We start from the raw sequence: 144179 nt of genomic DNA on the forward strand, positions 1-144179 counted from the left end.
TTTGGTACTACGAACAGCTGGAAGCAAGGGGAACTAAAGCCGCTATATTTCCTATAAACATCCAACTCTGCTGTATGGCTTAATAATGACGGCATCCTCTTGGGTAAACTATTCGAAAGGCAAAATATTCCCGCATTCGGATCTCTGAGTAAAGACTCTTGCCGGCCGGGAGGCCGAGCGGTTCTAGGCGCTATAGTCTGGAACCCTACGGTCGCAGGTTCGAATCCTGACTCGGGCATGGATGTGTGTGATGTTCTTAGGTTAGTTAGGATTTTGGAAGAGAAATGGATAAGTTATAGTGGGAATGTGGAAATTATGGTGTTAGGTGAACCTGGAATTAGCAACCGAAATACAAAATGGCATAACGCAATATTATGTCAGTAGAATAATAAAGAGAGTTAAGGCACATTCCATCCTTATCACTGATAAGATAAGCGTGGTTATCAGGTTACACATCCTGTGTCGAGCTACCCACTTGTTCGACTTATATTCAAAGCCTTTCAAACACTCTCTCCCCTGAGGAACCACTGAGAATTGCTCAATGGCACCCAGGAGAATCACCACAAACCTAAGGCGATTATGCAAGTTATAGACTCTGTCATGAAGTAACTCGATACCGCTCATGTGATCCTATCCACAAACGTTATGCAAGTCGACTCGATACTGCTCATGTCATACAAAACGAGCATCCCCTCTTCTCTACCGCCTCTCCATCTTCATCTTGTATAACTGGGGCACTCTGGAATTGGTGTAGGCTGTATCTATTTGTTAGTAACAAATTATGATATGTCAGTTGAGGTCTAGGGTGTCGCTGTTTGTAAACAACACAATATTTCATCATTAGAGGCACCAGCAGAGGTCCTACCCTTGCATATATGAAAATACTTTCATTCTGCCCAAATTTTTCGTATTTTTGTATTTTTTCCGTTTATCCACAATTTTATGGATTTCACCTAGTTACGTGAATTCCAGCCCACTGCTCCCGACGTCACGTCAACATCTCATCACACCACATCATGACCTCACGTCGAGACATTGTGTTGCTGCATATCATCACATTTGGTCATGCCACAGAGTCACGTTGCATCATGTTGACGTCATGATGATCTCAGCCAATCAAAATGCAGCATAGTCCCGATTTATGTATCACTGTTAAGTCATCACTACATTTCTATTATGCACAACATCATAGTTTGTGTGTTAGAAACGAACATTGCAGAAATAATGACATCATATTGGTGATGTAAAGTCAAATTCTGTAAGCAGTACCAGTTTCTATCCAAACATAGGATATGCACAAGAAATACCACACTGCAATAGAAAACCACTGCCAAGCCACCACCACAGTACTACACTATGTGATGTCATATTAAGATTCTGATGCTACCAACCAAAAGCGCTGTATGTGTAGAACAGAACTACAAAACAAGCCCCTAGGAAGCTAAGCAGTATCTGCAACAACCCCCATCAAAAACACGTTCCATGCAGGATAGTCCACCAGTTGGACTCTTATGTGTAGGGTATAGCCACGAATACTATATTAGTAATGGCCGAGGAGACATGTAATCTAATCTGGTGGATGATACAAAAAGCGCAGGTGTCATATTAGTTCTGGCTGTGGGATCTCCAGTCAGCAGTAACAACAGCAATCAGAGCCCAACATATCAGTGGAAATATCAATCACTTTTACACGAACACACCTACACTATGAGGAACTCCCCCAGTATTTACATGATCAAGCGAGCCAAGAGATATGCTGCAGGTATGGAGGGAGAACCTCAAGCGGCTGTGGCTGCCATCAAAGCCCTTAGCGTGAACGAGACAGCTCCACATGACTGCCACTGCTAGTCAGACCCTCTCCCCACTTATGGTAGAGAAAATAATGTTGCTTAAGCAATAGGTACAGTATGTGATCAAAAGTTTTTGGACACATATTAGGTGCACTTTGGTGCCACCTGTTGCCAGGTACTCCATACCTCAGCAGTCATTAGACATAGTGAGAGAGCCGAATGGGGCGCTCTGCAGAACTCACGGACTTCGAAATTGGTCAGGTGATTGGCTGTCACTTGTGTCATACGTCTGTATGCGATTTGCACACTTCTAATCATTCCTAGGTCCACTGCGATGTGATAGTGAAGTGGTAAAGTGGCGGGACACGTACAGCATACAGGCCGACCTCGTCTGTTGACTGACAGTGACCGCCTACAGATTGAAGAGGGTCATAATGTGTAACAGGCAGACATCTATCCATACCATCACACAGGAATTCCAAAGTTCATCAGGATCCACTGCAAATACAATGACAGCTAGGCGGGAGATGAGAAAACTTGGATTTCATGGTCGAGCGGCCGCTCATAAGCCACACATCATGCCGGTAAATGCCAAACGACGCCTCGCTTGGTGTAAGGAGTGCAAATATTGGACAATTGAACAGTAGAGAAACGTTGTGTGGAGTGACGAATCACGGTACACAATGTGGCGAGCAGATGGCAAGGTGTCGGTATGGCGAATGCCCGGTGATCATCATTTGAAAGCGTGTGCAGAGCCAACAGTAAAATTCGGAGGCGGTGGTGTTATCGTCTGGTCGTGTTTTTCGTGGAAGGGCCTTACACCCCTTCTTGTTTTGCGTGGCACTATCAGGGCACAGACCTACATTGGTGTTTTAAGCACCTACTTGCTTCCCACTGTCGAAGAGCAATTCGGGGATGGTGATTGCATCTTTCAACACAATCGAGCACCTCTTCATAATGCCCGGCCTCACAGGGCGAATGTGACCAAACAACTCACACGAAAATTTCACTGGGACGCGTTTGATCATCCTAGCGACTCTTCTTCCACCTAAAATCTGTCCTTGGTGGTCAACACTTTAACGATGATGACGAGCTGGAAGAACATGTTACCATATGGTTGAATACACAGGCGGCAAACTTATATGAAGAAGGCATACAAAAACTTGTGCCACGGTATGACAAGTGACTAAAAAATTTCGGAAGCTATGTAGACGAGAGCAGTTGAACGGAATGGACAGTGTCTTGAAAGGAGGATATAAGATGAACATTAACAAAAGCAAAACGAGGATAATGGAATGTAGTCAAATTAAATTGGGTGATGCTGAGGGAATTAGATTAGGAAATGAGACACTTAAGGTAGTAAAGGAGTTTTGCTATTTAGGAAGTAAAATAACTGATGACGGTCGAAGTAGAGAGGATATAAAATGTAGACTGGCAATGGCAAGGAAAGCGTTTCTGAAGAAGAGAAATTTGTTAACATCAAATATAGATTTATGTATCAGGAAGTCGTTTCTGAAAGTATTTGTTTGGAGTGTAGCCATGTATGGAAGTGAAACATAGACGATAACTAGTTTGGACAAGAAGAGAATAGAAGCTTTCGAAATGTGGTGCTACAGAAGAATACTGAAGATAAGGTGGATAGATCATGTAACTAATGAGGAGGTATTGAATAGGATTGGGGAGAAGAGAAGTTTGTGGCACAACTTGACTAGAAGAAGGGTTCGGTTGGTAGGACATGTTTTGAGGCATCAAGGGATCACAAATTTAGCATTGGAGTGCAGCGTGGAGGGTAAAAATCGTAGAGGGAGACCGAGAGATGAGTACACTAAGCAGATTCAGAAGGATGTAGGGTGCAGTAGGTACTGGGAGATGAAGCAGCTTGCACAGGATAGAGTAGCATGGAGAGCTGCATCAAACCAGTCTCAGGACTGAAGACAACAACAACAACATGTAGACGAGTCATTTAACACTTGTAGATTTCTTTGTATCTGTAGACGTTTCTTTTACGAGGGTCACTCCAAAAGAAATGCACTCTATTTTTTTTAATCCATCTTTTATTCTACATGTTTGAAAGTTTTACAGTGTATAGATACATCCTTTAGGAACTATATTTTCATTTCTCCACATAATTTCCATCCCTCTCAACTGCCTTACGCCATCTTGGAACCAGTGCCTGTATACTCGCACGGTAAAATTCTGGACCAACCTGTTGGAGCCACTGTTTGGCAGCGTGCACAAGGGAGTCATCATCTTCAAACCTTGTTCCACGAAGAGATTCTTTGAGTTTCCTAAAGAGATGATAGTCACATGGAGCCAGGTCAGGCCTGTAAGGCGGGTGTTTCACTGTTGACCATCCGAGTTTTGTGATCGCTACAATGGTTTTTTGACTGACATGTGGCCGTGCATTGTCGTGCAACAGCAAAACATCCTGCTTTTGCCGATGTGGTCGAACACGACTCAGTCGAGCTTGAAGTTTCTTCAGTGTCGCCACATATGGATCAGAATTTATGGTGGTTCCACTTGGCATGATGTCCACAAGCAAGAGACCTACGGACGCGAAAAACACCGTAGCCATAACTTTTCCAGCAGAAGGTGTGGTTTTGAATTTTTTTTTCTTGGGAGAATTTGCATGCTGCCACTCCAGTGATTGTCTCTTCGTCTCTGGCGAAAAATGATGGAGCCATGTTTCATCACCTGTCACAATTCTTCCAAAAAATTCATCTCCACGATTCTCGTACTGTTCCAAAACTTCGCTGCATACCGTTTTTCTTGTTTCTTTGTGAGCCACTGTCAACATCCTGGGAACCCACCTGGCACAAACCTTTTTTTAACGCCAACACTTTCAGTATTCTGCAAACGCTTCCTTCCCCTATCCCAGCGTAGCGTGACAATTCGTTCTCTGTGATGCGTCTGTCAGCAGTCACCAATTCGTTAACTCTCTGCAGTGTGATGCGTCTGTCAGCAGTCACCAATTCGTTAACTCTCTGCACATTGTCTGGAGTGCGTGCAGTACGAGGCCTGCTGCTGTGAGGACAATCCTCAAAATTGCCGTGCCCGCTTTCATCACATAACCTGCTTGCCCACCGAGTAACTGTACTGCGATCGACAGCAGCATCTCCATACACCTCTTTCAACCTCTTGTGGGTGTTTCCTACTGTCTCGTTTTCACAACACACAGGAATTCTATGACAGCACGTTGCTTCTGACAAATGTCAAGTGTAGCAGCCATTTTGAAGACATGCTGTCACAGCCCCACTCCAGGGAACATTTTGAACTAAGTTTGAGAACAAGCGGGAAGAATGTATCTGTAAAACTTTCACACATGCAGAATGAAAACTGTATTTTTACAAAAATAGTGTGCATTTCTTTCGGAGTGACCCTCGTACATAACTAAACGGAACTTACTTTGTGGACACACCTCGTAATTTCTACTTACATTCTTTTTCGGACTGCCTTTAACCAGTTGTTGACGAGGGCGTCGCGAAATGCTTTAAGTTGAACACTGCTGTGCGACCGGCTGCATTCTCGTGGCGGATTCCTCTTCTAACAGCCCACAGACGAATTCAGGCTGGTGCAGTTAATGACCATGACGGCGGGAAAAAACTTCAAATTGTTCCAGCGAGGGTGAGCATATTACCATTATCACTGAATGTATGAATTTTACGGAGTATTAAGAAGTGTTTGTAGTCGAAATCTGTCTAGCCACCTGACATTTCGTGACCTCCAAAGTCCGATCGTTTCCCCACTGTTTCCCTGTTTCCCCCTGACAAGGAGGGACTCTGCTTTGTCGACTCCTACACAACACTTGCCAAATCATGTGCGTGTATTCACCTAAGCGGTGCACAGTTATTGAGACTGCTAGTGTGTCGCGTCCTCCATACCCCTCCCCCACAGCCCTCAATACTTCGTTGATTCACCCGTACTGCTCATTTGCCTGGTACAGTAGTCCGATCCACGAAAGATGACAGTTCGCGCATGTCGAGACACAGAAGGGGAATGCATTGCTGACGGCTCTAAACGACAGTTGCGGTAAGCTCATCCGCGTGCTTTCCGCTTGCAGAAGGCGAATATCCTGCAAATTGTCTCTCGGTTGCTCCTGCAGAATTTATCGCTTTGGTAAGCGATAAATTCTTCAGAAGCAAGTGAGATACAATTCGCAACAAATGGAACAGAAATTCACTAAACAACTCGCTACGGTCACATTTAATACTCGCATTAGCTACGGCATTAACAGCAGAGGGCTCACAGTACTACTCCACGCTCATTGGCTTTCGCAGAATGCATAACGAAAGTGTTCAGAACAAGCCTAACCTTGACTGCCAACTATAGTTGCGCAGCCATGTCTTTCTGCTGGCCGTTAATAATGTCACTTGCCGTTCTTAAAGTCTAGAAATGTTTGAACTTCTGGAGCTTTGCTCATCGGAACAGCAAACGTTTCCCCAGTCTGAATCTCTTCCCTGACTGACTTATGGTTACTAATTTTTAACTGCTCAGCAGCCGCACACGACTGTCGCTCAGTTTACTCTAAAGTTTGAAGAGCTTTGTCTTCTCCACCCTCTTTCTCACTTTTCTCGCCTTCGGTTTCATCTTGCTACTCATCATTTCTTCCACTCGCGTTTTAAGAGCGGGAACCTGATCCACTGTCTTAGTTATTCCATTAACCCACATGCCCAAATGTGCCAATTCCCTCTTGGTTTCTTGTAATTCGAGTTGCACAGTTAGAACGCCAACCTCCCCACCCTCTGCTTTTGCATCCATCTTTTTTTGCATAACCATCTGCCTTTGCATTGCAGCATTACCATCCCCAATTTGTTTTAGCTCTGTGATATAATCTTCAATCTGGTTTTTGGCCCTCTGTATTGCTATCGTCAGTTTGTTTTTTCATCCTTGTGTTCAATGTGTTTTCCGTCTCGGAATTGCTGCGTGCAAGAAATTTCTTCAAATCCTGCATCACTTTGAGCATTTTAGGGAATGCTGATAGCAGATCACTTCCATACACCTCATTAGACAAGATCGGAGTTGGTGAGGTCATATGCCTTTCTTGTCGGGCATTGACTCACAACCCTGGTCGTTATGCTCCCTTATTATGACTACTGCGTCACGGAATGTAGTACATTCACGTCCAAGTCGTGAAAGTGCCCACTACTCAAGCCAACACTCGACATGCCACTAACCATATTAGGCACTGCTAAGTCCCTGATTGGAACACGTGATCCCATACTAACTGCAGTGAAGTCGCCTACAGCTGCCATACCATCAACCGGATTCACTTCCATCTCAGGCAAACTGTTTGTCCCGAGATCCCTCTCGCCTTTCGCCTGACTATGCGTTCTTGTAAACTGTAACTCCCTTCAGATCTCCTCAGACAGCGAAGTGGCGTCCTCGGCAATGCCGGGCCCAGTGGCGCAGACAGAGAGGAACACGCCACTGTGCCTGGGAATAATAAAACACTTGAAGATCACGGCAGAGTTTTAATACGGACCATCCTGACAGCTTCCATCCACGTCCAACATTCCTCCACCGCACATCAACATCTACATTTGGCAGTGACGGCTACATTACTAACGAGGAGACGGAAATTGGTACTTTTGCCACTGTGGATTCAAGGGAATCTGGCATGAGCCAGAGTAGTGTTGTTCATGTTCCGCACTGCCATAAATATCATCCTTATATCAGTCTCCAACAAGAATTAACTGGTACAGATTGTATGCGTCGCACTGAATTCCGTCGATGGGCTCAACTTGATTCAGAGGGGTGACACATTTATTAATCTGATTTTATTTACTGGTGAGGCTACAGTGATGAACCATGGAAATGTTAATTTGCATAACATGCATTATTGGGCAAATGAAATTCCATGATGGCTGCGACAAGTTGCACACCAAAAGCCGTGGTCAGTGAATGTATGGTGTGGGAATCTGGAGGACAGAATTATAGGCACCTATTTCATCGAAGGAAATCTTAATGGTAGGAAGTACACCACACTCCTGCAAGAAACGTTAGGTCCGAATCAACATGACGGGTGTCCGGCACATTTTTCTACATCTACATCTACATGACTACTCTGCAATTCACATTTAAATGCTTGGCAGAGGGTTCATCGAACCACAATCATACTATCTCTCTACTATTCCACTCCCGAACAGCGAGCGGGAAAAACGAACACCTAAACCTTTCTGTTCGAGCTCTGATTTCTCTTATTTTATTTTGATGATCATTCCTACCTATGTAGGTTGGGCTCAACAAAATATTTTCGCATTCGGAAGAGAAAGTTGGTGACTGAAATTTCGTAAAAAGCTCTCGCCGCGACGAAAAACATCTATGCTGTAATGACTTCCATCCCAACTCGTGTATCATATCTGCCACACTCTCTCCCCTATAACGCGATAATACAAAACGAGCTGCCCTTCTTTGCACCCTCTCGATGTCCTCCGTCAATCCCACCTGGTAAGGATCCCACACCGCGCAGCAATATTCTAACAGAGGACGAACGAGTGTAGTGTAAGCTGTGTCTTTAGTGGACTTGTTGCATCTTCTAAGTGTCCTGCCAATGAAACGCAACCTTTGGCTCGCCTTCCCCACAATATTATCTATGTGGTCCTTCCAACTGAAGTTGTTCGTAATTTTAACACCCAGGTACTTAGTTGAATTGACAGCCTTGAGAATTGTACTATTTATCGAGTAATCGAATTCCAACGGATTTCTTTTCGAACTCATGTGGATCATCTCACACTTTTCGTTATTTAGCGTCAACTGCCACCTGCCACACCATACAGCAATCTTTTCTAAATCGCTTTGGAGCTGATACTGGTCTTCGGATGACCTTACTAGACGGTAAATTACAGCATCATCTGCGAACAACCTAAGAGAACTGCTCAGATTGTCACCCAGGTCATTTATATAGATCAGGAACAGTAGAGGTCCCAGGACGCTTCCCTGGGGAACACCTGATATCACTTCAGTTTTACTCGATGATTTGCCGTCTATTACTACGAACTGCGACCTTCCTGACAGGAAATCACGAATCCAGTCGCACAACTGAGACGATACCCCATAGCTCCGCAGCTTGATTAGAAGTCGCTTGTGAGGAACGGTGTCAAAAGCTTTCCGGAAATCTAGAAATACGGAATCAACTTGAGATCCCCTGTCGATAGCGGCCATTACTTCGTGCGAATAAAGAGCTAGCTGCGTTGCACAAGAGCGATGTTTTCTGAAGCCATGCTGATTACGTGTCAATAGATCGTTCCCTTCGAGGTGATTCATAATGTTTGAATACAGTATATGCTCCAAAACCCTACTGCAAACCGACGTCAGTGATATAGGTCTGTAGTTAAATGGATTACTCCTACTACCCTTCTTGAACACTGGTGCGACCTGCGCAATTTTCCAATCTGTAGGTACAGATCTATCGGTGAGCGAGCGGTTGTATATGAGTGCTAAGTAGGGAGCTATAGTATCAGCGTAATCTGAAAGGAACCTAATCGGTATACAATCTGGACCTGAAGACTTGCCCGTATCAAGCGATTTGAGTTGCTTCGCAACCCCTAAGGTATCTACTTCTAAGAAACTCATGCTAGCAGATGTTCGTGTTTCAAATTCTGGAATATTCCATTCGTCTTCCCTGGTGAAGGAATTTCGGAAAACTGCGTTCAATAACTCCGCTTTAGCGGCACAGTCGTCGATAACAGTACCATCGGCACTGCGTCTTGCCGCTTGTGTACTTTACATACGACCAGAATTTCTTCGGATTTTCTACCAAATTTCGAGACAATGTTTCGTTGTGGAACCTATTAAAGGCATCTCGCATCGAAGTACGTGCCAAATTTCGCGCGTCTGTAAATTTTAGCCCATTTCACTGATGGCTAGAAATGAGTAGCAGAGACCATTCCCAAATCATTGGATTGGACACGGTGAAGAAGACGTGTTGTGGCCGGCTCATTCACCAGCCTTGACACTGCTGGATTTTTTCTTGTGGGGATTCGTGAAAGACATTGTTTATAAAGACGTTCCAGCTGAACCTGAAGATATGCGAGAGAGAACTGTCAGAGCATGTGCTTCGATAAGTGCCGATGTGATAAGGAATACCACTCAACCCATGATAAGAAGGTTGCAGCACTGCATTGATACCAGTGGTCTGTAAATGGACGTTCATGCCATCTTTGTAACCTTCGTTGACCTTGAAAGACCTTACAGTTACACACCATTGGATTCGTCTTGAAAGCTGCCATCAGAAAATAAGTACCAAACTATAGCATCCCATTTACAAAAATAAAACAAAGTTGACCTTCAATACCTCTGACCCGACCTTGTTACGACTTCTGCACCACTTGTAGCAGACACAGTGCCTGCGCCAAACACTGAGACGGCGTTTAGTTTTGCAATTATTTATTGAACTTCCTTTACAATTTGTCCCTCGTCGTCGCTGCCCAGCCCTGCGGATCCCTCCGCCTGATGCTGCTGTGTAGATTCTCCGACAATGTGCGCAACGCGCGCCGCTGATCGCACTCGGGAGCCTCAGGCCACCAGTACTCCACTGAAGCCAGGATGCCCTGTGGTTGAGATGAACTCGTCGCCGTGAGGTCAGCTGCCGACGCCTGCTGCACTGGCGGCCGGGCAGCCGTCAGTCGCGATGTCCGCGAGGTCCCGTCATGGACGGACCACGCGCCGTGAAGTCCGGGCGTCAGTCCCCGGCGGCGCCTGTGACCGATGCCGTGCTGCGGCCGGTCCTGCTGGAAGTTCTCGCTGTAGTTAGTCAGCCACGGTGCCGACCGAACGCGGGCCGCCCTCCAGAGCTGAAGCTGACATCTGGCGGTAAACAGATGACTCCTGCGAGCCGGAGCAGACTTCCAGAATCGTCACCTACATTCGGACACGGACCGCGTCCGTCCTCAGATCCGAACTGCTTCCTAACGGCTTCTGTCTGTTGCTGCCTGCGCTCCCCTCTTTATATCCGGCAGGAGGACGTTTTTTACCGTCGGTGGTAGCTTTTTGTTATTACTCCTGCAGTATATAGCTGCGTAACTTAGCGTGCTGGCTTCACTTCCCCTTACTCAGCACTCTCCAGGCTCCGCTCAGAGCTCGGTCTGTGCGCATCCTTGCGTCAGCCCTGTTGGTAGACTGCTGCTGTCAGCAAGGCTATCTGTGCCTGCCTACTTCGCAATGCCTCGGTCGCCAGCGTGCCTCTGTTTTGCCGTTCTCCACTGCGTGAAGCAACGCTTACTACATGCAGCTGCAACACCACCTAGCAACAAAAAACCAACGTCATATTACTGTGCCCATTGTCCCAAGCAACTTTTGTCCCACAAACTTTTCAGCTCCTATCATACTTTCGGAGTTATTCCTGGTGGCAGTAGTTAGTGACTCACCCTACATACTCCTAGACTGTAGTGGGCGACATACACCTTGGTGGAGACACTCAATGCATGTCAGTGTAAATCAGACTGACTACAACTAACACCAGTGGCGCCTTGTATTAAATGACGGCGAGCGTTAGCCCGGATTTCACCGTTAGGTTATCTTTTGATTAAGCCAGATAGATTTAATTTAAGTAAGTCGTAACAGTGTACCTTCCAGACGATGAATGTAGTCACTAATGGTGGTTGTGAATCTCATTTAAAATTTATATGTTAAATCTGAGGATAATCAGTAAATTCGTGGCTTTATTTACAAAAGGGATAGTTAGTAAATTTAAGTTGCTATGCGCATTTTTCCAATTTTGCTTTCTCTGCTGATCCAATTACTGGCATTGTTTTCCTGAAGTTGTTGTCTGGTGTTTTGTGGATACATTGCTTTTAAGAAGGTAGATTAGAGGCGAGATCCGGAGGAAGTTGTACTACATGAGGACACGGAATCAGGCAAGATGTAAGAGAGATCTTTGGAGTGACAGTATGTCTAGGATGGAAAGTAATCCTGTTAGGGATGACATGGTAGTGTAGGCGAGTTAACTCCAGTTGATACGGGAAGACCTGTTCTAAGCAAGCACGCACCAGCGCCTAACACGGTTTGTGGCACGTGTGGTGATGGCATGAGCAATGGGCATTTTGATGACTCGGGCGCAATCGTGTCACACACCGTGGACGCTTTAGTTATAATTAGGGAACCTGATGACAAGGATTGTAAGGTAACGCCACGCACTACTGGACAAGATGTACGTACGACCTCACCAACTTGGTCCAATTTGACTCGTGATGCGTTTGGAGCTGACCTGTTATCGGAATTCTCAAACATGTTTAACCCATTATTTACCATTGTCCCGTATTTGGCATGTAAATATTTCATTTATTTCGTGGAACTTCAAAGTCTGCCTGATGTGCCTAAAGACTGAACTGACCGCTTTAATGCTTGCACACTGAAAAGAAATAACTTTCGCTAAATAGCTTAAATTAGGAAAGGAATTAATTTGCCTATTTTCTATCTTCGCACTTGGGTATACTATATTCTTCATGGTAGTTTCCGTAGAGCAATGAACTGTTATTTAGTTGTCTGGGTGTGTTTCTTATGAACATATATTCAGAATATTTCAGATTTTCTTACCTAAGTGAAATATTAATTTATTTTATGCGTTCCAATTCTGGGACAATGATATGTTACATTAGCACTTCTTCACAGATTGTACACAGATTTGTACACAGATTATACACAAAAATTATTATATACGTTATTGACACCTGTTTTCTTTATGTTGTATGAGATTTTCCCCAAGGTTAGATAGGCGAATTCCATTTCACTCATTACGATTTCAATAGGATAAAAGTATACAACGGGAACTTACAGCTGAAGAAGTTTCAGCAGAACAAATGAAATAACAGATGAAGGACACATTACTGAAACTGCACTGAGGATGACGCTAATGTCACCGATTTACCGCCAGAAGCTAAGCGAAGAAAAGCATTAGGGCATGGACTGGAAAATACAAAACATAACGAACACAAAATACAAATGTAAGTCGTATAAATGTGAACAATTGCACACAAATATAAATAACCAGGTCAGAGCACTGAAAATTATGTTTTAAAATGTCTAGCAAATAAGACAGTGGAACTGGTGTTTGGGGATATTTTTATTGAGGAACTAGTAAATACTACACTGAAGAGCCAAAGAAACTGCTACACCTGCCTAATATCGCGTAGGTCCCCAGGGAGCACACAGAAGTGCCGCAACACTACGTGGCATGGACTAATGTCGGAAGTAGTGGCACTGCGTAGGATCCTACGGTCTTAGCGTGCATCCGTGCGTCGCTGCCGTCCGGTCCCAGGTCGACGGGCACGTGCACCTTCCGCCGACCACTGGCGACAACATCGATGTACTGTGGAGACCTCACGCCCCACGTGTTGAGCAATTCGGCGGTACGTCCACCCGGCCTCCCGCATGCCCACTATACGCCCTCGCTCAAAGTCCGTCAACTGCTCATACTGTTCACGTCCACGCTGTCGCGGCATGCTACCAGTGTTAAAGACTGCGATGGAGCTCCGTATGCCACGGCAAACTGGCTGACACTGACGGCGGCGGTGCACAAATGCTGCGCAGCTAGCGCCATTCGACGGCCAACACCGCGGTTCCTGGTGTGTCCGCTGTGCCGTGCGTGTGATCATTGCTTGTACAGCCCTCTCGCAGTGTCCGGAGCAAGTATGGTGGGTCTGACACACCGGTGTCAATGTGTTCTTTTTTCCATTTCCAGGAGTGTATTTGAAACTAGACTCGTCGGACCAGGCAACATGTTTCCATATCACAGTCCACTGTCAGTGTTGACGGGGCCAGGCGAGGCGTCAATCTTTTGTGTCGTCCAGTCGTCAAGGTTACGCCTTCAGGTCCGAAAGCCGTATCGATGATGTTTCGTTGAATGGTTCGCACTAACCTAACACTTGTTGATGGCCCAGCTCTGAAATCTGAAGCAATTCGAGGAAGGGCTGCACTTCTGTCACGTTGAACGATTCTCTTCAGTCGTCGTTGGTCACGTTCGTGTAGGATCTTTTTCCGGCCGCAGCGGTGTCGGAGACTGGATGCTTCACCAGGTTCCTGATACTCGCGGTACACTCGTAAAATGGTCGTACGTGAAAAGCGCCACTTCATCGCTACCTCGGAGAAGCTGCGGCTCAACGCTCGGGCGCACAATGATGAAACTCACTTAAATCTTTATAACCTAGCATTGTAGCAGCAGTAAGCGATCTACCAGCTCCGCCAGACACTTGTCTTATATTGGCGTTATCGACCGCAGCGGCGTATTCTGTCTATTTACGTATCTCTGTACTTGAATACATGTGCCTATACCAGTTTATTTGACGCTTCAGTATATTACACAACAAAGCAAAACCTGTGCTTGCCAACAGACATAAATTTTCTTCTAGCCAAAGGAGAGCTAAAACCCTTTATAGGCGCATTGCTTGTGAGTGGGTACCATAAGCTTCCTCATGAGAAAATGTACTGGCAACAGGAACTGATTTACTAGACAAGAGAAATCACTTCATAGGACGAGGGCAATAACAAAGAATTGGTGGTGATTATTATTCACCCAGATGATTGATATCTGCATAGTAAAAGCTTTGTGTGTGCATGGAATTGCTAACCCAAATGAGAAGCTCTCGCCTTTGGATGTCCGAAGGAGAATATCATTAGCCTTTCAAAGAAAGCAGGTTCAACACGGAAATACATAAGGAAACAAAGTGATGGGAGGGCGGGTGAGCGAAAATATTTGAGTAACTACAGGAAACCTATTTCTTTTCTGAAATAAAACATTGAAGCGATGTGGATACTACAAGAAAGGAGAAAAACGCAACAAAAATGTGTCATAGCTGCAATATTGGTGTACATGACAACTGTTTTGTTTCATTTGAAAGTGAACAAACAATAGCATTGCAAACAGTGTTTTCATGTGGTCACGAAGTTTCTTATAGTTTCAACTAATACTGCGCATTTTGACAGGTAATTTAGCCAATGTCCCAAAAATGGGAGGGTACGTAGTTCTTGCACTAATATACTGAATCTTTTCAAAATAGCTTTTTCTTTCAATTTATCAAAAATCAAAAATGTTGAAAAAATAAAATAATAAAGTTAAAAAATATTGAAATGATCGCGTTGGTTGCAGCACTGTAGCGTGTTATTGATATCTCCACAAATCTGATCATGCTACTATGTTCTGATTCATCAATTAAAATACGTTCTTTCACTAATGTTCACAAAATAGAGCCTTGTATCGCATTACATGACCGCACAATGGCTGGAAGCAAATAATGTAAGGGAATTTCAACTTGAATCAGTTTCTTAAGATTCTTTCATGGTTTCGAAAGGTATTTGTGTTTGTTGTACGCTAGAAAATGTTGCTGCAGCTGTCTTATATTAATTTATGTCATGGTGGCTTCATACGTTATTATAACGTGCCAACAACGTACAATATGCTCTTGTGTCGTCACCTTCAACTCTTTCTAGACACGCTACAAATCTACTATCGCGCAGCCACTCAGCACGAAATTTCAGTGTATTGCGTGTCTTTATTTTACCCATGTTTAGCACTAAAACATTCACTGACGTAAAACAACCACTTTAACACTAGCACAACAGGTGTCAGTCGCACAATGTATCCTAGGCCCTTGCAGTCGGCGGCGAAAGTAAACAAACGAGTACTTACGCGCAGAGCTGGCAACCAGCACCTGTGTTCACTGTTTCTGCGAAAGCTGGACTGACTAAATGGTCACGTGAGTCGCTGATCACTTCTGATGTTGTGAAAGTCGTATTCCAAAACCGCAACCGATCAAGATTAGCCTCTGCACTCATTTCAAAATAAAATATGGAAACATCTAGCAATGCAAAACAAAGAGCTAAGTTTGGTATTACACTATCAAGTTTCTTTGTCAAAGAAATTTGATGGTGTAATAGGGAACTTTGTCAAATGTCGTCAAATATTTGATCAAATCTAGGGCCTCACTGTAGACTTGATCAAAGAAGCCGCTTGTCTTCTGTTCACTGCAATGTGACATGTTACCACGTGGAGCGCTAGTGTCGATGCAGCATTCTGCCATCTATAGTGTCTTTATACACATTGCTGGTAAATATAATTGATGTGTACCGACAACGACAAAATTAATAGAGATGTTTGAAGCTGATGAGGCGCTTTACAACGTGAGGCACCATGAATACAAAAATAGATTAAGAAGATTGGGGACCTAACCAAACCCAACCCAACTCTCTCCTGTAGCCAGGAATCGGAGTGTTACAATGAGCCAGTCTTCTGCAGATATAGCAGTTCGTGAGTATTGTGCTTTGTGATATTTCACTGGGCACATACAGAAATGCATGGTCATCCATTCTTAAGTAATTGATATATGACTTGGCGTCCTCCACTACAAGCTCATGTAACAAGTTTTGTTGAATGCTTTTATCATGTCGTCGTAGAACCCACAGCTTCACCCAGGTCGCCCCCCCCCCCCCCTTCCGCTTCTCTTCTGCATGTACACACAGTGCAGTCGTGGTATATGCAACTGCTGCGGTTAATAACAGCTTGTTGTTGTCAGCCATCTTGAACTTAACGAAAAATGACAGTGTAATATCACTTTTCAGCACCACGTCAAAGATCTTTGTCAATGTATTTGACGAATATTTGATCACATCTTTGATCAAATCTTTGACAAAGAAATTTGATAGAGTAATACCGGCCGAAGCAGAGTACACAAAACATTCTGTAACAGCTAAGGCACAATTGTTTTTTGAGGCTAGCATTGTCGTAAACGTGGTAGTTCTGGTCCGACCTCTGTCGGTATCTTACCCAACTAAAAACCAACCCCCGGCTCTTCCCCACCTAAAGTGCCACGTAAAAGTGTCCCCACGCATGAATGCACATGGGGATTTATTAATACTATAGTGCATAACAATACAGGAACACAATACGTGAACGAAGGCAGAATAACACCAACACTACAGGTATCACTCTCACAATGTGTCCTAGGCCCTAGCAATCGGCGGCGAAAGTAAACAAACAAGTACTTACCCGCAGGGATGGCAACCAACACCCGTGTTTAAGAGCTACTAGACGTTAGAAAATTAAAGATTGCTGTCGCTGTATGTTGCATGGATCAAATAATTTTAATGTAAAACTACCCAAATATTTTTAAAAACCATCATAATTCCCACTACCCACTAGATGCAAAATTTGCACATTAGACTCAGATTTCGTGGGTAAACCACTAACTTGGCAACATTGGCTGGCAGACGCAGGTAAAAATTGTTGCAGGAAACGGAGCATTTATTCTGATGGGAGCGACTGTAAGTGGGGAATGCCTTTACGGTCGCTCCCATCAGATACTGCGCTGATTATCAATTTAGCCTGCGACTATAGTAATGGCACGATCCTGATAGCGCAGGAAATGTCACCCCACTACATACCAGGAAGAGAGTCTACAGGTGGGGAACGCAAAAATCGATCTCTCTGTAGGTAAATGCTGTGTTATAATGTATGGTAAGGATTTCGCTCGGATTTCATTAAGACGAAAGCTAAACATGGCAAATTTTGCTACAGGGAGGCGAAGTTTGTGACTATTAAAACAACGTTAATAAGGAATCTTTCAATTGCTCAAGCTGATGACGCTAAATGCACCAATAACACTAATGATATGCACGATCTCAATGTAACACTACAGGGCAATACCTTCAAATATGGATATTTAACAGAACAAAGGTATAAACTCAGTAGTATCTTGTACAAATACAGGTATTCACTAAGAAGTCCGGTGTAATCAAAGGTTACGTGTATCATATGCAACTAAAACAACATGAAATGTATTACTGTGCCACCTACTCAGTTCCCCAGACCAAAAGAGGGGTAGTAAATAAAGAGATTAGGAACATTCTAGATTTGGGAATTGTAGAAACATCACTTTCACCCTACAACAGTCCCTTATTACCAGTAGAAATATCAGAGGTAGCGTAAGTTTGATGATGTATGCAAGAGCTGTAAACAAAATCTTACCTGTTGGGACGCAGCCTAGAAACCTTGCTGAACAAATACAAAAGTTTTATGGACGTGTGCGTATTTATCCTCGATTGATCTGAGAAGTTCGTATATTAGATGAACAAATACAAAAAGTTTTATTGTTGTGTACGTATTTATCCTCGATTGATCTGAGAAGTTCGTATGGCAGGTCCTGTTATCAGAGAATCATACACAGTTTCATTTTCAACGGTAGAAGCTATCAATTTTGTGTTTTACTATTTGATCTAAATGTGAGTAGGGGTATATTTATAACGGCCTTTGGCACAGTACTACGTCGTCATCAAAACTGATAAAGTTGCAGTGCATGTACGCCACCTACTGACAGCTGAATCAACGTGGAAAGAACAACTTGAATTGCTACAAACGGTATTGCTGGTGTCTCTGCGAACGTGCATAAATCTGTAATTGTGATAGACAAAATTAGGCATGTTAAGATAAAGAACTTTCGTTAGGCAAAACACCTGTAGAACAGTATGATATCTTCTTCAGAGAGAATCTATGTAATATTACGGAACACAGAAAGTGATAAATACTCATAGCAATCAAAGTTTCAAGAATATTCAGTTGTCAAAGTTTTATCTAGACATTCTGCCTAGCTTTGGTGTTATTTATGTATGTAGTTTAAGGGGGGAAACCACATTAGGAGGTTCAAAAACATCGATTTTTTATTGCATAATTAAATTATACTGCATAAAAAAATATCCAAGAATGCGCTGTCAAAATGTCAAAGTGAATTTTGCATTCGTTTAGATTTTATGAGCATAAAACCGAATGCACATCGGGTACAGATAGGGCGACATACTATCACATGATTTCCACGGATGAAAATCCTCGACACGAGTATTGCACAGAGGGAGAAGACAGCTGGTGTGACTGGCAGAAACGAACAGGGCTTGGAATGTAAAATGGGCCGCACCCTACTCCACTGCACCCCGACGAACAGAAGGAAATTTTTCCAGTATATGAAGATTTATCAAGGGATGAATTACTGGAGAGATGTTTAGGTGGCCACACAAAAAATGCAAATGAAAGTTTTAATTCCACTGTTTGGCGATTAGCTCCTAAACACCAGCACTCCGGACTAAAAGTCGTTGAACTGGCATCGTATCTAGCAGCGGGCTTATTCAGTGAAAGCAATTCAACCCTTCCGATGGTCATGGACGCAGCAGGAATTGTAGTAGGCATGCAAAGTTTCAATTATGCCGAACAAATGGATGACCAGCGCAAGAGCCGGCAGAAGCGACGTAGTCCATTGGAATCGAAAGGAGGTCGGAAAGCACTGATGCAAGCGTAAAACGAAGCCTATGTAGAAGAAGGATTACTATATGGTGCTGGAATCGGAGATTAATCGGTAAGCATTTTATATTATTGTTCTTGAATTTCTAGTTTCCGAGAATTTATTTTTCAAACGCGTTTATCTCTAAATGACTTTTTTCACATTTGCGTGCAGTCTAGCTCAAAAAAAGTATACAACCGATAATTAAAATTGACAGTACGATGGTTTGTAAAATTATAAATTATATGAACCAACTTGTGATATGATATCATGATTTAAGGGAAATTTTCTTTGCATAATAAGAAATAAAGATCACGAAAATCGAAGTAAATTGTTCCAACGCCTGCAAAGTTTTTTATTTTCGTTACTTTCAACCTGCATTGAAGTTCATATTCTTAGAAAATAAATTATTAATGTAAAATCAAAACTTTTTTTCCAACTCAGATGAAAATCGAAATGGCTACACTGCACGCAACTGGAGAACTATATTCACAACCTTCAGCGGACATCACAGCGTAACTTTGTTATTTTTGGCTGAAATTATTCAAAAAAATTCACAAAAACTGTTAGAAATATGAATGAAATGACAAATTTTGATTAAATTCTAATTAACTCTGCCCACCCAAAAAAATCGCAAAGGCAAACAGCCTCCTAGGGTGGTTTCCTCCCTTAACTACTAAATGAAATGAAGCTAGAAGTGTCACTGTAGTTACTTTTTAATAAAGTTGTCGAAATATGTACAGAAAGTGTACAGCAATTCTTTTCAGTAATATCAAATGAAAGATGACTGTGCAAAAGCACTACTGGCCATTCAAATTGCTACACCAAGAAGAAATGCAGATGATAAACGGGTATTCATTGGACAAATACATTATACTAGAATTGACGTGTGATTGCATTTTCACGCAATTTGGGTGCATAGATCCTGAGAAATCAGTACCCAGAACAACCACCTCAGGTCGTAATAACGGCCTTGATACGCCTGGGCATTGAGTCAAACAGAGCTTGGATGGCGTGTACACGTACAGCTGCCCTTGCAGCTTCAACACGATACCAAAGTTCATCAAGAGTAGTGACTGGCGTGATGTGACGAGCCAGTTGCTCGGCCACCACTGACCAGACGTTTTCAATTGGTGAGAGATCTGGAGAATGTGCTGGCCGGGGCAGCAGTCGAACATTTTCTGTATCCAGAAAGACCCGTACAGGACCTGCAACATGCGGTCGTGCATTACGCTGCTCAAATGTAGGGTTTCGCATGGATCGAATGAAGGGTAGAGCCACGGGTCGTAACACGTCTGAAATGTAACGTCCACTGTTCAAAATGCCGTCAATGGGAAAAAGAGATGACCGAGACGTGTTATCGATGGCACCCCATACTATCACACCGGGTGATACGCCAGTATGGCGGTGACGAATACACGCTTCCAATGTGCGTTAACCGCGATGTCGCCAAAAACGGATGCGACCATCATGATGCTGTAAACAGAACCTGGAGTCATCCGAAAAAATGACGTTTCACCAGTCGTGCACCCAGGTTCGTCGTTGAGTACACCATCGCAGGCACTCCTGTCTGTGATGCAGCGTCAAGGGTAACCGCAGACATGGTCTCCGAGCTGATAGTCCATGCTACTGTTAGTGCAGATGGTTGTTGTTTTGCTAACGTCCCCATCTGTTGATTCAGGGATCGAGACGTGGCTGCACGATCCGTTACAGCCATGCGGATAAGATGTCTGTCATCTCGACTGCTCGTGATACGAGGCCGTTGGGATCCAGCACGCCGTTCCGTATTACCCTCCTGAACCCACCGATTCCATACTCTCCTAACAGTCATTGGATCTCAACCAACGCGAGCAGTAGTGTCGCGATACTATAAACCGCAATCGCGATAGGCTACAATCCGACCTTCATCAGAGTCGGAAACGTGATGGTACGCATTTCTCCTCCTTACACGAGGCATCTCAACAACGTTTCACCAGGCAACGCCGGTCAACTGCTGTTTGTGTATGAGAAATCAGTTGGAAACTTTCCTCATTTCAGCACGTTGTAGGTGTCGCCACTGGCGCCAACCTTGTGTGAATGTTCTGAAAAGCTAATCATTTGCATATCACAGCATCATCTTCCTATTGGTTAAATTTCGCGTCTGTTGCACGCCATCTTTGTGGTGTAGCAATTTTAATGGCCATTACTGTACCATATTTCAAAGACAAAGGGCTCAGGTCATTAACTTTAACAACGGCGTAATCAAACTGTGGACTTAATTTTGATGTCTTTGAACATTAGTTTTGTTCTGCAGAGAATCATTTTCGCTACTTTCTTTTTGTTCGTGGTAGAATGATTTGGAAAATAAAAGAAAGACCTCTTGAAAAGGTTTCCTTCAGTTAATGAACTAAACTGTGTGGCAAATATCCCTTACACTGTCGGTATCGCGAGTAGTAAAGATTATAAGCAATAATTATTGTAAATACGGTGGTTGGAACTTAAATAGAGGCAACCATTCACTTACAACCGTTCAAAGTAGTAACCAGCGTTGTGTAGAACCCGTTGCCGGCTATGTGGAAGGCGTAGTATACCGTTGGCCGAGCCTGTTTTGTTGATGGTACGAATGGAGCGGTCTAAAGTTATGGTGATTCTCGTGTCCGACTTTGATGGTCTTATCCTAACGCATTACGTTCCTCCACGGCAGACCGTCAACACACAGTATTACTCTTCGTTTCTGGAGCGTCACCTGCGACCAGCTTTGCGAAAGAAGCGGTGACACTTTCTGCGCAATCCACCCATCATCTTGCACGACAATGCGCGGGTGCATACAGCGCAGGCTGTGGCTGCTCTGTTCGGTCGATGGGACTGGGAAGTACTGTATCATCCACCATACTCCCTGGACTTGATTCCGAGATGAAGGAACCACTTCGTGGAATTCGTTTCAGACTGTTCCAGAGATTCGACAGTCACTAGACCGCTCCCTTCGCACCGCCAACAGAACAGGCTCTGCTAACGGTATACTACACCTTCCATATCGCTGGTGACTGCTTTGAAGGACAGTACCAGATGCAAACATGTAACTATTTTGTATCGGTTGTGAATAAATAGTTGCCGCTATTTAAATTCCAAACCTCGTATATATTAACGTCTTCAAACTGTACGTATATAAAGTTGTTCGATGAAATATCCGCGTTAAAAAAATCACACACCCATCCGAACGCAATGTCTTGGACTTTACACAAAGCGAATTTTTTCAACATCAGTGATCTGATAAAAAGACTTTATGTAATCTAAATTTAACAGAGAAACCGAATGACAGTACTATTACGGACTTTCATAGAAAGCCATAGTACATGAACTTTGAGAGCAAAATAACAAAAACTGTGCGACTGCACTAATGTGGTGTGGTAGTGTAGACAACCAAGTTGGTACTGAAAACGGAGAATAAAATTTAAACTTACTTTAACTGATGTGTCGAAAAGTGTGAACAAGTGTGGCATCATGTGCAAAAACTCTTGTATGAGACACGAGTAGACGACTTGCGGTCTCAAAACGCAACGACACGAATAAAAGCAGTGTGTGCCACAAACTGTTGTTTCCGCGTGGTCAAAGATTTTGCGTTACGCTCCAGACTGTCGCCGTGGAATGTTACTCACGTGATCGTGCTGCAATCAGAAACTGAAAGAGTAACTTAGATATACAGTAGCAACAAGTATTTTGACGAACACATTTATATAAAAAACAATTATTGAAAGGAAAATCTTTATTACTATTATGTCCCTTGGTTAACAGCGCCAATAAAAATTCGGTTTACAGCAACGCTGAGAGCCACAGGCACGTTTTATTTGATAGGTGGTGTTGTGTCACAATATCAATGTTCACCTAGAACATTCAGGCCAACATGGTTAAAAAGCTAATCATTTCTGTAGTCATACTAACATACATGTCCTGTGGGTATGTTATGTCCTATCACTATTTGTTCAAGGTGTTCTGTTTCTTTTCTGATCATGAGTGTATGTACCCACGAACTGTTATCCAACTTAAACTCGTATGCCAACCTTCGACTTAAATGAACGTAATTGAGTTGAACTGTAACTGGCCTTCATTAAATGCGCAACTGAAGTTAAACAATTATCTGGCCCTAATCAAAATTTCCACTTACCTCGCATCTTGACATTGTTGCAGATTTCTCGAAAGCACAACGGCAAGCAGGCAGCGGCTAAGATAGATTCCTATTTTTAAATCAAATTTCCACACAATATTCAAACTGTTGCATACCACATATGGTGCAACACAATGGTAAACCTTCTTTAAACAGAGGGATGGGGAGAGTAACTAATCCTATAAAATGATATTCCAAGAAAACGGTTTTAGAATGAAATATGTATTCAAAAGGACAAGGGTAAAATTTTGAGTGATCTTTACATATATAAAACTGGTCTGAACAATACTATGCTTAACAAAGTGATCAATGATTTAAAAAGAGTACTTTGTTAACAGAGAATTTCCATAAAAATCAAACAGCTTTATCAGTTATGTAAATGCATGATTAAGGGAAGTGAGGTGGTCTTTCCTTAGCTCTGAAAAAGCGAACAAAGTTAACTAGCTGACAATAATCATTCCGACTGCTGTCTTACCTCAAGTTAAAAAAAAAAAAAAAAAACTCAAACTTTATATTCTTCTCGCCTTTCAATATATCATTCATTCAATTCAACTCTCCTGTCCCTTGTCCCTTACAATAAATCTTTCTCGCAACAGATAGAATAGCAAGTCAACACAGCACTTCTGAATACATCCGCCACCTACCATACTTCAATAAGAACTTGCCAGTCTGCCCGGTGGCAAAGACCGTGTCATAGCACGACCGAAGATTGATTAACTGCAACACAACTTTTGCGCGCTCTCTCTCTCTCTCTTTCTGACATGCACATCAATAACTTACAAAAATCAAGATGATATGCCCACCTTACAGTGCTGACAGCTATCGGAGCTGCATGGAACTGTAGGGGTTGCAGAGGGAATATTCCACGATGTCTCAACAAACTCCGCAAACCGAAAGTGGCCGAGAAAAAAATGTGTTACATTACTTACTGAACGCCCCTCGCGTTATAATACACGTGTCTCTTTTGTTCGTCTTGTCGTGTATTTCTTTCAGTTACTTAATGTACTATACAACAGGTGTTCTTTCCATATATGTTCCAAGTTTCATCAGGCTATGTTACTTGGCAGTAACACACCATGGGAAAACTATTTTCGTCCTTAGGTTTCGCGCATTGGCCTGATAGCTTAACACATGGAAAGAGAATCAGAAGCATGTCGCGGCACTACATTATTCCACGATCTTGACCTTCTCTTGCCTTTAGTTCGTAATATCCATTCTGTTGAAGGCAGTTTTCCCTCAGTTGCCTAAAGCAAAAAAAAAGGCAAATCAGTGTAGTGCTATCGTTAACGGAGAGTAAAAGCCATTTTTTGCCAAAGCTTTATAATAAAGGTGCATACTTAAGGAGTTCTTTCGCCACGGATGACGTGAGATTCAGTGTGGCTTTCAGTGTCATGAATTGTATTTAAGCACTTATGACAAGTCACAGCAGAAAGGGCGTTAGCTGGAGTGCAGCTGCAGGTGTCTCATCTGACTACACGTTTGTCTGAAGGTCTTGAGACAGTTTACTGTGTATTACCGAGTGGTTCCAGAGGCTGCCTCTGCTCTTGAAGCTCTTCTGACACAAATCACAACTGTATGGGCGTGTGCTTGTGTGGACATTAATATGATTCTTCAAACTGCTTTCTTGCGAGAATTTCTTATGACAAATTTTACAACTGTACGGCCTCTCCCCTGTGTGCATTCGCAAATGATTCCTCAGCACAGAACTTTGCGTAAATGTCTTAGGGCAGACGCTACAGGCGAACGGGCGCTCTCCAGTATGCAGACGTAAATGGATGTTCAAGCTGGAGCTATACAAGAATTTCTTTTGACATAGGCTGCACTCATAAGGTCGTTCCCCTGTGTGCTGTCGCGAGTGGCTCTTGAGATGGCACTTTTCTGTGAATGCCTTATTGCACACACTACAAGTGTATGGACGTTCCCCTGTGTGCACTTGCGAGTGTTTCCTCAATTTGCTGCGAAACTTGAATACCTTGTGGCACACTTCACATTTATAGGGACGTTCTCCCTTGTGCGACCGTGAGTGTGTCTTCAAGCCAAGACTAGTTCTGAATGTTTTGGGACACACGTTGCAGGAATGCGGAGTGTCGTGACTTCCCCCGTTTTTTACCTCACCGAATGCATCCTTCTCGATGGTGCACTCTGTGGTGTTGCCCATTCCTGTAGGCAGGCCAAACTGTGTATGTAGACTGCCACTGCCACCAGTTCTGTTGTCGTCCTCCATGCCACTGGGGAAGACACTGCACAGTTACAGAAAAAAACAGTCAAAAAGCGTTCTCATAGGAGTACGCTAGAGGAAATAAGGATTATATTATCATACACAAGATCCCCAGATGCCTTAAGATGCAATGTAATCGGCATGGTCTGAGGATAAGCTTCTAAACGAATAGCACAATATTAATACCATTGGACACAAATTCCACACTACTCACGGGCTGCACTTAAATGGCCTTGGAAAGCAACTTGTTACATTAAAGCTAATGGAAATTATTCAGAGACTGCAATACTTACCAACAACATCATCAGTGGTACCTGTATCATCATCACAGGTAGTATCTCTAGGAATGACTAATGCAGAATCAGATACAGTAACAGAAAATGCAGCAGAAGTACCTAAAGAAGCAATACTAACAGAAGTAGAATCAACAGCAGCATCAGAAGAACCACGTTCAGTAACAGCAGAAGTAATTCCTCCAGCATTAGAACCAGCTCCTACAGCAGTAACACCATCTCCCTCACCAGCAGTAGCAGCACAAACTTCTCCACCAGCAATAGCAGAAGAAACATCATCAGCAACAACAGAGGCAACTTCTCCAGCAGTAGAACCAGCTCCTATAGCAGCAGCACCATCTCCCACACCTGCAGTAGCAGAACCAACTCCTTTACCAGTAATAGCAGAAACAACTCCTCCACCAGCAGCAACAAAAACCAACTTCACCAACAGCAGAAACAGTACCAGCTCCTCCTCCATCACCTTCAAGAGTAGCAGAAAAGAATAGACCAGTCGCAGTAAGTAAAGTATCATCTTTGTCTCATGATGAAGTGATACCAAATGATTTGGGAAAACATGTTCCTATAAAACTTGTGGACAGTGAAGTGAAACAAACTTCCATCCGTGTTTCAAACAGACCCAAAAAATTACCAAAGAGAAATGAAGATTTTTTATGGTTTATCCCAAGGAAGTCCAAACGCCGCCTAACATAGATTCCAGGGCTGAAAAAACAATTAAATGTTCTCCATCGCCCCATAATACTGTACTCCTCCCCTCCAGTGACAGTAACTCTATCTTATTTCTGCACTTAAATGTCAGGTCTCTGAAAAATAAAGCTGATGAGCTTGGTATACTATTAAAAAGTAACAAAAGAATGATTTTATGTATAAACGAACATTGGTTAAAGGAAGAGGATGATATAAAACTGTATGTACCATCGGGTTTCAGATTAGCTACGTACTACTGCAGACCCGGTGAATCCTATGGGGGTTCATCCATATATATTAGCAATGATTTAGACTTAAAGTTTTCTGTTCTTGAAGTTAGTGACCTATGCATTAAAGGTGTTTTTGAAGCAGCTGCTTTTATTATATCTAGTATACAGCTCATAACTGTGTCTTTATATCACACTCCTGAAAGTAATGTAGAACAATTTATAGAACATTTAGAAAAACTTGTGATCAGTATACAAAAATATACTAAATACAAAATCTTAATCTTTGGGGATCTAAACATAGACATTAGGAAAATGACAGCCAGAAATGTTAATTTAGTAAACATGTTAAGATCCTATAATCTCTTTCGTGCTAATGAAAGTCCTACAAGGCACTCCTCCTGTCTTGACAATCTAATAACAAATGTATACAAATGTGATTTTCAGCTAGGCTTATTTAATGTCGATTACCTGTCAGACATTAGAGGTATATGGGTGAAACTAATTACTAAAAAACCAAAAGAAGACGAGCAACAAACTCAGTGTGTCAGACTATCTACAGATACAAATATTAGCAATTATAGAGAAGAACTTAAGTCTATAGATTGGAATACTGTTATACATTCCTCCAGAAATGTTGATGAAGCCTTCAGCACATTCCTCAAAATCATTTCTGAAATCTTCCATGCATGCTGTCCACTGGTTAAAAAACAAAAAGACAAGAAAGTTAGGAAACCTAGCCACTCAACTTTACAGAAGTGGTTTTCACCCCAATTACAAAAACTGAGACTATTGGTAATTACTTGACATGATAAGGTCAAAAAGGGAGCAGTAGATAAAGAAACTTACAAAAACCTGAAAAGAAAATATAGATCTGAAATTAAAATAGCCAAGTGTAAGGCAAATGATGATTTCATTAAAAAATCACACAATAAATGTAAGGCTGCATGGAAAGTAATAAAAGCAGAGCTAGGTATGGATATAAACTACAAAGACAACACAAATGCTGCCAACATCACTGCTGATGATTTCAATCACTTTTTTGTCAACTCTGCCAATCTTAGTCTTCCAACCCACAGCAACCAGAATTCCAATTCAACACATACACCTATTTCTCACCCCATATCTGTCAGAAATTTTCAACAAAACATTACAAACATAGTGTCAGCTTGTAAATGGAGAGAAGTACAAGTAACTGATATAATTAAAGCAACCTCTAAATTAGGATACTCTAGATCTGAAGATGTGTATGGCCTGTCAAACTATGTAATTAAAAAAGTTGTAGATCTCATATCACATCCTCTTTGCATACTGATAAACTGGATGCTCTCGAGTGGACACTTTCCCGAATGTCTCAAAAAAAAAAAAAAAAAAAAAAAAAAAACAGTTGTCATACCATTATACAAAAAGGGTGACAAGTCCTGTATCAATAATTATAGACCAATTTCACTTGTGCCTATTCTCTCAAAAATAATAGAACATTGCATACTGCAGCAAATATACATACACCTATCAGACAATAATATATTAAATGATTCTCAGTATGGATTTAGCTCAAACTTATCAACAGTCAAAGCAGTTGAAAACCTTATCCCTTTTGTACTAAGCGCATTTGAGTCAGAATTATCTGCTGAAGCCATTCTAATTGACTTGAGTAAGGCTTTCGACTCAGTTAACCACAAATTATTTTTAGATAAACTGTGTTGCTATGGAATCAAACACTTGGAACTCTCACTAATTGAATCATACCTCAGCAATAGAAAACAAATAGTAAAGCATAATGACCAACAGTCACAGACTTTAAGTATAAAACGAGGTATCCGCAGGGCTCAGTGCTTGGCCCTCTACTATTTATATTGTTTGTAAATGACTTTCCGAATAACTTACCCCGTAAATCTATCCTCTATGCTGATGACACAACATTAGCTAATTCTGGAAAGGATATAAACAAATTGAAGGAAGAAAGTGAAGAGTGTCTCAAAATGTCTAATATCTGGTTTAAAGCTAATGACTTATCTATGAACCATGATAAGACTGTCAAGATAATCTTCAGTTTATCAAACAGTAACACAGAGTTATCACCTGTTAAACTACTAGGAATACACGTTGACTCAAAATTAACTTGGGACACACATACAGATTATGTATGTCAAAAGCTATCACGAGTTATTTACCTACTAGCCAAACTACACACATGTGTTACACAAGATTTATTGCTTCAGTCATACTATGCCTTCCTTCATTGCCATCTACAATATGGCATTCTTTTATGGGGTAACTCTCCAGGAGCCAAAAAAATTTTCACTTGGCAGAAGAAAGCAATTAGACGTCTTTACGGAATCACTGACAACAAGACCTCAAGTAGACCTTATTTTAGAGACTTAAAAATTCTCACAGTCCCATCTCTTTACATATATTGTTGCTTATTAAACATAAAAGAAAACTTAAACCACTACACTATAAGGAAATCAGTTCATCAACACATTACTCGACAAACAAATATGATTGATATACCCACAACCAGGCTTAAGAAAACCCAATCTAGCTATGAATACATAGGCATAAAATTATTCAACACTTTACCCGTTCAGGCTCAATTAGTTTCAATGGATATTTTCAAAACTAAAACCAAAGTGTGGATGAAGAAAAATACTTTCTACAGTATAGAAGAATTTCAGAATAGTTGTAAAGATGATCTAATTTATTGATAAACTAAGGCTTACTGTTATGTATAGTTATGGATGGAGAGGCAGCTAGCTATAAGCTAATAGGGTACAACACTGTCATCTTTTTTTCTCCATGTAATATTTTTGTTATATAATGTACAAATAGCTATAATACTTCTGACAACATTGATTGCATGGTAATGCTGATAAATTATGGCTTACTGTTATGTATAGATCTAGGTGTAGAGGCTGTTGTAAGCTAATAGTTTACAACATTGCTATATTTTTACTATGTAATATTTTGGTATGTAAAACATAATGTACAAATAGCTGTAACTCTTCTGACGACATCGATTGCATCTTAATGCTGAAAGATGGATAAAATAAATAAATAAATAAACATCGTTAGTTGCAACTGAGTGTAAAGTCTCCAAGTCTTTTTCATAAAATAAGAGGCAGGTATCACCAGCACAGGTTACTAGATGTGAGTTGGGTTGTGCCATGTCATTGACATAAACCGAGAAGAAAAAGGGACCAAGGATCAATCCCTGCCATACGCCCTGGATTACCGTATCTGTAGAAGATTGGAAATCTATTACTTTGTTATCTGTTTTACATGAAAGTGTAGAACTGTACATTGTTTGCTGTATGTTATGTATGTGGTCAGTAATTGCATAGATGAGTCATTGATGTTGTAAGCCTTCAGTTTCTTAATGAGCAACCCATGGTTGACTGTGTGAAAGCTTTGGAAGCATCTAAGAATGTGCCTGATGTGTTCGTACTTTGGTATAGGCGAATGAACACTTTATGGAGAAATTCAGCAACTGCAGTAGTTGTGCAGCAATCTTTCCTAAAGCCATGCTGTGCTTCTGTTAGCAATTTGTTCTTTTTAAAATAAGCAGACAGCTGAGAAAGGATAACAATTTCAAAAATCTTACAATTATATTGGGCGTTAGTTTGAAATTTGTGCTCCCATTCTTACACTGATTTAACAATGCTTGTTTTTAAACTACAAGGATAAGTGCTTTCTCTAATACTATAGTTTTTGAGGTGGATTAGTGGTTTGACTATTTCTTTTATGCATTTTTTTAACTACTACACTCAACATATCATGCCATCCAGCTGAATACTTGTTCTTTAATATGAGGAATATCTTTCTTATTCAGTTTCCTTCAAAGCTCAGTGCTTGAGGGTTTTGCTTCGCTATCTCTCAGTACATCTCTAAAGTGTGTGTGTTGGATTTCCTGTTGCTGATATGAAGTGTTTATGAAAAAGGTTACATAAGTGTGTTATGGTACCCTCTTGGTACTTGTACATAATGTATATTACCTGCCTTTTCACTATAGCTTAATCCTATTTTTCCCAGATTTTCAAACATCTTGCACCATTATGTTGTTGAATATTTTGTCCAAGTCAACAAACTCCATGAATGCATCTTGATTTTTCTTCAGTCGTTCTTCCATTATCAATCACAATGTTAGGATCACTTATAACTAAATAACAAAAAATGGATTTAGAAAGATGCATCTTGACCATTTACTGTTTTTTATGATTAATTATCTGTACTCAAGAATTATAACAAATTTCATAAGTGAATAAGTACGCTTTGGGGCTCTGGTTAATATTCCCAGCTGCTTAAAGAGATGCCTGCAAGTGGTGTGTCTACTAACTTCACACATAATTCTGATTTCTTTCTTTTGTGCTTGGATGCTTTTTGCCTTGAAGAACAAGTTATGTCAGAATATTATCTCATAAGACTACAATGATTGAAATTTTTAAAAATATGTTAACTTATGGAGATATCCCAAAAGTTATAAGTTATCACATGCACCAATAAAATCCTAGCAAAAGCAGCCAAATCGAAATGTTTTTTCAGGTGTACTGTATGGTTTTTCCAGTTTAAGTTTTCATCAAAGTGCACACCAAAGAACTTACAATTTTCTACCCTGTTTATTATTTATTCTTGGCATACTAGCAATTTTCCAGGAAGTGGTAGTGCACCAGTCAGTAGTTTCTAGTGTTTTATATATAAGCTGTTGTATTATGTAAAACATAATGTACAAATAGCTGTAACTCTTCTGACGACATCAATTGCATGTTAATGCTGAAAGATGGATAAAATAAATAAATAAACACCATAGATACTTAAATAAAATCTTCTCAGTTTACAAGCTGCATCTCTTAGTATACGACAATTCAGTTTTTGACTGCCCTGACTTTGGCTGTCGCTTCCACCATGGCTACTGTTTACGCATTGAGATGGCTTTGCCTTCTCCCACTGAAGGGAAGAGAGGTGCAGTGTATATTTGGTGTCTGATGAGCCAGCAGAGATGCCACACAGCAGTGTCCTGCAAGTTGCCAAGTTTGCAGCTCACGCAGCTCCACTGTACTGTGACATTCACTGCACTAACAAGGGCATTGCAATCCCCAACACAAACAGGACTATTAAACATCCATGAAGCTACATGACGCTGGCGACTTCCTGATATCCATATTCTCGGCAGACCAAGGACTGCCACCTATAGCTTTCTCACAGTCTGATCTGAAGCCAACCCTGAATCTGAGTGACATATGGCAAGTCCATAATACCATGCACCAGACCAGGACTACACCAGTGCAACCACCGATTCTGTTAGCAATCGATTTTGACCTTGACTTTGGCACTTTAGCTGTACGCCCGCTGCCTACCCACCCGCGCCTACCAATGTGCACACATAACCCACTCACCATCATCCTTTCTGCCTGTAAACCTTGCTACATCCATATTATTGCCTGTCTACTTCAGTCCTAGAACATCTGCTTCTTCTCATGCACAGAGTTTTCTTCCCAACAGGCACTTTGTGGCACATCACATATCCTCATTTCGTTGCTGCTCTGCACCATTTAGCCCTGGTTGCAGCCCTTGCCTTTTTGCCAGTGCCCCTGTTCTCCATTCCACATGCTGCAACTGGTTGTACCATTTGCTGCATGGGGAAGAGGAGTGCTGTGACCTTGGCTGCCGCCTCAGCCAAGACCACCATCTATGCACCGAGATGGTTTCCGGTGCCCCATCACAGAGGAGTGCAGTGTAAAGGTGGTGCCTGATGACCCAGCACAGAGGACTGCAGTGTATGAGTGGTGCCTAATGACCCAGCATGGAGGAATGCAGTGTGTGATTGGTGTCTGATGACTCAGCACAGAGGAATTCAATTTATGGCTGTGTCTGATGATCCAGCACACATGCAACACAGCACTGCCGAGCAGGTTGTCACCCTGCCACACCCCTGCAGCCGACGCAGCTCCACTACACTGTAAAATCAGCTGCAGTAACGATGGCACTACGATCACTAAACACAGCCAGCACCATTTCGTACATGTGAAGCTACATGACTCGGGCCACTTCCTGGGATCCACACGCTGGGTACATTTTATAGGACTGCTGCCTGCAGCTCTTTGATAGTCTGAATCTGAGTTTGAAACTGACCATGAATCCAAGGGACATACAAGTCTCCAATACTAATCACCAGTATCAGGAACATGCCAGTACAACCACCGACTGTGATAGTGACCGATTTCAACCTAACCTATGGCAATATAACTTATGGTGGCAGACTATGTGCTTTCTCTCACACCATCCTGGAATTGTATCGACAGTGAGAATTCTTCTCGTAGATCAAGACCATCTCTCACATTTCCTTCATGGAGACTCTGTTTGATGTTGTTCATGTTTTCTTTCTTGCCTTATTGTAAAAATAAACTTCCACTGTTTAATGCTACTTCTGCACCTTCTTGTTTTCTTGTTACACCATACCGCAGCAGGATACTTTATTGTCAATCACCTGCCCCACCATCGCGATTAAAAACCGTTGACTGCTAGAGCAGGCATGGTGTTCGACTTACAAAGGCATAATTGCACATATGGAACCTTCCCGACTGGGCCGAAATGGGGCATGTGCATCAGGCAAGTTGGGCAACTCGTGGCAGCTTCACTTCACTGTGGGACTGATGACAACAGGTGGTGCGAAGGGACCAGCACTACATCTGAAAACTGCCGCTGACCCATCCATGTAAAACAAGCACCTGTTTTCACTTTCAGCTGATATCTAAAGCCTACCCTCATGGTCTGTTATGTCCATACCCCTGGTGTCTTCAAACTGTTGTTTGTTCTAGTCTTGGCAGTCTTCTTCATAATGGAATCTCAATATGGTGAAACAGGAGCCAAGACTTCCATTTTTTTTAAAAAGGGTTTTATGTCTGTTTTCCACATGATGTTCATGCTCCTTTTTTTTAAAAGTCTGTCAAGCTCAGTACAACACCCAGGAACTCTGTTTATTCTGACCTACATATGCACTGTTGTATTTGCAATGGATCACCATACACACAGGGCATTCGAAGAGATATGTTGTCTTTAGCCAAGTGTAACATATCTTGAATCTTGGAGGCACGCCACACAACTGGTCTTAGAACATGTCTCCATAGCACATGTCCTATGGTCCTCCTCACCGTCCACAGTTTGGCTGGAATACAAGCTTGGGCTCTTCCACATATGGTTACAACAAGGGTGACAATGCAAATGCTTTTAGGTGCCACTGATGAACAATTCCTGGGGCATCAGCAAAAGAGACCAAGCCAGCTGCACACTTCCCATACTGTAAGTTGATGAGAAGCAAGATAGGGGCATGCTGGAGAGACATGGACTGAGACCAGTGTTCGGGCCAGTCTCCAAGAAATGAGACCTGATACACCCCGTTAAAGATAACATAGCTCTCGCAAGTTGCTGTCTGTGGTATTTCCTGTGAATGAGGCAGTATCTACATAGATCACATAAATCACAATGTCACTGAGCTTTACACTGATATATTAAACACAGGAAGCTTAGAAAGTCGGCCACAGATGAACACTGCCTGGAGAATGAACATCAATACATTTTGAAAATACAAGAGTCTTGGCACTTATGTCGTCAGCATGGAATTCTGTTATGGAAGAGTTGGCTAAGATTAGAATAAAACGCGACATTTTTAACAGTGACCAAAGGCATACCCTCAGCAGGACAGGCTTTGAAAATTGAGCGAAAGCAAAGACAGATGCTTGATGCTTGTAGGAAGGTGGGAGCAACAATTTCTAATGTGGTTTCTTGATGTCATCAGTCCCATGGCAGACTGGAGATGTCCACCTCACCTTCCACACATCACTTCTGCCCTCTCTTTAAAGTTATAAATGCTGCACTCTGACTTACACTTGGAGCATTCAAAAAGTGACTGGCAATGCAATTTTTTTTTTCGCAGGAGCCATTTACTGAACAAATGAATGAAATTATATTACAGATATTCCCCAACAATGTCTATGCAATGCATTTCTGCCATCATTCTTGCAGCGTCCATAGCTGTACAGCAAACAATTCTTTGGAGGTGGTCTTGCGCCACTTGGTGGACAACTGCATGCAGTTAATCATTGGAGGTGAACTACTTACCCTGCATGACCGCTTTAATATTGTTAAATATGGCATTGTCGCTAGAAGGAAGATCCACCGAATATGGAGGATGTTGAGCACAGTAAACCCTAGTTCATAGATACTGGAAATGGGTAGGTGACTGGCATGTGGCTGCACATTGTCGTATTAGAACGGAATGCCGTGACCCCATTTTCCTTAGTGGCATTGTGTTGGCAGAGTTGGCACACTGAACAAGCAGAACCAATCATCTTTGAGGGTCACACTGGGAGGGAGCCAGTGCAGCAGCAGTATCCCTTCCCAATCTCAGAACACGTTCCATAGACTGGCATTTATTGTCTGGTGCCTCGTGGAAGAACCATGGCTCGTCGAAGGTGACGAGACACTCAAAGGACTCAATGGATGGCACATTTCCACAGTCTTATGTTTCTGCACAATGGTGAGGGAATAAGACAGCCATTGTGCACACAACTTCATCTTCAAGTTCTCATGGTGTGATAGACCTGTTGTTGTCTTTAGTTCATCAGATATGATTCGCCTTTGCCCAATATCAAATCACTAACATGCTGGACGTTGTCTAGTTTGCATGCAGCTGCTGGACCCCAGCACTTTTCTGCTTTTCAGCACAAGCACAGTTCACAGTTTCTGCAGTCTTTGAACTCTGACAGCCAATGAATCACAGATCTGCAAGTTAGTGCTGTTTCCTCACATATGACTATTGTGGATGTCTGAAGCAGCCACTGCTTTCCTTCAGAAAAACCACACTGTTCACAGTTCCCCATGCTTATCTTCTTCAAAATTCCGCTACCGATGTCCACCAGTATAAATATTTTCAATACTATAATTTAAATTAAAATTAATCCACCAGTAGACTCACAAGCCAGAACAAGTGCTGCTGCAATTACTACCTATGGGCAGCCAGTAACACGATCTGTGGCAGTAGACAGTACTAAAGTCTATCTTCACACACACATTGACATGTATTTCAAACTTCTAGTTTGCAGGAGTTATATAGGTAGACTGCTAATCAACACTGAATGAAGTGAATAGAAATGGAACACTCTGACAGCTCCGACAGTCAGTAATCTTTACTCCTGATGAAAATGGTGGAGGCAGCCATGAAACTCAAATGTTTTCTTCAAAGTGTCAAGGCTTGTAAACTGTGAAGATTTTATTCAGGCATGTCACCATGAAAGACTACAAGAACACCTTGTAGATACTTGCTTGGTTTTGGTCTGAAAAAAGACTAGAAATATGGCACAGATTATCTACAGGATTTACATGTAAGTAACAAGGAAACACAGCCTACAAACTTTCCTCTGCTGTGATAAGGATTATAGAAGTCTAATGAAAAACATGAATTTATCTTCGAAAACCTTTATCTTGTAGCTCACTGCAGATGTGGGGATGTGTTATGATGAAAATGTGTGTTTAGCCTGTGCAGCCATGGTGCACATAACGAGAATACAAATATTTTCCACTTTTACCATAGATTAAATCATCTGTTAAACGAGTTTTTCTTGAGAATTGTAAAATATGGAGAACAAATGCATGGAAAGAGTTTTGCTGATGCAAAAGTATTAGGTTGGTGCATAAGCTCACAAAGCTTTTGTTTTGCATATTGGTATTCTGGTTGCTGTGGTTTATTTATTGACTGTCATTTTTTATTAGTAGTTCACTGTTACTATTTGAGTTTACATTTTGTCATTTGGAGAAAGTTAGTGGAGCTATGGCCATTATAAAACCGTGAGCCACATGGAGAAATTGGAAAATTTCCAGCATATTCTTTTGTTTGAGTACAGTAGAGGGGTGACAGGAACAGAGGCAGTCAGAAGCATTTGCACCATTTAGGTGGATAATGCCATTGGTCAGAGCACAGCAACAAAATGGTTTTCTCGTTTTGAGGAGGATTGTTTTCACATTAGTGACTCTCGACATTCGGGAAAACCTTCGGAGCCTGATGAAGCTTACTAGAGAATTGGAAAATGTGATCAGCTGTGATCATTCCACCAATGTATGGCATTTGCATGCAATAGGGTAATAGGGAAGGTCCAAAAATTGTTTGTATGGGTACTGTATGGACTAAGCCAAAATCACAAAATCCAGCATGTGCATCTCTGCTTGCTCGTCATCAAATGACTCGTGGATTAACAATAATGCCTGTCGGTATTTTTCTATAGTGACAAAAAACGTTATACAGGGTTTGGGTTAGGAAGTCCTTCCACAGTCACCTTATTCACCTGATCTTCTGCCCTTAAATTTTCAACTTTTCCACTCTCTATCAAAAAACCTTCAAGTAACTTTCTTTCCAGATGAAAAAGCATTCTGAATATGGCTCAATGAGTTCTTCACCTCAAAACCAGGGGACTTCTACAGTCCTGGTATTGAAAAGTTACCCCACCATTGGTAGACTGCTATAAATAGTCAAGGAGAATATATTATTTGTTATGTGTATTTGTTTTGTTTATTAAACTTATGAAAAAACACAATGAACTTATGCACCAGCCTAAAATGTAACTGTAATAAGCTTGAATGTTCACTATGGTTTGAACATTTACATCAGAACTTTGCTACCCTTTTAGATTTACTCAGGACACCACACTTTAAACCAAGTCAGTTTACATCTCTAGTTTTATAGTAACTTTTGTGAAATGATAGAACACTGATATCAAAATCAGTTATTAGGAATATCAAGAATATGTTTCCAGAATAAGCTACAAATATAGAAGTGTAACTCATATACTCTTCTTACTTCAAAATTCTTACTGATGCAGTATAATGTTTTGTTCTTGGATTGAAATGATGAGAGCATTTCTTTACAACAGTATTGTCAAGATGAAAACACAACTATCAGGGTTACCAGAAGTTTCTCCAAGTGAAATTCCCTGATTTGCAGACACGGTTTAGCATTTTTCCCTGATAAATTTTGAGATCTCAAGGGTAAGTTAAGACCTAAGTTGACAATCTGTCTCTGCATCTATGGTACAAGAAACAATAGTGCAAACAAGGAAATGTCTAAAAAAAATAAAAAATACAAAAATAAAAATTTCTTGCAAGCATATTGTATTTCCTGATGTGAGTAAAAATTGCAGGTACTAACATAAACATCATTTGTAATGAACTGTTTTTAGATGGAGAAAGCAACCCAAATGGTATGTGTGTTTCATTACAATCACTGAAGTTACTTTATTTCTACAAAACAAAACACATTTGGTGACAAAAATATGCATTTCCTTGGAGTCACAAGACGGATTTAAAATAACCTCAGAAAAAAGTTCTCAATGTCAAAAAACTTCACCAACAGCAGTATACTTTGAGATATTTTATTTTATTCTGAAAGCAACCAGTTTCAGCATTTCATTTTGCTATCTTCAGGCCCCTACCATTTTTATCCAAATAAACAAACTTGTCATATAGCACCATAAATCACTGGATACCATGCATCCCAATCATGATACAATTGCTTCACATGAAGACGTGACAGCAACAACGTTGTGTTGCAACAGTTGGAATTCATGACATAGTGATTTATGCTGCTGTATGACAAATTCGTTCATTTGGATAAAAGCGTATGGGGCCTGAAGATGGCAAAATGAATTGCCAAAACAGGTTGCTTTCAAAATAAAATATCTTTAAGAACGTAGCTGTTGGTGAAGTTTATTGACATTGAAAATTACTTACCAGCTGATGTCCCCTGGCCCTGATGAACCAACGGATATCGGAAAAAAGTTGGCCTCTTGAAAGAAGTGTATAAGGCTGGGAAGAATTTTGTGATCCAACATTGTAGGTGACCGCCAATAAAATGTTTGTTCTACTATGTTTGTTATTGTCAGTTTATTATCCACTCTGTAATATTAACTATTTTAAAAGTGTTGTGTGATTTTTCATTCAAGAAGTATTTGAGTACACAGCGTACAAACCGCCAGCAACTGGCACCACTTTCTTCTTATTATTATCCATACTTTCTAACATATAAACTACTTGTGATGTGCCAAATGTACTAGAGCAAATAAAATGTCTATAAAACAACGCACTATACAATGTACTAGTGGTGCGACAGTCGTAATTCCTGAAATCCATCACCCGTGGCCTCTGGCCTGCTGAGGAGCACTGCAGTCCTGGATAAGCCATGAAAATCTGCTCCATTAATGCCACACATAAACAGATTGGTGAGTTTAGATCTGATGGGCAGAGCCTGCACATTAGTGAGAACCAAACGACTTCAGATCAGCAGGCCCAATCCATTGCAGATACCTGCAGAAATGGCCTCTAGTTTTGGCCCATCATGGAAATCCACGAGCCACAGACAGCATGCTGAGGAAATTAAATCACAGTGATCACTCCACATAACAGGTAACTTGTTCACATACTCTGAAAATCAGTAATAATGAGAATGGGTAGCAACTCACCATAAAGATAATTAAAGAAGATTGGTGAGCTGCAGACAGGCACATAGAAAAGACAACCACACTCTGACAACTAAATTTTCAGTCATAGCTTGTGTCAGAAAACTAGAGCACACACACATTCACACGATCACTCTGATACAACTCATGCACACATGACCGCCGTCTCTTGCCACTGCGTCTACAGTCTCTGAGATTCAGATCCGAACAATCCACTCTCTATGTGTCTCTGTCTCTCATCGGCAGCTGCTACGCTAACGGCAATAAGTGATGGCAGCAATGACCATAAGCTGAGGGGAACAGTAGGAAGGGGAAAAGCAGTAGGAATGAGGGAGTAGGGAAGTTGTGCACATATTCGGCTGTACCCAGCCAGCACGACACCTATATAAACAAACTATTTCATCTACTGAGACAAAAATGAAACTTTTCCAGCGTTTTTTTTTTTCATATTTCCATACTGTATTTAAAACACTCTTTCCAGAACCTGTGGCAACCCTGGGAACACTACTGTTTTTCAGGCTGCTTCTACCTGGTTAAACAGATTCGGGAATTACACAGGGAAGGTAATACCAATATTACAAACATTATCTCAAGTAAATGTGTAGAGATGTCATTAATAGGTAATACTAGAGAGACATTCATTGTTGACGTGAAGACAAAGCTTCTTGTTATTCCCTAAAAGCTGCGTGTAAAGCCAGTCAGTAAGATTTCGTGCAAAACACTCATTTTCATTTTGAGCTAAAACCACACAGAGTTGCTTGTACAGTCAGTGAGTGCTTGGACACATTCGTATAATACAATGCCCATGGTAACCATCAGTGGGTTACTGTTTCTGCAGAGTTCTCTCTGTCTTCTGGAACATCAAGTCCAATGAGGACCAAAAATTACCAAAAAGGGGCTATTAACTGGAAAAAGTCTTGTAATCAACAAAGCAAAATCTGTAAAAAAGAAAGAGAATAATCTTCAGTGATACAAACAAAATGTATTCTTACCATTTGTAGAAAATAATGTACTGCTTTTGCTGCACTCTTGCATTAGACATAACACCTGTGTCTTTAGGGGGACAACGAAATATAATTCGATTTCCACAAAGAGCTAATAGTGTGCTCAGCCTCCCAGAGAAGAAAAAAAAATCAACAGTGTAAAGCATTTTTCAGAAAATTTCACACCTCTGTCACTTCAGGTTTAGAGCAAAACAGTATTGTTAAACTTCAGTCATTTCTACATTTTTAATTTTCATTACCACATTTTAAAAATTTGATCAAATATGCAGAAGAATGGCCACGAACATTTCTTACTCCATGCCAGTTCTATCCAAACAAAATACTAGTCATCACCGTAAAGTGCCTGAATGTATTAACTGTTCTTTTATCAGGTGTGTCTGGTGTATTTTTGTGATGACTATAGGGAATAAAGAAGGAATTATTTCATTGTTGGTAAAAATAATCATAAGAGTTGTGTTAGAGGAATTGTTATAAAATATTTAATGCATACAAACTGAAGTCCTGATTGACGGAAGTCGTCTCTAATAAAACATCATACACTGCCCTTTCTTGCCACACTGGACTCACATTCGGGAGGACGATGGTTCAATCATGATTTAGGTTTTCCGTGATTTCCCTAAATTGCTTCAGGCAAATACCAGGATGTTTCCTTAGAAAGGGCACGGCCGATTTCCTTCCCAACCCTTCCCTTACCCGAGCTTGCGCTCCGTCTCTAATGACCTCGTTGTCGACGGGACGTTAAACACTAACCACCACCACCCACCTTTCTTGCCCTTGCCGTTCACTTGTGTAACAATTGTGTCTCTGAAACAGTTTATCTGTGGATATGAATCGCAAATTATTTAAAAAATTAGTGATTGGAAATATTGTTGATATGGTTTAAGTGCTTAAAATGCACATGTGTGCACTTTATATTTTGTGCTACATGGCGCCACATACTCTTGTAACGAGAGACCAATGATTGAATGCAGTAAACAGGTTCACAGGGATGTAGGTTGTGGTCATTTTACAGAGACATCACAGACTATGGTGGAGAGTTGCATCAATGCAGCCTTTGGACTGAAGACCAAGAATGAAGACGAAAATGGAGATGACCACGATGACCATGACCATGACCACCACCACCAACAACAACAACAACAACAACAACAACAACAACAACAGTATATGAAACTATCTCATAAGCTCAGTTGCGAGTAAAGCTGGTGGCAGAATTCAGTTTATTGGCAGCATACAACAAAAATGCAGGCTGTCTACAAAGCAGACTGCTTATAAAACTGTTATGCAACACATTATACAGGCTGATTAAAAAAAACCTTTTACAAACTGACATGGGACACCAGGCATAAAAGTACCAGTAATCACATTGGTACAAGGGGGCTGCAAAGACTGTCTGGGGCTACTAAATGGCGTTGCAGTTATTTAGTCAAATGCTAACAAATGGATGCCGACAACGGGAGATGCTCAAAAGTTTTGTGCAGGTTCATTGAGACATGCCCAACATTGACATTGCATTGAACTTCGCACCCTTTCAAAGATAGCTGGTGTATCTCAAATACATCTTGCAGCTGCAACAATCCTGCCCACAGATCCTCCGGCAATGTGACAGGTGTATCATACACAAAGCACTTCAGATATCCCCACAGGAAAAAATGGATTGGGGACAGATCAGGTGATTGTGACTACCATGCGACTGGTCCACCGCGACCAATCCAGCAGCTGGGAAAGGTTGTCTGCTTAAATGTGCAGCAGCTCCATCATGCTGAAATTGAATGCGGCAATGAACAGGTATGGGAATATGATTCAGCATGTCCTACAGAACCTCTTGCAAGAATTCAAGATATGTGCAAACATCAAGTCGGTCCAGTAGAATGAATGGCCCAATTAAACTGTCTCCAATGCTGCCAACATATACATTACAGGCAAATATGTATTGTGAGGCATGCATACATGTAGCACATTAGTTCATATTCATCCACGTATGCAGGTTTTGAATGTTCATCAGACCCTCAGAGTGAGAATACAGCCCGTCGATAAAGAGGACACTTGCTGTTAGCTTCAGTGTGCTGCGGATTCCTGCAGAAATCACTGCAACACTACCAAGTGCTTGTTGTCATCTCCCAATTTCAATGCCTGGACATATTGGAAATGAAATGGATGCAGTCCTTCATCATGTACAACGCACCAGAAGAAAGAATAGAGGATATCAGTGGTGCGGGATACACCTCATGTACTTGTAGACAGCGTATGGTTGCATCCATCCGATAATGCTTTCTTACGATGCAACTGTCCATGTTGTTCATTAGCAACCAGCATCTGGCTTGTGCACAATGAAGGAGCAGTTTTGCACAGTTGGCAACGTAAGGTGGCGAACAATGTGTGGCATGGGCTTTTTCTGTCAGGATATTTCACATGATACAATCATACAGCTTCTCATCCATTGTAGTTGGCTATGCCATAAATCAAATCCATCTCAGCCATTTCATGGTATGTGTGGCTAGCCATGCTTTTCTCAATGCTTCCACAGAATGAATGGCGATGGTCTTCATGCACTCCACCCGTGTTTATATTGCAAGCCCTGGCTCCTAACTGATTAGTGATCCTTGCTGTGTGCCAGATGTGCCTTGCCAGTTTCTAAAGTTTCTTTTTTCCCCCACTCACCCTGTTTTCAGTTTCAAGAAGTGATGAACGTCGGGGCATCACTCTCATAGGGGCTCAATTATTATATTAGGCTAATTACACTGTGTATGAGCACTAACACCATCATTCTTCCCATCTTTCATATACAAATATAATGCGAAGAAACCCTAATATGTGGTATACAGTAGGGAGTACCTCCAAACATTCACTCTGCAGTGATTTCCAGAGAACAGGTGCAGATGTCAAACCTCAATGTAATGTCATAAATCTTAGGCAGCAGTATTTTATCCAGCAAGAATTTTTCAACATGTGAAGATTTATCACAAATGCTTCAATTAATCACAATAGTGTCAATGCAGAGAAGTAATAGAAAGGTTTTTTCCAAACTACAGAAGAAAAATAGAAACTACAAGAAACTATACAATACCTTTCTGGTTCACTGCCATGACCTGTCGATTCTGCTTCAGTTTTGAGTTCCTGAAAGGATTAACATTACTATTACTACTGCCACTGCCACCACCACCACCACCACCACCACCACCACCAATAATAATAATAATAATAATAATGTAACAACAAAAACAACAACAATAACAATAATAACAATAATAATAATAAATCCACTGCTCCTGTATGGTGCTGAAATATGGACAGTTGCAAAACTATAAGAACAGTGTTCACACTGATGAAATGTGGTTTCTACAAAATGTTGAAGGATGTCATCTCTTACATAATGTTCCACATAACTCTATATGGGAATATGTAACATTTGAACTACTACTTGATCCCCTCCCTCTGCCCCATCTTGGCTGATTATGTTTGTTGCCTTCAACGTGTACAGATGGGCAAAAGAAATAAGGCAGCCGATAATGATAATGTACTATCTCCTTGGGAAAAGCATTGCAGGGCGACTGTACAAGCAATGGCGCGACTCATGAAAAAGGAATAGGGTGCAAGCCCAATCATGGATGGATGACGATTAATTTTAAAGAAACTTAAGGTTAAGATGAAAAACAGAAAGGCAATCAAGTATGTTCAGTCTGATAAATTCCTGCTTGTTGTACACCACGATATAGAAAAATTTCTCCCTTACAAGAAGACTCCTACTTTGCGAGATGGGGGATTGGCAGAAAAGAGTGGAGTATTTGGAAATCCAGTTACACATACAATTTGTTAAGTGGGAAGCACAGAGTTATTTAGCAGCACATATGGGTACTTAAAATAAGAATTAATTTTTTTTTTTTCATTGCTACACAGAAGAAGATGCTACTGCCTCATAACTTTTGAAAGTGCACTGACTTCCAAAAATCTGGGAAATATTATCACAGTTCTGGAAACTAAGGAAAGTACCAAACACATGACACTACTATTGAACATGTTCCTATCCCAGTAGTGGTGCAGAAAACTGTAATGGACACCAGTGTAATTACAACCCAACTACACTTCTGAGCATATCTGACACCAGTTACGTATACAAAGACAGAAGGGATGCCCACTATTGGCCTTCAAACTTGCATACTTCTGATAAAACATACACTAGTAGACTAAAAATTGTGGGATTCCGGAAACACACATTTCTTTTGAGGTAGCAAATAGGATACAATTGCAGAAATGTGGACTGGAAGGGAGGAGAGTGGAGGAGGAGTTAGTCAGGTATTTTCACCTCGTGTAGAGAGGCACCTCTTCCTCCTCATACAAAGAGATCTGTCGATCTGTCCAATCTCTTTTTCTTGTTCTTATGAGGAGAACACAGCAAGCACCATCACCAGATTTCCCAGGAACTTCACTCAGTTGAAGAGGAGTCAAAGTAAGCAAACCTGTGTCTTGGCTCAGCTGGAGACACACAACACTTTACGAGGTATTTTTTTGCAGCCATCTACCACATGATATTCACAGACAAAGTAGGAGCTCAGTGGTTAGCGTAGCAGCTTTTTAATTTTACACCCTGCATTCGAACCCCAATTGTTACTTTTATTTTTTGTTTTTCATTTATATAGATTATTGTAGCAGATTACTTCACAAATGTTTCTCATTGTATACTGATATAACATTGTCCTTATTCGTCCACTAGTTGTACGTCAGACGAATGAATTAGAGATGGGGAGGGGGGGGGGGGCGGGAGTAATAAGAAACATGACGTTATAACACCATAACACAAAACAAATTAGCAATGCAGGGAACAAGATGACGGTTTAAACAAGGCCACTTTTGATTTGACTATTGATATGTCAAGTATGATGTTGTCAGTAGCATGTCTTGTTATCATAATACTGAAGTTGGTTCCCATAATGAACATTGTGACAAATACAACGTCACAAAAACTTTCTGTTTTAAGAATTACAAAGGTATTTCTATGGTCGGTGTACATATATAACCTTAGTGTAATGTACTTACTATTTTAAACACTGGAAAATCCAGGATGGAATGTAGCAATATTAGAGAAGGAAAGTTGCTACTCACCATATAGCGGAGTTGCTGAGTCGCAATAGGCACAACAAAAAGATTCACACAGTTACAGCTTTTGGCCATTAAGGCCTGCCTCTCTCTCTCTCTCTCTCTCTCTCTCTCTCTCTCTCTCTCTCTCTCTCTCTCTCTCTCTCTCTCTCTCTCTCACACACACACACACACACACACACACACACACACACACAAATGCAACTCACACACACGTGTGCAGTCTCAGGCAACTGAAACCATACTGCAAGCAGCAGCACCAGTGCATGAGTGTTCAGCAACAGGGTGGTCCTCTTGTTTCTTGGCCACAGTTTGTTGGTGGCCATTCATGACAACCAACAAGCTGCCTGTATGCACGAATGGCCACCGACAAACTGTAGCCAAGAAACAAGAGGACCACCCTGTTGCTGAACACGCTGTCAAACATGGTATCCCTCATTTCAATAACTGCTTCACAGCCTGTGCCATATGGATCCTTCCCAACACCAGTTTTCTGAATTGCACAGGTGGGAACTTTCCCTGCAGTACATCCTATGTTCCCCTAATCCTCCTAGCCTCAACCTCCGTTAGTCACTGTCCTCACCCATCCAGCCCCCTCCCTGTTCCCATTCCAGCACTACACAACTGTCATTTCACTGCCACACCTAGTCTTTTAATTTCTTTTTATTTATCTCCTTTCCACTCCCCCCCTTCCCTCCATCTAAACTGCAGCACTTCACTGCCCACCACCCCCACCATACTATCCCTCCCCCTCCATACACCAACCTCCTCCTTACACACTCACAGTTGCCACTCCTGTCACGCACTGATGCTGCTGCTCGCAGTGTGGTTTCAGTTGCCTGAGACTGCAGGTGTGTGTGTGAGTGTGTGTGTGTGTGTGTGTGTGTGTGTGTGTGTGTGTGTGTGTGTGTGTGTGTGTGTGTGTGTCTAGTGTTGAAAAAGGCCTTAATGGCTATAATTGTGTGAATCTTCTTCTTGTGTCTATTGCGACTCAGCATCTCCTCTATATGGTGAGTAGCAACTTTCCTTCTCTAATATTGATACTTGCTATTTTAAGAGTACTGAATTGAAATTCATAAAGAAATATGAATTTTTGAACTGTCATTTCACCTAGGATCTCATTGGATTAATATTTCCATTTCTTCTCAGATGTCCATTCCCCAGCTCTTTTCCCATGTACGCAGTACTTTGAGGTCATCGTCTATCACAGCATTGTGTCCTTTTTCATTTACATGTTTGATATAGCTGACTTACTAGCTTTATCCTGTCTGAAATGAGCAATGTGTTCTTTAAAACAGGTTCCAAAATTTCTTCTCATTAGCCCAATGTAGTATTTGTTGCAATGACTATATTTAATTTTATACATTCCTAATTTGCTCAGTTTCTCTGTAGGTTGTGTGATGTTATGGACCAGGATTGACATATCGATAGTCAAATCAAAACTGGCCTTGTTTTGACTGCCATCTTGTTTTCTGCAATGCTCATCTGTATTTTATCATTGTGTTGTGAAGTCACCCTTGTGAAGCTTGTGAACAATGTCAAAGAAATCCAAGACAGCTATGGAAATAGCTATGCCTCAGCACATAATAAGAAGAATGCCATGCCACAAGAGCAATGTGAGTGGCAAGACAACATGGAGACAGTGGTAGGTTCAAATGGGTCAATGGCTCTGAGCACTATAGGACTTGATGTTGAGGCCATCAGTCCCCTAAAACTTAGAACTACTTAAACCTAACTAACCTCAGGACAACACACACATACATGCCCAAGGCAGGATTTGGACCTGCAACTGTAGAGGTCGCGCGGTTCCAGACTGAAGCACCTAGAACCGCTCAGCCACACCGGCTGGTGCAGTGGTAGGTTTCAAATTGATTATATTATGTAAGACAGAGATTTAGGTACCAGTATTTAAATTGTAAGACATTTCCAGGAGCAGATGTGAACACTGATCACAATTTATTGGTTATGCACTGCAGATTAAAGTTAACTGCAAAAAGGTAGGAAATTAAGGAGATGGTGCCTACATGAGTTGTAAGAACCAGAGGTTGTTGGGAGTTTCAGAGTGAACATTAGGCAATGACTGACTAAAACAGAGGAAAGGAATACAGTAAAAGACAAATGTATACCTTTGGGAGATGAAATAGAAAAGGCAGCAGAGGATAAAACAGGTAAAAAAAGACCTAGTACAAATGCTTGGATAACACGGCAGACACTGAATTTAACTGGTGAACGGAGAAAATGTACAAAAGCAGCAAATGAAGCACATGAAAGGGAATACAAACGTCTAAAAAATGAGATTGACAGGAAGTGCAAAATGGTTATGCGTGAATGGCTACAGGACAATTATAAGGATTTAGAAGCACATTTTGTAGGAGGAAGATAGATACCACCTACATAAAAATTAGAGAGGCCTTTGGAGAAAAGAGAAGAAACTGTATGAATTTCAAGAGCTCACATGGAAAAAGAAGTAAAGAAGGGAAAGCTGATATATGGAAGGAGTATACAGATGCTTGATAGGTTCACGGGAATTGCGCCGGATAATATTGTAGAAACCGCACAATATTTCAGCGAGACAACTGCCCGCCATCTTCAGGTGCTACTGTCACGTCACTGAGAAGCTCGCCAATTTATATGCTGGCTTTCTACAACAGCGCAGGTGCCAGCGGGGCATGACGTCAACGAAGACCAATTGTAGACAGCATCGAATACAAGAGCCGTCTGCTGGAGAAAGGGTCGCGGTCTGCGAAAGCGCGCCGCGGCGCGGGAAAATGCGGCCGGGAGCGACGGACTCTGTTCGCGCGTGCACGGTGTTGGCGTGCGATTTAAGCATCGGAGCTAAGGCTTCTCATCTGAGTAAATTCGGTGCGGTTGCCACTCTGCAGCTGACGACTCCTTAGTGCTGTCAAGGCTGGCTCCCAGCCTTTGCTCAGGTGAAACCCCGTGTCTCTGTTTATTAGGTCACTATTTATACGTATTTCGACCGCCTCTTTGATGATGGAGTCCCAGTATGTGGAAGTATGCGAGAGGATCTTGGTTTCTTCGTAATTCATGCCGTGTCATGTGTCAAGGCAGTGTTCAGCAACCGCAGATTTCTCTGGCTGACCCAACCTCGTGTGACGTTTATGTTCGTCGCATCTGTCTTTGATCGTACGACACATCTGACCAATATAAGACTTCCCGCATTGGCGCCGCAGCAAATCACGGTGCGTCAAACTTCGAAGTTCCAACGCCTTACACACAGGTCATTGCAAGAAGAGAAATTTAGAAGATGGACTGTGTTTAATCTCACAGATAAACCACTGAGTGACGCTGCAATGTCAGTGTTAGAAAAGGGACTTAATTTTGCGCCTACTCCCAAGACCTTGCCCATCAAGGAGTTCATCAGTGCCATTGAACAGGGTGTTTTAAAACTTCCGAATGATGCTGCTGAAGAAATAAGGCGAGAGGCTTGCAGATCAATAACCAGAATGCCTGCACCCAAGCAGAACGTCACCATTGAAGAAAGAAGAGTGCTCCGTTCTTTAAAAGAAGACAATGATATAGTAATTTTACCTGCTGACAAGGGTAACGCCATTGTTCTTCTGCCTGCTACATCTTATTTTGGCAAGATGATGGACATACGACAGGATACAGCGTATCGTCGTCTCCAGAAATATCTGACGGATGCCGTACAACGAAAGACATCCGCTCTCCTCAAATCCAGCAAACTTCCTGACCATCTGAAGAAGAGTTTAAGAGAATGAGCACCAGTTCCGCCACGACTTTATGGCCTGCCAAAGATACATAAGGAGAATGTTCCGCTTTGCCCTATCGTCAGTAATATAGGTGCCTCAACATACCACCTAGCTAAACATCTGGCTTCTCTTCTGAGTCCCATGGTGGGGAAATGTGAACACCATATTCGAAACTCAGAAGATTTTATACGGCGACTGAAGAACCTGCGCCTTGAATCTACCAACTTATAGTGAGTTTCGATGTGGTTTCTTTGTTCACACAGGTGCCTCTGATGGACTCATTACAACTCATAGGAGCTAAGCTGGAAGAGGACGTCTTACACCTTTTCAAACACGTGCTTACCTCGACTTACTTTTTATTTAATGACCAGTATTTTGAGCAGACTGACGGTGTTGCTATGGGTAGCCCTCTGTCTCCCATAGTAGCTAATCTTTTTATGGAAGATTTTGAGGATAAAGCACTTCAGACGGCGGTTTCGAAACCCAAATGTTTTTGGAGATATGTAGATGATACGTTTGTGGTATGGCCACATGGGACAGCAACGCTTCCTTCTTTCCTGCAACAACTGAACTCCCTCCATCCAAGCATCTGCTTCACCATGGAAGTAGAGAAAGATGGTGAGCTCCCGTTTCTGGATGTTTTGGTTCATAGAAAAGGAGACGGCTCCTTGGGTCACAGTGTGTTCCAGAAGCCTACATACACAGACTTGTATTTACAAGCTACAAGCTGTCGTCATCCCTCACAGCGCAGCAGTGTATTACGGACGCTAGTACATAGGGCTAGAGCTATCTCAGATCAGGACAGCTTATCGGCAGAGCTTAGCCATCTCCCCTCTGTGTTTGCCCAGAACGGGTACTCCGAGAACCAGATCCGGAACGCATTTCGACCAGCCCGCTCCAAACCTCAAGAAGAGCCTGAAGAAGCACAGAACACCACGAGGTTGATTTTTCTACCGTATGTCGGTGGCGTGTCTTTTAAGATGGGCAGAATTTTCAAGAAGTACTGGTTTAAATGTGTTTTCCGGCATCCAGCACGAGTACAGTCAATGCTGGGCTCTGTTAAAGACAACCTTGGCCTGAGAAGACCAGGGATATATAAAATCCCGTGCCTATGCAGGAAGACGTGTCGTACGATCAAAGACAGATACGACGAACATAAACGTCACACGAGGTTGGGTCAGCCAGAGAAATCTGCAGTTGCTGAACACTGCCTTGACACATGACACTGCATGAATAACGAAGAAACCGAGATCCTCTCTCATGCTTCCACATACTGGGACTCCATCATCAAAGAGGCGGTCGAAATATGTATAAATAGTGACCTAATAAACAGAGACACGGGGTTACACCTGAGCAAAGGCTGGGAGCCAGCCTTGGCGGCACTAAGGAATCGTCAGCCGCAGAGTGGCAACCGCACCGAATTTACTCAGATGAGAAGCCTTAGCTCCGATGCTTAAATCGCGCGCCAACACCTTGCGCGCACCAACGGAGTCCATCGCTCCCGGCCGCATTTTCCCGCGCCGCGCCGTGCTTTCGCAGTCCACAACCCTTTCTCCAGCAGAGGGCTCTTGCTGTATATGATGTATATGCTGTATATGATTGGTCTTCGTTGACGTCATGCCCCGATGGTGCCTGCGCTGTTGTAGAAAGCCAGCATATAAATTGGCGAGCTTCTCAGCGACGCGACAGTAGCACCTAAAGATGGCAGGCAGTTGTCTCGCTGAAATATTGTGCAGTTTCTACAATATTATCTGGCGTAATTCCCGTGAACCTATCAAGCAGATGCAGCACCGGGAAAGCCTCAAACAGCACATCTGGTACCTCTACGGGGAGGAGATGGTTAACACAGTACGTGAGTTTGATAAACTCCACAACAAAAGGGAGAGACTGTTGTGCTCTCTCGCGTTCTTAATGAGATGTCGAGACCAGCAAACTACACCGACTTTCACCAAGTTTACCCATTATGTGGACTCTGCGGTGGTCAGGAGAATTAAACAACGAGCAAGCAGGGCACTGGTGAGAGAAAGAATCCGTTATACTAGACGGGTATTAGACCAAGTCTCCAGAAGCCTGCTCTCACTTCATCTGAAGATCTCGTCGTGTCTTTCAGCGGATTCCTGGGAGTAGGTGGACAGCTATACTTGGGCACTTTTGGACTGGGCGTGGCAGCAAATCACGGTGCGTGAAACTTCAAAGTTCCAACACCTTACACACCAGTCATTGCAAGAAGAGAAATTTAGTAGACGGACTGTGTTTAATCTCGCAGATAAACCACACTGCAATGTCAGTGTCAGAAAAGGGTTTTAATTTTGCGCCTACTCTATCTTAATTTAATTTTTGCAAATAGTACAGCCCTTTGAAAAATGTAAATAACTCATACTGGAGACCTGGCAAATGTTTTGTGTTAAAGCTTCCTCCTTTAACTTGCAAATTTAAGACAAGAAAATATGACATTTAAGTTAATTTTTCCACTTAAAAATTATTGTTCTTCTCATTTGAAAGACCACAGAATGTTATCTTTTCCGTCATCTTACCAGATATTACTAATGTAATTATAAACAGTATCTTCTCTGATCCAGCTATCTGTCTTATGTAAACATTTATTACTAAAAAATGTAAAAAATGCTTTTTTTACAAGTTTTTATAAATATTATACTCCACAAACACATCCAAAAACTTTTTGAAAATCACACAAAATACTGTTTGGTTAATATGTTAGTACTTGGTGCAAATTAATAATGTGCAATATTCTTCTGTGTTAAGTGATAAAAAATTTTCAACATTCTACATATTTCACATAATTGAATTTCTAACGCAAAATATGCACATTGGCAACACTGTTTCCAGTGCTTTTCTGTTTAAAACAGACAAATGAGAACTTGCACATCAAACTTTGTGAAGTGTGAGGTCTAGATGCACATGGCTTAACTTTTTGTTGGATACAATATCAGTGAGGAAATACAGTAGTGAAAGAGTGAAGAAAAACACATGAAGGTGGTGTCTAAGAAAAGTGAAAGACACTTCACAGTTGTTGGAAATCTGTCAGAGGTATTGCAGATTAGCATCACATCCATTGGGCAGGAATTTCTACACTCACTACAAGAAAAAATTTAGTGACAACCCACCTAAATGATCACAAACACCTGAATGTGAAACTGAAGAAGACTGTGCAAATGTTTATATTCCTGGGTGTGAAGCTGTTGATACATTGAATGCCAACTGTATCGCTCCTTAAATGTTGAGAAAAGGTACGAAGCACAAGAAGAAAACGGTATGTAAAAAGGAAAGTGGAAGAAATTGAAACAAGTTTTACACAAGCTCTTCTTCAAAACTTTGTGAAGTGTGAGGTCTAGATGCACTTGGTGCAGAACCTGAAGAGAGTGATATTTACATGATATGTGGTATGTGGTTTCAAACCCTAAATACTGCTGTCTCAGCAGCCACCTATACTGAGAAGGCACAGTTACTGACACCTATACCAGGTAACTACTCTACGCAGCATATCAGAAATACATACCCATTTCCTCAGATTATTTTATTTCAAAAGCTCGTACAATAGCGAGTGAGAAAGATATTTGGGCATGCCCAAATTCTTACTGTGGGCATCCATCACAAGACAATACGCTTACTGTTGCTCTGGAATATTACGTAAGTGGTGACAAAGATTGTAGGAGGCAAACTCCTAACCAAGTGATGTTATTTCTGCTAGTGAAAATGATGAAAAAGTTAAAAAGATATACAACAAGATCAATAAGAAAAGTATACCTCCGAATTAAAAAGGAGAACCCAAATTTAAAAATTGGTCTCACAAAATTCTACTCCTTATGACAAAAATGTGTAAAGCAGCAGCCAATAGAGGAAGTATGCACACGAACTTACTGCACTAATTTGAAATGTGTTTGTTTCACCACAAGCAGAGTCTCGGGAAAGAATTACACAGAGATGGACCTGATGTTTATGTGTGTATGTCAAGAGCCCATTTTAAATGTTAGTTGCAGTGGTGTGCAATGTGTCCTGCTGCTGTAGTGATGACTGCTGAAGCATTACACCTTTGCTGAAGCATTACACCTTCAGGATACTGACAATGACTTAACCTATGTATTGTGTGAGGGAGGAGAGTAGGTGAAGAAGACAGCAGAGTCAGAGAAGTTTTTTACAGAGGTTAGGTATTGGGTTATGGAAGGAGTAGCTCACCATCATATCTGGAGGATTCAGAGACAGGCCATGGCAGAAGCAAAATCAGCCACATCCCAAAATACTGACACATTACTTCCTCATTTTGACTTTGCTGAGAACTGGTCTGTTGCTTTGCAGAATGAAATTCAAACTTATCACTGGCACACATCACAGATATCACTATTCACATGTGTTGTTCACTTCCTTGTAACATCACACTGTTTTGCTATTGTCAGTGATGCTCTCATTCACGACAGTGCACAGTGTCCTTTGCTGTCAGCATGATAATTGATGATATAGCATTTGGGGACCATGCATTTCCTAAACAAGTGAATGTGACTGATGGTGCAGCATCTCATTTTAAAAACCACTTTTAGCTTTATGAGCTTGATCAACACGGTAGTGCAAGAATTAAGGGTAGTTAGAACGGAAATTTTTTTTCTTCAATTTTTTCCGATTTTTATCTCATCATAAAATGTGCAATTTTCCAAACAAAGTTATATCACTTATATTTTATGTTTTAAAATATAATCAACACTGGTTGAAAATATTAAAATTTTTATGTGCATTACATCAAGAGCTAATAAAATTGGTAAGTTTTTATATGGTAAGCTGTGGACTGCTGTGTTATAAACGTCATGTCCAGAAGAGGATGTGCACCAGGTTGAGGAAGTTGAAACAAAGTCTGAGAGACAAGAAACTTTCTGAGGCAGGCTGACAGACAAAATGATTGATGAACTACAGCAGTATTATGGGATGGACATTAGAAATAATACAGAGGATTTGTTGAAAATGAAGCAGGCAGTATGGGTTACCTTCTTCCACAGACCATCAACTGATGAAAAACCAGCGCACTACCTTAGCCCTTCTGGACCTGATTCATGGTGCAATTACTGCAATGCCCAGCACTCAAACAGTTCATACTGCCATAAACATTCCATCCCAGCAGCAGTCATGGATATCACAAAACCTATTTACAGAGACCTGGCAAATCCTGAATTACTGAAGAATCCCAATGAGTCATTCAACAATCTTATAAGGGCTCACTTACCAAAAAATGTTTTTGTTGGAATGAAGACATTGAAGTGGGAGTCAATTATGCTGTTATTGCTTTTAACGATTGCAACATTGGTAGGGCGAAAGTGCTACAGCAGAGGGGAATTAATCCTGGAGCAAACTGCATCAGAGAACTTGATTGGATGGACAAGTTTCACATTGATAAAACAGAGTATGCAGCACAGTTGGACACTAAGAGTCCAGAAAGAAGAAGAAACTGGAAAAAAGATCAAGAGGATGATATACAGTATGGTGCAGGGTGCATCTGATTCACCAAAAATAAAAAAATAAGCATATATTAAGTGATTTACAGTCTTTTGAAAGTTTAGAAGCCATTCCCAACTAAATGTGAAAAGATAAGTGGATGGAAAACACTCTGGGAAGACCCAAAACCAGTTGGATGGACATTATCAAGGATGACCTCATTGCCAGAGGAAGAACAGTGGATGATCTCTGTGACAGGTCATACATGCACAAGAAAGCTGAAGAGGCTCATTAATAGCACCCAAGAAACGAGAACTGTAGAATGATGATGATGATGATTTCTAATTTTCAATGTTACAGAGGCAGTTGCACAACCAAAGCAGAAACATTCGTGAACTGTCAGTAGCAGAGCTTGTGTAGCATGATGTACTCATTTGGTTGTGGCACAGCATTCCATGTAGCTCGAGCCCAGAAGACACTGTTCCACAAGACTGTGTGGTCCATCTGAGGACACAAGGCAGATGAATGCTTTGTGCCTCACCATGTCACTTGCCATCTCACTCTGGTGGGTGCTCTGTTTTAGAGAACTGCATAAAACACGAGTGAAGACTGTAAGATGGGCATTCAACACTCAATCCGCCCACAGAGAATTCAGTGCCTTACTCACTGCACTGCACTGCACTGCTTGGTGTGTGGAAGTGAGGTGGATGGGAATGGCTCCAAGATAGGAATCTGAAGTGGGAGACATGCGGAAGTGAAGAGAGGTGACAAGTGAATGTGCACTCAGCACTGTCCCGGGCCCTGTGTGGGTGTTCCTATCTACATTCACAGTTATCACTACTCGTCACTGCCTAAAGTCTTTCTACTTGTGCCAGTCGAGCTGCAGTTACAGGTGGGAGGAGCAAGAACACTAATGATGATTAACAACAGGTGCCACATACCATACTCACCCAATTCTTCTCAAATTCGCCATTTGAAAACTACAGGGTTGTCTTATATCCACAGATTAAACTATTATTGCTGAGGTTAACAATTTTATGTTGTTTTATGGAGTATATAGATGTTGTCTTACATTTACAAAATTCAGAAGGACAGGGATTCACAAATGATATTAGCATTTCCCGATACACCGATGCACTCTACCCAGTAACGGCACTGCTCAGTTACGTGAAATTTGACTCGCACGGCGCTATTCCAGGGGATACGTGAGAATCTATGAACTGGCCACAACAATGATCTTTTGCTCTGCTTAAGATTTGACAGTTTTGTGAAACACATGAGGAAACAGCACTAAATTCTATCATCTTAAAGACTCTTGTTGTATTTGAACAGGTTTGCAGTAAAAGTTCTCATACATGTATGAATATTGGGTACAATCATTAATGTTGCTTTTTTAGTAAAAGTAAAATTAATGTTGCTTTTTAAGTAATGATAATATTCAAAAGCACCGTTGTTGATCTTCAAAAAACATTACTTGGTTCTGAACTGATATCAATATGTTATTTGATTGCAAGAGACTGTAATGACTTAGTAAGTGGGTTGCAAATGAGAAATTCAGTTGCTGTTCATGTATTAGAATATCAGGTGAGTTAACAGCCTTAGGACATAGTGATGTTAAGATGAAACGAGAAGGAAATTTAATCCAGAATTAAATATCTAATAAATGAAATAAATCATAGCAACAAGACCCAGTGTAGAAACGGTGCCAACATACATCAGTAGATTGCAGGACAAGCAAAAGCTCAAGAATTGGACTGAAGTGTGACTGCGATCTATGATTTATGTATTCATTGCTGTTGTTACATATGTCTTGCACCCTAGAAGATATTGCCCTCTGTCTCTCTCACAGTTGCTAAACCACAGCACTACAGAAATGTTGGTGTGGGAACAGAAAAGACTGGTGAGGAAACAGCAACATGAGCTCAGCTGAGAACTAGTCGAGTGCGGTAAGGGTGAGTAGCAAGTGGGCAGCAAATTACATCATGTTGCTAATCATGGAAATCTATACTGTGTACTTTGATTTTTTAGGAACATGTGCCACATTTACACAGCAGTTTGCCTGAAGCCATCTGTATTCGGAGTTGAATTGATTTTAAGATCAATTGATTTGTACAGGTTGATGTGTACTGGTCACATGGGCAGAAAGGCTCACACACATTTTATTAGGTTTAGGAGCTCCGAGGTGGATGGAGGAACTGTGACAGTGCAATCAAATTTACAAATTTAGACGCCAGACAGATTCATTGGAAGAATCCTACGGAAATGCAATCCAAAAACAAAGGAAGTAGGTTACAGTACATTTGTTCGCCCACTGCTTGGATATTGCTCACCAGTGTGGGATCCGTACCAGATAGAGTTGATAGAAGAGATAGAGAAGATCCAACGGAGCAACGGAGAGTAGCGCGCTTCATTACAGGATCATTTAGTAATAGCGAAAGCATTACAGAGATGATAGATAAACTTCAGTGGAAGACTGCAGGAGAGACGCTCAGTAGCTCGGTATGTTTTTTTTTTTTTTTTTTTTTTTTTTTTTTTTTTTTTTAAGAACATACCTTCACTGAGGAGTCAAGCAGTATATTGCTCCCTTGCAAAGAGACCATGAGGATAAAATCTGAGAGATTAGAGCCCACACAGAGGCGTACCGACAATCTTTCTTTCCACGAACAATACGAGACTGGAATAGAAGGTAGAACGATAGAGGTACTCAAAGTACCCTCCGCCACACACCGTCAGTTGGCTTGCCAAGTATGGATGTGGATGTAGATGTAGATGTAGATGTAGACTGTGCTGTGGTTCTTAACTAAAGTTGTACAGGAAGTCAGTGGACGTCCTTGCAGACAGATACAACTAAGCAATGGCACATCAAGAGGTGCATTACTGATCACAATGTCAACAAGACTACGTCCATCCTGGATGCCACACTGTCAATCACTGTAGTAACACCTGTCCCTATGCAAGAGTTACAGGCGGCTCCACTTGTAGACTTAGTCTTGCACGCTGATCTCCGCCACTATTGGCAATCCTGGAACTCTATACTAGAACTGTTGTACATCAACGTCGAACATGTGGAATGGAATTTGATGATTGGTCGACATTTGTGGTTTGTGGTGAATTTCAAACTGCCGCCCATGGCGCCAATCATGAACTGTCTCCACGCATCACCTCTGGCTGCATCCATTGGCAAGGATGCTACAACAATATTCATTTCTGCAGAAGATGGTAAAAGTCCAAGTAGGGCAGACAATATGCTTGGATGCAAGAGACATTATAACATTCTCGCATCAGTACAGATGCAAAATTCAGTGTGTACCTGTTTTCAGATAAAAACGACTGTCTTCTCAGATCCCATGGTAACTACAGCCTCAAAAATCGCAACATATTCAAAAGATACAGGCATATATTTGTGACTAAAAAGATATATATTTCACAGCTGTGTAATTAGGATCATGATTAAAAATCCTTATACCACTGACAGGCTCAGTAAGGTAAAAAAAGCAGAAAACAAAACACTCCTCAAATTAACATAAAACATTTCTTTTCATTTATTTTATTTCTCTTCATATTATCAAAATGTTGACAATCAATATATACTTTAAATTTAACATTGATGTAATGTTAACTGTTTAGGCAGATACTTTAGTTCAATAAAATACTTTGTAATTTTGATTACCAAGAATATATGAAAAATAAATTTTTCTAAAGAAGACGCTTAGAGGAAAAGAAATTTACATCTTGTACTCGGGTTAATATGGTATGTAGTGAAAGAAACATTTCAATTACAGCTAACATTCTTTTTCTTTTCATGTATTCAAAAAGACTAATATTACACAAAATTTCATGCTTCACTTTTTTCTGCCAATCTAATGAAACAGTTGTGTTGCAATTCTAGTGATAAGTGGGACTCACAGATTCACCGATGTCACCTACATCTACATATATAATCCACAGCCACTATATATGTATGAGAGAGGGCACCGTGTACCACAGTTAATCATTCTTTTATCAGTTCCAATCACACATGGACTGAGGGAAAAAGACTTTATATCTTTCTGTATGAACCCTGATTTATCTTCCCTTCTGGTCCTTATGGCACTATAGATTGGTGTCGGTAACATCATTCTGCAGTCTGTCGCAAATGCCTATTCTTTAAACTTCCTAATTAGTCTTTCACGAAAAGATCGTCAACTTCCTGCCACGAATTTTCATTCAGCTCATGGAGCATTTCTGTAACACTTACTTCTGTACAAGTGTTCTATACATGACCTCCTTTATACATGAGCTACACTTTTCTAGAATTCTCTCAATAATCCAAAGTCGACCATACACCTTCCATACAACAGACCTTAAGGTGTATTTAGAGTGGCTATATGTTATGGTAAAATTTGGTGGCAACAGCATTGTTGTCAACATTTCTGAAATGTGGCTGCAATAGAAGGCAATTTAGCAAATAATGTGAGCAGTTGCCAACATATTGCGAAGCGGCTGCAGGTGTTGTCCAGCAAGGGTGAAAATACTTCACACTGCATGGAAACATCTTTCTCTGTCCTTATCTGTAAATGCATCCCCTGTCACTCTCTTCTTTGTTTTCTACTTCTCTCACTGAAAGTGCTGCAGACAACTGTCTGATCGAAAACAATATTAGTTCGAAAGGTGGCATGCACATGTGCGCACACTCCACACACGCACGTAAATAGGCAGATGGGTCCCTGTTATTTATTATGCACAGCATTAGACAAACAAGAGAACTATGAATTGTATAAACACAATTCCTCTATGATCAGTGCTACGGGATGTCAAAATTAATGCATACAAAGACAGCAATCTGGGTGGGAGGAAGGGGGGGGGGGGGGGGCAGCAGATAGAAAGTTGTTGCCAATGAGCTCAAAATCACCCTTCATTAAGTAAGCATACCCTTCTGGATTCAACTTTCGTTAGACTGTCCTCACCCATCAGCCCACTCCCTGTTCCCATTCCAGCACTACACAGCCGTGATTTCACCGCCACACCCAGTTTTTTAATTTCTTTTATTTTTATTTCTCTCCTTTCTGCTACTTACCCCCTGCCTCCTCCGCACCTTCTCTCCCACTCTCCATCTAAACTGCAACACTTCAATGTCCACCACTCCCATCATACAATACCTCCCCCTCCCCGCCACAGCCTCCTCCTTACCCCCACCCAGTCGCCACTCCCACCATGCACTGGTGCTGCTGCCCGCAGTGTAGTTTCAGCTCTCTGAGACTGCAGACGTGTGTGCTAGTTGCGCTTGCATGAGTGTGTGCGCGTGTGTGTGTATATGTGTATGTGTGTCTACCGCTGACAAAGGCCTTAATGGCCGAAAGCTAAGATTGTGTGAATCTTTTTATTGTGCCTATCGCGACTCAGCATCTCCACTATATGGTGAGTAGCAACTTTCCTTCTCTCATATTGAAGCAAACAATTAACCATCTGTGAATAACTCCAGAGAATGATGACCAATAACAACGAAAATGACTGATCTCTTGATAAGTAACAGTTACTGTCATTTTAGGACCTCATCCAATTCATGCCTTGAAAATGGCAGGGGTTTATACGTGGAAATATTGGACTTTTGATGAATTTATCCAGATGCATTCTCGTGTGTTATTAGTGCATACACCATGGTGGAAGAAGTTTAACTTCTCCTTGGGCCATATGTTGAACATTATAGTCTGCATAATTCAAAGGATACAAAGTCCTAATCAAAAGTGGTAGGAAGTTCTCATTATTATGTACGCAACTGCTACGTTGCAACACATTATTTAAACCAAGAGCTTTAAAACTTAGAAATAATATTACTTTGTTCCAAATTGTACATCGCAATACCACCATCATTTCTATTTGAATCTGGCTCTGAACAACCTGATTGTAAATTTACAACAATGGGTTCAAGGCTTATATCCATCATCACTTACATGTCAAATCATTCTTTCTGAAGCTTTTCGGTATGCTGCACAGACTGTGCCCATGTACAGGTGGGCTGTTGTCTATTGCCTCATGCACAAGTGATTCAGTGAATTTAATCCTGAATTGTTTTTCCTCCTACATAGTCTTATTTTGCCCAAATTAACTCCATAGGGCTACATTGGCAGTGACACATGGGTAAACACAAAACTGTGTGAGCCCATTCATGTGCAAGGAAGTCAAGTTTGTATGTTCTGTCGCATCACTTGTGAAAATTAATGAATTGAAGGAGATCGGCACGAGTCTGGTTTATGCTGTACTTAATATTTTTATTTTTAAGCCATGGAAAAATATCCACTTTTCTGGTGTTTATACTTGGTATTTTTTCTGTAACAGGTGAATTATAACTGGCAATGGCCGACCTCAAAGCAAGGTATGACAAGAGCTGTGAATCACGTCATGAAACTGACAGGGTTCATTTCCGAATGGTAGTCACTGTTGTTTTTCTTACACGTAAACACAAGTTCACTGTCAGAATCAAAAGCAGATGAAGAATCAGCAGGCAGAATAATTATCCGAGAACCTATTCCTATCAAAACTTTAAAACTGTCTGTACCATCACTCATTTTCCAGCAGATCTTCCAGGAATTATTCTAATCGACCCTTGTGTCATCAAGGGAATACACTGTTGAACTACTTCCTCCTCTTGTATCATGAATCTTTATATGGGATGTAGTTTGTGCTCCACTTATGTCACTTCTTTGAATTAAGAACTCTTCTTAACATATGAAGAACCAACATCTTTTAAAATTCTTCATGTTGGTGAAGCACTTATCATTGAAGCTAACTTTCTCCTGCATAACTGGAACACGTTTTTGTGGTGTTGGGCATTCATCATTCATATGGAGCACTTTAAAACATTGTTGTTCAAACCATCCACTTGTGTAATAGGTTCCTTGTGATTTCGATGCTTTCCAGGCAACACGAAATCAACTTTTTCTATGGTTCCTACAGCTATGACACTTTTGTTTACAATTCTCTTTACAGTTTCCTGCTGACACCACATGGTTCTGGAGTCCATTATTGTGTCTTCAAATGTCAACAGTAGGATACTAGCTTATAAATTCATGTTTGGAAAAGTTTTAAATGCAGTAAACAGTGCAGCATGTAGGAGTGAGGTTTTCGCTGTCTAGTTGCAACTCACTGCTACCCGCTCAGAATGAGAATGAATATTATTGGCTGCCAGTTGCTAGTGAAGGGGGATGTGCAGAACAGCTGTGGTGGCTGCATGAGACTGTCGTTTTTTAGCTTGCCTATTGTAACTGAGTTTCGGAGCATCCCTGCACAAAGACCAACAGTAATCTGCAAACATTGCTTCGTTCCAATGGCTCTCATATCTTTGTTCCATAACATAAATGTCCTGAAGGAATCTTTCTCCATGTCCATCACTGACAGCTCCACAACGAGGAGGAAAAAAGTCTTGGTGCGAGGGGGGAGGGGGAGGGAGGGGGGGAGAGAGAAAATGGATTTTAAGGGACATGTTGCATCCAAGTTTGTGGTAGTTTTGCAGGGGAGCTGTCACCAACTGAGTGCAGCTATCATCTCTTTTGCTGCCTAAAAATCTGCAAACAGCTCTCTTGAAGGCTTCCAAAGCTTCCCTTTCTTTCGCCTCCAAAACTTAGTCAAATGCAGGATCTTTTACAAGTTTCGAATTTGTGGCCCGATAAAAATATCTTCCTTAACTTTTACAGCACTTATTTTAGGAGATTTCTCTCTTATGTACTTAGACTGTCCTTCTTGGCTCATAACTTTGACAAAATTTTTCATCACACCCAGCTTGATATGCAAGGGTGGAAGAAGAACATCTTTTGGGTCCACGAGATGCTCGGAAATGGCACTTTTCTCACTAGGGTTAAGATTTGTTGCATGTCAGTCTGCTTTAATGTAACGCAATTTCCTAGCCATACTGACCCATATACATAAGAAGCAGCAATGTCTTGTGTATCCCTGTTGCATCCCTTTTAGATCGCCACAGATTTACCATTTGTGTTCATGATATTTGATTGAGTCGAGGGTTGTCATATTTGCTTCATGTGAACCGCATGAGAAACAAGAATAGAAGGAAAACGATTGCCATTGTGAAGTAACACAGCTTTCAAACTAAGCTTGGAGAAGTCTGAGAATAACCTCCATTCAGTTGGATCAGGGTTTAAATTCAAAGATGTCATCAAGCCGTCAATGTCGCAGCAAACAAGATTGTTTTTCTTCTCCCAAAAGAGAAGTAGTTCCACGTGACGTTCTCTGATATCTTTGTTCCATAAACTTCTCAAACTACTGCATCTTATTTAATTGAACTAGCTAATGCAGCAAAAAAGAAAGTTGTTGAACGTATTCATGCTGCTAATGTTACTCCTTTACCTAATGTAGCGCCTGTAAAACCATCTGTTCCAGTAATAAAAACTACTACTCCTAAGAAATTTAAGATTCAACATTAGAAGAAAAATGTAAATTGGAAGATTATAAGTATTCTAAAGTGTGTAAAAATACAAAAAGAATAAACGTAAGCAAGCTCCTGTTTAACTGTATATAGAAGAAATGGAAACTACTGATGATGGGGAAATTGTAAATGAAGATATGCCTTAATATAATAAACCATGTTTACTGAATAATGTATACAATGTCATTGGATGTATATTTATTTGTAAATAAATATTCCATGTTCTCCAAGTATATCTACATATTCTATAATCCCAAAACTCTTCCCTAAAACGATTATGATTTGCAACAAGCAAAATGGGTATTTTATGAATAATACAATCATCTTGAAATTTAACATGAACATTTGTTGGATCACCAGGAAAAATTGTTTTGAACATTTCAAGTTGATCATGGGCAAAATTAGGATCATCCATAATGACAAGTCTTCTATGGGTAAATTCTTGTAGAGCAATATGTTATACTTACTCACTTTATCTTGAAAAAGGTGGAAGAGTGCAGAAAGTGGAAAAGTGTAGAAACTGAAGAAGGCAAAACGAGGTACAGGAAAATGCATAATGAATTAATAAGAGAAACTGAAGAAGCAAGAGAAAAATGGATGAAACAGAAATGCAACGAAATAGAGAAAATGGAAAGAGAGGGAAAGTATGAAATGATGTATAGACTGGCTAGTGAGATAGTTTTTGAACGTAAAAGAAAGAGGAATAACATGGAAATAGAAAGAGCGGATGGTACTCTAGCAGAAGAACCACAGGAGGTTTTGAACAGATGACAAGAATATACGGAATGTCTGTATAAGGGGGATGAAATGCAAAGCAAAATTAAGGTTGAAGAGGAGCAATATGTGCTGGAAGATGGAAAGGAATTTACCGTCTTGGAAGCAGAAGTAGAAAAGGCGCTGAAGGAGATGAAGAATAGGAAGGCATGTAGAATAGATGATTTGCCGGCAGAACTGCTGAAGAGTCTGGTAAACAAGGCAAGAAAAGAAATAGTCTACCTCTGTAACAAGATATATGACAAAGTGGAATGGCCTGAGGACTTCGCTGCAACAGTTATGATACCAATAGAGAAAAATAGAAACACTAAAAAATGTGAAGAGCACCAGACCATCAGTCTAATTTCTCATGCAGCTAAAGTCTTGCTGAGAGTGTTGAACAGAAGGTTATATGGCAACCTAGATAGAGGGATTACAGAGGAGCAGTTCGGATTTAGAAGAGGAAAAGGAACAAGAGATGCTATTGGCCTGCTAAGAACTATAGGGGAAAGATGTATGGAAAAGGGCAGAGAAATCTTTGCTGTTTTTATAGATTTAGAAAAAGGTTTTGACAGAGTTCAGTGGAACAAGCTGATGGATATCTTGAAGAGAAAAGGAGTAGATTGGAAAGAGAGATGACTGATACAGAATCTATATTTACACCAGAAAGTAAGGATAAGGATAGGTAATGAAATGTCAGAAGGAAGCAGCATTGGACGAGGTATTAGACAAGATTGTTGCCTTTCCCCACTGTTGTTTAACGTATACCTTGAAGAGATTATTGCGAAAAGTTTAGATGGGAAAAGAGGAATATGTATTGGTGGAAAGAGAATAGAATGTATAAGATTTGCTGATGACATGGTATTAGTGGCAGAAAGTGAGCGGACAGTGAATAACATGCTCAAAAATCTGAATGAAGCTTGTGTGGAATATGGGATACAAATAAACACAGAAAAAACAAAGAGTATGGTCATCAGTATAAGACGCAGACTGTTCAATATTAAAATAGGACAATCTACCATTAGCCAACTAAGTCAATTTAAATATCTTGGAAGCACAATAACTGAAGACTTGATGTGTCACCAGGAGGTGAAAACTCGAATTGCCATAGCGAAGGAGGCATTAAACAGAAAGAGGAGACTCTTATGTGGCAAATTAGATAAAGGACTAAAGAAAAGACTTGGCAAACGTTTTGTCTGGAGAGTGGCACTATATGGGGCAGAAACATGGACACTGAGACAAGAGGATGAAAGAAGCATCTGAGATGTGGATGAGGAGGAGAATGGAGAGAATAAGCTGGATGGAAAGAGTGAGTAATGAAAGAGTATTGTAAAGGGTTGGTGAGAGAAGATATCTGCTGAACGTTGCAAGAGAAAGGAGAAAAAACTGGTTGGGACATTTATTGAGAAGAGAGTGCTTGCTAGTAGATGCTTTGGAAGGACTGGTTTGTGGTAGAAGACTGAGAGGAAGAAGGAGATACAAGGTGATAGACGACATAAAGGGAAGAGGAAATTATGCAGACCTGAAGACGATGGCAGAAGACCGGACAGCCTGGAGAACTACCAGGCGAAAACCCTCCTTTAGGCAGAACACTGATGATGATGACTCACTTTATTAGAATGTCGAGTATTTAACATTGCAGATCCAACTATTCTAGCAAAAGTACTTTTAAATGCATTAGAGGGGCCAAGTATTTGCAAACAGTTCTTTTTACCAGCATTTCTATTTAATACATGAAGAAGATCAGACACGAAATAATGAAAATGTCAGTATCGTTATCAAATTGATGACTGAGTAGAGAATTTAAAAGTATTTCACTTTCTTCAGTAGTATAAAAATAATAGAGGGAAACATTCCACGTGGGAAAAATATATCTAAAAACAAAGATGATGTGACTTACCAAACAAAAGCACTGCCAGGTTGATAGACACACAAACATACACACAAAATTCAAGCTTTCGCAACCAATGGTTGCCTCATCAGGAAAGAGGTAAAGACGAAAGGATGTGGGTTTTAAGGGACAGGGTAAGGAGTCATTCCAATCCCGGGAGCGGAAAGACTTACCTTAGGGAGAAAACAGGACAGGTATACACTCACGCACACACACACATATCCATCCCCACATACACAGTCACAAGCAGACATTTGTAAACGCAAAGAGTTTGGGCAGAGATTTAAGTCAAGGCGGAAGTACAGAGGCAAAGATGTTGTTGAAAGACAGGTGAGGTACGAGCGGCGGCAACTTGCAATTAGCGGAGGTTGAGACCTGGCAGATAGCGAGAAGAGAGGATATACTGAAGGGCAAGTTCCCATCTAAGGAGTTCTGACAGGTTGGTGTTAGTGGGAAGTATCCAGATAACCCGGACGGTGTAACACTTTGCCAAGATGTGCTGGCCATGCACCAAGGCATGTTTAGCCACAGGGTGATCCTCATTACCAACAAACACTGTCCGGCTGTGTCCATTCATGCGAATGGACAGTTTGGTGCTGGTCATTCCCACATAGAAAGCTTCACAGTGTAGGCAGGTCTTTTGGTAAATCACGTGGGTGCTTTCACACGTGCTTTCACACAGGTAGGGTGGCAGGTGATCAGCGTGAAAGAAAGTGCTCCATCGCAGCGAGGCTCTGAACGTGCAGAATATTTGTGTATAAGGAAGTGGCATCAATGGTTACAAGGACGGTTTCCTGCCACCCTACCTCGAAAACCTCTTTCCTCATTACCTTAGCCAGCTTCAACCTGACCCACAACTACTTCACTTTCGAAGGCCAGACATATCAACGATTAAAGGGAACAGCCATGGGTGCCAGGATGGCCCCATCATACGCCAACCTATTCATGGGTCGCTTAGAGGAAGCCTACTTGGTTACCCAAGCCTGCCAACTCAAAGTTTGGTACAGATTTATTGATAACATCTTCATGATCTGGACTCAAAGTGAAGAACTCCAGAATTTCCTCTCCAATCTCAACTCCTTTGGTTCCATCAGATTCACCTGGTCCTACTCCAAATCCCATGCCACTTTCCTTGACATTGACCTCCATCTGTCCAATGGCCAGCTTCACACGTCCGTCCACATCAAACCCACCAACAAGCAACAGAACCTCCATTATGACAGTTTCCACCCATTCCACATCAAACAGTCCCTTCCTTACAGCCTAGATCTTCGTGGCAAACGAATCTGCTCCAGTACGGAATCCCTGAACCATTACATCAACAACCCGAAAACAGCTTTCGCATCCCGCAACTACCCTCCCGACCTGGTACAGAAGCAAATAGCCAGAGCCACTTCCTCATCCCCTCAAACCCAGAACCTCCCACAGAAGAACCCCAAAAGTGTCCCACTTGTGACAGGATACTTTCTGAGACTGGATCAGACTCTGAATGTGGCTCTCCAGCAGGAATACGAATTCCTCAAATCCTGCCCTGAAGTGAGATCCATCCTTCATGAAATCCTCCCCACTCCACCAAGAGTGTCTATCCGCCGTCCACCTAACCTTCGTAACCTCTTAGTTCATCCCTATGAAATCACCAAACCACCTTACCTACCCTCTGGCTCCTACCCTTGTAACCACCCCCAGTGTAAAACCTGTCCCATGCACCCTGCCACCACCACCTACTCCAGTCCTGTAACCAGGAAGGTGTACACGATCAAAGGCAGAGCCACGTATGAAAGCACTCACTTGATTTACCAAATGACCTGCCTACACTGTGAAGCTTTCTATGTGGGAATGGCCAGCAACAAACTGTCCATTCGCATGAATGGACACAGCCAGACAGTGTTTGTTGGTAATGAGGATCACCCTGTGGCTAAACATGCCTTGGTGCATGGCCAGCACATCTTGGCACAGCGTTATACCGTCCGGGTTATCTGGATACTTCCCACTAACACCAACCTGTCAGAACTCCTTAGATGGGAACTTGCCCTTCAGTATATCCTCTCTTCTCGTTATTCGCCAGGCCTCAACCTCCGCTAATTTCAAGTTGCCACCGCTCATACCTCACCTGTCTTTCAACAACATCTTTGCCTCTGTATTTCTGCCTTGACTTACATCTCTGCCCAAACTCTATGAGTTTACAAATGTCTGCTTGTGACTGTGTATGTGGGGATGGATATGTGTGTGTGCGCACGCGAGTGTATAATGTCCTGTTTTCCCCCTAAGGTAAGTCTTTCCGCTCCCGAGATTGGAATGACTCCTTACACTCTCCCTTAAAACCCACATCCTTTCGTCTTTCCCTCTCCTTCCCTCCTTCCTGACGAAGCAACCATTGGTTGCGAAGGCGTGAATTGTGTGTGTGTGTGTGTGTGTGTGTGTGTGTGTGTGTGTTTGTATGTCTATCGACCTGCCAGCACTTTTGTTGGTAAGTCACATCATCTTTGTTTTTAGATATGTTTTTCCCACGTGGAATGTTTCCCTCTATTATATATATAAAGATGATGTAACTTACCAAACGAAAGCATTGGTATGTTGATACACACACACACACACAAAATTCAAGCTTTTGCAACCTGTGGTTGCTTCATCAGGAAACATGGAAGGAAAGGGCAAGACGTAAGGATGTGGGTTCTAAGGGAGAGGGTAAGGAGTCATTCCAATCCCGTGAGAGGAAAGACTTACCGTAGGGGGAAAAAAGGACAGGTATACACTCGCGCACACACGCACACACGCGTGCGCACACACGCGTGCGCACACACACACACACACACACACACACACACACACACACACACACATATCCATCCGCACATATACAGACAAAATGTCTGCTTGTGTCTGTATATGAGCGGATGGATATATGTGTGTGTGTGTGTGTGTGTGTGTGTGTGTGTGTGTGTGCGCGCGCGCGAGTGTATACCTGTCTTTTTTTCCCCTAAGGTAAGTCTTTCTGCTGCCGGGATTGGACTGACTCCTTACCCTCTCTCTTAAGACCCACATCCTTTCGTATTTTTCCCACAGAAAATTTAGAAAGTACAATACATACATGATGAATAGCTTTATCAATAATTTTGTCTTTCATAATAGCAAGTTTAGAATCTTGCAACCATTCAATAGTTTCTTTACATTTGTGTACAGGTGAACAAATAATATTTGAAATAGTATTTACGAGAATTTCAAACCTATATTTTCCTCTATAGGGATTCCATTCTTTTTATTTGTTATTTAATAAACTGCAGCCAAATAGCCATATACAATTACTTTGCTTAACATCTTACATTTACATTTTACATTTTTGCTTATTCTTTTTTGGATTTCACTCTTTTACTACACAGTTCTATGTGATGATATTCACAGGCTTTGTTACACAGTTCACACACACTTGTTGTGGTTGGGTCGTGATAAGTTTTGTTTTTGCAAATTAGATGATGAAAGCCATGACTAGAAAATCTAGTTACGACATGTCGCAGTTTGATGTTTGGTGCTGTCCATGAGCGGCTCATCATTGCTTCAGTGCCATAGAACTCTGACCATACTTTTTCTTGTTGTCCTCCATGATCTTCAGTTGATTTCTGGAAGCCCTGGTATGTGGCATCATATATCGAAGTCTGATGTCCAATTAGGAATGTCTCTCTCGCTTGTAGGTACACTAGTGTAGATATTGTTGTCTCTGAGAGACCTAGTGCTCTTTTTAGATAAGTCAATTTTTCCTTTTCTAGTGTTTCTAGATTTTTTTCTGTCAGATGGCCTCATATAACCTCCACCCCGTAGGCTAGGTTTGGCAAGATTTCTGTGTTGAATAAATTCATTGCCGTTTTTAAACTGAGTAGGCAGATGTTTTTGATGTACTGTATTGCTATTATTGCTTGGGCTGCATGTTCTGTTATATGTTTTGTGAAGCATTTGGCTGTTGGCTGCAATGTCTTCCGTAAGTATTTAAAGTCTGATGAGATTTTTATTCTTTGTCCTCTGATGTTGATTTTCGCATTCTTGGGTGTTTTGCCTCCTTTTCTGAAAATCACCATTTCGATCTTTGTTATGTTTATGCATAGCTTGTGTTCACTGCACAACTTATCTATTTTCTCAATGTTCTGCAGCTTCTGTATATCTATTGATACTATGGCTATGTCGTCAGCGTATGCACTTATGTATACATCTTCTTCATTTTCTCCAATTCGCAGTACTTCTTCAGTGACAAGAATGTACAGCAAAGGTCTCATTGGGTCACTCTGTAAGACTCCGTTCGATTGCAAAATGAGGTTCAAAAAAGAGAGGTTGTCTGATATTGTGATTAACTCTTTTTTTGAACGTTCCAGGTAGTTGTGTTCCTCCTCGAATTTCTGTAACAGTCATGCTCTGAGATCTTAAATATTCTCCAAGTCAATCTGATATTGAATGTGCTATTTCCACCAATTCCATTTCTTTCAATGCTATTTGCTTCATAAGATATATTTGTAACTGTAGTATGTGTTTCTGAGGATGAGGGTCGTGTTATAAGTATGAAACTGAACTCCTTGTTGTTTGCGCCGTAAATACTCGATTATATTTTTTTTTGTCTTTTTTTCAATTATATTGGCCCACTGTTTTGTGTTTGGGAGTCCTAAGGTGATAACTGACGGTTCAACAGAACTCGCATCACCATTGTCTGTTGGTTCTGTTACAAGTGTGGATGATATGGATGTGCTCTCCTGCTTCTTTAATCTTTTCGATGTAGAACATAAAGAATCCACATGTTTTTGGTCGTTCAAATATTTTTTGTAGAAATTCCTCAATGCAACTATAACACTTTTTATATTGGTCGTAGATGTAGATACAATGTGTGAGATCTATTTGTGTTTCCATAGCTTTCATGGCAAGTTTTGAATAGTAGTAGTAGCAGCCATTATTTCTTGTATCTTTTCCATGATGACTAAAATTCCACAATTGACTACTTTCGTTGTGATACTTGCAAAAGTGCAAATAGAAGTCATTGCTTCTTCCAAAGTGTTGAATAGAAGTAGACATTTTATCAAAAGTGTTATAAATTCGGTTATACCTTCAAGTTCTTCTGTTAGTTTTTCCCCTTACGAGTCCATCTGTATTATCATCATCATCATCATCATCATCTTCTGCATCATCATTATCATCCTCTTCGTTGGGGTTGGTGACGGAGTCCAAACTATGCTCTTCGTTAGACAGATCAGAATCGTCTCAATGTATTTCAGGTTTCCTTTTAGACATGCCAGCAAAAAATATGTTTACTTCAAATTGAGTTGGTTTGAAGTATTTAAGTTTCTTGTTCTTCTCCATTATTAGATTCGTGATCTGAAACAAGAGAAGTTTCACATAGGTGTTCAAATGATTCATCTGATCAGTTTTTAAAGTAGCGTAATGGATCATTAATAATGTTTATATCAGTTGTAATATAAAAACATTGTATTCCACATCTGTTACAGCATAGTATATCACATTCAGTATGTAATATGCGAAGAAATGTAGTGTATCCTCCATTTGCAGTCAACGTATTAAAATTCACTGTTCGTGTGTCCTGTTCATTATCTTGTGATATATCATTTTCATGGTGAATCCAATTATCGATATTAGTTATATTTACTTCATGATAGGTCCATTCTTGAAATTCACTATGGCATCATTTACATAAAGTTTCATAATTGTATGGAAGAGTAATGCGCTCGCCATCTTCAACGTTAATATGCCGTGTGTGTATTCCACTCAAAGAATATGAATGTAATCATATACCAGAAGTCAAATTGATCGTGTGTACCAGCCCAAAAGTTCCATGGATGAAATTGCCATTCAGCATGTTCTAAAAAATGCATCACATTTGTATAATATATATGTTCTTTATGACACCAGTCAAAATCTATTAAAACTACGTCCAAATCATCAGTTTCATAATAATCATGATGCATATATTCATTTGTAGCTGTACATAAAGGCTGATAAATACTTCTTAACCAAGTGCTATTTTCATTTGGATAGAACCATTCAGCAATTCCATTAAAACTAGAAGTTCTTAATGGTAAAGTCATTGCAAATTCTCAGTATATATTTTGATGAAATGTTGGTTCATAATTAACATTATTAGCTTGAACAGCATTCATCCATTCTGCAGTTGTTCGTAAATAGCGTGATGGTTCATCCAATAATGTCCATACATGTCTATTAAAATATGCCATTATACTCATCACTTTCAAGAAGATTCCATTGCTGTGGTCAAGACTGAATAATTTCTGACTTCTCCTGTGACAGGCCAAGGTCTCTAATAAGATCACTAAATTCTGCTTGACTCAGTCTGTGCAGTTTATCATCTTTTCCCAAAACTCAGGGTCGCAGGATGTGGAAGGCTATTATGGTTCCCCCCTCCTTGTTCCACACTGTCTTCATTTTCTACTTCAAACTCACAATTTTTGGATGGGGTACGAACTGGTAAACTACCTGAATGCAGAATGTGTCAATTTGCAGATCAACGATTCAGGTAGGCCTACTGAAGTGGAGTCAAGCAAAATTAACAATGACTGAATGGTTTGGTGGGAACCTATAGACCATAGGCACAGCAAAAGCCATAGATCGTTTCTTATATTTCATCCATTCTTACTTGATCGTGTCTTGTGCATAAATATCCAGTAATGTATGGTTACTACTGTGTATGAAACGTGTGTGTTTCATCGTGATTGTGTGTGTGTGTTTTATTCTGTTGTTGTTGTTATCATGTGTGATGAAACACAAAATAAATGTGCCATACCCACAATATGGGATCCAAACATATCAAAAAAGAATGCTGGGAAGATACAAACATTTTTGGCTTGGCAATGAGCACCCTTACTGTAGGAAACCAGTTCTAATGCTTGAAGAGTCCACTATGAAGCAATTTTTATCACATTATAGTGCTAATCTGCTTACATTATTAATAATGGGACCTATACCTAGCTTACGTAAGAAGGAAATATTCAAAATACAAATTCACTTACTTCTTCCTCCAACTGCAGTGGGTCACAGGCCTCGAGATCTTCAGGAATTTCCAATTTCTGCAAAAGTTTACACAAATTTAATTAATTTATTAGTTTCTACATGTGTAGAGAGAGCTGTTGTTTCACAAGGATACATCCAGTTACTAACAGGCTGCTCCAGTTACTGGTGTATTCTCTAGTTAGATCCACCACCAGTAGCCTTCACATCCAGGTCACTTTCAAGTGGATCTGAAGTGCATACACTTTCCCTGTGGCAACACTGCATGATGTAAGTCGCTCGAAGCTTCTCCTTCAGCATGTTTTCCTCTTCTGAAGACAAATTGATGAAATCACATCAAACAATAGCAAAGATAGTAATAATGCTGCCAAGAGTACTGCCACATTGAAAGTGCATGCATCTCAGATCCACCTGAAAATGGCCAGGATGTGAATGGTGAAACCAGTGCTTGACCTAAATAAAGAACATACCAGCATCTGGAGCAACCTGTCATAAATTAATTTAGCCTTGTCAATAATATATTAAATATATACATACACAAAGAAAATTGGGACCTTTTGCAAAACAGAATTCTTATCCTAGTCAACAAATGGCAGAGAAGAGCTGACCACAATGAATGTATGTCCTGTTAGTTTCTACATGATGTGAGAAACTGACAGCTGTCACTATAATATCTGTCACAAGGTTCACATCAAACTCAATAATGACAAACATATGGCATGCAGTGCTAAGAGCAAAAGAACACATTTTCTCCATGTTACTGCATTTTAAAAACTATCCACTGTCTACAGAATCCATCCTCAAAATGAAGTGTGTGTCCCACCCAGAGGGAGGGGAATGGTGTGGAGTGGTGGAGATGGTAGTGAGGTGGGAGGCGGGGGGTGAGAGTGGAGCTGCCGTTCATTGAAATATTTATATTTTACATTATGTAAAAAGAAAACAACTCATGGTTGACAAATATTGCTAACATCAGATTCTGATTTCCATGAGGTAAATTAGGAACCTTGTCCACCATTACTCTGCTGTCTTATTTCATAAGAACTGAACAGCCGAGCCTGTCATAGCAGGAACACTGAGAAAAGTCGCGAGTAATATTTCGTCTCACAGTCCCCATCACTAGAGGCACCTGTTTTTCGCAAAGCGCAAGATCGTGAAATTTTCACAAAATTTTACACATTTTGCTGAAAACACTAAACTATTTACTTTTAAGCCAAATCACGAAATAATTGACGAAACTTTGCAAAATCTTGTCATTTGAACTTAACAGCGGAAATTCAATTGGAGTTAAAGTAATACTATCCGGATATCGATTGTACACCATTTCGATATATATAATATTTCGTGTATTCCAAAGACATACTACAATGTTCTGGCGGTGTATTCAGTATTGCGTGTTGGAAATTGTTGTGAATCACCGGTGCATTGAGTGTGGTATTTTGTGTTTTGTTTTTGTGCTACAGGTGATTAATATGGTAGTGACAGTTTTTGACCGGGAAAAGGAATTTTCGTCGGAAGGATTTTATGTTTTCGACAGAAGTAATTTCTTCTATAGGTAAATTGTTTGATCCGAGAAACATAATAAAAGGCAATTTAGACAGTGCTGAAATCTCTCAGCTGATAAAGAAAATTCCCATTCTACAAGAACTTCGAATATCAGAATTTCTTGTACCATACACATTGTTTAGGGATTTAGTAGCTAGTTCTTGTAGAGAAGATAAAGATGTTGATGTGACTGGTATTCTTCTTTCCCTGAAAGCAGAGTATGGACTTTTTGTGGAAGCTGCAATGAAGGCTTTGTGGATCCCAGTCAGTAATGTTGATAGTGAGAGATCATTTTCTAGATATTGCAATAAAATGTCTGACAGGAGAACAGCTTTGACTCCCAGTAATATGTAAGTCATGGTATCCTTGTCTTTCTCTGACTGACATGTGTGTTGTGTACATAGACTAGGACAGGATACATATTTTCCAAACTTTCATGATTTGGTATTTGTGTTTTAATAAGATTTATAATTTTTATGCTTTTTCAATTGATGTAAAATAAAAGATTTTTCACTGCAAATGTGCCATAAATGTATTTCCTTTACCTTTTACTGCTGAAAAGTGGAAATAAAATTTAGTGAAATTATTGACGAAATGGAAAACAAAAACTAGCGTAAATATATCGAAATAACTTTTAAAAAATGACAAAATCGGGCAAAAATTTTCCACCACAAACAGGTGCCTCTACCCATCACCGATCACACACTGGGTTAGGCACCTGACGAACATTTAACAACCACCAGTGACAATAAGCAGCATAGCAATGTAAGTGCCTTTTCCGTACAACACTCACTACACGAATAGACTGTTAATCACATCCATTGTGCCAGTCAATTCAATTTTAGCCACTCTTCTGGGGTGCATATTCACTTGAAGTAGATAATTGGATGTAAAAGTGATACATGTTCCGCCATTCCCATGCACTTGTGGCTGATTTGCAGCAGTAACAAGAGATACTATGGAAGTGATTCATAAGCTGCCTCTTCTGCTTCGAAAGTATGCAGTTCTAGTGAGAAAAAAAATTGAATTTAATCAAGGTACACTTTTCTTTGGCATCCTCTTCTGTTCATATTGGCACTGTTAATTCTAACATAAAATGACAAATTGCAAATATCAAATTGATTATCCAAGACTAGGCTGTACCAGCCTGATGAACAACCACAACATTATCTCTGTTTGGACAGTAAGCAACCACTAGCAGTTAAGACTCTTTTACTTCTTATGATGATAGGGCAAAAGCCACTGAAAGCTCAGATGTTTTATTTGAAGTGCTGGTGCTTGTAAACCAAAAGGATTTTATTCAACTTTTTTATGGTAAACACAGTCCTTCTCTTTACTACCCATCATGATGATCTACGAAGTGCCACTTCTTTTACCATAATACCTATGTACTCTGATATCCAGAATAAAACACCTGATTCCCAGACTTTACAGGCAAGTAGGAAGTCCTAGATATTCTGGAATATTTTATCTGCTGGGTACAAATGTTGTGGAGAATTAACAACAGTCAGTGAGTTTGAACATACAAGGACCTTAGCAGTCTTAACACAGCTCTGTTTCATTGCCCTCAACATTGCATATAATTCAGCAGCAAATAAAATGCATTCCTTAGGTAACCAGATCTTGAGGACATGATCAGGGAAGACAACAGAGCAAGACACAGAGTACAGAGCAAGACACAGAGTACCTTTGCTTAGGTCCATCTACATAGCTGAGTGCTCATTTAAAATGTTATAATAAAAGACTGTATTAAGGATACAGGGTACTTATAAATGGCGGAAAAATCGAAATTTTTTTAAGACTTTATTAGATTCTACAGTCTTCCCCAATTACATCGATACATACATTATAGGGTTTCAAATGAAAAATGACATTATATATATAAACTATTTGTCTTTACAAATGTCTGCTTGTGTCTGTGTATGTACGGATGGATATGTTTGTGTGTGTGTGTGTGTGTGTGTGTGTGTGTGTGTGTGTGTGTGTGTGTGTGTGTGTGTGTGTGTACCTGTCCTTTTTTCCCCTTAAGGTAAGTCTTTCCGCTCCTGGGATTGGAATGACTCCTTACTCTCTCCCTTAAAACCCACATCCTTTCGTCTTTCCCTCTCCTTCCATCTTTCCTGAAGAAGCAACCATTGGTTGCGAAAGCTTGAATTTTGTGTGTATGTTTGTGTTTGTTTGTGTATCTATCGACCTGCAAGCGCTTTTGTTTGGTAAGTCACATCAACTTTGTTTTTAGATACATTTTTCCCATGTGGAATGTTTCAGAAAGCAACTTCCACATGGGAAAAATATATTAAAAAAAAAAGATTCCAAGACTTACCAAGTGGGAAAGTGCCGGTAGACAGGCACAAAACACACACACACACACACACACACACACACACACACACACACACACACACACACACAAAATTTCGAGCTTTCGCAACCAGCGGTTGCTTTGTCAGGAAAGAGGGAAGGAGAAGGAAAGATGAAAGGATGTGGGTTTTAAGGGAGAGGGTAAGGAGTCATTCCAATCCCGAGAGCGGAAAGACTCACCTTAGGGGGAAAAAAGGGACAGGTATGTACTCTCTCTCTCTCTCTCTCTCTCTCTCTCTCTCTCTCTCTCTCTCTCTCTCTCTCACACACACACACACACACACACACACACAAATCCATCCATAGATATACAGACACAAGCAGACATATTTAAAGGCCCTGTTACAGAAACAAGTATTATTTCAAAAAGAACTGAACTTTCTGTTTCCGGTGATTATACGTATGATAAATTGTATATGTTGGTAACAGTGCAGGTTTCTAGCATCTCTAAATGATTATCTTCGCTAGTATTTACTTTTGTTTCGCTGAAGCAGTTTGTTCACGTGTTACTGAACGTTTGTTGCCCAAGTGCGTCATGTATTTGTGGAAGTACATATCCTTTAGTGTTCAATAAATACGAACTATGCCGTGCATCAAGGAATTCAATAAAAGGAAATTCTGTGGTAGCCAGTTCACGAACAAAGCAAGCCACACTATTGAAAGTAACCTACGTATCAGTTCTTCAGGGAAGAAACTCCCACATGGCACGCCTCCTGGTGATTCAAATTTTTGTGTTAACAATAATGCTGTTTGTAGTGAATTTGTTGTTGTTGATGTGGGCATCTTATCTTCTTTGATAAAGGAAGTGGTGATGTAGGCTGTCTGGAAATAACCGAAAAGCATAGTAGCGGGAAAGTTTTAGTGTCAAAATTAGTTGTTCTGTGTAGATCTCGAAAATGACTTTGAGCATTGTGCACAATTCATATTATGTGAATTTGAAGTTAACGTATGCAATAGGGATAGGAAAAAATGCTACTCAAACTTTTTTTTTTGTTTGATGGACCTTGCTCCTCCTCCCAGGAGGTTCAGCAAATACATAAAAATACTTTTAGGTGCCTTGACGGTTGTGTCTAAAGCATATATGAAAAGTGCAGTAGAAGAAACTGTAAATATTAGTGGAACCAGGGACATTGCTGTTCCACTTAATGGGACATGGAAACATTGAGGACATCGTTCCTTGAATGGTGTTTTAAGTGCTACTTCTCTGGAGAATGGAAAAGTTATTGATTTTGAGTTCTTATCTAAGTACTGCCACACCTGCCATTGTAACACTGAAGGACATATTCAACATTGGTGTTCTAAGAATTGTGATGGTTACAGTGGACGTATGGAGTATGATGGAGCTCTAAAAATATATCAGGGGTCGGTGCCCATTTATAACGTTAGATATACAAAGTACTGAGGTGATGGGCACTCTAAAGCTTATAATAAAATCAATGAGTTCAATGTTTATGGTGATACCTTGGCAACAAAACTGGAGTGTTGTGGACATGTGCAAAAGAGGATGGGTGATAGATTGAGGAAGCTACAAAGGCAGATTGACAGAAACTGAAAGACCTTCTTCAGAGTTATTATGGGATGGCCATTAGACTGCTCCTCTGAATGATATTACAGCAATGATAAAAGCTGTATGGGCCACCTACTTTCGTTTGTCCGTAGATCACCACCCTGTTCATGGACTTTGCCCTAAAGGAGCAGATTCTTGGTGTGGTTACCAAAAAGCAAAAGAAAGTGGTCTAATACACCGTCATGAGCATTCTCTTCCTGAGCCTGTTGTGAATTAAATAAAACCAATTTTTAGAGACCTGCGTGACCCTGTTTTGCTTAGAAAAATGTCTTCATGGGGGCACTCAGAATACTAAAGTTTCAAACATTGCATACATGTAAGATTACCCAAGAATGTTTTTGTACGACTAAATACATTAAAAGTTGGTGTACTAGATGCAGTGATATGTTTCAATGACGGAGTGAAAGGAAAGTTGGAGGTCATGAAAAATTTAGGCATAAAATGTGGCTCTAATATGGAAGATCAACTGCTTGCGTGTGACTGGTAACTTTAAGAGCGAACCTTTTAGCCTCATGCTCCCGTTGTCAAAGAAGCAACTTCTAAATGATGACCCAAATTTCAGATTTTATTCCACATTAAGTGTTGATCAGTTTGCACAGATTTTGCAACTTACAGAAACTGATGTACAAAAATCTATGCATTAGAAACCCATCAATGCAACTGCAAACATGCACTGACATTGTAGTATGTACTATTTTCTTCTCAGTTCCACATTTTGGGATAAATTTAGCTGAAATAAATTTCTTTTCTTTTTCATTGTTGTAAGGCTGTAAAAGTCATTACATTCTTGCACATCTTGGAAGGTTAAGTAATACCTCATATGTTTCACATTTCTTCTTTAAAGTGAAGAGAGTTAAAGCCCTCATTACCATCCCTACCATCAACAGGTTGAGGGCAGCAAGGAGGTAAAAATTTTAATATAAGCAGTTTTTGGATGTGGGGTCTGCAGTTATGCAAAACACCGTTTTTCTCAGTACCCAAACATGTTTCGGCACCACTGTGCCATCATCAGTGAGTTTTCGTTTTTTTATTTATTCTTTACATGTGGTGTTCATGAGCTTTCTGGATCACTTTTGTGTTAATTACTACAGGTAGCTTGTCATGTTGTGTGGCAAGTGCTTCCATTCTCCACATCATGCTGAGATGTTGTGATGTATATGTAACTATAACAAGTATTTTCCACAAATAACATAGTAAAGTAGTTTTTCACTACATCAGAATACCGTGAACAGATGAAGCCCCTAGCATAGGATAGACTAGCATTTGGAGCTGCATCAAATGTATCTTCAAGCTGATGACAACAACCACTATGGTGACAAAAATTACTTGTAGGATACGAAAAGCCACTGATGATGGCACAGTGGTGCCGAAACATGTTTGGGTGCTGAGAAAAACGGTGTTTTGCATAACTGGCGGACCTCACACTGTGTTCTGGTCTAGTGAAAAAAGTATTTTACTACATTATTTGTGGAAAATACTTGTTATAGTTGTGTATGCATCACAACACCTCAGCATGATGTGGAGAATGGAAGCGCATGCCACAAAAAAACATGACAAGCTACATGTAGTAATTAACACAAAAGTGATCCAGAAAGCTCATGCACACCACATGTAAAGAATAAATAAAAAAACAAAAACCCACTGATGATGGCACAGTGGTGCCAAAACACGTTTGGGTACTGAGAAAAATGGTGTTTTGCATAACTGGCAGACCTCACATCCAAAAATTTTTAATTGCGAACACAGCCAATACAAGGAGCTGCATATCAAAAGATGGATAAGCAGTTTTCAGTAAAATGTCAAATTACTTTCAAGGAACTTAAAAATGTAGTAAAAATTGGGACAGTACTATAAACTTATATTAAAAAGACATTCATCTATGCTCCCAGGACCACAAGTTTCAAATAATATGGCTGGTCTGACAATTTCTCATTTTCGAGCTGTACATCCATCATTAAATTGTTTACTCCTGTTTTCTCTTTTGGGATGTACTTGTAGTCTTACACATGCTCAGTAGGAATAGATCTACATCAGTTTCCTTCCCAGCTGCCTCTACATATATTATTTTGGGTTTCATATTTTCCATTCCTTCAGTCTGTCTTTCTTCGAAAGGAAGTACTGCTTGTGCTCCATGCTCATTTTCTTCCTTTTACGTAAAATTTGACCTCTGGAGATGAGGTCACCAAACATGCTCTTCCTACAATTTCCCAATACCAAACTAGAGAATGATACAAAAATCAGTCACGGTGCGGCAGTAAGGATCTACGCAGGGTGAAAGGCTGAGTAGTCTCATGTACTATCATTTATGCTTGAGAACAACTGACACTAACTGTATATTGTGGGCTGCTGGAAACTGCACACACACAATAGTCTTTACAGCTAACTTCAATGTTAATTAACACAGAAATGGTGCAGCATATCAATTTTTAACAATTATTACACACCACAACCTACCCTGGAACACCCTTACAAACTTTTCAGACAGTATCTCACCCTCGATATCGTCCCATGAAATTTCGGATGAACTGCCAGATGTCTGAAACTTGGTGCAATAATATATACCTGAAGGCTGGAAGAATTTCTTTGTAAGGAACCCCTGTGAGGACACAGTCTAAGCATATGAACAACATGTTTGTACCAGCTAACCACAGTTGCGACTACATGTAATAGGGGGTTCAAATCCCATCAACCACTGTGAGGACACAGCACAGCCATACGAATGACATGTCTGTCACAGCTAGAACTACATATTTTGATGGTAGAAAAATTTGTGTATAAAAAGTTGTGAGCCATATGTTCCCATGTCACCTATAATTTCATGCCGTGTATTCTCATGTGACAGTAACTGTTATTTATAATATTTGTATGTTATAAGTGTTATTTAATATGTAGAATGGTATTTTTGTGGTTGTCAAGTTCTTATTTTAGAAGTTTACACACTGTAGAATGTACTGAAACCCAAATAGTAGCAGATAAAGATTGCAACACAAAAATAAGAGTGTCTCATTGCAATTTGTGTCTTCATGGAACCATTCTAGAACCATAATGAAACCATATCAAGTTTTTTTTGTGAGCAGTAAAAGGGTGCCCCTACATTACATTAGATGACTGTTGCGTTATTTCGTCCTCTCCCATAGAGCTACCTATAAAATACAAGATATGAGTTCAAACACTTTTTGTTAAAACCTATAAGCATACCAAGCCCACATCATCATCTATTTAATTTTTAGGTATTTCTTCCTTCGCTATTATACACTTGTTACTATTACTCGGGCACAATATTACATAGCAGCAGTGCACCAGTGAAATCCATGATTACTGATAATAATAAGGTATATTTTTTAAATCTAACAATGCTGGCTGAGCCGTCAAGGCACTGGCACAAACTGACAGATGCAAATGGAGAGCGGCTCGTTCCCAATAGGAGGACAGTTGTGAAAGTAATACTGATGTAATACTAATTACCCGAGCCGTCAAGGCACTGGCACAAACTGACAGATGCAAATGGAGAGCGGCTCGTTCCCAATAGGAGGACAGTTGTGAAAGTAATACTGATGTAATACTAATTACCATATGAGAATATAGAGTATCAATTAGGGAGATTACTCCTAATATTGCATGCAATATTCTCTTTTAAGATGACCTGTCAAAAGGTGAATTTTACTGAAGTTTGTCACCTATTAAATCGACCTTTCTAAGCTAAAACTGTTTTCGCCATTAGAGCCGCTATTGTTAATAGTCACCACCTAGATCCTTCAGCTACAGTTAACAATTGTAAGAATGTACACAAGATTTAGTAATAACACTGATATTAGCAGGAGTTTTCAGTGCAGGAAAATTTAGAACTTTGTGAGTGAGACAGTTACAAACCTGATGAAATCTGGTAACTTGTCTCTCACTTTTAGAACAAGTCTTCCACATATACATTAATTTGCAGTATATTATTTGTTTTTGTATTGGCACTATTTAAAAAAAGAACGTCAATACAAGACACACAATGTAATTAAAAACTGAGTGGAATGCTACCACACATGGGAGAAAAAAATAGCTAGTAATACTTACAATGTTCTCTTCTTTTATGAAGATCTGTTCAATTTCTTCCAGTGGTTGCTCGTAGGGGTCAGTCAATATCTGCAGGTAAGGAAACAGAATGAGTTCAGGCAGACACCCAAAGTAAAACGAATTATGTGCACAAGAGTAATTTATTATACTATTCTGCACATAACACGACCTTATTTCCCAGAGTTGAGACTTGAACGTCAGTTCATGTATTAAGCAAGCTGTACATTAGACTTGGCCTCTGTTTCTATGTTTCGATACAGTGTATCAATATGTGGAACTGTTTCAGTGTTTCGGAACGGATGTGGTTCAGTGTTTCGAAACAGTGGTGTTTCATTCCACCCCTGTCTCGCATAACCGGACCAGATTCGATCTCGAGCCAGACGCAGAAACTGTATCGTTGTTCCAAAATAAGACTGTTTCAGTCCACCTGTGCTTGGAACGGACTGATTGTATCGAAACAGTGATGTTTCATTCCGCTCTGTGTCGGACGAGATTCGGGCTCGGCACAGATACTGAAACACAACATACCACTTCGTGAAACACATTCAAGAGTGTTGAAATCTTTTTGACAAGCAATAGCATGAAGCTCAAGAAATCATAAAATAAAGCTTCGTTTCTAGCTGACTGTCCTATTTCGAAATGGCATTACACCTGCTTTATAGACACTAACCAAACAATAAAACAACACACACTATTCACATTCAAATTAATGAATATGTGAAAATCATTCAGTTAAATTACACTTTTTTTTTTTATAACATACGCTTCTCTGTTCATGTACAGTAATCATATTAAGAAACACAGGTAAGGCTACAACATTTTGAATAAAAAAAGGTGTAGAGTGACAGTTATTAGACATATACCTAAATTTGATGTAGGTATCATTGCAAGCAATCTGTTTGACATATCACTGATAGTGTAATGGTGAACGGGAAGGGCTGGGAAGCATGGTGAATTTATAGTAATAGTTCGAAACACCTTGAAAGACAAAATTTTTTCTGTTATATTTTGTTATTTATTCGAATTATTTGGCGCTATTTGTGAGTCTATAGTCACTGTGCCTATTATCCACAATGATTCCCTTGTGTGCATGGAAATTAGCAGGATGGGTATATTACCCATACTAATGGAAGTGGGAATCCCAGTAGCATATCCGTTGTTTCTGCAGTTTGCTCCACCTCCAGTTCCATTCGTGGTGGTTCTTCTGTCTTCAGTTATGGCTGCCCTCAGCCAATTGAAAAGTATGAAAGTCACACGACACGAAAGCAGCGCATTTGCTGCAGGAAATACGAAACTGCTAAGACGCCTAAGTGATAGTCTCATAATTTCTGCAGTATGATTATCGCTCTCGCACCTCATTTGTGTTTATATAGACATACTTATACAGTAGACATTCAAGGTGATAAAATGTGTAGGTTTAGTAGATTACAAAACACAAACTGTTTCACTGTTTCGAAACAACGTATGGAAACATTACATTGTACTGTTTCATTTGTTTCGAAACAGTTATGTGTTTCAGTTTGCCCATCTCTACTGTACATCCACTAGGACTGATACGGACAAAGAATGTTTACTTTTCAGTAAATGTAAATCTCTGTAAACTCAGTATCTGACGCTCATATTTCAAACTATTTATTAGCACTAAATGCGGTCACACTTTAAACTGTAAATGCTTTAGAAGTATAGGAGACCAATCACCGAAAAGAAGCAATGAATCATTGACAACCATGCACATGCAACCCCCCCCTCCCTCCCACCCCTCCAAACAAACAAACAAACACACACACACACACACACACACACACACACACACACACACACACACACACACACACAAATGACATAAAACTTGTTAGCTTCCAGAATTAATTCTTTCCCAAGCTAGAGTACAAATGCACATACAGTACATATAGCTAGTTGGGCACACAATGTCAGGAGAGTAGTTCAGCACTTTTAATGTACCTTGCCTCCTGAAAACATTCATACTCCAATTGATTATTTGATTCTGCATAAATTTTGGCCTGATGTGGGTTAACTTTTATACTTAAACTATACAATACACATTTACAGTTAAGTTTGCATATATTTGATCACCAGCACACCATTTTATTTTTCATATCGATCCATTTAGCAACATTAATCATCAGCCATGAAAATTAGTAATCACAAATGTTTATTTAAATGAGTCAAAAAGCACTTTACAGTGAAACTAATATTATTATGCTTTAGTTTTCATGTAAAGAAAATTTCTGTTTTTTTATTTTTCTAATTTTATTGCCAATAATTCAACTGACAATTATACAATGACAAGAAGCTGATAAGTTTTTATGTTGTCCAAATCTGCAACCTTCATTATTCATTAGTAGGTGTATAAATCTCTACACACATAATTACTTCCAGAAAACATTTTGAAAATTATACCTGAAAATGAATTTCAATTAAGACAATCATAATAAAATTCATTTGAACTACATCCTGTTCTAGAAAGGTCTGGATGCTATTTATGTAATACTTATAGAAATTTTGGGCACCAATAGTTGCAGTTGTTATTGAGATGATCAATGTTTCTATCAAGTTCCTTGTGTTGTGTTAAATGTTGCACAATGCATTTACTTAAAAAGTGGTGTTGTAGAAAGTGTCAAGAATTTAGGAACAAATACTGATGATGTCAAAAAGTAACAGTATTCATTGTGGGCTAATGCGTATCTGAAAATAGGGAGGGAGGAATGTGGGTGAAAATCCATGGGGATTATGATGCCCTGACCCTCCTAAATAACTCTAGTAAAAACGTTGATGTTTTTATCGACCTCAGTTTCCAAATTTCTCAGCTAATTTTTTAAGAATAGAGCAGCATGAGAATTAGAGGTCTTGAAAACAGAAAGGAATTCTATAAAATTAAATTTATGTTTAACGTGGAAACAGTTTATGAGTCTTCATGTAGTACTCAACTCAGCACCAGAGCAACACGAAGTAGTAATAATAATAATAATAATAATAATAAAGATTTTATTGTCTTTAGGCCATTACAGCAATTGACAACGTCAAATGAAGTTACAATTTATAATACAGTGTGATAAGGTATTGACTACTGAAATATTTTAGCTTATATAACAATAAATGTACAGTGGGTTATCTGTTGGATTACTGCATTTTACAGTTGAAGAATTCATTGATATCATAGAACGGGTGGACAATAAACCATTCATGCAGTCTTTCCTTGAATGTAAGTTCAGGAAGATCCTGTATAGTATGTGGCAGCTTATTAAATAGTTTATGCCCTGTGACTTCATAGCTATTTATTAATTTTGATAGTCTGTGGTAAAGTGTGTATATGTGTTTGATGCTTCTTGTGTTGTAACAATGTACATTTTCTCTACGTTTCACATCTTGTAGGTTCTTCTTCGTAAAGATTAAGACATTGTATATATAGAGGTTTATTACTGTCATAATTTTTTGTTTAGTAAATAAGGGTTTGCAGTGAGCCTTATGTGAAGAATTTGTAATTATCCTTATCGCTTTCTTCTGCAATAATAGGATGTCATGTATATGACTACAGTTATCCCACAAGATAATGCCATAGGATAATATACTTTGGAAAAATGCAAAATAAGATGATCTGATGCATGTTTCAGGTACACAATTTCTGAGTTGTCTTAATAAATAAATTACTCTAGATAGCTTACTACTAATATAGTTTACATGTTGGCCCCAGGATAACTTTTCGTCTAAATAAACTCCCAGGAATTTAACAGAACTAGGGTCATCAGATAGTGGCTTGTCTCTGAGAGTGAAGATTATCTGCCGAGTTTTAATTTCATTTAGCAGGAAACCATTTGCTCTGAACCAATATGCTGAATGAGTGAGTGTATTTTCAGCACAGGTTTTAAGATCATTAAGATTGTTACTGCTATGAAGAAAAGTCGTATCATCTGCATACAATACAGTGGGGGATGGAATAAACGAGGGGAGGTAATTGATCATTATCAGAAACAGGAAGGGCCCCAGTACAGATCCCTGAGGTACACCTACTAACATTTTCTATGTTTGACATTTCCTTACCAACACAAACTGCCTGTTTACGGTTGTTGAGATAAGCTTTTAATAGTCTAAGACTGTTTCCTTTGATGCCGTAGAATTCTAGTTTCTCTAGTAGTGATGTGTGCTCAACACAGTCGAAGGCCTTGTTTAGGTCACAGAATGAGACCTGAGCAAAGCCTTTGTTCTCAAAAACTTTGAGGATGTAACTGACTACCGTGTTGATTGCATCAATGGTTGACAGATTCTTCCTAGACCCGTATTGTGTAGCATTAATTATTCCTAGATTCTCAAAGTGAGATGATAATTGTTGGTACATGACGCATTCTATTACCTTGGAGAAAGTGGGTACTATTGAAATAGGCCTGTAACTGAGTCTTTATCTCCCTTTTTGTATACTGGGACGATCTAGACAGTTTTAACTCATCAGGATAATATCCCTCAAGTAAGCACTTGTTTATGCAATGGGTTAAAGGGTACAGAATGCAATCACACACTTTTTTTAGCAGGTTGCATGATATGCCCTATATATCTAAGCTATCAGATGATTTCAGTTGTTTTATGACCCCTTGTACATATTTAGGCGATACTTTGGAGAAGGTTAGCATGCTTGTATTTAGTGACTGTCTACCCCAATTTTGGGAAAGTAACTCTGATGGACTAATGTCTGGTTTAATAATGGCGTCTCCTATTTCTTTCACTGAATTAATAAAAAAACTCATTGAGTGTTTGTGGTGGGATATTAACTTTGTCTTATTTAGTATCTGTGGCAGCACTGTTAATTACTTTCCAAGTGGTTTTGCATTTATTGGTGGAATTATGTATGCTGTTGGCATTGTAGGTTTTTTTGGCTTGCAGGAAGGCTTTTTTGTATTCATTCCTGCATTCCACATAGGCTGATTTGGCACAGTCAGACTTCATTGTATATGTTATCAGTAACAAAACTTGTTTCTGTAGATCTGTCAGCTGTTAAGTGTACCATAAAGTTTGTGTGTTTTGAGATCTGGATTTGTGGCTGCTGTCCATTATTTTGATTTTCTTTATGGGAATACTTTGGTTAAATAGGGTCAAGAATGCATTAAAAAATCTATCAAATATTATTTTGGATGGCAGGTCATTACTTGATGTGTAATGTCCATCGACACTACAATGGCCGAACCAGTCTCTGTCAGCAAGGGAATTACGAAATGCATTAATTTTATCCTCCGTTAAGGGTCCGGTAATGACAATTGTTGGGACAGGTCTGTTTGCATTGCTCCTATTGAGGGGAATTTTACTTGCATAATTTAGAGATACGGGGTCATTGTCAGAGAATGGGAGCACTACAACTTTGCATGTGTTTTCAGTGGTCTTGAAGTGTACAAAGATGTTATCTAAACATGCTTTGTTTCTTGTGGGCCTGTTATTAACATGATGTAAATTGTATTGTCTTAGTAAGTTTACCAGACCTGTAACACTACCATTACATTTAGTAACATCAAAATCAGCATTCAAACCACCTCCTATTGCAATATCATAGTGTACCCATTTAATATTACTTAATTCACTCAATAGCATGTCCATTTTTTCTAAAAATATGTTAATGCTTCCCTTTGGTGACCTGTACATGGATACTACTATTAGCTTATGACTATTAATGATCATACCCGTAATTTCAAAGTGCTCTTCATCACACAAGGAATTTAGGTCTAGTTTGGTTATTGTACAATTGAGTGACTGGTTGGAATAAATTGCCACACCACCTCTAACGGGCTCTTTCCTACAGTAGCTATTTACTATACTAAAATTGTCAAATTTGGCAACTGCAAGTTCATTCTCATTAGCCCAGTGTTCATTCAGACATAAAATATCAAACTGGTTATCAAGACCAAACTCATTTATGATAAGTTCTTTATCTTCCAGTCCTTGAACGTTAAGGTAACATATTTTAAGATCCATGCTCTTATTTCTTACACACTGAACACTATGGTGATTGGTTTTCAAACCTTTTTCAGGGCTTATCTTTTGGATTTCTGCCTCTTGTTGCCTTTTGCTAAAAAAATTGTTCACTTGGAGTGGTAGCACATCTACTGTTTTATGCCTACTCTTCCCTCCTTGTGATGATATTGTAGATGATGCTGCTACTACAGGAATTGATGGAACTGCTGTTATGGTGTGCGGAGGCACTGTTGTGGCATCTGGTGACTGAGGAGATAGGGTGGTTGCTTCTTCTTCTGCTGCTGTTGAATCCTGAAGATGAAGTGTGGTAGGTACTGCAGCTGCAGTGTTTGTTATGTGTGTAGGTACAATTGCTGCTTCCACCTTTACTGCTGCAATAGAAGTAACCATTTCTTCAGGCTCTGCTTGCGTCAAGCAAGGAACTGGGAGAGCAGCAATTACTTCTTGGTTGTTAGATGCTTTCAGCATCATGCTGATGTTTTGGCACAGAATCTTCTTGCCTCTGTTATTAAGGTGCATGCCATGTCTCGTGTAACAGTCTCTTTGCAAGGAGTCCATACTTATAAAATATGCATTTTGGTAGGCCCCTCAAATCTTTGAGTATTGCCTGTTTGCTTTTATGATTTCCACGTTCACACATGACCATTCCAAAAGGTCATGCCTATGTGGAATTCCGACTACAAAAACTGATTTCTCTTCTGTTGAATTTAGTATTGCCTTAAGGTTTCGTGTGGCACTGTGGAGGTCATTTTCATATACATTATTGGCTCCAGCTATGACAACAATATGACGATCATTTTCAGTTTCTATGTTTCTAGTGAGTTCTTGGATGGGTGCACCTGGTTTGAGTTTGACAATACTAGTTGCTTGTATACAATGACTGTAACGTAGTATTTTTGCGATCTCATGCCCATGGCTATCAGAGAATATTTTCACTATGAGTTTGTCTTCACGTTTATTGCGGAAGTTTATGCTTATGTGCTTGTCACTATATAGATTCGGCGTGTTGTTGTCGTCACAGTTTTCCGTGGATTTCACATTTATATCAGAATCTAGTGCATGAAAAAGGTCTTTTGTTACCACAGGAATTCTACAGTCACTCACTGGGTTTCACACGACCAACCCTTTTTGGCCTAATAAACATATGTTGCCTTGTTGTTTCTGCCTTTAGGCCTATATCCACTTCAAGCACTCGTTTATTGTAGGTAGGACACTGAAACTGATTTTATTGCCGCGGTTCATTCCATTCGTTGTATTTATCACCTTTTCACTTCTTTCTTCCATGATCATGCTAGTCCTGTGCTCCCAGTTCCACGTTTCACTTGCTTTGGCGATAGGGATATTACGCACTTTTTTCAGTTTGGCATTTTCATTTTCTAAACGCGCAATGTCCCGCCTTAGGCAGGCTAGCTTCACTATTTCGATGTTATAATTTATGTATGTTCCGTTTTTCACCACACAACTATAACTTTTGTTCACTTTCTCACTATAAACAACTGTACCGGACGGCATTTTTACCAAGAAGTAACGCAAGTACAATGACGCGATGGTATCAAATGTAATTTGTGATTGGGCAGAGCATTTCTAAATAGAGAGGACGCAATTATAGGGTATCACTATAGGGGGGAAGAAATTGAATATTAATGGTATCAGGAAATGACAGGTCTGATGAAACAATGCAGGAACACTGGAAGTAAAACTGAAATCAAGCAAAGGAAACTCAAGGATGGAATATCAACTGGATAGATGGAGATGCAACTTCAGGTGTGCCCCAAGGAAGTGTGTTGGGAGACTTGCTATTCATGTTGTACATTAATGATCTGGCAGAAAATATTTATAGTACCTTCAGACTTTCGTAGATGATGCAGTTATTTTTAATTAAGCACTATCTGAAAATACCTGCTAAAATACTCTGTCAGATATCAATGTGAATTCAAAGCAATGTAAAAAAGAGACTGTGTAACAGCATCAGTATGTCCCATCTAAGAATATTGCTCAAGTGTGTGGAACAAATTCCAAAGAGGAATAACTGAGGTTATAGAAGGTATACAAGGAAGAGCACAACAAATGGGCATAGGTTTATTTGATCAACGGAAGAGCTTCACAATTACCAGTGTGAACAAGCCAGCATGAGAATTGTTTTGGTATTAGTATACTTTACAGCAATGCCTGCTGCTGTCAGGGTGTAACTTTATTCATGCCACATCCCAAAAGGATCTTTTCCATGATGAGACCACTCACCATGACGTGCAAGTGAAATGAATGAAACTGTCACTGCCATATTTCTGCTCAGCTTTTGATTAAAGTTCAAAAAGCTTTGAAGTAGCATATCTCTGAATAGCAGTATTTAATGAATTAATATTCTTTGTGCTACCTTTTCACAAATAATGTAACTACTTTATGGGAAAAAAAACCACACACACACACACACACACACACGGCAGTGGCCACATGTACATCACTTCACCTACTTTCTACCTGGGCACAATTATTTGTTGGGGAGACAATGGACTGATTATTTTAAGGACGGCTGCACAAAAAGAAATACACCAATCAAAAGCCACAATGAGTATTTCTATTAATATGACTTACTGGTTCCTCTTTGATTTCTATCTCGCCAGACAGTGCGTGTGTCGCTTCCTCTCCTGTAGATGCCTGTGAGCAGATAATAGGCAAGAACCATCAGCACAACATTAGAGATAAGAGCAATGGTCAGCAGAAAGAAGTGTCATTTATTAATTCATTTCACACATTGCTTTGCATAACACACACATTGAAACATGGGTTTTAGGCATTTCTAATAATAAATCAAGTTGTACATTAATAAGCACAAACAGCAACTTCAGCTCATTTGCACAATGTATAGTAACAACAAATTATGAGCAGTGCTAATGTACTCGCACTGACAGCTCTGGATACCACTTCTAGATTACTAATGTGTAGGGGGAGGGGAGGGAAAGAGGGAGGGGGATCAGAGAGAGGGGGAGGAGGGAGAGGGGGAGGAGAGAGGGGGAGGGGGAGGAGAGAGAGGGGGAAGTGTGAGGAGAGGGGAGGGGGAAGAGAGAGGGGGAGGGGAGGGGAGAGGGGGAGGGGAGGAGAGAGAGGGGGAGGGGAGGGGGAAGAGGGGGAGAGGTGGGAGAGGGGGAGAGGGGGTGGGTGGAGAGGTGGAGAAGGGGTGGGGTGGAGAGGGAGAGAAGGGGTGGGGGGAGGGAGGGCTGTGTGGAAGCAGCTCAGCAAAAGGACACCAGTGATGAACAACATCTGTGGCAAGAAGTGCATACACCTTATGGTGACACCAGTGCAGGATGTACTAACGGGATCTCAAAAGTACTAACCTTTTCTATCTAAAAATGGGTGAGAGACATCATGTGTAGGAACTAAAAAGATTGTTAGCTTAGAACACTAGAAATGTACACTTAAGTGTCTTAGTATGGGACCGAAACATAGCTGGAGGCCTCTCGAGAACCTTGGTGCGGTCAGAGCTACACCTTGCATATCCATCCTCAAAACAGTAACTTTAAAGGGCATTACATTTTCTCCGAAATATCCAGTTTCCTATTAACAAATGCAGTATTCATTGATTCATTCACTACAAAACGATATTTGAGTACTACGAGTTGGAAGGTGTTCAGGTCAGTGGTGGATGCAGAAAAACCTCAAGAAGGGGGGCGCTAAAGATATCTTGGGCTACCTTTACTTTTACCACAATAAAAACTATCAAGCCACATGCAAAGTTTACAAAAGTTTTATCTAAACTGATTACATACATAGACAAGACATTGCCATATTATGATATAAAAAAGTTACAATTGTGGTTTTCTTCCTTAAATGATGAATTCTATGTACCTATTCTTCTAGGCAAATTGATTAATTACATTATCAATAGGAAATCAATGGCAAGATGAGTGTTCAATAGAGCTAAGCCATTAAGTCAATCCTCTTCCATTGTTGCCCTCAGCCACGTCTTTGTATGCTGAAATACTGAAAAACTTATTTCTGCTGTAACAATAGATGCAAGTAGACAACCAAGTATTTTGTACAGCCTGTGCAAAGTAGGATAGTCAGATCTAGGAGAAACAGACAATGCTTGCATAACAGAATCACAATCATTAAGGGCGTTTATGCTTCTGAATGTAAACTAGCTTCCTCTTTGGCAAATAGTCCATATTTGTAACGCTATCTATCAAAGGTTCTCTGTACAAGAAAACAGTAGAATATTCGTGACTTTTCTCGAACAATTGCCACACAGAATAACATATCGAGATCACCACAATGGCCGCGACTTTGCTCGTAGGTATGTGTTAGCTATCTATGTGCCAGAGAGAAATGTATAAAATATGATGACGTGGACATGCGTGCTACATAGGGAAGTACAACTACTCGATAACTCGATTCAGTTGAATTGACTGATGAAAGAAATGAATGAATAGTGTGCGGGATGGCTGACGGGGCCAATGCAGATGGCAATGCGGGCAGCCCTGCAAACAGGAGTGCACACCGTACGTGCCCCCATATGTATCCACCACTGGTTCGGGTTCAGTTTTCAACTTTACTTAGATGAGTGTAAGGTGTGTGAAGGGTAGACATAAAATATTAATTACTGTTGCAAAAAATTAAACCTAGCATTAGTTTTGTGGTGGTCTTTAGCCTGTAGACCGGTCTGATACTGCTCTCCAAGCTATTATCCCACAGAAACCTCTTCACCCCCGTGTAGCTATGGAAACATATGACCCTGATTACTGTAGTGAAGTCCTGGTTTCCCTCTACAATGTTCATCCCCCCTCCCCATATCTCACTTACCAATCTCAGTACCACCTCACTAATTACCTCCCCACCTAATGCTCAGCATTCTTCTGCAGCTCCAACTTTCAAAAGCTTCTTTTCTCCTCTCTGGACTGTTTATTGTCCACACTTCACCTCCATACAAGGCTACACTGCAAAGATCTCCACACAATACTTAACACTTTAATTTATTTTACACGTTAACAAAATTCTATATTTTTGGAACTGTTTTCCTTGCTATGCTAGTCTGCATATTACATCTTCCCTACTTTGGCCATCATTACAAATAAAAGTTAACAAATAAAGTTTTTAGTTAATTTCTTGTTTGTTAGCAGGTACATGTCTGCAGCCCAGGTACACATGTGGTGTACGTGCTACACAGGGGATAAAAGACACTGTCACAAAAATGAAAACAAATTGGAAGTTAATCAACCTTTTGTAACATTAATGTTCAGTTTGGTGGAGGTAACTCAGTATTTTCAGAATAATAATTAACATCGCCAACTTATCTTGTTGTTGATGCTCCACTGCAGATACTGTTTCATGGAAGTTTGTAAAGTGAAAATGGGCAGGAGAACTGCACAGTTCTCAATAAATGTGTAGACAGTTTTTGTTTCAGATGTGCTATTTATTATGTCACAGAGTTCTCATCAAGATCTTACACTGCACTACACTTTTCCTCATGAGTCTTATATACATTCGCTGACAGTCAGAATGCCGTCATGTATTGCAATTTTCTCAATAACTATCGCAGAAGTTGTTCACTATTACAGAAAATGTTATTGTTCGGTGATTACAGTTGCAATACATAAAATACTATACAATGTCAAATACAATCTGTCTTTTTCACAGAAAAATAAGTGAAATGATTCAAATAAATAATGCTGATTACATTGTTGTTAACTGCTCTACAACTACCCCATCCCAGATCTTCCTAACATGTTTCTGCTTTCAAATATGCGTACATTTTTTTATATGAATATAATTTCAATGAATATTAGAATGGTCCAAATAATCACTTTGGTTATATCATCAATAAGATTTTGTTTTATACATTTCAGTAACTATGCTGTGATGATTACCAATTGCATATTAAGCTGACTTTTTAGTATGTTAATCCGAGTTGTTACAGGTTTCAAACATTATAAAATCAGTATTTTTGGTGTATATTTTATTATTTGATTGTTCATAACAGAACACTTCTAACTGTAACCAAACAAACTGATTATACGTTCCCTGCAGTGGATGGATGCAAGACTGATGAGAAATTTGACATGATGTTACCGAAAATTATATTTCAATGTTCAAAAGTGAAATAATCTATATGGATGCTACCTAATGATGCAACAGTTAATTAAGCAACCTGAATCAGATTGTTTTGCATGAAAGGTAAACTAAATCAGTTCTCAGAATCATATGAAGAATGAGCTGTTACATTTCAAATGCCACCAGAGGAACTGAGAGATAATAGCACAACGCACTGATAAAGCAGTGTGTTGTGCAGTAACTTTTTTTCAGCAGGAGCAAAAATGCTGCAGCTCTGTAAGGTCAATCCATGTGACTTATTTAGTGCTGGATTGCCGTAACTCAGCTGTGACATTTCTGCAGCTGCCAAAAATGAATTACCACACAACACTACTTTGTGGACAATGTGTGACAGTTGATTTGGATGCCCTAGTGGCCTGTGGTTAAGGGACTCCAACGTGCACCATGACTGCAGACACGTTCCTGCATTAAGTAATTTTATTTTTTCACGATAACAGTAAAAGTTTATGACTACCACTCATACACTGCCATGAGGGTACCTCATACACACTATCAGATGAACTCGCAGGCGAGTCTCTCATGACCAGTATGTGGTTGATAGAGTACAATGACTTCTTTGTGAGAGGCTCCGAGAGGTGTTTGCTGTGCCTTATGGGTCACTCATCAACCCTCAGTTTATTGTTGGCTGTGGTATTTTGTCAATCCATAACAAGAAGTCAAAACTCAGTACTTCAGATATCATTATAGGTGAGAGTCCAACACTCTCTTTCCCCCTGTACTTATTTCCTTATCCAACATCTCAGCACTCAAATATACAACTACTAAAAAAATAGTCAATCTGTATAATTCTACCTGGTAGGAATTGTCAAAAATGCCCCAAGTCAACTATAATGTAACTGACAGTGTGTCAATGATTGTTAACCTCCCTTCATGAAAAACATGTTGCAGCTGTATAACACTCCAGCAATAATCCAAGATTAAATAGCCATCACAGCAATGAGTTTTCTCTCATTCTTCATTCTATGTCAATCACAAAAATAAAGACCATTCACGATCTGCACCGATTTTCTTTTTGTCACATTATGATACAACTTCAGCAATTATTACATATATTCGTATGCTTTTTATGTTGAAACGCAATTAATGATTTTGTATGAAATATAATTATTTTTTGTAGTGGCAAAAGATATGAATTAGAGCGGATGGCTCTATCTTAATTTTCTGTATTTACATAAAGCGGCATGAAAATTTATCTAGTTAGCAAATTACCACTGACTACCATATCAATACCCCACAGGTTGCCGCCAAATTGATAGAGACACATTGCCAGCATACTGTGAACAAGCACAGCAATCGAATGGCTTTCATAAAATTTAGAGCCTTCTTTATGGGGATTGAGTAGGGAAGCTGATGACACACATCCATAACTTGGCAATGCTTGGAACAATTTCAGCAAAAACTGATACATGTATGACTTATTATCTGGTGAAACATGATGTCAGGATAAGACAACCCCTGCACTCTTAGGAGTAAGGTGGGAGGGCAAGTGTGGAGGAGTAGGTGTTGGCACAATAATCAAACTAATGTACACTACACTTTTTGTGGTTGCTTGTATGATCGGTGACAGCACTGATGACATTCACTGACAACTGGAAAGCACAACTTGAGAACACCTGAAGCCACCAAATTTGTTACACATCGCTTAATATCTGGAAGAAAACACTGAGAGACTTACACAATCAAAGAAATATTAGGAAAGGTGAGGAGTATGTGGGTATGACATGAAAGCATAGTTTCCAAAGGCAAGGAGAAACTTCAATCAAATTTAGTACACAGGTCTTGGGGAGTGATGCGTCCACAAAGGATAAAAGGTACTGTCAGAATAATGCAATTCTTGCAGCTCTATTTATGGGGATGGGATGGGAATGTAATGACATATCAGTGTAACTCTGGAACACTAGGAGCTATTGGAACAAAACTTAGTAAATATATGCCCTAATAGATGGAAACATTCTGTTGGAGAAAGACATGACCGACAGAGAGGAAATTGTGATACTGGTCATCAGCTTTGACCAGTGACAAAGTGAACATGTGACAAACACCATTAAGAACATGGTGACTATAATGTCACTGTAAAGGTAATACATTCAAACTTAAAACAGACAGGAGTTTCGATACTCATAACTGACTAAATTGAGAAACGTGTATTACTAATGGATGTAATCTAGTGCATTACTTGAGAGTATTTGAGCAACAGACACTCATGAAAGAGATGAGAACCTTTACTCATGTGCTGTGTATTTAATCAAATGTCATGTGAAGCCTGAAACTTGCGAGAAGTAACTAACTTTGTCTATCAAGTATAAACGGTGACTGTTTAAATTTGAGATAACTAAATATCTCGAAAATGAAACACTGAATGAAAAAAAAGAAATAAAGAAAATTCTAGATGAGAAGTTCATATTTGTAAAGGGGACATTGGTCTGTGCTACAACTGGCCACCACCCAACCAGCCACCCCCGGGGTCAACTTCATATTTTCAAGTGGGAATCCCCCACCCCCTTTATTGCATATTCAGATTCTATGCCAAGAAATACGAGGGTGATTTGGAAAGTTCTCGGAATCACCACAAGAGGTCAGCACTAGTGCAATGAGTTGTTCATGTGCTATTCATTGGACTGTTGCCTGTAAACACATGCCACACCAGTGTTCCTGGAAGAGAGCTGTGATGGTGACATGGCTCTGTTGTTGTTACCACATAGTGATTTGCGAAGATGGAAGAAAATTTAGACTCGAGCAATGATTAAGCATTTCATAAAGAAAGGTATGAAAGTGGAGGACATTCATGCCAATTTCCAGAATATAATGGGGGACTCTGTTCCTTCATATTCAACTGTTGCCAATTGACACATGAATTCAAATTTGGTCGGGAGAGCTTGGCTGATGATCTGCACAGTGTTTGGCAAAGATGTGTCACTGCTCCAGAAATCATTTCAAAAGTGCACAAAATGGCCGTGGAGGATCGCCAATTGAAAGTGCATGAAATTGCTCCCACTTGCCATGTCATATGAAAGGGTATATCACATTTCAAAAGAAAAATTATAAATTATCTGCAAGATGGGTGTTGCAATTCTTGACCCTGGATCAAAAACACATGAGAATGGACATATCAGAACAATGTTTGGCTCGTTTTAGAAGAAATGGACAAGACTTTTTCCATCGGTTGTGAAGTTCGCCTGCTTTATTTCTTTGCTGATGGTCCTCGGTGTCAATGTACTGCGTTGTTATACTGGCTGAAAAATAGAAGGTGGAAGTTCAAACTGACTACTATAAATGATGTAGAGGACAGGTGTACAGTAGCGTTTCACACTTCTTTACTTTCACTGTCCACAACCCCCAAATATACACAGCTAATAACACAAGTTAACTATTGGTAAATTTTGATAAGCCTCCCTAATATGTTGCAGCCAATCGGCAGCATTCTGCTACAATAGTTTACTATAAATATCTATGAGCAGCAAAAATCTAACCACACAGTTCTTGCAGAATAATATGGTACATATCAAACAGACACTGTCATTGTTTTAATACATGGCCTAATTGTGTTACACTTATTTCACAGTTAAGTTGATGCATTATTATTGTTCTAACCAACAGAAGTTTCTTGTCTGAAACTCTGCCATAGACTGACTGTCTTGGGAGTAAAAACCGGGCCTTTATATAGCATCACAATAATAGGTACTGAAACTAAGTTACAGAAATTACAATTAAAACATACCTCATTTAATTACCTAAATGCACAGAAAAATTCTTTCTTTTTAACAGTTTCTTCTACTACTAGGGTTAAGCTGAATTATTTGTGTAAATGATGAAATTAACAGTTATAGTTATACAAACAATACTTTTGATGAAACTGGAATTAATTAAGAGGTGGCTTTCCTAACATGTTTTTGAATAGAGCCAAATAAATATGTTAAAAAGCCTAGTGATTCTTTTTCCAAATGTTTATCTTTATTGCAGAATTTACATTAGTTTATAATTCAACAATAGAATTTAAGTTACAAAACAATTACTGATTTAACCCTATAGCCCCTGAGAAAAGATATTAACTAGGAATAATCAAAATGAATTAGGAAATTAATTACATACAAAAAAGAAGCTCCCATCAAACACCCTATACGTACATTACAATGTGAATCGATAAATGATGCATAAATAGGTTACAATATGTTAAAATGGTGCACCCCTAGTACATGGCATGAAACAGCAGATACTCTTTGATCCTTGGCCTGTAAGAAAGTCTCTCACAGAGGAAGACCTACATAAAGGGATAAAGATCCCTATTAAAATAGTTTTATAATGGGATGTTGGGCAATCAATATTCTACACCTGATTCAACAGCAGTTTCCACTCTTTTACATCAATAGGGTATATTCTGTGTAAAGTAGGGCATACTTATGATTTTTAAATGTTGAAAATTTGGTTCTTTTTACATGTTGTTTGAAAAGGCTGGAGTTTTACTGTATGGCAACAATGGTTTGTTGCCCATTATTGCTTTTCCTCCATAATTTGTAGTCACTTTTATAAGGCTGGATGTTTTTCATGGAATTTTCAACTAATTGGCAGGTAAGAATTAGTATATCATATTTTACATTCCAATGACATAGCTTAACGTCCTGCACCAACAGTACAAAATTGAAGCAGGGAAATTATATGTGAGGACAAAAAATATAATACAACAGCATGAACTTCCATGTAACATGAGCTGCTTTCCTATAATTAAGTTATTATATTAAGAGGAATGTAAGACCTAAATTCACCTTGTTCAGTAATGTACTTCTTTGTATGAAGGTCTTACTAATATCAATATTAAAATTTTTCCAATTTCAAACAACATTGTAAAAACAGAAAAATTAAATTTGTAACGTGAATCACATGATCTGAGTCACACTTACATTTTTTTAGGTAAAAAAAAAGATGTCCTTAACAACAGCAGAAAGGCAGAAAAGGAGGGAAAAGTTTAAAAGTGAAGGAAAATATGAAGAATTTAAGAAGAAGCATCTGGATAAAGCTAAAAGAAGTCATCAGAAGCAGAAACAAAAGTTCCAACAGATGAGTCAACATAAGCAATGACTGTTATTAGAAAAAAGAAGTGCTAAAACTAGGGTGAAAGTTAGAGAACACAGGGAAATATGACCACCACATGTTCAATTAACCAGCAAAGTACCTCATAATGTATATTTGTATAAATACACTCCTGGAAATTGAAATAAGAACACCGTGAATTCATTGTCCCAGGAAGGGGAAACTTTATTGACACATTCCTGGGGTCAGATACATCACATGATCACACTGACAGAACCACAGGCACATAGACACAGGCAACAGAGCATGCACAATGTCGGCACTAGTACAGTGTATATCCAACTTTCGCAGCAATGCAGGCTGCTATACTCCCATGGAGACAATCGTAGAGATGCTGGATGTAGTCCTGTGGAACGGCTTGCCATGCCATTTCCACCTGGCACCTCAGTTGGACCAGCGTTCATGCTGGACGTGCAGACCTTGTGAGACGACGCTTCATCCAGTCCCAAACATGCTCAATGGGGGACAGATCCGGAGATCTTGCTGGCCAGGGTAGTTGACTTACACCTTCTAGAGCACGTTGGGTGGCACGGGATACATGCGGACGTGCATTGTCCTGTTGGAACAGCAAGTACCCTTGCCAGTCTAGGAATGGTAGAACGATGGGTTCGATGATGGTTTGGATATACCGTGCACTATTCAGTGTCCCCTCAACAATCACCAGAGGTGTACGGCCAGTGTAGGAGATCGCTCCCCACACCATGATGCCGGGTGTTGGCCCTGTGTGCCTCGGTCGTATGCAGTCCTGATTGTGGCGCTCACCTGCACGGCGCCAAACATGCATACGACCATCATTGGCACCAAGGCAGAAGCGACTCTCATCGCTGAAGACGACACATCTCCATTCGTCCCTCCATTCACGCCTGTCGTGACACCACTGGAGGCGAGCTGCACAATGTTGGGGCGTGAGCGGAAGACGACAACATCGATGTACTGTGGAGACCTCACGCCCCACGTGTTGAGCAATTCGGTGGTACGTCCACCCGGCCTCCCGCATGCCCACTATATGCCCTCGCTCAAAGTTAACTGCACATACGGTTCACGTCCACGCTGTTGCGGCATGCTATCAGTGTTAAAGACTGCGATGGAGCTCCGTATGCCACGGCAAACTGGCTGACACTGACGGCGGCGGTGCACAAATGCTGCGCAGCTAGCGCCATTCGACGGCCAACACCGCGGTTCCTGGTGTGTCCGCTGTGCCGTGCGTGTGATCATTGCTTGTACAGCCCTCTCGCAGTGTCCGGAGCAAGTATGGTGGGTCTGACACACCAGTGTCAATGTGTTCTTTTCTCCATTTCCAGGAGTGTATAATGAAAATTTCATAAACATTATCAGCAGCCTTCATAAGAAACTTGGTAATATTCCAGATGACAGAAACACATTTGTATCAGCTATCATATGCCATGCACCCAGTGAGCTTTGTTGGCAAAATTAAGGTGACATGTCAGAAGCTGGAAATTGTGAATTTACTGTGGTATGTTTGGCAGATGGAAAAAATGGCTCTAAAGCTGATACACTGAAATACATTTTTCCATAACTCCCCAGTTTCTCCTTCACTGCTATACAAAGATAATTCAATCTGCATCTTATTATCAGAAAAAAGAAATTGTTCTGAGCCAAGATTCTAAGCATTGTTATGCTTATTGATTTTGCTGAAAATTACACTTGTGTTAATCAAGATGAGGTGCAAAGTGCACACTCGGCACAAGCACAAGTTAGTATTTTCACTTTGTCACTTAGCAGGCAACATAACCCATTCCAAGGGCACTGTGATTGTATACAATGTACCGTCAACTATACCTGAAAATGGAATTTGTGCAGCTGCGGAGTGGCAAGTCTGGAATGCAGTAAAAAGGCAAAAATTTGTAATAGGTTATGCATCTGCTTTTGCTCAGGCAGCTGCAAGTATCACAATTATGTGCACGTGTTTTTATGTCTACTGATGAAATTCAAGGAATCAATATGAAACTTAATCTAGCTTGAATATTTTCTTCAGCATCATCAGTACCAAACATAAAAAGCATTGACTGGTTTCTCTAAAAGATAGGAGTACTACAAACATATCTACTGTCTCCAAAGAATTTCCCTGCTGCAGATCATACTGAAGAAACGAAAGAGCAAAAATTAGAGACTGGTACAAAGTAGAATATGATGGTAAATTCTATGTTGGAGAAGTATGTGCAATTTTTGAAAATTCTTATCTTATCAGTGAAATGAAGTGTGCTAGTCACTACACAACTTGCCTACAAAATGTGATGAAATTCTATACACACAGGACAAAATTATAAAGAAAATTAATCCACATCATGTTGTCAATACAAGAAGGTATTTTCAATTCTCTGACTTAATTAAAATTACAGTTTATTGCCCAAGGTATCATACTTTTATAATTAGTAATACTGTTAAAAAACTGAAATTTTAATGTTAAGTTTATCTTACTTGGTAAATAGTGTCATATTTTCATTTCTCTGCCTGCAGAAAAAAGTTATTCCCACAATAAGTAGCAAGTAACATGAGTCACATAACATTGAGTAAGACACTTTTCTCATATGACAATATTTTACATAGTACAAATATTTTTAGAAATCTGCAATTGAGTCTTTTCAATGACAACCTGATTTGCACTTTCTGTGATAAAAACCAGATCCACAATCCTCATCGTTTGCGGACGCTTTTGACCTAAATTGTACATGAACAATAGGATGTCCCAAATTCATAACATGAGCCACAATATAAATTACATTCTTGTTTTTTTAATTTTAATGCTCTTACCAGCTTAAGTATCAAATCAAGATCTTTGCCCGAATAACATAATGTATGATAATGATTTACAAAAGAAAATATTGGTTTATAGACACAAAAAGCCAACATAATAAAGCACTGATTTCAAAATATAACATGAGTCACCATGGAATCTCCCATGGACCTTTCTCTAATTATGCAGGTCCTGCTGTACAAGGGGCTTTTGACAGGCCAAGGATCAAATAGGATCTCCTGTTTCAAGCCCTGTACTAGGGATGCACTAGCTTAACACATTTTTATCAATTTTTAACTCAGTTATGCACCTTGTACGAATTCATATTTTAATCTATATAGTGGGGTTTTTCATAATGGATTCCTATTGATTCTGTTTAGCTCTTCTTGCATTAAAAATGTGGATAGGTGTTATTGATTTAAAATTTTTCACATGTACCTGAAGATGGGACAAAGGACCTGAATTTGAGTTATGCTTTCCCTTCTATGAATGCAATTTTTACAAATGTAGCAGATTGTGGATGCCTTAACAAGAGGAAAGTTTACATGAAACTTGGTATGCAGATTGTACGACTTCCTATCTGAAAATAAAGACTTCCTATCTGAAAATAAATAAATGAAAGTAAGAAGTTAAACATATATTTAGAATAAGTTTCATTTTCTTGGACAATTTATTGTACAATTATATATTCTGACAGAAAAAATTCCTGTTCTGAATTTTGTTTGTTTTTCCTTGGTAAATGCAAGTCCAAACTGATTCTTGTTCCGCGACTATGTATACGACTATTAGTCAAATACTTGTTAATGTTTTCCCAAATATACACAACTAGCTGGTATATAGACTCACTTGGAGCAGTAAGGACACCCACCCCCCCTTTTTTTTTACAGTAATTTTCTGCAGTTTGAAAACTGTGTCCATGTTTGTATCTGTGATCCCCAGAAAAGAATTCCATAGCCAGAATTGGATGCATTTGATATCTAAGGACTAGCCAAAAAATGTTTTGGAACAGAACAGAGATTGCAGGACTAATGTCAGTCAATTTAAATTACAAAATCAGTTTAGTATTGGACACAAAGAAAGGTCTCATACTGTTTCTCATTTATATACATGGTATGAACAGATAATGCAACCAAAGCCATGCAGTTGCAAATGACATGGTGATAAATGATGCAAAGAAATCCTTGTGTACAACTATTGAGAGAGTTCTACTTTTCTTTCAGTATTAAAATGATGACAATGCAAATTAAGATAAGCTGGTGCAAAAAGTGAAAAGAAAACAGAACGAAGACCTAAATCTGGTGTCGAGTAATGAATGTATCACAAAAACATAATTTACAAAACTACTGACACAAATTAAATTATATAAAGATCCTGTAATGAAACTTGCAAAGATTAAGTTCAGTCTGTTTTGCTCTAAGAATTACCTGAAACATTTGCAGCACATGTGTGTCCAGGATGGTAGAAGAAGCTGGAGTTAAATTACCATATTTTCTTCTTCCCTTGAAAACTTACTTAAAGAATGAGTCTTTTTAAACCTCTATTCATGAATCTGGAGGAAAATGTACAAAAACTACATGTTTCATTAGGACCAATGATGTTATTTTATTCCAGTAAAACGAAACACATTTCGTGACAAAAATATGCGTTTCCTTGGATTCGTATGACAGATTTAAAATACATTCAATGATTTCAGAAATAACCTCAGAAAATGTAGGTGTCTTGAACTAAGTGTGTAAGGCAGAGAAGAGTTGTGTAAACCAACACTGTAGGTGACTGCCAATAAAATGTTGGTTCTACTATGTTCATTATTGTTTGGTTATTACTAACAGTGTTATGTCTGTTATTTTACAGGTATTCTGTAGCTTCTCTTTCGAGAAATACGTGAGTACTTAGTGAACAAACTGCCAGTACTGCCGCAATTTTCTTCTACTTATTGTCCATACTTTCTAATATATATACTTTTGAAGTGCCAAAATGTACAAGAATAAATAAAATGTCTATAAAACGCCACACTGTACAATGTACTTGCAGTGACATGGTCGCAATTCCTGAAATCCACCTCCATGGCCTTTGACCTGCCAAGGAGGACCGCACTCCTGTGTCCATGGATGAGCCACAAAAATAACCCACACACAAACAGACCTGACCTGCAGGCAAATCAGGAGACTATATCTGACAGGCGGGTCTGCACATTAGTGGGAAATGATGGGCTTCAGATTAGCAGGCCCGCAGACAGGCACACAGAAAAGACAACCACACACTCACAAATAAATTTCTGGCCATAGTGGAAGAAAGGGGAAAAGCAGTAAGAATGAGGGAGTAGGGAAGCGACTCTCATACTCAACTGCAAACAGCCAGCAATAATGTGACAGAAGCGAGGTTTTTCCAATGTCTTTTTTTTTCAAATTTCCCTGATACATTTGAAATCCCCTGATTTCCAGAAGTTGTGGCAACCCTGGGCTGGGTTAACTGAACCATATGTCAAGAGTTTACTGGACCCTTCAGTTAAATAAATGAATTGCAGGGTCCTAAATATAAAAATTTATTGCAACAACATTAATAATAATGGTAAATACACCTTTGTACGTATATTAACAATGAAAATCATGGTAATAACTAAACTAGTGCATAGTGAATTCAGCAATATCAATCTAGAGCCAAATCATGTTTTCATACTGGCTGTCAGTTACTTTATTTGAAGCAACAAAGTTGGTATCATCATCATCATCATCATCATCATCATCATCATCATCATCATCATCATCATCATCTGTAGCTTCAAATTGTAGTAGAAACAACTCTAGTAAAACATTTTACTTAGTAGCCATCATCGTACATTGTAAATACTTGAGCAACTTAACAGTGATCACTCATGGCAGTTTTCCCTTCTACTTTGATTACAATGAAATCTTCTCCTTCACTGTTTCAACATTTGATAAAACTTTACAAAGGGCCACCGGCGAATTGTAAGATTGTAGAACACCTGTAAATATCAGCCCAAAATTTTCATCGCTACTTGTGTACATATCAGTATCAGAGGAATCAATTTACTGCACATAATGAGCATCTTGAGACTTGCTACTGCCCTCTTCCAATATTTGGCATTTGACTGAAGGCTTTACTTTGTTGGCTGGATGCTTTTTTGACAACTGGTTTGATCTTCTGTCTTTTGATGCTGCATCTAACAGATAAGAACAGTTGATTTTCATTTCTTTCTACCTTTTGTCTTCCTGGCACCAATCTTGGTATATGGTCAAATTTGCATAGGATGTGTACTTTCTGTTTGCTGATCTTGTCTGATGTCCAGTAACCTCCACTTTGTCATCCGCAGGATTTCCAGCATCTTCTGCCAGTGAGTCATTGGCTATCGATTGCTGGATTGATAGGTCTGTCCATTGCATTAAAAAAAAAAAAAAAAAAAAAAAAAAAAAAAAAAAAAAAAAAAAAAAACATTATCAATAAATGTTTTAATTGAAGGGTTCAACACCACTGAAACTAAAGCCTTTCAAGATGATGTAAACAGTAAATGCCAAAGAATATGCTATCCTTACAGGGCTGCAATATCCTTTATGGTAATTCTGGGGACACTGGCAGGTGCTCCAGTGCAGTTAGTAATTATATTCATTCATCAACAACTTTCTGTGATTATCTGAACTGGTCCACCTAACTCTAAACTTTACTGGTCCAGTTAACCCCACCTACGCATTACCAAAAATCTTCAAATTAGCAGTAAAATGGCTCCATGCACAGCTTTACTTCATTGGTCTTATGTCAAAGTGGTAGGTGGATCAAACAAAATGTCCAGACACTCTGTGACCAAAATGGTACTGAAACAGAGGATGACAGACTAAAGGCCAAAATATTAAAGGTCTTTTTCCAAAGCTGTTTCACAGAGGAAGACTGCACTGTAGTTCCTTCTCTAGATTGTCGCACAGGTGACAAAATGGTAGATATCGAAATAGACGACAGAGGGATAGCGAAACAATTAGAATTTTGGAACACGTATTATGTTTGAGTATAATGACTTTTCTGGAGACTAGAAATCTACTCTGTAGGAATCAGCACGGGTTTCGAAAAAGATGGTCATGTGAAACCCAGCTCACGCTATTCGGCCACGAGACTCAGAGGGCCATAGACACGGGTTCACAGGTAGATGCCATGTTTAATGAACAAAGAAAGAGCATATGGACTATCAGACCAATTGCATGATTGGATTGAAGAGTTCCTAGATAACAGAACGCAGCATGTCATTCTCAATGTAGAGAAGTCTTCTGAAGTAAGAGTGATTTCAGGTGTGCCACATGGGACCGTTGCTATTCACAATATACATAAATGACCTTGTGGATAACATCGGAAGTTCACTGAGGCTTTTTGCAGATGATGCTGTGGTATATCGAGAGGTTGTAACAATGGAAAATTGTACTGAAATGCAGGAGGACCAGCAGCGAATTGGCCCATGGTGCAGGGAATGGCAATTGAATCTCAATGTAGACAAGTGTTATGTGCTGCGAATACATAGAAAGAAAGATCCTTTATCATTTAGCTACAATATAGCAGGTCAGCAACTGGAAGCAATTAATTCCATAAATTCTCTGGAAGTAGGCATTAGGAGTGATTTAAAATGGAATGATCATATAAAGTTGATCGTTGGTAAATCAAATGCCAGACTGAGATTCATTGGGAGAATCCAAGGGAAATGCAATCTGAAAACAAAGGAAGTAGGTTGCAGTACGCTTGTTCGCCCACTGCTTGAATACGGCTCAGCAGTGTGGGATCTGTACCAGAGAGGGTTGATAGAAGAGATAGAGAAGATCCAATGCAGAGCAGTGTGCTTCATTACAGGATCATTTAGTAATCGGGAAAGTGTTACGGAGATGATAGATAAACTCCAGTGGAAGACTCTGCAGGGGAGACGCTCAGTAGCTCGGTACGGGCTTTTGTTAAAGTTTCAAGAATATACCTTCACCGAAGAGTCAAGCAGCATATTGCTCCCTCCTACGTATATCTTGCAAAGAGACCATGAGGATAAAATCAGAGAGATTAGAGCCCACACAGAAACATACCGACAATCCTTCTTTCCATGAACAATACGAGACTCCCAGCAGCCACTTAAGTTCAAACAGTATTTCCAACAAAAGAAAACAACTTTACAGCATGAAAAAACAATTTTCCCTCTTGAATTGTTAATTAATGTGATGGTCCAATTAAACCTGAATTTCAGTTAACCTCTACTTCCCCTCTACTGTGGCTTTTTCTAGTTCCTTGCAACATATTATACAGGCTAATACTTTGTGATTCTACCACTTGCATTTAAAAGCATTATTTCACTTCAGAACATAGTCACTGTATATCAACACAGTCTTCCTTGGAAACACAGCACCGCCATTACCAAGTTTCATGTTCCAATAACAATCCCAGTATTTACAAACAAGTGTGTTAATTTAAGTATCAGGACAGCCTTAGAATTTTCTGACAATTGCCAACTACCAAAGACGCAACACATCTCACCATAAATGAGCAAAACAAGCTTTTTTTGTAAATGTATGTGAATAAATTTTTGTGTTAAATTTTGCAACACACAGGCGGTCTTCATTAAAAAGCAAAGGGACGAAAATAAATCAGTTTTTCATACTCGAGCACATTTCATTTTACTGTATATGTTTACATTATGCCAAAGGTGTTAATACTGCCCCCATCATCTATTTCAATTTATGTATAATAGATTAAGAGACACGAAATACAAAATTTTTAAGCACTCATTGCTAGGTGTAGAAAGCATTATCTCCTTAGAAAGTATAGCCTACAGGCTTATAAATCGAATTTCTCTTATTAGTTTTCATTATTATCAGTATCATACAAAACCTGAAGCATTACAGTCTTCGATACGATTACAGCAAATTATTAATTGTTGCGGCAACTACAAGAACGCAAACATGTACAGGTATTGCAGTAGAGAGATATAATCAAGTCGAATAAACCTCAACGACTCATTCGACATTGTTTCTTACCATCTCCAACGCCAATTGTTTTGGAACGTAAATCGGTAGTTCTCACTGAAAAATTCCTTCAATTTTCTTAACCTCCGCATGAAAACATCAACAGTATCTGACAGTTTACGTTTTGTTTGCGTGTGATACGAGGGAGGTCCAACCCGCAACCGACATTTGTCGATAAGATAACAGCATTTGCTAGATGATGTTGCATTTTTGGTGTCGGAAATCATATGTTCTAAGAAAGGGGTATTGTGTTACACTACAATGATACAAATTCACATTTAGGTGTCGAAAGATATGTATGCCTTGTATTACTACACAAGATTTCAATGATGATATTTCGCTTTAGGTTCCATTATCAAATGTATCTTTAATCACATTAAGGCAAACCAGCCGAATGGTCCATGGAAAACAAACGCAATCTGATGGGCTTGTGCGCCATGTTTAACTAATCAGTTTTGCAAAATATGGTCACACAATATTAGGAAAGTTAACTAGCATACGCCCGCGAAGCTAACGGGAAGTGTGAGGTTATTATACTATTGCATTGCAAGTTACAGGAGTCTAATTTCGCTGTTATTGGGGCAGATTACTCCCTTGTCTGCTACAGCTTTATAATCTTATGCCTTGATGGGGCAAATTCGTCGCTTCTCCCCATAGTTCTAAATCCAAGCTTACACACTGCAAACAGGGAAGAATGAAAGGTTAAATGTCTTTGTGCACCGTCATTGTTTTCGTCTTTGCGGGATTGTGTTTTTAAATACCGGTATCGCACTTCTTGCCAATGTACAGTAACACAACAAACCGAAAAAAGGAAGCGTATCACAGCACAGTCAGACTATGTGACACGTGGAGTAACCAGCCAATCACATCACGTTTTCAATCCGCCAATACACAAACGACGAAAATACTATACATGAAAGAGGAATAAAGTGGATGTCGAAAAGTAACGTAAAAATTGTATTGGTCGCGCACTTTTACCTGGCCCCTCTGTGTTTAGAGGAAATCGGCTGGCTTCTTGGTGCTCCGAAATGTTATTCTCTCTGCCAGTATTGTGCGCCGTACCCATTGTTAATCTATTGTTGGTTCGTGTATGGTAGTGTTCTTTGCGATTCACACGCGTATTTACAAAAATAAGTGACGGATCTGTACGTGGTCCTTAAGCTGCGTGTACTCCAAATGCGAAAAAGAGCTGTTGTTCGAAGTGGTACGTGAAAAGTGGTACTAAATGTCATTCGTTGTTGTGACAGAGAAAAGTGGCGGAAAGCGCTGTTAATACCTAGAAAGCGATGCTGCAACATACCTTTAGTGGAATGGAAAGTAAAGACGGTCGTTTCCCCGAAAGGCACGGTACTGACTTGCTTCTATAATCAGGTTCCAAATTTATCTGTAGGCCTATACATTTATTAGCGACTGCAGAATGTTCTGCTGTTATTTCATTACAGGATTCTGAAAATACAAAATATTTTCTCTTTATACATTACTTGACACACAATAGGCAATGAAAAATTATAAGAATTCACACATTATAACAATGTGGCAACTATTATATTAACAACTTGTGATTTAACTATGGACACTAATTCATTACCATTTTGCATCTCAATACCAACACTTTCGTTACTGGTAGCAATCACATTTTCTGAACTTGACTGAGCTGTTGCTTCATATTCTCGAATAAGGCAATTTTTTTGTCTTCTGGAAGTACTACAATCACTGAATCTTTTGCTGCGATTTTGTTGGAAGGGGAATTTCGATGGCAAAACTCCTTTCACCAAAAGTAATTTTTTACTGAAGCCCAATCTGTACTGGTAGAAGTTTTCAATATCCTTCTCTAGCTGCAATATGAAATTTCAGTTATAAATGACACTAGACCACATGAATTTTTCTAGTCTGGTAGCAAATCCTCTACTGATATCGTTAAATTGAATGCATAACTGGTTCGTGATTAGTTAGTAAAACTATTGTAAATTGTTTATTTGTTTACTTTTGCGAAATACTTTTCAATACGCCAGTACAACGATGCCTGACTGAAAACACGAATTTTTAAAAACGTGTGAATGTGACCTAAGATGAATTACTTCCCTCACTGCTGAACTTTAGTTGCATTTTGCCTTAATAATTTTGAACTAGACCACTGTATCTGCTTCATCGGATGCATGTTATGAACTTTGAATTTCAGTAGTTTAATCCAGCAGATGCTCTCTAAAATCAACCGATCCTTATGTACTATACGGAAGTAATGCATCAGTGCTGTGAATATTAAAACTGACAGCTGTAAGCGCAGCGTAGTACTTTATGGTGGTACAAAACAATACGAAATTTGTAGCGTAGAGAACGACTTTAACTAGATATATATGGTTAGCGTATCATATCGTGACGAGCTACTTCGCAAAACTAAACATAAACACACTAACCTGTACGTAATTATACTTTACAACCGGGATAATACTCCATAGGCATAGACAGCTAATAGGATAATAAGTTTCATATGGAGCGTTATTTACATCAAAATGATCCTCACAGAAATAAACACACGTCGAGACCGCTATCTCATTTGGATCTCTAAGAGGAAGTTGCAACCATATTTTACGCATCTTCTCATTCTTTGGAACACACAAAAACAATTTTTCAGAATTTTTTATAGAGGTATTTGTACACTTTGATACCATACACCATTTGTAACCCATTTTTCGAAACGTAAATTTCAAAACAAGATACCACTGTCAGTGAGCTTCACGGAACAGCTTGCTAGCCAGTGACGTCAGAGACATCACATGGCTCAAATGAAACGTTATAGCGAGCTTTCAAATTATTTACAATCCTTATTTATACATCGGTACTGGAATTCATGAGGGAAAGAAATGTTATGAGCTAAAACGATATATTGAACCATTTGAGACCATTTCCAGAAAGTAGTCAAATAACCTGACGTTGTCACTGTGCTTCAAGCAGGCTCTTTACTTTCACAGTAGTTAGGTTCGCCAACTCACAAACAAATTGTTTCTTCCCAAAATCATCTAGACCTAGGGCTATGATACAGATCACTCTGTCACCAAAACCAGATTTTTTGCTTCTGCATTTGTTGGCTCTGTCAACTCACAACCAAACTTTTAACTTCGAGCCTAACCTAGACCACTGGCTACGCTACAAATCAATCTGTCACCACACCCAGCCTTTTAGGGGCAGTTCAAGCTGTGTTCTTGTGTACCAGCCTAACCACAACTTCAGAAATTGTGAGATACTTGAAAAAATAACTACCAAGACAGCCTAACAACACTCCTGGAAATTGCGATGAAGTCGCAGAACATCAGCCAAATATTTGCAATATCAAAGAATATAAATGTCACTGCCCCACTCCCAGCAATTTAAGTTATGTTGACATGTCGAACCTAAAAATACTCTCGCTAACAGTAAAATATTTGGAAGAAAGCAGCTAAGTATTTCTTGCAAACAAGAATAGGAATTTATTTGCAGTAGTTTAAACTGTGCTCTTACATCTCAGCCTGACCACATTCCTGAAAAAAAAGCCAATATTTGTGACAACTGAAATTACATGTGAAGGCATAGCTCTGCTTTTTTCTTTTTTTTTTCTTTATTGTAATTTTAAAACCTGTACAACAGGCAGGCTGTCAGCAGCGTTCTATGGTGTTCTTCAGCCAGAGGATACAATATGAGAAAAAACAGAAAGATTACACATAGGTTACAGAACGGTGGGCAAGAAAACAGTTGACACAGAAAGGCAAACACGGAGTCGTTCACACTTAACGATAGTCCACACTTAAAACTGGTGACACGACGCACAAAGACGGCGATGGCATAGGTGAACGATGGAGTGCGACGGTGAATGATCTCCGGCACGCGAAAGTCCACGTAGCGTGTGCGAGTCCGGGGACCTGCCAAGAGGGAAAGAGGAGCGGGGGGGGGGGGGGGGTAGAGAGGGGAGAACAAAGACGCCAATGGCTGAGGACATGGGAGGAGGAGTAGAGGGACAGGGGAGGGGAAGCCCGGGAGAGGAGTGGGGAGAAAGGGATGAGGGAGGGAGGATGCCCAAAGGAACAGAGACAGGAAGAGGGAAGGAGGATCAAAGTTGGTAGGAGGGGTATATGGAGGGAAGGAGGACATCATCAGGGAGGGGGAGCTGGTGGAAGCCACCTTGGGAGAGGGTAAGGAGGGTAGAGAGATGGAGACCGGGTGGGACGTGGGAATACAAGCGCGGCAGTGGGAGAGGATGGGCGAGACAAGCGGGTGAGGAGGATCAAGTTTGCGTGATGTGTACTGGATCCTTAGCCTCTCAAGGAAAAGGAGGAGGTGGGGGAATGGAATGAGATCATACAGGATCTGTGTGGAGGAGGGGAGACAGATGTGATAGGCGAGGCAGAGAGCATGGCGTTCAAGGATGTGGAGGGATTTGTAAAAGGTAGCGGGGGCAGAGATCTAGGCCGGATGGGAGTAACAAAGGATAGGGCGGATGAGGGATTTATAGGTGTGGAGTATGGTAGAGGGGTCTAGACCCCACATACGACCTGAAAGGAGCTTGAAGAGATGGAGACGGGAGCGTGCCTTAGCTTGGATTGTCCGGAGATGTGGGATCCAGGAGAGTCGACGGTCGAGGGTGACGCCAAGGTACTTGAGGGTGGGGGTGAAGGCGATAGGACGGCCATAGACGGTGAGATAGAAATCAAGGAGGCGGAAGGAAGGGGTGGTTTTGCCTACAATGATCGCCTGGGTTTTGGAGGGATTGACCTTGAGCAACCACTGGTTGCACCAAGCGGTGAACCGGTCAAGATGGGATTGGAGAAGGTGTTGGGACTGCTGCAGGGTGGGGGCAAGGGCAAGGAAGGCGGTGTCATCGGCAAACTGGAGAAGGTGGACGGGGGGGTGACGGCGGCGGCATGTCCGCCCTATACAAAAGGTACAGAAGGGGGGAGAGGACGGAGCCTTGGGGCACACCGGCGGAGGGAAAAAAGGTGTAGGAATCTGTGTTATGGATGGTGACGTAGGAAGGACGGCGGGAGAGAAAGGAGCCGATCAGACGGACGTAATTAATGGGAAGGGCGAAGGTTTGGAGCTTGAAGAGGAGACCGGAATGCCATACGCGGTCATAAGCACGTTTGTGGTCCAGGGAGAGGAAGATTGCAGAGTGACAGGAATTAAGCTGTTCAGAAAGGAGATGAGTGAGGGGAAGGAGAAGGTCATCAGAAGAGAAGGATGGCCGAAAGCCACACTGGGTGATGGGAAGGAGGCAGTGCTGGCGGAGATGCTGGTGGATGCTGCAGGTGAGGATAGATTCCAGGACCTTGCTGAAGACCGAGGTAAGGCTGATGGGACGGTAGGAGGAGACGGCGGATGGCGGTTTACCAGGTTTAAGGAACATCAGGATACGTGAGGTTTTCCACAGGTCGGGGTAGTAACCGGTGGACAAGACTACATTGTAGAGCCTGGCCAGGGTGGAGAGGAAAGAGACAGGAGCTTCACGAAGGTGACGGTAGGTGACACGATCGTGACCAGGAGCGGTGTTGCGTTTGGTGCGGAGTGTAGCAATGAGATCCCGTGTAGTGATAGGGGCATTGAGTTCTGTGTGTGCAATGTTGTCCAAGTACTGGAAACCAGGCGCTAGGGGAGGGACAGAGGTGTCAGTTCGATCGCGGACATCCGGGAAGAGGGAGTAATCGAACTGGGGATTGTCGGGGATGGAAAAGACATCGGAGAGGTAGGAGGCAAAGTGATTGGCCTTACTAAGGGTGTCAGGGAATGGGTGATCATCATGGAGGAGAGGATAGTAGGGGGAGGGTTTAGTTCCGGTAAGGCGACGGAAGGCTGACCAGAACTTGGACGAGTTGATAGGTAGGGTGGCATTCAAATGGGTGGATGTCTGTCGCCAGTCCCGGCGTTTCTTGGCCGCGAGCAAATTATGAATGTGTCGCTGGAGTTGCCGGTGGCGTCGGAGTGTGTCCGGGTCACGCGTGTGGAGGAAGGCACGGTAGAGACGACGGGATTCACGGAGGAGGAGGACACCTGTGGGGGTAAGGTAGGACGGTGGGGGTGGATGGCGACAGTAGGGTCGTGGGCCTCCACGGCCTCAGACAAGGTCTGCTGGAGAAAGGAGGCAGCATGGGTTACATCGTCAGGGTGGCGGTAGGTGAAGGGGTGGCTATCAACCTGGGTGGAGAGGGTATCCCGGTAGGCATTCCAGTTGGCACGGGAATAGTCATGGATATACTTTGGGGGAGGGTCATTACGAGGGTTGGGGCAGGGGCGACGACCGTCGGAAACGGTGAGGAGGACAGGTATATGGTCGCTACCAATAGGTTCCAGGACATCCACCGTTATGCGGCCAAGGAGGTTAGGGGAGGAAAGGATAACATCGGGAGTGGAGTTGGATTCGAGATGGGTGTGCTGGGGGATGGGGATGAGGTCCCCTTGAAGGGAGGAGAGGAACCGATGCCACCGCCGTAACTGGGCTGCGGAACGACTATGGATGTTGAGGTCGACGGCGATCACGTAGGAGGAGAAGGTATGGTCAATGTGGGAGAGGAAGTCGAAGGGAATAGGGACGTTAGGGCGGACATAGATGGTGGCGCAGGTGACGGTAAGGCCAGGGAAGAAGAGACTAAGGATCAGGTGTTCGGTGTGGTCAGGAAGGAGAGGTTGGAGCCGTACTGGGATCTGGCGGTGGTGACCAATGGCAACTCCGCCACGCGCAATTGGGAGGGGATTATTGCAGTGGTGAAGGAGGTAGGGCAACGTGTGGACGGTGTGGTGGGGTTGGAGGAAAGTTTCATTGAGGAGGAAGGCATCCACGCGGTGGGTGGCAAGGATGTGCAGGAAGAGGTTCTTGTTGGCGGGAAGGGAGCGGATGCTGTTGAAAAGGATACGGTGCTGTCGCGCCATGACAGGGATTTAGACAAGGGTGTCAAGACGGGAGAAGGTGAAATGGGCCTGGTTGTTGGAGTAGGTGGCATACATTTTCAAGTGGAAAATGGAACGGGCGGCGAGGGAGACCTGTTGAAGGGTTTGAGGGCGCTGGAAAGGGTGGACGTTTTGTAAGACAATGGTGAGGAACCTGATGATGTCCTCATCGGTGGGGGGGGGGGGGGGGCGAAGGGAATTGCCAGGAGGGGTGGGAGCGTCCAGAGGACAGACAGGTACACTGAGTTCAGGAGTGGTCGGAGGAGGTCGGGCTTTACACTTTAGGGAGTAGGTGGGATGGGGGAGATTGCAGGTATTGCAGGAGGGAGGGGATTGTAGGTTAGGGCACTGCCGGAGGAAGTGGGTTTGCTTACAATGCAGGCAGGTGGGGGCCTCGCGGCCCTCAGCTGTTGGGTGTGCGTTGTAGCGCAGACACCACTGGCAGCGCAGGGATTGAGGAGGAGAATGGGAGGGGTCGACCTTATAGTGCTGGTAGAAGAGGAGGGCACCCTCCTTCAATAGACGGTCAATGGAGGGGGCGTCCTCGGAGAAAACCCGCATAAGGCGGGTGGGGCCGGACGAGTTGAAAATGCGGCGGACCGCCCGCAACTCCAGTGTGGGCTGCGCTTTGAGCTCCGCCAACACCTCCTCCTCCGTGATCGTTGGACTGAGCCGAGTGATCACAGTGATGAGGGTCGGCGGGCGACGCGGGGGTTGGGGTTGCCGGTTGGGGGATGGAGAAGGAGCAGGGGTGAGGGAAGCGTTGGGGCCAAAACGGGTGATGGGGAGGTGGGAGAGGATGTCAGTATAGAGGGTAGGGCTGGGGGAGGAGATGAGAACGGAGTCCCGTCTGGGAGTGAGGAGAGAGACGAGGGCACCAGGGACGTGTTGACGGAGGAGGAGGGAGAGATTCCGGGCCTCGAGAAGGGAAGGATCCGGACGGGAGAGGAGGTATTTGTATAAAGAAGGGGGGGGGAGGAGGAGGAAGTGGAGGGAGCAGGGGCAGGTGGGGTGACATCCATGGCATCCTGGGAGGGGGAAGGAGGACGGGGCGGGGTCTTTTTGGGAGTAGAGGAGGTGGCAGTGCCACTAGGGCGTTTAACGGCGGCAGAAGGGTGGGTGGTGACATGAGGGATAGGAGCTATAGGGAGGTGGCGGGAACGGGCAGGTCCCGGCGTGGACGCAGCAGATGGCGCCAGAGATGGTGATGGTGAAGGCGGTGGCGGTGATGGCGAAGGCGATGGGGAGAGTTGGGCGTGGGCAGTGGCCCGACAGGCCACCACCCTAGCTGGAGCTGCAGTAACAGGCTGGGGGAGTGGGGGGAAAGGATCAGAGGGAGAGGAGTGGGAGGAAGAAGCTGGAGAGGGGGCGACAAAGAGCGTAGGCGAAGGGAGAGTGAGAAGAGGAGGGATGGAAAGAGGGGGGTGTGACTGGACACACCATGTAATGGTGGTGGTGGCGGCAGAGGGGGACGTGTAGACTATGGCTGTGGTAGTAGTGGTCGTAGTGGTGGTGCGAGCTGACATTATGACAAGGATATAGAAAAGTACACAGGACAAAATGGAAAGGGGAAGAAGAAGAAGAAGAAGAAAACTGGGGACGGACGAAGACGGACGATGACCAGAGTCCCATGCTGCTGGCGCGGATGCTGAAGCTGACGCTGACTGGCAGGAATGCCGCAGCTGGCGCCACTGCTGCGGACAGGGCTGGGGCTGCTGCTGCTGCTGGAGGTCTGGCTGGCTGGCCGGACCGCTGCTGCCGGAGGGGTGGCTGGCTGCTACAGGCTGGACTGCGATGCTGGTCGGGACCGCTGCTACTACTGCTGCTGCTGCTGCTGGCTGGCTGGCTGGCTGGCTGGCTGGCTGGCTCGCTCGCACCTGAAACCGTAGCATTGCGATTAGTGCGGGGACTGCACAATCGAAGGGCGGTAACCTTATGGAATACCGCCGGAGAATGTGCTTGTTTCTATAATCATAGTGTATACATATTAATTTGGCTGTGCGTGCATGACAGAAAAGTTACGTTGTAATTGGCTGCCTGTAACATGTCAGTTATGCTCACTGTAATTGGCTGACTAAGTCACATGCCCTGCACACGCTGTGGATGGCACACAGTGACAAATTGAACAACTGCCATCTTAATTTCAGTGTTCCAATGTTTGTGGATATAATATTTATACTTGCATATTCCAAAAACAAGTAGTTTTAGTCATACAGTGTACTACAGAGATCAACAAGATGTGTCGTTTGCGGTATGATTTGTTGCACTGGCGTGGCAAGTAGTCCAACAGTATACAAAAATTATTCCTTATGTGATCAGTCTTTAGGAAGGTGACATATTACCAAGTGTGTGTCGTTCGACAGTCATTTCTGAATAGACTGTGTCAGAAGTTACAAAATTAATATATATAAATAATATGTAAAAATACAAAAAAGCTTAAGAGATTAAGCATTTTATTGTTCTTGTTGTGGTCTTTAATCCGAAGACTGGTTTGATGCAGCTCTCCGTGTCCCTTGCCCTGCACAATCCTATTCATCTCTAAATAACTACTGTGACTTACATCCTTCTGAAACCTGCTTACTGTATTCAACTTGTGGACTACCTCTACGATTTTTACCCCCCTCCCCTCCCCCAATTCCCTCCAATCCTATCAATCAATCCCTTCTTCTAATCATGTTGCAGCACAAATTTTGTTTCTCCCAAGTTCTGTTCAGTACCTCCTCATTAGTTACACAATCTATTCATCTGATCTTCAGCATGCTTCTACAGAACCACATTTCAAAAGCTTTTATTCTTTGCTAACTCATTTATAATCCATGTTTCAATTCTATACACAGCTAATCTCCATACAACTACTTTCAGAAGAGACTTCCTAACACTTAAGTTTACATTCAGTGTTAACAAATTTCTCTTCTTCAGAAACACTTATCTTGCCTTTACCAGTCCACATTTTATATCCTCTCTGCTTTGGACATTATCAGTTATTTTGTTGCCAAAATAGCAAAACTCATCTACTGCTTTAATTGTATCGTTTCATAATCTAATTCCCACATCATTACCTGATCTAATTCAACTACATTCCATTATCCTTGTTTTGGATTTATTGATGTTCATCTTACATCCAACTTCCAAGACACTCCATTGCATTCAACTGCTGTTCTAAGTCCTTTGCTGTCTGTGACAAAATTATGAGGTCATCAGCAAATCTCAAAGTTTTTGCTTAGGAGAAGAAGAACTTCTTAGCCGAGATCACTATAAAAAAAATTGGTTGTAGATAGGTCTAACCAATTTTGTTAAAACTAAATTACAGTCTTCAGATTGTCATCAACGTTATTACAAACATCTTGTGCCAGCTACACACAAAATCTTTCCATTGAATTTTCAGGTAGATAAAACATGAAATGAGCAATTCATTGGCACATCAAAATTAAAATTACTCAAATTGTAATTTTGTTGCGCCAACACATGGCTCATTTCATGTTTTTTGTACCTAGAAATTCAATGGAAAGATTTTTTGCTTAGCTGGCATAACATGTTTAAAATAATCTTTATGAAGGTCTGAAGATGGTAACTTTGTTTTACCAAAACTGGTTATCTACAATAATTCTTTTTTATAGAAATCTGAGCTAAGAAGTCCTTCTCCTAAGTCATCACTACAGATTGCCCCTTCGAGCCCAACATGAGTAAACTGATCAAAGTCTTTATTTCCTCTCCCTCAATACCCTTCTCTAAGTTTTTCTTTGACTGCATGCTCAATGCACAGATTGAATAACATTGGGGACAGGGTACAACCCTCTCTCACTCCCTTCTCAAACAATGTTTCCCATTCATGCTCCTTGACTCTTATAACTACTGTCTGGTATCTGTGCAATTGTAAATAGCCTATAACTCCATGTATTTTCTCCTTTCTACCTCCTGAATTTCAAAGAGAATATTCCAGTCAACATGTCAGAAGCTTTCTCTGATTGTGCAAATGCTATAAATGTAGGTTTGCCATTCCTTAACCTACCTTCTAAGAGAAATTGTAGGGTCAGTATTGCCTCACGTGTGCCTACAATTCTCCAGAATCCAAACTGACTTCCCCAAGGTTGGCTTCTATAAGTTTTTTTTCCATCCTTCCATAAAGAATTCATGTTAGTATTTTTCAACCATGACTTATTAAACTGATAGTTTGGTAATATTCACACCCATCAGCACTTGCTGTCTTTGGCATTGTAATTATTATATTCTTCATGAAGTCTGATGGTATTTCATTCATCTCCTATACCTTGCATACCAGATGGAAGAGTCTGTCATGGCTGGCACTCAGAAGGCTATCAGTATTTCTGACAGAATGTTGTCTACTCCTGAGGATTTGTTTTCAGTTAGGTTTTCAGTGCTCTGTCAAATTCTTCTCAGAGTGTCATATCTTCCACCTCGTCTCCATCGATGCCCTCTTTCATTTCTGTAATATTGCCTACAAGTTCATCTCCCATGTGTAGAACCTCTGTATACCCCTTCCACCTTTCATCTTTCCCCTCTTTGCTTAGGACTGGTTTTCCATCTAAGCTCTTGATATTCACACAGCTGCTTCTCTTTTCTCTAAAGGCCTCTTTAATTTTCCTGTAGGTGGTATCTGTCTTTTCCCTAGCGATATATACTTCAAATCCTTACAGTTGTCCTCTAGCCATTGCTACTTAGCCATTTTGCACTTCTTTCAATCTCATATTTAGATACTTTTATTCTCTTTGGCCTGCTTCAGTGTGCCACATATTTTCTCCTTTCACCAGTTAAATTGAATATCTCTTACATTATCCAAGTATTTCTACTAGGCCTTGTCTTTTTCACCTATTTGATCCTCAATGACTTCACTGTTTCACCACCCGAAGCAACCAGTTCATTTTTTGCTGTATTCCTTTTGCCTGTTTACACAATCAATGTGAAATGCACCTACAGAAACTCACAACCTCAGGTCCTTTCAACTTATCCAGGTATCATCCCTTCATTTCCAACTTTTTTGCAGTTTCTTAAGTTTTAATCTACAGTTTATAACCAATAAATTGTGGTCAGAACGTGCATCTTTCCCTGGAAATATCTTCAAATTTAAAATCTGTTTCGAAGATCTCTGTCTTGTCATTATAGAATCAATCTGAAACATTCCAGTGTCTCCAGGTCTCTTCCATATATACAGCCTTTTCCCATGATTCTAAAACCAAGATTCAGTCATGATTAAATTATGCTCTGTGCAAAATTCTACCAGGTGGCTTTCCCTTTCATTCCTTTCCCCTCTCCACATTCAGCTACTATTTTGCCTTCTCTTACTTTTTGTACTATTGAATTTCAGCCTCCAATTACAATTAAATTTTTGTCCCCCTTAACAATCTGAATATTTTCTTTTAGCTCATTATACATTTCTTCAATCTCGTCACCTGTGAAGCTGGTTGACATATAAACTTGACCTAGTATGGTATGTGTGGGCTTCATGTCTCTCTTGGTTATGATAATGCATTCACTATGCTGTTCATATTATCTTACCCGCATTCCTGTTTTCTTAGTAATTATTAAACCTACTTGTGTATTAGTACTATCTGATTTTGTATTTATAACCCTATATTCATCTGACCAGAAGTATTGTTCCTCTTGCCACCAAACTTTCTTGATTCCCACTATCTGACTTCCATTTACCGACTTTCATTTTTGAATTTTCTAACCTACCTGTCAGATTAAGGGATCTAACAGTCCATGCTCCAGTCTGTAGAATGCTAGTTTTGTTTCTCCTGATGTTGACATCCTAAGTAGTTCCCACCCAGAGATCCAAATGGAGGACAATTTTACCTCCATAATATTTTACTCAAGGAGATGCCATCGTCATTTAATAATAAAGTACAGTTGTATGCAGCTCTCTTTCATTTTACTATATATACATTAAAGCTGCTATTGACATTTGAGTTCTCTGACAGATTCACAAGTTTTGGAGAAAGTTCAGTAAATCCATCACCTTCTTCACAGTAAAAAACTTCTTGGATGGAGTAAAACATCTCGAGTGGGAGAACCTGCACTTCCATGGGTATTGATATGAACATTCTCAGGGCAGAGTTCGACAAGCTATCCCTTGTTTCGGACAGTCGACAAGTTAGTGCATATATGCTCTCTTCGTTACGGATTTTTGTGGTCACGTATGTCATGCCTCTTGCTGAGGAAATGTAGATGCTCCTTAGTGTGAAGGATGCACAAAAGATATAGTGACTATAAACAGTGATTATTCCCAATGTTCTTAACAATGGCCTGCAGTGCTCCTCACTCCGACTTAATGTTATGATCTGTTATGATCCTCATTGACTTTCTTGAAGTAATAATACTTTCTTGCAGCCTGAGAGTGGCTCCATAGTAACAAGCCATAGCTGATATGGCTATGAAACAATGAATAATATACTATTAGGAGATACTGATCAGTTATCGTATGCTTCAGTTTTCTCATGAGGTATATGGCTCATGACAGTTGGTCACACACATGTGCATTGTGGTCTTGCCAAGTGAGTTTACTGTCTGTCATGAACCCCAGAAGTTTCACAGTCCCTGCATAGCTTAGGTATCCTCTGTCACTGAGTTTACATATAAATTTTTCCTCTTGATTTTCATTTTGTTTATAACAAATCTTTCTTTTGTCACATGAAACAAAATATCAAAATATCTACTTCTTCTTTAACCTTGCTGGCATTGATACTTTTTGAGTACAAAGTTGTATTGTCTGCATCTTACAAGAGCTTAAGTCATTTACAAAACCTAGGAACAGGAGGGGACCCATTATCAATCCCTGTGGTACCCCGTATCCCAATTTTCATTCAGATGGTAGTGCTCCTTGGACTGATACTATCTGCTTTTTGTTTTCCAGATAAGATCTTAAGGTTGCCAGTAAAGTAAGGTCACAAAGTGTCAGTGCTAGAGATTCTTTTTCTTCAAAACTGTGCTTTATCCCAGTAAATGTTATAATTAAGTGTAAGAGCAACACAACCAGTGGACTGAACACAACTTTATTCCATGCAAGCATTAACAATTTGAACACGATTTAAATAACTTTCAGCAGGAACCAATTACACACACAAATAGCTGTAACAGTATCCTTAGAGGACTGACCTCCTCATCCACTGGGCTCTGCATTGGGAGTGTACAGTCTGAAGGGCTTCGGGCATGGATACATTATGTGGCCACCTTCCCATGTCAAACCATATGGCAACACTGGGGCTCTTTCCATGTTGACCTCGCAATTCGGCTCTGGTGACAGTGCTCGTGGTGCTAATGCTCAGGAACAGGTGATGGAATCCCTGAGAATGGTGTTAGAAGCAATAGAGGAAATGTTTGTTCATCCACCAAGGTGGATGCACTCGCCTGTTTGTGATTGGAGAACTGGCAGCAGCAGATGATGTGCCGCTCGACGTGGACGGGCACTGAGGTGTTGGTGTGACATCAGGTGACACCTATCCATTCAGAGAAGGTAAAACAGGCCATGGTGCCTCAAGCAGAGGCAATCCTCCATGCTGATGTTGCAGAGATGCTGCCTGGGCAACTGGTGATGACAACTGGAATCCATCTTAGGTGAAGTCCACAGCCGTGCACCCAGATAGCCACAAGCAGAGGGAAGAGGCGCAGCACTGCACTGGTTGATGTCTAGGTGGAGGATGCAGTGTCCTTGGTTGGTGCCCATGGAGTAGCTCTGCTGGGCTCTTCTCACTAAATGGCATGAAAGGGTATGAGGAAAGAAACTGAGGCAACATACTTTGAAGGTTCGCACTAGGCATAGTGCCTCACTGTTAGAATGTGGATGGAACAGTGGGGCAAGGATGTGAAAGATACTATGGGAATCACAAAATGCTGCAAACTCTTGTAATGAAAATTGTGGGCCATTATTGAGTGAATGACATACAGGAAACTATAATATGCATCAATGACCAACAGACAATATGCGTTGAGAAAGGAGCCAGCAAAATCCACACTTATTCAGGCCCACGCATGCGATGGTGTCATCCAAGGAGACAGTAACACCTAGTGAGCTGCTTGGTGCATCACACATCATGAACAGGATGCAACCAGTCAGGTAATGTCACTGTTCAAGCTGGGCTAAACCATGCATTGACGGGCCAGAAATCTGCATGTATGAAGTGGAGATCCTCTGAATGAAGCACTGAGGGGTTCACTACCCAAGGGGCCATGTGATCTGTGTCCAAAAGAAGAACACCATCCATCTACATCTACATCTACATGACTACTCTGCAATTCACATTTAAGTGCTTGGCAGAGGGTTCATCGAACCACAATCATACTATCTCTCTACTATGCCACTCCCGAACAGCGTGCGGGAAAAACGAACACCTAAACCTTTCTGTTTGAGCTCTGATTTCTCTTATTTTATTTTGATGATCATTCCTACCTATGTAGGTTGGGCTCAACAAAATATTTTCGCATTCGGAAGAGAAAGTTGGTGACTAAAATTTCGTAAAAAGGTCTCGCTGCGACGAAAAACGTCTTTGCTGTAATGACTTCCATCCCAACTCGTGTATAATATCTGCCACACTCTCTCCCCTATTACGTGATAATACAAAACGAGCTGCCCTTTTTTGCACCCTTTCGATGTCCTCCGTCAATCCCACCTGGTAAGGATCCCACACCGCGCAGCAATATTCTAACAGAGGACGAACGAGTGTAGTGTAAGCTGTCTCTTTAGTGGACTTGTTGCATCTTCTAAGTGTCCTGCCAATGAAACGCAACCTTTGACTCGCCTTCCCTACAATATCATCTATGTGGTCCTTCCAACTGAAGTTGTTCGTAATTTTAACACCCAGGTACTTAGTTGAATTGACAGCCTTGAGAATTGTACTATTTATCGAGTAATTGAATTCCAATGGATTTCTTTTGGAACTCATGTGGATCATCTCACACTTTTCGTTATTTAGCATCAACTGCCACCTGCCACACCATACAGCAATCTTTTCTAAATCGCTTTGCAACTGATGCTGGTCTTCGGATGACCTTACTAGATGGTAAATTACAGCATCATCTGCGAACAATCTAAGAGAACTTCTCAGATTGTCACCCAGGTCATTTATATAGATCAGGAACAGCAGAGGTCCCAGGATGCTTCCCTGGGGAACACCTGATATCACTTCAGTTTTACTCGATGATTTGCCGTCTATTACTACGAACTGCGATCTTCCTGACAGGAAATCACGAATCCAGTCACACAACTGAGACGATACCCCATAGGTCCGCAGCTTGATTAGAAGTCGCTTGTGAGGAACGGTGTCAAAAGCTTTCGGGAAATCTAGAAATATGGAATCAACTTGAGATCCCCTGTTGATAGCGGCCATTACTTCGTGCGAATAAAGAGCTAGCTGCGTTGCACAAGAGAGATGTTTTCTGAAGCCATGCTGATTACGTGTCAATAGATCGTTCCCTTCGAGGTGATTCATAATGTTTGAATACAGTATATGCTCCAAAACCCTACTGCAAACTGACGTCAATGATATAGGTCTGTAGTTAAATGGGTTACTCCTACTACCCTTCTTAAATTCTGGTGCGACCTGCGCAATTTTCCAATCTGTAGGTACAGATCTATCGGTGAGCGAGCGGTTGTATATGAGTGCTAAGTAGGGAGCTATAGTATCAGCGTAATCTGAAAGGAACCTAATCGGTATACAATCTGGACCTGAAGTCTTGCCCGTATCAAGCGATTTGAGTTGCTTCGCAACCCCTAAGGTATCTACTTCTAAGAAACTCATGCTAGCAGATGTTCGTGTTTCAAGTTCTGGAATATTCCATTCGTCTTCCCTTGTGAAGGAATTTCGGAAAACTGCGTTCAATAACTCCGCTTTAGTGGCACAGTCGTCGGTAACAGTACCATCGGCACTGCGCAGCGAAGGTATTGACTGCGTCTTGCCGCTTGTGTACTTTACATACGACCAGAATTTCTTCGGATTTTCTACCAAATTTCGAGACAATGTTTCGTTGTGGAACCTATTGAAGGCATCTCGCATCGAAGTCCGTGCCAAATTTCGCGCGTCTGCAAATTTTAGCCCATCTTTGGGATTTCGCGTTCTTCTGAACTTCGCATACTTTTTCCATTGCTTCTGCAACAGCGTTCGGACCTTTTCTGTGTACCACGGGGGATCCGCTCCATCTCTTACCAATTTATGAGGTATGAATCTCTCAATTGCTGTTGCTACTATATCTACAACAGAGAATCACTGTTGAAAGATGTAATAATTATGGAGGGGGCCAGACACATGAGAAAGTGGTGAATCTGGCCAACCATGTTGTACAAATTTTATTACCTTCTCCAAAATGGGATCTGAATTTACAGGAAAACTGTCTACCATCTTCTGTATGGTGACATCAATGTGGAAACAAAGTAATTCCTCATGAACAGATCCTGTGTCCAGACTGGCCAGCAGGCAGAATAAAACATCGGCATTTGCATGTTGATTGGTAGGGTGGAAATGAGTCTCATAGTTGTAACGTGAATGAAAGGAAAAGATCCCAATGAGAAATGTGATGTGCTGCTTTATCTGGTAATGAAACAGAATGACTGAGTAAGGAGACCAACAGTTTGTGTCTGGTGACCATGTGGAATTTGGTAACACAGAGAAAAACGAGGAATTTCTTAACGGCATACACAATGGCCAAAGCTTCCTTTTGTATCTGAGTGTACCTAGTTTGAGCAGAAGTCAGCTTTTCTGAGGCATAAGCAGTAGGCTTCTTGGAGACATCGGGATATCTATGGATCTTAATCCTGCCCCCCGCCCCCCCTCCTCCTCTCCCCGGTCCCGTTCTGTGTAGAGTCCATTGCAAGGACCAAGTGGAGGTCTGGTTAGTATGTCACTAAGCAGGACAAAGACTGGAACATGGTCTTTAAAGGTGTAAAACATGGTTTCACAACATGGCAACCAGTGACACTGATGCCCTTTGTGCAGCAATACATATGATGGCTGCGTGATTGCCGCTGCCCTATGCAAAAATTTATGGTAGTAGGTGACTTTGCCTAGAAAACCCTCAAGTCCTGTGACTGACATAGGGCATGGAAACAACACAGTAGCAGAAACAGGTTGATGCAGGGATTTGAGACACTCACAAGGAAGTTCAAACCCAGGATGAATGATAGAGGGTTGAAAAGACTGACATTTTTCTAAATTGCACATCAGCCAGGCCACTTCGAGTACAGAAAAAAAGAGTATGGAAATTTTGTGACTGTTCCTCTGTGGAGGCACTGGAAACTACAATGTTATCCAAATACTTTGCACAACCTGGTGCACACACACTGTTAGTTGTTCCAAAAAATGTTGAAAAATAGTGGGAACACTGGTGACTCCAGAAGGCAATCTCAGGTATAAGTACAATTCGAAAGGGGTATTGAAAACTAACATACATTGTACTCTGTATCTAAAGGCAGTTGTAAATAGGCACCTGACAAGTCAATTTTTGAGAAATATTGACCACCTGATAACTTTGCAAAGAGTTCATCTGGGTGTGGTATTGGGTACATATCCATTACAGATTGTGCATCCACAGAAACTTTAAAATCACCACAGAGACATAACTGGCCCAAAGGCTTCTTTACTAAAACTAAGGGGGTAGACCATTTACTTGATGCAATAGGTTGAACAACATCAGATTCCATCTAAATCATCTTTGATTTGTTCTGTGAGTACCACTGGAACTGGACAGGCCCGGAAAAAACAAACCCAAGCAGGAGGTTTCATGGTAACGTGTGCTTGAAAATTGTTGGGACACCCCAATCCAGGAAAGAATAAAGGGGAAAATCCAGAACATAATGCTTCTAACTGCGTATGTGGCACGTGTTCATACAATAAACTCACATCATCTGAAATGGTAAAACCAAACAACTTAAAAGCAATTAATCCAAAAAGATTCTCCATACATATGTCATCTACAACAAGAAATGTAAGTGCCCAGGCTAGACTTGTAGCTCACTAAGGCAGAGAATTGGCTGAGAATAGGAATACTCTGCTTATTGTAATTTACTAACTTCTGTGGCACAGGGAGAAACGGAGGGAAGTTGAAGTCCATATAAGTTCGTGAGTTTAACAAGGTTACCACACCTCCAGTATCCACTGCACAGAACTTTATGAAAAACTATAACATAAATGAAAAGCTTGTTTGGCATATCAGAAATAGCCGATACAATGTTTACATCCATATCTGCATCAAGGTCATTGTGCTGAATTTTTGCATTACTAGCGCAAGCAGTGTGACCTCTTTTGTTATAATTATGACAGGTAGCCCAGAATTTGAGCCCCCTGGGCACTCAGGATTATTGAAACAATAAAGGCAGAGTGGGAGTGTGGAATGCTGTTTACTGGCTGGTTTGTTTTGTTGGTGCATTGCTGCTGGGTGAGGCCTACTGCATTGACGCTGGTGTGCGGACCACCACAACTGCGTTTTCCGCCCGTGAACTATCTGAAGCTTGATGTGGAGCAGGGTTGGATTACTGCGATACTTCACATCGTGACTCAGTTTGGTGACACGTAGCTTGCAACACCTTGAATGGCTGTGCAAATGCTAAAACCTCAGACAGGAATGGATTTTCACCCTGGAGGTCATGCTCCCACCCCTCTCGATGTGGAGCTAAATGAATGATGGCATCTGTCACCTACTGATCAATATACAGCTCTTTATGCACACCAGACATAAAATGATGAGGACAACTTAAGCCATGAAGCTCAGCCACCAATGTTTGATAGGTAAAACTCAACCTGGGATGCAATAACATGGCTGTGCTTATGGTAGAATTTTGAAAGTAGTTCACACATTTGGTCAGATGTTAAAGAAGACGGATCTTTCAAAGGGGCGAGTTGACATAGGACTTGTTAAATTCTTGGCAGTATCCATCCAAGGAACAAGGCACAATATAAAATAGAATCAGTAATCCAAAAAGCTTGAAAGTGGTGGTGCAGGTTTGTGTCCCATTCCTCAACAGACTCATTGTAAGCAGAAAAAGGAGGTGGGTAAACCATGGGAGCCACGGAGGGCAAAAGAGCAGATGACACAGACTGAGAAGCATGCTGACTTGACAAAACAGAAGCCAATCATTGAAGCACCAGAGTTTGATTGTCCAGCACCTGTAATTGGTGGGGCAACACCATGGTGAATGATTCTTGCTGTTTGACCAACTGTCCATAACACCATCAGCCACCATGAGAATAAATGGGGGAACTATCAGAGTAGAAATTTGCATGGAGAACTGGACCCCCCCCCCTGTTCTCTCTCTCTCTCTCTCTCTCTCTCTCTCTCTCTCTCTCTCTCTCCTCTCTCCCTCTCTCTCAAAGATTTAGTGGTGCTGCTTTTGTAGATTTGCCTTTACGGAAACCTTGCTGTGCATCTGAGAGGAGTTCATTAATTTCAAAGTAAATTGAGATTTGGCCTTTCATTGCACTCTTCGTGACTTCAGCGAAGAAAGGAATTATTGAGACCAGTCTGAAGCTTGCTACCATACCTGAGTCATCCTTTACAATTAGCTGGTACTGCCCATGCAAGACCGTAGATACAACATTTATTAATTACCATAGTTAATGTTTCAGCAATATCATGGATAATTTTCACGAGGACATAAATGGACACCCCATATGTGTCCTAACTGTTAGAAGGCTTATAAGATTTTACCGTCTTTATTATATTATTATTATTATTATTATTATTATTATTATTATTATTATTATTATTATTATTTCTATTTCTCCATTTCGCCTAACACACACGTTTTCATTTCTTAGAGTAACTGTAGGGTCTATATTTCAGTCAGGGATTGCACTTGCAGTATTTCTCACAATGTGAATAAAATAATTGTTGTACTAATCTGAACTGCACAAACTTGATAGAGAGGTGGGTTTTTTCCTTTGTTTGTTGATCAGGTCCCGGGCTGCCTTTTGTGGGTTGTGAGCTCCTTCAAAGGACCTGTCATTGTTCTTTCTTTATGGCTTCTTCTGCATCCTTCCAATGAAGTCTTTTTGCCTGTAAACATTTGCTGTAAAACATTTTCTTTGCACAAGGATCTATTGCTGCCATGAAATGATCATGTAACAGCAGTAGCCCTTTCATTCATCATGTTGTCAGTTGACACCATCATGTTTCACTGACTGCAGTGGAAACACAGAATGTCTACATTTTGTCATTCTGTTGGTGGATGACAACAATCTAGTACAGGCTTGTGCCATGTGGAGCACTTTCGTCTCCTTTGAATAAGGACATCAACAGTCGAATGTTTGTCATGCTGTGTTTCGTGTGCTGTAGTGTGTGGAATGTGCTTCACATTTTTTTCTTTCTGTTTTGATCCTGTTGACAATTTATAGAAGACAAAGGTGTTACAAGTTTCTTATAGGTAAGGTTATTGTGTGACTTTTTTTTGTTAGATCATTAGCTACATTTTTTCAAATCTGGTTGTTGTCATTTGACGCCATTGTGATGACATGTGTTCATGTTGCAAGGACATTCTGGTTTTTGTAGGTATTATTTTTGATGTTCAGCTGAAATAATTTTGGAAGATAATCATTCTTAACACATTTAATGGATATTCTGATTATTTTCATACATCACATACATCATTTGAGTAAATATTTTAATTTTTCAGACTCTGATATGGCAAAACTTTCCGACAAGGAAATTGAGCAGATTCTACTAAAGCTCAGTGCCAGTGAACTTTGAGAGCTTTCAGACAGTGAAGAGTCTGGACCTGAAACTGTTGGATATACAGCAAATATGAGGAATGAAGAAGCACAGTAGGAGTTCCAGAGCTCACAACATGAAAGAAGCACACTAGAACCTGAAAAATTAGTTTCACAAGCAGAAAATGAACAGCCGCATGGTAACTTCTAATGGAAAAAAATGCCTTTCACATGCCATGATACTACTTTCAGAGCTCCAGATATTACAGCTGAAGAAGAGGTAATAAGTCCTGCTGAATATTTTTCAGAATACTTCATCAGAGATTTTCTGGAATTGCTTTCGGAACAAACAAATTTGTATTCAGTGCAGGAAAATGGAGTGCCAATGAAATGTACCAGTTCTGAAATATGAAAACTGATTGGGGTACATATTTTGATGGGTACATTAAGATTTCTTAAACTGCACATGTATTTGTAGCCTCACACAAGAATACTTTTGATTCAAACTGAGGAATCATCTTTAGTCAACAATATGGAAGGTGGCTCTCCAGAAGACAAACTTTGGAAGGTGAGACTACAGCTAAATAGAATCCGGGAAACTTGTCTCAGTCTGAAACAAGAAGAAAGGCAAAGTACTGATGAGCAAATGATTCCTTTCAAAGGAAGGTTCTGTAATGAAGCAATATGTTCATGGAAAACCAAACTCTGTTGGTCTAAAAATTTTTGTTCATTGTGGATTTTTGAGGATTGTATGTGATTTTGAAATATATCAGGGCAAAAGTACGGGAATTTGAAGTGAGCACAAGCACCTGGGCCTTGGTTGTTCCATTCTGATGTGACTGAGTAAACGCATTCCACAAGGCTGTGTCACTGGGACCATCAGAGTGAATTTGTTACAAAAGTGCCTACTGAAATCCAAAGAAGGAAGGAAGGAAGAGGGTCTGTCAACATTTGTGTGACCACAGAAGAAGATCTCTGTGCCAGTCACTGGCTCGATAACAGTGCTGTCACTCTCACTTCCTCGTATGTGGTTGCAGACATTATTGATAAAGTAAAGATGTGGAGTGCAGCACAGAAGCAACATCTGGAGGTCACAAGACCATCGTAAAGGATTACTGTCCATTTATGGGCAGCATTGACAAAATTGATTTTCTGATCCCTCTGTACAGAATACATATGAAAACTAAGAAGTGGCCCGTTCAAATGGTTCAAATGGCTCTGAACACTAAGCGACTTAACATCTGTGGTCATCAGTCGCCTAAAACTTAGAACTAATTAAACCTAACTAACCTAAGGACATCACACACATCCATGCCTGAGGCAGGATTCGAACCTGCGACTGTAGCGGTCGCGCGGTTCCGGACTGACCGCCTAGAACCGCGAGACCACCGTGGCCGGCATGGCCCGTAAAAGTAATTTTTCATATGGTCAACCTCTTCATATGCAGTTCTTGGTTACAATACCTGAGAGGTCTGGATGCCAATGACAAAGGACGTAGCGAGAAAATGGATCTGCTGAAGTTCAGAAATCAGGTAGCTGGAGCTTTAATGCTAATGGAGAAGGAAAACAGCTCCACTTTAAGGAAAAGAGGATGTCTGCTATTGATTGAGGATGAGTTTGAAGATGAAGAACCCACATCGGATGCAGTAAAAACATCGCAGAGAGAGTTGAGTCCAGTTTCAGACACCAGGTATGACAGGTTTTCTCATTGGCCACATTACACTGAAGGGAGGGAACAAAGATGCAAATTAGAAAAATGCATTGGCAGAAGCCAAGTTCAGTGTTCCAAATGCCATGTAACACTTCGTTTGAACAAAAATAACAATTGTTTTGTTAAATTACTTATTCAATAATTTGGTGTAATAAATTTTATCACTTGAATAGTTTACTAATTATTTCTGTACCAAGAAGTTGTTGACCACATTCTGTAGTTATACGTACCTGTAGTGACACAGATTCTAATGACAAAATTATATTTTTCAAAAACCATTTTTGAAATTCCTTTTTTTTCAGAAAACATGTTGAGATAAATTATTTGAACAAGAAAAACACAAAAATAAATTTTTTCATTGGAGAAGAAAAAATAGTGACTGAAATGGCTATAATGGGTTTGAATGTTTTTTGGTTTACTAGTATACCATGTTTTTCCTCTCAACCATTTTGCCTGAGTTGTGGAATGTACACAGAACATTTTCTGATCTTCAGTGGATAGATGTAGTCAAATTTGGTGTTTATCATCTGGAAGAGCTCTTTAAAAGCATTAATCACTGCCATTTCATGTATCCAGGCTGCCACTCTACTGCTGATAATGCTGTCTGAAAAGCACTTAATCCTTCCTTATTTATGGCCTTTTTTGTGAATACGTAATTAGAATGCAGGGAACAGTTTGATTAATTATTAACTCTTTTTGTGTAAATTTCCATAACCGATGCTCTGTGATCAGAGAACATTGGGTCAATTACAGACATTTTATTGTTCCAAGTATTTAGGTTTGTGATCACAGTGTCAAGGCAAACCTCTGTTACAATTAGTTCATAACTGGCTACTAGGTTCATAAATTCTCTCTCCTCAGTAGTCTGTTTAGCAAAGTGTTTATGGAAATCATCACATAATGCAATTAATGATATCAAGAGTGATATGTAGAACAGGCAAGAGTTCATTTGAATGAGAAAATTTTCAAAGTTGCCCTTTGGAGAATGATATACTGATGAAGAATCACTTGAATGTGAGGTGAAAGTTCAGTCTTCAGTACGGCTTATTTGAAAGTGTTGTGTTAACCATTATGAAAGGAAAAATATTAGTTGCTAATGACTCACTATGTGCATCTGAAAGATCATGGAGAATAAATATCCCAGAGGTGCAGAGATCAACCTTCTTTGGGGTGTTTGTACTACAAAATGGACATCATTGGCAACCAAGAAACATTGAAAACAAACCATTAACTTCACCTTGAACATCAAATGAAAAATGGTGTGCTGCAGTGATCACAAAGGTACACATCATCAAGGTGAACTCCTCGGGAGTTACAAACCATGCAAAATCTTCAACTAGATATCCACTCAACGAATGCATATAGAATCATATTGGTGTAATGAACATACATAAAGTGTGAAGGTGATATTTTATTAAAACTATGTAAATTTATGCTTGAGAAAGTTGTTGTGCAATAGAGGAATTTGTGAGATGTGTCTGAGTGAGCTTGATTTTGTTCATTAAATTTTATTTAGTTTCAGAATTACAAGATTTCTATTCTAAACTACTCGTGGTAACCTGATTGGCTGACATTAGAAATACCACGAGTATAGAAGTGCTTGAGATGATCTGATTGGCTGGTTAACATACTAGCCAGCAGGAATCCAGCATTTCCTATGCATTTGAATAGGGCATTTTGCATCAGCTCTGAGTTGAGATATTTGCTCGGGACACATCTTCTGGTAGACCTCTATGATAAACTGCACTGATTATATGAAGAATATCTGTGTATATGGACAATGTGTTAATTTCAGCTTCCACTTGGGAAGGACTTCGCATGTTACTGGATATAGTTTTGGAAACCATGAAAAGGGGTGGAATGAAGTTGAAATTAGACAGGACCAAGTTTATGAAGAAAGAAATAAAATTCTTGGGACATATTGTCAATGGAGAAGAGATTGTGACAAGATAACAACTATCAAGAGAGTTGGCAGCACCTGCAAATAGAAGAGACTTAAAGGGAATGTCCAGACTATTTGGTTTTATTGAAAATTCATTCCAGAACAATTATTCTATGCACCTTGTTTAAAAGACTTATTGAAAAGATTTATTGAAAAAGAATGCACCATAGGGATGGACAGAGGAATGTTAGAGGGAGGCAACTTTGGTAAACAGTCAAATTTTGAATGGTCCCGATTCCGCTACGCCTTTCTGCCTAGCATCAGATGCAAGTAAGTGTGGTCTGGAGTTGGAATTGTTTCAAATGGATAATGAATGAGAAGAGCAAGTACACAAAACAATAATGTTTGCTAGTAGATCTTTGCAACAGGTTGAGAAGAATGATGTGATATCTGAATTAGAAGCTCTCACTGTTATATTTTGGTTACATAAATTTCAACATCACCTATTAGGCCAAAAAGTAATCATCTACTATGCATGAATTGGCATTTTTGCAAACTTGTAAGTTAAAGTACTCAAGACTAACAAGGTGGGATTGTATTTTACAGCAGTTTGATATAGAAATTTAATATAAAAGAATGTGGTAGTGATGCATTGTCGCATACTGTAGAGGAAAACCAATAGACAATAGAACCAAGGCGAGATTCAAAAGAGGTACACATTTTTAATATAACAACCCACATTGAAGAGGAGGGACAATTGAAGAGAATTTGTTATTACATTAGAAGTGAACAATACCAAGATGATAAGCTGAAATTACTTAAAAGCAGATTAGGTCATCCAAATTTTCCATAATTACGAGAATATTATAGAATGCATCAGGGTGTACTGTTTAGATAAAGAAAGGAGGATATGGAGGACTGGCAACTTTGCTTTCCAGAGCAACATGCCAGTTTATTAATAGACTACATGCATCACCATTATGGAGCCAGAAAATGAATTCAAAAGTTGAATCAAAGTGTAATTTTCAATAACTTATGAAGAAGAGCTCAAAATCATTTAGAGTCCTATGATAATGTTGATAGGTGAGAGCGTACACCACAATACAGAATAGTACAGGGGCAAATGTACTCAGTAGAACCTCAGGATCGACTAGATTTAGTGACAGTTGAACTGTCTGGCCTGTTGCTTCCTTCAAGGGTGGCAGGGGGGGAGGGAGGGAGAGTAGTATTATTACTAGTTGTAGTCAATAGATCCAGTAAGTACGTCAGATTTTACCACATTAAAAAGGACTATTCTGTGACCATTGGTGTACCAAAGGCAATACTATCAGATAATGGGCCATGATTTGTATCTAAGAGATTTGAAGAGTGTTGGAGAAATACAAATATTGAGCATACAAAGAATTCTGTGCATTTCCCACAAGGTAATATGTGTGAAAAAATAATGAAAGAACTGAATCAGCTTTGCAGGACATATTGTTATAAGAAACACTCATCTTGGACTAACTATCTTGGATATTTTGAAGAAGTGACTTAAAGTATGAAGTCACTCAATTTCAACCTGCAGATTTGATGTGTGAGATTAGAGCTAATAATGTATTATTCAGACGAGTGGAAATCTCCAAACTAACAGTAGGGGCTATGGAGCAGAAAAACAAAGTATCTAGGGCAAAAATTAGGAAGGGGACCTTGGAAAAAAAGAAAAGATATGGTGGTAGGGTCCCTCCCACAAGTTTTCAGGTTGGAGACTTGGTATTCATTAAAACTAAAGACAAGTCAAAAAAAGCTATCTGCAGAATCCAAGAAATTCACAGATAAATATGTAGGTCCATTCAAAATAGTGGACAAGCCTCATGTGAATGCCTATAGGCTACAGTATTGTAAGATACACAAACCATTAGGACTACAATATTATTGACTTACAGAAGTATAAACAGAAAGACAATGGGGACAATAGTAACTAACTGGCCTTAGCCCATGCATTCTTTGCAGCATCAGATGTTTGCTGAACACCAGGCATCATGAGTTGTAGGCAATATCATTTCCTTTTCATTTTCATATTGTCAGTTACCTCTTCTTCATTCAGAACTTTTGCTATAATCTGTTCTTTCTTCACTATCTTGTGTATATAGTGTACGTCATGTTTTTGTAGGAGATAATAGTTACTGACAAACAATTTTTGAACAAATTTCAGTACTAAAAATTGTACTAATATACTAAACAGTTTATGAGGAATGAGTGAGGACAATATGTGAAAGCATTGTAAAATAAGATAACGTGAAATGTAAGTGTGAATAAATGTTCTTCTACCTGTCTATGTAAAAGTTTCAGAACAGAGGCAGCACTGTTATGGTTGTCAATATACAAAGCCAAGAGATTTCGTACAGAGATGAAGGTGAACAGCTTGTGACAACTGCAAACTGAGACAGTAATTGTAAATGTTTTCAGTAATTTTTTATACACTGTATATTTATATATATTACGCAAAGCATTTTTCCATTGTTTGACTTTTCTGTTGTTTGATTTTTGCCTTAATATGCACAGATTTTCTGAAGCTGAGAAATGTCTTTACTAGTAGTTGAAAGTAAAGTTGGAAAGATTTATGATCAGAAGCAAAGAGCTTGCATAGTAAAGAGAGATGTTTTTCAGCAGTAAATTGCTTGAGTGAATTTGGCTCTGAAGTCCTTTTTAATGATTGCTATTTTGGAATTTGAGTCGGATAAAGATAGGGATAGCTGAGTACCATTTATTTTTGATTAGTAAAGGGTAGTTCACTTTTTACTGAAAAATATTTTTTCTGAAGAAGATTTTATACTGAATAATACTTTAGTGGATTAATGTTTCTTCTGTATATGTAAAATCAATGAAATCCAAAAAATTGTCTTTGTAAATGTACAGATTATCACAAGAAAGAAATATTGTAAGTATTTGGAAGAAACATGCATAACATTATTCTTGGCTGGAATCAAAGGAATGATTGGCTTAGACGTACTGTACTTTGTAGGCAAACCTGTTTCATCAACCCCCCATAGTACCTCTGCATAGTGTAGATTACATAATGTTCTAAATGTATTCTTATGAATGCTTAACAAAGCAAATTTTGAGAATAGCTTGCATTTGTAAGTACAGGATCTGCCATTACCTATCCACTTGACTGTGAGTGGCACGCCAATGGTAGATCTAGATGTCCTGTATAGAACAGATGGTGACCAAGGTGGACTCAGGGTGTTGTACTGATCACCCTAACCAACAAGTTTGAGGTGCCGTCTTTCACTGATGCTGAAACTGAACCAGTGGGACTCACTTCACCTGTTTTGGACAAACCTGTTTTGTCTGGTGTCAGGAGGAGACAAACACACAAGGGTAGGATGTCTATTAATTGTCGGCAGTTGAAACGTATGGTGAATGATGCTATCCCTTAGGAAAATGGCAGCAAGGGATAGGAAAGAACACCAGGTGCACTCAATGTGTGTCACTGGGGGTCTCATTCAGCATGTTGAAGACGCTGTTCCAGCAGCCATAGAGGAAGCAGGGAGCAACCATCAGCAGCTTTTGACATACATTGGAACAAATGATGTCTGTCATCTGACCTCTGAGATCATTCTTGAGTCATTCCAGTGACTGGATAAGAAGATTGGGAGGGCCAGCCTTGCACTGGAGTTTCAAAAAAGCTCACAACTTACAGCATTGTCCCCAGAACTGATCATAGCCCCTTTGGTTCTGAGTTGAGTGGAAGGACTGAAAAAGAGATTTTGAAGGTTCTGTGTAAAGCTAAGCTACAACTTCCCAGACTTGCGCCATAGAGTTGAGAACTCTAGGGTTCCCCTAGATAGGTCATGTGTGCACTACACATCAGAAGTTGATACTCAGGTAGCTGACTGTGTGTTTAGTGCACAGAAGAGTGTTTTAGATTAGATGACTCACCATCCAATCCACATAACGATAGCTGTAGGAAACCCAGAAGTATCAGTGTAAGATCGAAAGAAATGACTCCCACAGATGAGAGTGTTAAAATCCAAATGGTAAACTGCTGAAGCATTTGCAACAAAGTGCCAGAGTATGAAGTGCTCATGAAAAGCAGTGAAGCTAGGTACAGAAAGCTGGTTTAAACCTGAAATTGATAGGAGTGAGATTTTTGGGGAAAATTTAAGTGTATATCAAAAGGATAGGCAAATGGGAAATGGAGGAGGTGTATTTGTTGCAATAGACAAGAAAGTCAAATCCACCAAGGTGGGAATTGAACCTGCATGTAAGATTGTTTGGATAAGACTCAGTATCAGGGGTGGGCATTCTATCATCCACCAGACTCATCTCCTAATGTAACCAAAAACTTTAGAGCAAACCTCAATTTGCTTGTACATAAGTTCCCCAATCATACCGTAATCATCAGTGGAGACTTAAATCATCCAACAATTAATTGGGAAAATTACAGTTTTGTTAGTGGCAGGCCTGACAAGACATCATGTGAAACTTTACTAAATGCCTTGTCTGAAAGCAACCTAGAACAGATAGTAAGGAACTGCACTAGTGATGGAAATATATTGGATCTATTGGCAACAAATAGAACTGCCCTCTTTAAGGATGTCCACATTGTAACTGGTATCAGTGACCATGATGCAATGTTCAAAGCTTTTCCGGCGTACTGATTGTTCCATAAAAACACGGGAGAACTGCCGGATATTTCAGCGCAGAGTCTTCTGGCCATCTTCAGGTGAGTGCCACTGTAGTAGTACTGGCGAGTACGCGCTGAGCTCCGCTATTTATAGCCTTCTGAGGTGACATTGTGCATGCACTGCTCAGCGTGCGCGTTCATAAGGGCTCCATGTGCTGCGCCTCACGCCCTCCATTGTGAAAGCCTGGCGTATCGGTGTCAGGTCGATTTCCATCTTTATGCAAATAACTACGTCGACTATGAAGTTTCTCTATAACAGGATTCCAAGCAGAGTTCAGCGTGCGCGTTCATAATGGTTCCGTGCGCTGCGCCTCACGCCCTCCACTGTGAAAGCCTGGTGTGTCGGTTCAGGTCGATTTCCATCTTTATGCAAATAACTACGTCTACTACGAAGTATCTCTCTAACAGGATTCCAAGCAGAGTTCAGCTGATAACCGCTATCTCGATTGATGAGAGCCTCATTGTCAGACAATCTTATTTCCACAGATTCATTGATAATCGAGCTCCAAAAGTTTGATGTATGGGCCAAAATTTTTGTGTCGTTGTAATTCATGGAATGTCTGTGGAAATACAATGTTTGGCGATTGCGGACTTGGTGGGTTGGAGAAGGCGAGTATGCCGTTGGTGTTCCACAATGCGTTCCTGCCCTATATACGATTTGCCGCATTTACACGGAATTTTGTAAACACCTGGTTTACGCAGGCCCAGATCGTCTTTAACGGATTCCACCAGTGATGAAATTTTGGAAGGAGGGCGAAAGATGACTCTCACTTGATACTTTCTCAATATTCTGCCTATCTGTGAAGAAATATTCCCAATAAATGGTAGATAAACAGTCGACCTGAAAGCCTCTTCCTCTTCCTTGTTCCATCGTTTGTAGGTCTTCATCACTCTGTTCACTTGTCTAGGTGAAAAGCCATTCTTCAAAAATACTTTTTGCAGGTGTTCCAGTTCTGCTTGAATACTGTCGGCGTCAGAGACGGTATGGGCACGATGGACCAAGGTTTTGAGAATGCCCATTGTTTGTGCTGGATGGTGGCAACTAGTAGCTTGTAGATACAGGTCTGTATTAGTGGGCATTCTGTACACCGAGTAACCAAGTGTGCCGTCACTCTTCCGTCGCACCAAGATGTCTAAAAATGGCAGACAACCATCTCTCTCTGTCTCCATGGTAAACTTTACGTTTTCATGTATGGAGTTCATGCGACGTAAAAATTCTTGGAGACGGTCCAGACCATGAGGCCACACTATAAAAGTGTCGTCAACCTACCGCCAAAATACTGTTGGTTTAAAAGTGGCAGAATCAAGTGCTCTCTCCTCAAAATCCTCCATAAAAAGATTGGCTACCAGGGGAGACAAAGGACTCCCCATGGCGACACCATCAGATTGTTCGTAAAATTCATTGTTAAATATAAAATATGTAGAGGAGAGAGTGTGCTCAAACAACGCTGTAATGTCTGAACCAAACATATTGCCAATGAGGTGCAGTGAGTCCACCAGAGGCACCTTTGTGAACAATGAAACCACATCAAAACTGGCCAATAAATCACTGCTTTGCATTTGTAGTGACTGAAGTCGACTGATAAAATCACCAGAATTCCTTATGTGATGTGCACACTTGCCTATCATTGGTTTGAGCAAAGATGCCAAGAATTTTGCTGGGTCATAGGTGGCTGCTCCAATGTTACTCACAATTGGACGTAATGGCACATTTTCTTTGTGGATCTTGGGCAGTCCATATAGCCTAGGTGGAACTGAACTGTTTGGTTTCAGTCTCTTGATGTCCTCCTTCAGTATAGAACTATTTGATAAAAGTTCTGCTGTTTTTTGCACTACCCGGTTCGTGTGTTATCAGCTAAACTCTGCTTGGAATCCTGTTATAGAGAAACTTCGTAGTCAACCCACCAACAAGCAACAGTACCTCCGTTATGACAGTTGCCACCCATTCCATATCAAACGGTCCCTTCCCTACAGCCTAGGCCTTCGTGGCAAACGAATCTGCTCCAGTCCTGAATCCCTGAACCATTACACCAACAACCTGAAAACAGCTTTCGCATCCCGCAACTACCCTCCCGACCTGGTACAGAAGCAAATAACCAGAGCCACTTCCTCATCCCCTCAAACCCAGAACCTCTCACAGAAGAACCCTAAAAGTGCCCCACTTGTGACAGGATACTTCCCGGGATTGGATCAGACTCTGAATGTGGCTCTCCAGCAGGGATACGACTTCCTAAAATCCTGCCCTGAAATGAGATCCATCCTTCATGAAATCCTCCCCACTCCACCAAGAGTGTCTTTCCGCCGTCCACCTAACCTTCGTAACCTCTTGGTTCATCCCTATGAAATCCCCAAACCACCTTCCCTACCCTCTGGCTCCTACCCTTGTAACTGCCCCCGCTGTAAAACCTGTCTTATGCACCCTCTCACCACCACCTACTCCAGTCCTGTAACCCGGAAGGTGTACACGATCAAAGGCAGAGCCACGTGTGAAAGCACCCACGTGGTTTACCAACTGACCTGCCTACACTGTGACACTTTCTATGTGGGAATGACCAGCAACAAACTGTCCATTCGCATGAATGGACACAGGCAGACAGTGTTTATTGGTAATGAGGATCACCCTGTGGCTAAACATGCCTTGGTGCACGGCCAGCACATCTTGGCACAGTGTTACACCGTCCGGGTTATCTGGATACTTCCCACTAACACCAACCTATCCGAACTCCGGAGATGGGAACTTGCCCTTCAGTATATCCTCTCTTCTCGATATCTGCCAGGCCTCAACCTGCGCTAATTTCAAGTTACCGCCGCTCATACCTCCCCTGTCTTTCAACAACTTCTTTGCCTCTGCACTTTCGCCTCGACTGACATCTCTGCCCGAACTCTTTGCTTTTACAAATGTCTGCTTGTGTCTGTGTATGTATGGATGGATATATGTGTGTGTGGGTGTGAGTGTATACCTGTCCTGTTTTCCCCCTAAGGTAAGTCTTTCCGCTCCCGGGATTGGAATGACTCCTTACCCTCTCCCTTAAAACCCACATTCTTTCATCTTTACCTCTTTCCTGATGAAGCAACAGTTGGTTGCGAAAGCTTGAATTTTGTGTGTATGTTTGTGTGTCTCTCAACCTGGCAGCACTTTCGTTTGGTAAGTCACATCATCTGCTTTCTCACCTTGCACTTCCCACCCTATCTCCTCCCCATCTTCTTCTACCTAGACAACTGCTCTCAAAATCAGCAATAAACAGTCAGTGTCTCTGTGGCAATGTATGTGTGTGTCTAATTTTGATAGAGAAGGCTAGTTTAAATACTGTTTTCTGCTGCGTGTTGCTAAGGTGACACTCATCAGTCAGGTACTCGTGAAAGGTTGCCTTTCTTTTATCTTGTATATTAATGTATTTACATATAATAGAGGGAAACATTCCTTGTGGGAAAAATATATCTAAAAACAAAGATTCTGTAACTTACCAAACAGAAGCGTTGGTATGTTGATAGACACAATAATAAACACAAACACACACACAAATTTCAAGCTTTCGCAACCCATGGTTGCATCGTCTGGAAAGAGGGAAGGAGAGGATTTTGCCTTTACAGATGTCTGCTTGTGTCTGTATATGTGCAGATGGATATGTGTATGTGTGTGAGTGTAAACCTGTCTTTTTTTCCACCCTAAGGTAAGTCTTTCTGCTCCCGGGATTGGAATGACTCCTTACCCTCTCCCTTAAAACCCACATCCTTTTGTCTTTCCATCTCCTTCCCTCTTTCCTGAAGAGGCAACTGTCGGTTGCGGAAGCTAGAAATTCTGTGTGTGTGGTTGTGTGTTTTATTTATTGTGCCTGTCTACCGGTGCTTTCCCGCTTGGTAAGTCTTGGAATCTTGTTTTTAATATATTTTTCCCATGTGGAAGTTTCTTCATATATAAAAGGTGACATGTTCCACATCCATGAGGCTCTCCTCAACACGGATCTATGGAACGAAAAACTAATCTAATCTAATCTAAGTCAGTTTTTGTAACAAGTGTTCCTTGTCCTCCCTTGAATATCCATGGTTTTTCTTATCCGCTACATGGTTATATTGCTGTGGACTTATTCAAAATCTGTTCATAATTGTTCTTCCATGTACATAATTATGTTTAACACCTGCTCCTTGGAAATGATTGTCCTCTACTGTGTTTCTCCAAAGCCTGGATTTGTGGCTCTCTGTCTAACAAGGATGATGAACTACATGGCTCAACACCAGTTTCAGTATCACTTTCACTTGCCTTAATGTGTATCGTCATCACTGTACTCCTCATGTACATTGCCCATACAGTTGAAGGTATATGACACAAAATCCCTTGGATTCGTTTCAGATAAAATGGCAAGTCCAGTAACTGTTGTAGATATAATCCAATGTTTGCTTTGTTTGTCATTGCCATTCCTCTGATTTGCATCAACACCACTAGTATTGTAGCACTGTTGTGAGTTACCCATTGACCAAGTAGTTCAGCTGTGTTCACCATTGGATACCTTCAGTCTCCCACCCTGTTGCCAATAGCAGTCAGTATAGAGATTGCTTGGTAGACAATACGTGGGACATCACATGCCGTAAACATCATTGGTGTTTTGCTACCTCGCATTCAAGAGGTTCTTTATGAGACAACAATTATATTAAGATCTAATAACTCCAAAGCAACCAATTCTAAATGAAGGTCCACACAGAACCTTTTTAAGTCAATTTTTTAACACTGCATTTTCTGTTGGTATATAAAGATACATCACCAAAGGCAGCAGTTGTTGTGTACCATGCACTTACCAAATTTATGTAGTCACTGTACCACACATTTACCAAATTTAGGTATTCAATACAGTTGCAGTAATCAGCTTTTTGTGTTGATAACCAATGTTCACACAGACAGTTCATCTGGCTTCACTTCTTCTAGAAAAAATTATAACACATCACGTTTAGTTCTTGGACATTCTACATTGGCACTGCTGATAACTACTGGAGTGACATTCTGAGCAGTATATGATTCCTTTAAACTTATTTGCTCTTGGTGTCTGTAACATAACAGTTTATTTGACAGGAATATTGGTCATTCTCTGGAATAAAAAACTGTATCATAACATTTTTGGCCTTTAGTGTTATCCATTACTTTATTTATAAGCTCGAAGTCAAGACTAACTTTGAAACTGTTATTGACTGCATTTGTTTCAGGCTTTTCAGCGATAAAGCTGGCCTTGTTAGGAAAGGTCTTTCTCAGGAAGTTAATGACATTTTTTGGAGAATTCTGTTTGGTACTTAGTAGTGCACATTTGTATCAATGCTTGTGTTCTTGAGCCACAGTCCCAACATATTTCTTTCCCGTCAGTACTCAAAGGAGAATGTGCTTTATTGTCGTAATGTACTTTTCCTCTCCTTTCCAGTGTACTTGGAAAAGTGTCTCTGCATTTTTTGCAGTATTTCCATGTGTGATATTTGTAACATTATTAGGACTATTTAGATCATAACACTGATTTGTTTCAGTTTCATTTGATTGTTTTCTATTTCCATTTGGTGCATATTCTGGTACCTAGCACCATGGGTTTCGAATCCGTGCCAGACAGCATGGAATTCGATTACACTAGAGGTCTCTCCAGCCGTCATGCCATAAGCCATGGCTGGGCACATGCTCCTGGCCCACGGATAATGTGAGGGTGCCACGATGGACCATGTGGTCCCACTGGCCAATAGCAACGCACTTTATCAGTTATCTAAGTTCCTGCCTCTCGCTCATCAGGAAGTCTGATATTAGTATTAGTCTATCGACATCTCGCCTACAGACAGCATGTTTACTTGGTTTCCGTGTACGAGTGGATATTGTAGATTCGTGATGTTTCACTTGTGACCCCGTTGCTATTTGTGTGATGTTGTTTGTTTGGTCTTGCTTCGTCCGTTGTTGTTCATGTCCATCCTCCCCCATTTGTTTTTTTTGTTCTCGGGCAGCTCCCGTTTGTTCCCACTGCACTTTCATTCTTGGCAACCCCATGACCAGAATGAAGAGGCAAAGCTGGTCTGTCTTCTGAAGCAACAGCGGCAGCTCATGCAGCAGAAGCAGCTCCTCGGCAAATGCTGTTTCCGTTGCCTTGCTTCCACATTGGCTGTTTGGGTTGCGTATCCTCCATCTTGGGCCTGTTCTGTCACTCTCTTGGTGGAAGCATTGGCAGCCACCATGGTTGAGCCTGGAGCAACCGTCAACTGCATCTCTTGTGTGGGGTCCTGTGTCTTCCATGGTTGAACTGGAGGCCGGAGTTCCAATCCGTTAGTGTCCATGTTATCTATAGTGTGCAGCTGCTGGCGCCCATTAGAATTCACCCTCACTTCTTCTCTCAGGGCCTCCACAAGGGTCATTGGTAATACAGTAATTCGTTGTGGTGCCTGAATCTCATCCCGTGGGGTTTGCACTAAATGTCAGTGGAGGCATTCCGAATAGACATGACCTT

The 144179-nt window shown here is 40.6% G+C and overlaps 1 protein-coding gene across 3 annotated transcripts; it reads right to left on the minus strand.

The window, feature by feature from the left end:
• Positions 1-23392: 23392 nt before the first annotated feature.
• LOC126291741 (zinc finger protein with KRAB and SCAN domains 8-like) lies at positions 23393-110604 on the minus strand. 3 transcript variants are annotated; one of them, XM_049985417.1, is made up of 8 exons: positions 110404-110604; positions 109488-109734; positions 109200-109345; positions 90548-90610; positions 81983-82051; positions 72453-72509; positions 43183-43232; positions 23393-25426 (listed from the first exon to the last, which is right to left on the minus strand). In XM_049985417.1, exons 1-8 carry the CDS (start codon positions 110584-110586, stop codon positions 24658-24660), a joined length of 1584 nt encoding a protein of 527 aa, XP_049841374.1. In that variant the 5' UTR covers positions 110587-110604; the 3' UTR covers positions 23393-24657. The 3 variants fall into 3 exon arrangements, with proteins under 3 accessions (XP_049841374.1, XP_049841375.1, XP_049841376.1); XM_049985418.1 differs by having other exon boundaries at positions 110314-110526; XM_049985419.1 differs by lacking the exon at positions 72453-72509 and having other exon boundaries at positions 23428-25426; positions 110314-110526.
• Positions 110605-144179: the final 33575 nt, after the last annotated feature.

This window comes from Schistocerca gregaria, chromosome 9 (genome assembly GCF_023897955.1).
Source record: "Schistocerca gregaria isolate iqSchGreg1 chromosome 9, iqSchGreg1.2, whole genome shotgun sequence".
In the NCBI taxonomy this organism is placed as follows: Eukaryota; Metazoa; Arthropoda; class Insecta; order Orthoptera; family Acrididae; genus Schistocerca; species Schistocerca gregaria.

Bases quoted from the DNA above. Each gene is read 5' to 3' on its own strand.
- LOC126291741 (XM_049985417.1), bottom strand. From the start codon at position 110,586: ATGGGTTACAAATGGTGTATGGTATCAAAGTGTACAAATACCTCTATA. The intron at 109,346-109,487 runs GTAATGAATTAG...TTGTATTTTCAG, and splicing joins TGGTATTGAGATGCAAAATG to AATCCTGTAATGAAATAACA. The intron at 72,510-81,982 runs GTAAGTATTACT...AAACTTTTGCAG, and splicing joins TCATAAAAGAAGAGAACATT to AAATTGGAAATTCCTGAAGA.